The sequence below is a fragment of the Symphalangus syndactylus genome, chromosome 22 (genome assembly GCF_028878055.3).
Source record: "Symphalangus syndactylus isolate Jambi chromosome 22, NHGRI_mSymSyn1-v2.1_pri, whole genome shotgun sequence".
Lineage (NCBI taxonomy): Eukaryota > Metazoa > Chordata > Mammalia > Primates > Hylobatidae > Symphalangus > Symphalangus syndactylus.
The window spans coordinates 41,006,980-41,131,372 of NC_072444.2; the positions used below are offsets into that span (position 1 = coordinate 41,006,980).

Here is a 124,393-nt window from a genome sequence, read left to right on the forward strand (position 1 = left end):
CGCGCGGGGCCGAGGTGCCAGGGCCCCCGGAGAGCGGGACGGGCGGTGCCAGCTGGGCAAGCCGAAGGCCTGAGGGACAGCGAGGCATCCTGGGAGGCGCCCTGGCTCAGACGCTCCTGTGGGAGGGCGTCTGAGTCCTCAGTTTCCCCAGGACGCGTAAGGAGACAGCCGGGGGAGGGCCCGCACGCCGCTGCCCACCGCGTCCAGGAGCCCGACCGTTCGCCCGCGCCCCTGGCGGAGTCTGCCCATCCCCAGCCGCACGTGCGCGCCGCCAGCGCTCCCAGGGCACCCGCTCGCACTCAAGTGCAGGCAGCGTGGTGACAACGCCAACTGCGCCCCCTATCTCCAACACGCTCCAGAGGGGCAGTGGGAATACAGTAGCTACATGTGGCTATGATAAATATATATTAATAGTATATTATGTATGTTACCTATAATAATGTGGGTACATTATGATGTTTTAAATATAATTCAATATAAATAATGAATTAACTAAAGTTAATTAAAATTTAAAATTCAGTTCCTCAGCTGCCCTGCAGGTGCAGAGGCTACGTGTGGCTGCTGGTCACTGCCTTGGCCGGAGCATCTCCCTCAGTGCAGAAGCTGTATGGGCCAGTGGCCACGGAGAGGCTCGGCTGCCCCAAGGTCAGGGGGACGGGAGGCATCATTTTGTGGCAAGTGCTTTGGCACTGTGCCTAGGGAAGATCACCAGGGCCAGGCGACCAACCCAGACAGTGACTGAGCCATGATGAATCAGCCCTGGTGAGCCAACATTTGCCACAAAGCCTGAGCCACCCAATTCAAGGTCACCCGGAAAAGCCAAGGCAATGAAGACAGTGACAGGGGCTGGGAAGCAGGACTCAAAGAAACGAGACTTGAGAAGACCATCACCATGCAAGCAGTTAGGTATTCTTTTAAAAATTAGTAAATAAAAGAAGAAACTATAACTGCGAGACCAGCGCATACTGGAGGCCTAGTTGCCTTGTTGATGACAGAATGTCGCGTTGCTTTGTAGGTACAACAGAGCCAAAACTGCAAGCCATGTTGCCCAGGCATGCACAATGGAACAAGCTTTGACCTCTAACAATACCCAGCACCAATGACTCCTCCCCTCAGAACAAAGAAGACCAGGACAGGACTGGAACCTGAACATGGAAATCTTTCAGAAGCAGGGATCCGTCGGCCTGGGAGACTGGAGCCCAAATCTGCCTTGACAAACCTTTCCATAAATGGTTAAATTTGAAGCCCTCCCACCCCCCCACCCCCAATCAGACCCTGCCAAGCCAACACTGCTAAATCACTTCCCTTGCCCTCTGATCCCTTATAGCTTGCCTCAGACCTCAAACTGGGGTGACAGATTTGAGTCCCACTCCTGCCTCCTTGCTGGTCAGTATTGCAATAAAGCCTTTCTTTTCTCAAAAGCTGCTGCCAGTGTTACTGGCTTCGCTGTGCATTGAGCAGTGAGCCCATCTCCTTGATAACAAAACTCCTCAAGGCATTGGCAATGTCACCAGTCAGTGACAGGGCTGTGTGGGCCCTGAGGAGTGACTTGGAGGAAGGGGATGCTTGGGAGAGGGAGGGGAAGGAGCAGTAGACAGAGGTCCACTCAGCAGAGAGCCTGGGCTCAGCGAAGCCACAGAAGGGAGTCTCCAAACTGCTAGGTCCAGAGGGACCCCACAGAGCATCTGGGAGAGCCACTGGGGCATAAGGCAGGGCCTAGAAGGCTGGGTGGCAGGCGGGGAATTAGAATTTAATCTGTAGGAAATAAGGAGCCACTGAAGAATAGTAGATAAAGAGGACATTACTAGATTTCAGTTTTGAAAAGGGGCACTGGTGGGCCTGTTGCCGTGGCTCATGCCTGTAATCCCAGCACTTTGGGAGGCTGAGGTGGGTGGATCACTTGAGCTCTGAAGTTGGAGACCACCTGAGCCACCTGTGGAAACCCCGTCTACAGGCATGTGCCTGTAATCTCACTACTCTGGAGGCTGAGGTGGGACAATCGCTTGAACCCGGGAGGCGGAGGTTGCAGTGAGCCAAGATCGCACCATTGCACTCCAGCCTGGGCGGCAGAGCAAGATCCTGCTCAAAAATGAGGGGGTGGTTGGCGCTAGCTGATCCACCACACTGAAGGAAGGGAGAACGTAGTTCAGGTTGAGGCCCAGCAGGGGACAAGTAAACCCAGCTGAACAGAGAGGGCCATGGCAGACAGGGAAGGGAGGGAGACGGCACTCTGGAAAGCCCTCAAAAGAAGTGTGGATAGCACTTGCTGGGCTCTGGGAGAAAATATAGTTTCCTACAAGTGAGAGAAGATTTGGTGCGAAGGGTGCTGCTTCCTTAGGTCAAGGTGAAAGACCTCGGCAGAAGAAAAGGCTGGCTCTGGCCCCTTCCCCTTGGGGAGGTGGGAGCTGGGACCTGCCTGACCTTATGCTAAAGTCCAACAATAGTGGAAGGCAGGACACGGGCATCTGAGGAGCCCCTTCCCAGGATTTGCAGATGCGGTGGCTGCGAGAGCTGAGGCCAGGCCCTGCCTGGTGCTGACATGGTGAAATCTAAAGCTCCTGAAAAGCCAGGCTTCTTCCCGTGGGGACAAGGCCATCGAGTACCACAGAGAAATAGGGTTTCAGAACAAGAAATTAAAAAAAAAAAAATCCTTTCCAGGCCCTGCTGCATGTGTGTGAGTCTGGGTCCTTTCATCTCCATCCACATCAACGTCCACTGTGAATGGAGCCCAGAAGGAAGGACAGGTTCAAAATGAAGGATGGGGAGGGAGGGAGGGCTCGGAAAGGCATTTGCCTGTTCTTAGACCACCCGGGAAATGAGTGTGCTACCGTCCATTATGCTTGTGAGTGAAAAGGGTGGAGGGTGATGGGAGCTGCTGCTTCGGGGAAGTCAGGGAAAGACATTTTGAAAAGTGACATTGAAGTAGAGACCTGAAGGAATGAGGGAGGGTGCTGTGAAGATATTTGGGGTGAGGAGGAATGCTCTAGGCCGAGAACAGCAAGGACAAAGGCACTGAAGTGGGAACATGTTTGACAGATCCAGAAACAACCCAAAGGCCACCAGACATAGACCGGCATGGAGTGGGGAGAAAGCAGGGGAGTAGAGGCAGACAGGTCCCGGCCATCCCACAGGGCAGCGTGGGCGAGGTGAGGAAGTTGCTTCTGTGAGTGTGAGGTGGGGAGCACTGGGGGAGTGACATCATCTGACTCAGTGGACAAAGGTCTCTCAGGCCAATGTGTGAACAACCGTGAGGAAAGCATGGACCAAAACAGGGGCACCATGGTGGGGTGCAGGCGGGCGCCCAGATGTGGGGTTAGTGGTGGAGGAGAGAATGGGCTGGTACTGGATCTGTTTCCAAGGTGGAGCTGGTGGGACTTGCTGATGGGGTGCGATTTCTTGAGGTGCGGAAGGAGGAGGTAGCTACAGGTTTTGGGGGATGAGGAGGGGAAGTCAGGAGTGAAGTGTTTGGTTCTGCATGTCATCTCCAGGGTGTCTATTAGATGCCCGGTGGAGAAGTGGGGAAGGCTCTGCACGCAGAGGGTTTTAACCACACGGGCGGGGCCAGAGGGTGCCGAGAGAGAAAAAAGGAGACGCCCCAGGCGCAACAACACTGAGGGCTCAGGAGGAAGAACAGCCAAGAGAGGAGCCCGCGGTGCGGTGCTGGGGCTGAGGGCTGAAACTCACTGCACTAGCCGACAGCGTCTGGCGATTTTGTGATGAACAATTTTGCTGGCACGGTGGAATGAAGGCCTGGTTGAAGGGCTTCAAGGGAGACGGGAAAGCAAGTGAAAATGATTGTTGGGATGAGTTTTGCTGCAGTGCTGGAGGAGAGTGGGTTTTGTTAATGACATTCACTCCCTGCAACCAAACCACAGCGGAAAGCGCATCCAGGGCTCACACAGAGGGACCCCCAGCGAAGGCCTTTTTCTGCAATGGGAAGCCCACAAGGTTAGAAACCAGGAATCACAAGCTAACGCTGCCCTATCGTCAGTTTTGTAGGTGACCTTGAGTAGGTTACTTCACTTCTTGGTATTTCTTAGCTTCCCTCACCTATAAAACGAGCAGCACGGTCCTGCCTTTTCTATATGGTAACTGCATAAATGATTAGGTAACATCACTGATGGGCATTTATGTACCCAGTCCACTTTCTAGCTCTGTGTATTTGACTACTCTAAGTACCTCACAGAAGTGGAACCATGCAGTATTGGTCCTTTTTGTGACTGGCTTATTTCACTCAGCATAATGTCCTCAAGGTTCATCCATGTTGTAGCATGTGTCAGAATCTCCTTCCTTTTTAAGGCTGCATAACAGACCGTTGTATGCATATATCACATTTTATTTATCTGCTGGTAGACACTTGAGTTGCTTCCATCTCTGGACTAACATGAACAGTTCTGCTGTGAAGAGTTATACAAATCTCTGAGACCCTGCTTTCAATTCTTTGGGGTATATATCCAGAGTGGAATTGCTGGATCGGATTGTAATTATATACACACATACACACATAACTGTATACAAATATGTGTGTATATATGTTTATGTGTGTGTGTGTATATATATATATATATATATATTTTTTTTTTTTTCTCTAGGAACTTTCGTACTGTTTTCCACAGCAGCTGTAGCATTTTACATTCCCACCAACAGTGCACAAGGCTTCTAGTTTCTCCACGTCCTTGACAGCACTTGTCACTTTCTGGTGTGTTTTTTTGTTTGTTTTGATCATAGCCATCCTAATGGTTTAGCCCATACTAAGTGATCAGGCTGGTCACTATTATCATCAAGTGAGATAAAAAATCAGAATGTATTTTGAAAAAGAATTATATCTGTCAGGATCCAAACAAGAAAACAGAAAGCATTAAAAGGAACTTAATGGGGGAGATTAGTTACACAGGGGATGGAAAAGCTGAGAAGGCAAACAGCAGGAAGCCGTTAACCTTACATCCACCTAGGGCAGAGGACAAAGGACACGGGGCCACCCAGGAGAAGCCAAAGTGGTGAGGGGAGCTGGAGAGGCAGCTGGAAGAATCCGGAGGAATCTGACCTGTGAGAGGAACACCCTCTAGGAGGCTCTGAGAAAGAGCAGGGCACGTGGGTGCGGCCTGGGAATAGATCAAGATTGACCTCCGTGCGGGCCAGCTTGTCAGAGTGATGTGACGATGAGTCAGCACAGCTGGGCGTGGCGCTGTCCAGAGCACGAGAGTGACACCAAACTCATGGGACAGCAGCACCGAGTCTTGAACAAGGTGTGCGAAGGAGTCAAGGATGTTGCCAGGCCTATGGCCAAAACTGAGAACAGAATAGACAAGCAGGTTGAGGGTGCTGGGTGTCAACCCTTCCTTTATCAACCCCATGGGAAGTGATCAGGATGGTCACTATTACTACAAGTGAGGTAACTAATCAGAACGCAACTTTCCCCAGAAAAACCACCTGAGTCACACAGGTCTGAACTTTTTTAAAAATTAAATTTTTATTTTGAGATCACTGTGTTCAGTTGTAAGAAACAAGAGAGATCCTGTGTACCCTTTACCCATTCCTCCATGTTGCCAAACTAGCACAATATCACCGCCAAGGTAGACGCAGACAGTGAGGCCACAGGACATTTCCATCAGCAAAAGTGTCCCCTCTTGTGCCTCTTTAGATCAACACCCACCCTTGCCTTCGAACTATTAATGCTGGCAGGACTTAGCCAGACCGTAATGGCGCCTACTCCGAACAAGGAAGAGGGTCAGGCACTGGGAGGGCGACTGCAGGCGGACAGGCAGCACCTGCGCCCACGGTACTTGGGGACACCACAAAAGTCCGCGGGGGAGGCACCGCGGCACTTTCGCGAGCGCCGCAGGCCCTGACCCTTTAGCCGTGGCCGACCAATTGCCGCCCGAAGGCCGAGCCGCTTCCGCCCGCGGCCGGGGAGGGCCGGAAGTGAGCGGCAGCTTTTCCCTCCTGCCGCGCCTTGTCCAAGATGGCGGACCTCCACCGCCAGCTGCAGGAGTACCTGGCGCAGGGAAAAGGCGGCGGCCCGGCGGCCGCGGAGCCGCTGCTCGCCGCGGAGGAGGCGGAGGAGACCGGTGACGGGCCGGCGGGGGCGTGGTTGGGCCGCGCGGGCCTGCGCTGGACGTCGGCGCGGAGCCCCGCGGAGTCGGCAGCGACGGGCCTGGCGTGCTTCCCGAGTGTGACGCGCGGGCAGCGGCTGGCGGCGGGTGGCGGGTGCCTGCTGCTGGCTGCACTGTGTTTCGGCCTGGCCGCGCTCTACGCGCCGGTGTTGCTGCTGCGCGCGCGCAAGTTCGCGCTGCTCTGGTCGCTGGGCTCGGCGCTGGCGCTGGCGGGAGGCGCGCTGCTGCGGGGCGGCGCCGCCTGCGGGCGCCTGCTGCGCTGCGAAGAAGCGCCGTCCCGGCCCGCGCTGCTCTACACAGCAGCGCTGGGCGCCACTTTGTTCGCCGCGCTGGGCCTGCGCAGTACGCTGCTCACGGTGCTGGGCGCGGGCGCGCAGGTGGCCGCGCTGCTGGCCGCGCTGGTTGGGCTGCTGCCCTGGGGCGGCGGCACCGCGCTGCGCCTCGCGCTGGGTCGTTTGGGCCGCAGCGCCGGCCTCGCCAAGGTGCTGCCCGTGTGAGGACCTCGCGCCCTCGCCTCGGGTCAAGTACGCGGAGCCAGCGCCGTCGGAGACCGCGCCGGCCGAGCCGAGGACTGCACGGCGGTGCCCGGACGCCCGTGGCGAAGGCCCTGCCGCGACAGCCTGCGAGTCTAAGCCGGGAGCGGCTGCTGCCAGCGGAGGCGACAGCAGCGTTGGGAGCTCCTCGATGTCAGCGTTTTGTCTGGACTTGGCACATGCTCTGAAAACAGATTTTGTCATTGAACTGGTGACAGGATGGGAGACGGTTATTAGAAGTTGCTTTCGAGGTAACTGTGGTCTTAGGTTCGGCTGAGTAAAGAAAAAGGACTTTTCTTCGAATTAGCTGCTCTTGTGATTTTTCTCAGGCTATTTTGTCGTTTTAAAATCCAGTGGTAGATGTAGCGTAGCGACGGTAGTTTTCTGTTTTGGCTGTACTAAGACTTGTAAGTTACTCTCTTCAGTCTGCGAATCCAGACGGGTATCAGATTAAACACCGAATTCAGCCACTGGACTTTTAAAAGTACTTATTTAAGATGGTTTATCTCGGGTTTTTTCTTCAGTTAACAGAATCATAAATATGGTGCCTTATAACATGAAAGGAAAATTAGTTGTGTATTTCACGACGAAAGCGACGGACCAAAAGAAATTTCCTGCCCCAAGAAGCATGGGATCCAGGAAGGGGCGCGTACATGCTTAATGGTCTGTGCGGAAATCCTGCAAGTAGGAAGATAATTCTAGATCCGGAATACCTGTATCTGATGGAAACCATGGATTTCTACAAGCTCGAATTATTCCTCATTGTATAGTCTGCTTTGTAAACTAGTTTACAGTTTGCAGGCTGATCTTAAGATGTTTTATATGTCTAATTGCTGCTTCCTTCATTTTAGGTTCAGCAGTTACTTTTACCTACCTTAATTTATTGCCAGAAAGTATGAGCCTAACATTCTGATGAGTCCAGAAAACTACGTTTTGTCAGTAGCAATACACTAGGAAGTAAAATATATTTAGAATTTAAACGTGTGCCAGTGGTTCTCGCGCCTGCCTTGAAGAGCCACACCTCAGATCAGTGCAGTCAGAACCTGGGAAGTAGGTCCCAGACATAGGACCTTTTTAAAGCTCCCCGGGTGATTCTACGTTCCCCAAGGTTGAGGACCACCTTTCTGTGCATTGGCTTGCACAATTTGAAAATAATGCTTTTCCTGAGCTGGATTCCAGTGTTGCCTTAACAGGGTGTCTGTCGTGCCGCAGTGGAGCACTGCTGCTTCCTCCAACCCCAAAATTTATGTTCCTAAGTCAGGTCCCTAAGCCCTGTCCCAAGAAGTGACACAAGTGGCCAACATCCACACTGTAGGCTTGCAGGCTACCCGCCCTGAGATTTGGTAAAGAACACTGCCTTGTTCCCTCCCCATCAGTAAACAAGGTTACCTACCTCAGGAGGCTGCCTGTGAGAGATCAAATGCAGTATTTTCAGAATGATTTATTTTTTTAATTGTAAAGACTTGTGCCATTGCCTGTTCTTTCTAGTCCCCTAAATTTCTGTTCTAGTTTTAAATTTCTCTAGAACTTGCAATAGTTGGGGGTTTTATAATGTTTTACAATGTTTATTTCTTAAATAAAAACTTTAAAATTCAACATTTCTCAGCTGGTGGCTCACACCTGTAATCCCAGCATTTTTGGGAGGCCAAGGCAGGAGGATCGCTTGAGACCAGTTCAAGACCAGCCTGGGCAACATAGTTAATAAACCCCATCTCCACAGAAAATCTTTAAGAAATTCGCCAGATGTGGTGGCACACAACTGTGATCCCAACTACTCGGGGTGGGGCTGAGGTGGGAAGATCACTTGAGCTCGGGAGGTTGAGGCTGCAGTGAGCTGTGATTGCAACACTGCACCACAGCCTGGGCAACAGCGAGACCCTGTCTCAAAAATTTTTTCTCAAATCAAACATTGAAAATCTAGTTTCTATAAGCTTCAAATCACAACATCTAGTATGTATGCTGACAGTGATGTTTTTAAGTGCCATATATATTTAATAAATATAATGTAGAGGTTTACTGTTTAAATGATCTGTCAAGTCCAGTAGAGCTTAAAGGTAAAATGAAAATTTTTCAATGTGATCTGGTTATCTGCTTACTGAGATACCATGTTTCTAAAGTTAAAGCCCAAAATAATGAAAATTTTTCCACTAGAATCTCAGGGGAAAAAAGTCTAATCTTGATACGGGTTTGGTCTCTGGATCCGGTTTTAGCTTCATGAAATTTGATTACAGTTTCTTTAAGCTATACCAGTTGGGGGTGAGTGAAGAAATATCCATAACCTAAAGCAATCTTGAGCCTCCTAATAGCATGTTTACGGTGGAGCGCTGATTAAATAAGCTGTAATTTCAAAGTTAAAAAAAAAATAGTCTCTAGATTCTAACAAACACTGAAAAGCAGTGTATATGGCTGACATTTTCTCACTCCACAGAAATCAGTTAGCTTTTGCTGTTTTTTTACATTCATAGAGAACCAGTTAGATTTTCATATACTGTTAAACTATATCAATCAGTATGCCTTTTCTAAGAAACCATTGAAACTTCCAGCACCAGTGGCCAGGTACTGTGGCTCACATCTGCAATCCCAGCACTTTGGGAGGCCACAGCGGGTGGACCACTTGAGCCCAGGAGTTTGAGACCAACATAGGCAAAGTGGTGAAACTCCATCTCTACAAAAAATACAAAAAAAAAAAAAAAATTAGCTGGGCATGGTGGCATGTGCCTGTAGTCCTAGCTACTAGGGAGGCTGAGGCAGGGTCGAAGCTGAAGTGAGCCGTGATTGCACCACTGCACTCCTGGCTGGGTGACAGAACAAGAAAGATTCTGTCAAAAAAGAAAAAAAGAAACTTACTTACTTCCAGCACCACTAAATTTGCCAAATAAATTTAACTCTGATGCCAAAACTGAAGCTGCCAATGTAATGAAACGTTAAAGTGGCCATAGGACAGTCCTTTTAATAAAAGCTTCCATGTAAAACCAAAATAAAGGTCAGTACAGAAAGTATCATGGGGTGTAACAAACTGAATTTTTGGCTTCCAATCCAAACTGGGCTAAATGGTATGTTTATTTCAAACAAGGAATTTGCCATGGACAAGATCTATCTGGCTTCCTGTGAGTTGGAAGTATGCCCTGCCGTCACACTGGTATTTCCACATAGTTAGTATGGAAGAGGAAGAGACGAAAACTTAAGTGTTGCAAAATTGTTTTAGGACCTATTTTGGTCCATTCCTTATCAACTCCATGTGTGATTTCAAGTTACCTAAAGGGCATGTGACTTTATTTCTGACTAACAAACAAACATCAAGTTCCTCTCCTCATCATAACAAGGCGATTCAAATCTAAACTGATTTTTAGGAGATGCTTCCGAGGGGAAGCTCCCTCATTGGACAGCCAGAAGATTGCATTTTCTCTTCAGAGTACAATTTTCCATCTGTCACAGCATGTCTGAGTAAAAATTTGAACCTACTACAAACTACATTAGAATAAATTTCAAGTATTTCTCACACTATCACAAAAATGGTGTGACAGGAGTGTGTTGAAAAACACAAAGTTCACAGCGGAGATTAACTGAGATGACCTAGTGGTTAATATGCTCATGAACATCAGCAACAACCGTGCATTCCTCGGCAGATGGGATGCAATGGAAACCAAAGGTTTCCTTAAGGCAAGCACTTCACAACTAGTTTTCTGTTAATTCTTGCGTAAATCACATTCTGTATTCATACAAAAACTTTATGTTTTTCTCTGACAAACTGTACACATAGAAACAAATTTCCAAATGGACAGGAACTTAAATTTGTGGAGACGCCCCGTGTCTGGTGAGACTTAAAAAAAAAAAAAAAAAAAAAAAGATCCCAGGTTTTATCTTCACAAAACAACATGGGAGTTGGGGCAATGAGGGTGGACAGGACAGGGCCAGCCAGGCTGGTAGCTGGCAGCAGTCTCTTCATCTTGAAGACCTCATTGAGGGTTCCTGGGGTTCAGGTGCCCAGAAAAGAGTTCAGGGCTACAACGGTGCAGGCTTCCTTTTGTTTCTCTTGGTAAGTCCACAAGAAGTTCTTAAATACTGTCCAGAGAGGTCTCAGGGTACTCAGTTCCAGCTTCTACCGACCCCTTCCACCACCCCGTGAAGCTCCTCGCCTCGGCGGGCCAGAGTTCATGTTACTCCCTCTACCCCAGTTACTGCCACTCCGGCCCCCTCGAGAAGGGGTGCCACTGCCTGGAGGGCCCCCAAAAGGTTCATCTCTGTGGTATCCATCGTGGTGCTCTCCGTCTAAGGAGCTGGAACGCCCAGATTTGGGCACTCTCTGGGCAGGTCCTGGGCCCCCTCGGCCTGAAACAAAGAAAATTTCACATGGGACTTCGTATTAGCAACTGTTTGTCAGTAACTCCCAGTACAAACTTTACTCTCTGATGACAATGGACCAGTTCTGCTGGGTGCCAGGGAGACTGGCAGTGGTATTCAGAGTACTGAGAAGTGTGCCTCTACCCTTTCCTGACCCTGCCTCCCCCTTCCTGGCTCATGGCCATGGGCCTCAGCATCAGCCAGCTCCATGTCCCCAGGGCTGTGTGACAGACGACGGGAAGCCAAGAGATGAGCACAGTGCACCTTCAGGGAGACCCGTGCCACACTGGGCCATGTCCCAGACCATGGGAAGTGTATCTACCCGCTCCCAGCCACCAGGGTATGTTGAGGGAAGGTTTGAATACACTGACTTGACTTTGGAAGTACACACTGCTAATGTTAATAAAAAGTGCTCCAACTAGGATAAGTGTTCACTGGGATTGTCCCATGACATGTGGCACTTTTGGCTTCCTTTTCATAATTAGTAAAAGTATTTCTTGAAAAAAACAAAAGAAAAGCACAAAAACCCCAAAACCCCACAAAACACTGGCTTTTAGGTTCTATCACCGAGGCACAGCTTAACCTGCTTCAGACTAATACACACAAATGTTTAGGTACCATTAAAATTCTTTCATTCTGTTGCAGCTTGAGAATATATTTTTTAAAAAAAAAAAAAAAAAAAAAAAAAAAGAAAGGAAAAGGAAAAAAAATTCTATCTTGTTAAAATTTTTTTCCTCAGGAAATGATAGGGTTTGGTCACATCTCCCATAATGCACTCTCGGAAGATGACTGCAAACTCTCTGCTGTCTTATATTTTGTAACAGAATATGAATCTAGCTGAGATGAAGTAAGGAGAGCCAGCCAAAGGAACAATCTTGGCTTCTTTTCTTAGAAAGTGCAGCTTCAACCCACCTGAGGCACCTGGGCAGAGTGTCAGCTACTACGTCACTCCCATGCTAACTGCATGTCCTTGACCAGAGAGACCTAATAATGGTGTGCCGAGTGCCCCAGAAAGTCAGCCAAGGTCACAGCACGCTGGTTAGTAGTACAATGTGTTTATGGAGGATGAACTATTGATAATACATAAGGTAATTTCTGAGGGTTTTGTTGAGACAAACAACTATCAAGACCAAATGGCAGGCCAGGTATGGTGGCTCATGCCTGCAACGCCAGCACTTTGAGAGGCCAACGCAGGTGGATCACTTGAGGCCAGGAGTTCGAGACCAGCCTAGCCAATGTAGCAAAAGCCCATCTCTCTAAAAACACAAAAGCGTGGTGGCGCACACCTGTAGTTCCAGCTACTGGGGAGACTGAGGCACAAGAATCGCTTGAACCCGGGAGGCAGGGTTTGCTTGCAGTGAGCCAAGATCACATCACTGCACTCCAGCCTGGGTGACAGAAAAAACCCAAAAAGACCAAATGGCAGAACTCTGTACTGGAAGGACCGTCCATACAGACAGGCCAACTTCAGGAGCAGAGCACAAGCTGGGGCATGCGGGGAGCAGCCTTCCCAGAAGCCTCTGAGCCACACCACCTATGCACCCCCCGCCGCTGCCTTGCAACCAGAGTTGTAGTCAGCCTTCAGAGGCGACTACTCCTGACTAAAGTTAGTGCTGCCTATAAAATAAAGCTCCACAGTTCCCAGTTGAGGAGATAATCTGCTGTGCCCCTGGAAACACTGCCCATAGACCATGTTTCCCAAAGTCTTCGTGACTTTGAGCACAAGCAGTGTTCCTCTAGACCCAGGCTAAAAAAAACCAACAGACCATCCAGGAGAGGACAACTCTTCCCCTCCCACTGAGAGCCCTTGAGGGTTCCAAGCAGCCTTGTGGAGGGCAGACTGCCAATAAGAGCAGGGCTCCCAGACAGCAAGCCGAGCAGAGTACTGGGGCATCTTGGCAGAGGGCTGAAGTGCAAACCTCAAGCGAACGGGCATTCCTGGAGGCAAGTGGAGTCCTGTGCGGGGCCGAGTTGCAGTCCACCAGATGACAGCTCGTGTGGCACTGGCACCACATTTAGGAGCATGTGCCTCTGCACAGCCCAGGCTGCAAGGGCATGTGTAGCAGATGCAGGCAAGGCCTCCATCGGCCCCTGCAGCTCCTGGAACCATAACCACTGGCCTGCTCTTACCTTTGCCTCCTCGATCTTCAGAAGGGCCTCCTGGGGCCTCCATCTCTCTGTGCTCAGAAGTGCCTGGGCCATCATGCCAGGGGCGCTTTCGGGGAGGTAGGGATGCCATGTCCATGCCTTGGAGAGAAGAAGAGCGTTCTCTGCTGGCTGGGGAATGACCGTCGTGAGGGGGATGATCAGGGCGGGGAGCATCACGAAAATGTTCATGACCTGGCCCTGAAACAAGAAACAAATCTCCTTACAGGAAAGCACAGTGCGACCAAAAGCAGATGGGAATGACACTGTTGAGAGTAGGGAGCAACTCGAGAGCCACCGTTCACTCATGCTGAATGCCCGCCACAGGCCAAGGGGTAAGCCACCTAGACATCAGGGTGCCTCCTCATGTAAGAGGGGCAGGTAAGATCCAGAGAACTTGTTCTCAGGCGATGTAGTATCCAGACGCCTTTACAGTCTCAAATTACTGAGGACTCCTAAGAGATTTTGTTAATGAGAGTTGTAACTACGAATATTTACCATATTAGCAATTGAGACTGGGAAAATTTTAATTCACTTAACTTTATTCTCCAAAAATAATTTAGTGGAAAGAGCAGTCCTGTTTTATACTCAGATAGATCCCTGTAATGTCTGGCGGATTCCTCTGCTCTGCATTCCACCTGCTGAGATCAAGTGCTGCGGCTGCAGGACAGGAGACAGCCCAGCCCCCTGGGAGACATGAGCTGGAAAGAGGGGACCCAGTGCACCCCAGAGAGGGCCCTCAGAACTCACTTTGTGAACTGCAGTCTAGAGTTACCCAACAAGCGGTTCTTTTCCTTACCAGGCTCTCTGTTTCCATCCCAGGAATCTGGCTTCCGCCCTCCTTCAAAGCGAGGGAACTCGTCAGGAGTGGGAAGTAAACCCTTCCTTCCTCCTACACAACAGAGCAAACAATGCTGCACTCAGACTGTTCCCGATATATTCACAACCACTGTATTCTGCACCCTATCCTTCCAGACCAGGTGTCTTTAGTAACTCGCTCACCTCGTGGGGTACCCCGACCTCGACCTCTGAGATCTCGTCCTCGGGCCGCTTCCTCAGAAGCATCAAAATTCTCCTCTGGACCAAAGTCTTCAGGACCAGGAAAACCATCCCTTCCTCTGGGAGGAGCACGGCCCTCATGCCTCGGTGGGGCTCCTCTTCTGAAACTATAAAGAGAAAACAGCAGAATGTCCATCTCAGGGAACACCTTGCCACTCTAAGTTCATGTTTCAAAGAAGTACATGATATGAGAAAGCATGATACAATGTTAATTGGGGGGAAAACAAAATAAAACTATGTATTTTTGAAAGGATACATTATATAATCCTATTAATACTATCAGAGGCAAAAACAGACCAGAAGGAAACACACCAGAGTGTGGAGTTACTTTAAGCTTCTTTTAGGCTTTTAGGTATATACAAGTATTACTTCGTTTCATTCATTTCATTCTCACAGCCACCATATGAAGCTGGTATTAGCAGCAGCTCCATTGATGAGAACACTGAGGCCCAGATTGCTGACGTCATTTATTCAAGGACACAGAGTAAGTGCTGGTGATCTGAACTCAGCCAGTCTTGACCCTCGGCCCAGGTTCTGTATCACTGCCTCACAAATACTTGTCATTATCATCTACATTTGTATGATGAACATTTATGACATATATTCAGAAAAATGGGGGCAAGACCGTGTCTGCCAACCATACTGGACCTGTTTGTAGGTAGGGACTCTGCCATCTGCCCCAGCCCACAGCCTCCACCCAGAGGCAGGCCTCCATGGCCACGAGCGGCACTCATGGCCCCAGTCCACAGCTGATGGGCACACAGGTCAGCATCTGGCTTACAGGCAGCGATCCACTGGCTAGCTGGCAGTCTGGAGCCCTGCTTAGTGAACAGCTTCCCCTTCTCTCAGGAATTTTGGAGCTAGGAGACTACAGTGACTGGGAGTATTACTGAGGCAGAGAGAGTACCAGGAGGTCTGTGCGAAAGAAGAGAAAGTGACCTTCTGGCAGTGCTCACTGAGAGGCAGTGGTGCCACCCTGCAGGGCCCCTCTGCATGAGCTGCGTGGCCTCCTCCCAGGCCAGGCCTCTGTTCTTCCTCGGGTTTCCATTCCATTGCCTTTACCCTAATCTTCTACTTGGAAGATTTTCAAACTTACAGGAAAGCTGAAAGAACAGTACAATGAACATCCCAGATCCTCCACCCAGATCAATCCCTTCTTAATATTTTGCCACGCGTGCTTTATCTTCTCCATCCAGCTACTCACACACGTTTTCTAAACCATTTGAAAATCAGCTGCCAACATGAGCTTCACCCCTAAATGCTTCAGTACATTTCTTCTAAGAACAAGAACTTTCTCCTATATAACCACAATACCTTTACACTCTCACACACCAGCCTAGGCTGTGGGTCTGCACTGACAGATGAAACACAATACAAATCAAGACAGGGTGGCCGGGCACAGTGGCTCACGCCTGTAATCCCAGCACTTTGGGAGGCCGAGGCAGGCAGATCACTTGAGGCCAGGAGTTCAAGACCAGCCTGGCCAACATGGCTAAACCCCATCTTTACTAAAAATACAAAAATTAGCTGGGCATGGTGGCGCGTGCCTGTAATCCCAGCTACTTGGGAGGCTGAAGCACAAGAATCACTTGAACTCAGGAGGCAGAGGCTGCGTGAGCCGAGATCACGCCACTGCACTCCAGCCTGAGCGACAAAGCACGACTTCCTCTCAAAAAAAAAAAAAAAAAGACAAGGTAAAATGTAACATTTTGCACAAGATGCAGAGATTCAATAAGCCAGTGAATATTACATAGATGTAAAGCTCTTCTAGTCATAAAAAGCCATGTCAAAGGTAATGCTTGGATATCATTAAGAGAGGGTCTTAAAAACACTGGGAGCCCTTACGTCTTTATTTTTAACCTCCCTATCTCCCCTCCCCAAAAGAATTGCTTCCTTAGCCCCCACTATGTCATCCTTCTGAGCCTGTCATCAGCCATGCTTTTCTCACCACACCTGAGGGTGGGCTGGTCAACCCTAACTCAATCATATATATATATATATATATATATATTTTTTTTTTTTTTTTTGGAGACAGAGTCTCACCTTGTCACCCAGGCTGGAGTGCAGTGGTGCAATCTCGGCTCACTGCTACCTCTGCCTCCCGGGTTCATGCAATTCTCCTGCCTCAGCCTCCTGAGTAGCTGGGATTACAGGCACGTGCCACCATGCCTGGCTAATTTTTTGGATCTTTAGTAGAGACAGGGTTTCACCATGTTGGCCAGGCTGGTCTCGAACTCCTGACCTCGCGATACGCCCACCTCAGCCTCCCAAAGCGCTGGGATTACAAGCATGAGCCACTGTGCCCGGCCTTAACCATCTATTCACAAGAAGAGTAAGAAATGGAATGAAAGGACCAGGCACAGTGGCTCACGCCTATAATCCCAGCACTCTGGGGGGCTGAAGAACATGGATCACTTGAGGTCAGGAGTTTAAGACCAGCCTGGCCAACATGGTGAAACCTCATCTCTACTAAAAATACAAAAATTAGCCAGGCGAGGTGGCGTGAGCCTATACCCCAGCTCCTTGGGAGGCTGAGGCAGGAGAATCACTTGAACCCAGAAGGTGGAGGCTGCAGTGAGCCGAGATTGTGCCACTGCACTCCAGCCTGGCAACAGAGCAAGATTCCGTCTCAAGAAAAAAAAAAAAAAAAAAGAAATGGGATGAAAGGACATGGATGGCTAAGGAGTAGTCAGAGACTACAGTAAAAGCTGAAGTGCTGAAGAGCATGGGCCTGAAGCCCAGCTCCGACACCTACCACCTGCCAGACCTCGGAAAGTCAAGACACTGCTCTTATTCTGTCTGAATCAGCATAAGATGCTGACAGTCGCACCTATCTCACAAATTCTTTAAATGAGTTCATTAATTTCCTAAATTAAAACAAATTCCTCGATTTAAATGAGGTAACAACATCTGACACAAAATAAAGACTCAATTATCATCATCTTTAATTATTCTGAGTCTCACTTGAGATTTTACTATTTCTTGGTGTTTTTTTGTTTTGTTTTGTTTTTCTTTTAAGAGACAGGGTCTTGCTCTGTAGCCCAGGCTGAAGTGCAATGGCATAATCATAACTCACTGCAGCCTCCTGGCCTCAGCTGATCCTCCCACCTCAGCTTCCTGAGTAGCTAGGACTACAGGCATGCACCACCAAACCCAGCTAATTTTTAAATTTTTTTTTTTGTAGAGATGGAGTTACACTATGTTGCTCAGGCTGTTCTTCAATTCCTGGCCTCAAGCGATCTTCCTGCCTCAGCCACACAAAGTGCTGGGATTACAGGCATGAGCCACTGGTCCTCAGCTAATTCCTGTTTCTTTCTCCACAATTCTTCTGTTCCTTAAACTCCCCAAGAATGCTGAGATGAGTGTTCAAGCCTGATCTAAGTTTAACAGGAAGATTGTTTTTCAGTTTAAGTTTGTTAAGATTATTGGGCAATTACACAAAAATTGTATCTATTTCACAACCCCTTTATTTCCAATCTAGGTAGCTGCCTCATATTTCATTATTCTAATCAAGAAGAACCTGGAAATTTTAAGTCAGATCCCAGCAAGTCTTGTAGTATACTGATCCTCCCATCTCTTTAAAAGGACCAAAATATAAAAAAATAAACAAAACAAAAAAGACTTCTAGACAGCAAAGATTAAAACAAGACTAAGGTTAAAAAGCACACTTTTTTTAAACGTCCAAATGCAAAATCTATAGAGTGTAGGGCTAGTAATTGATATAATTCTCTTTCCTCAAGAAAAAGAAGAAAGAGACCTTTGTGGAGAGAGCAGATAAAAAGCTCCACTGAAGATGGAATGGGCCCACAAAGTATCTGTCCCACCTTTCTTCTCTGCGCCCTCGAAAACGTGGGTCCTCGGGATCCCGGGGGAAACGTTCATCTCCGGGCCTGCGGCCTTCCCATGCCCCCGGAGGGCCTCGGGCTGCACCCCGGCCATCCCCCTCGCTGAATTCCCTGTGATCAGGGGGAAACGGAGGCCCAGGGCCCCCTCGCCTCCACTTCTCTTCTTGCGGTAAAGGTCCTCCTCGCCCCTCAAATTCACGTAACCGGTGGCCAAAGCGCTTGTCAGGGTGGAAGTCATCTGGTCTGCTGAAGTCATCGGGGAAGTCTGGGTGAGGGCCACGCCTATCAGGGGGACCCCTGCAGTCCTGGCCACCCCGGAAAGGCCCCCTCTCGGGCCCATGCTCAGGCCCGCCGCTCTGCTCATGTCGCCTCTCTGACATCGGGCCCATGTGATGGTTTGGAGGGCCGCGGGAGTCACCTAAAGGAAACAAAGCTGACTTTTACCATGTCTTCCAGGAAACCTGCCAACATAGGTCTGATCTGTAGCATCTCTACATTTCAGAATACATTCTTTATTGAGAATGTTTTCCCTCCTTGGTTCTCAGCTTAGTTAGAAGACAAATGTTCCTGAAGCATTGGGCAATAGAACAGGAGCTTTGGGGTGCAGATTTCAACTTCATCACCCACTAGCTAGGGCAAATTACTCATCTCAAATGAGATCAGCAGCATCTGTCCATCTCTTAGTATACACTGGAAAAATGAGAGAGCCTCCTGGGCTTCAGAAGGAGCTTCCTTTGTCTACCCCTATTCTTTCAGGCATTTCATTAGGGCCACCTGCTCCACATCCAAGGAGGACACAACAGAGGAAATTAATGCTGCAGGCCAGGAAGCGTGCCAAGAATTCACCTCTGCCCCCATCAACAGGGCGCCACTGCCACCCATGACATCCCTCCTCTAACCCCAGCTTGTTGCACTTGATTCCTCTGTAAGGTACATGCAATCACCGGCCTCTCAAATACCTGCCTGATGACCAAACAGCCCTGCTGGGCTTCAGTGTCGGGGTTTTCTGCACCTCTCTATGAATGTTGTTCCTCATCTACAATATTCTCACCATTCTTTGAAGACAGTGTTTGGAATCCCACTAAAGGTTCCTAAAATATGTGAAAATATGTACCGTAATGAAAGTACTGAATAAAGATGGAAAGATGCCAGTTAAATGTGTGATGGTTAACTCAGTTCACCGCCTAACTTGGAAGGGACTGTTTTCCCAGCTACTGAACTACTGCAGCTTTTGTAAATGTTTACCTATTTTTGGCCAACATACAATTTAATTCAAGCACTTTTTAAAAGTAGGTAGCGAAAGGATACTCTTGATTCTAAAAACAAAAACTGTGTTTTTAAAGTGAAATTCCTCCAATAGCCCAGTTCATGCCTTTTACTGCTTTTCCCTGGCTATAAAGACAAACCCCTCCTGTACCCCAGCCAGCCATAATTCTCACCTCCCCTGCAACAGCATCCCTCCTCTTTCTTTTCTTTCTTTCTTTTTTTTTTTTTTTTGAGACAGAGGCTTACTCTGTCACCAGGCTGGAATGAAGTGGCGTGATCTCAGCTCACTGAAACCTCCACCTTATGGATTCAAGCGATTCTCCTGCTTCAGCCTCCTGAGTAGCTGGGATTACAGGTACCACGCCTGGCTAATTTTTGTATTTTCAGTAGAGACGGGGTTTCACCATGTTGGCCAGGCTAGTCTTGAACTCCTGACCTCAAGTGATACACCCAGTCAGCCTCCCAAAGTGCTGGGATTACAGGCATGCACCACTGCACCTGGCCCCTCCCTTTTCATTTTCGTTCATTTCTATTGGCTATTTCAATTCCTCCTTACCATGCAATATATATATAAAACGCTTGGAAATCTCAGGATAAAAATGTGCCATAAAGGAGTCTCTCTCTTCCAGCTCTTTTCCGTCTGTCTCATTTACCCGTCCTCTCCTCTCTACTCAGCAGTTTGCAAAGATCCTAGCTCCATTTCCTTCTGGTAGACAGGCTCCCTCACTTCTCAGTGTGTTCCTGCAGCTAATGGCTTCTTCACTGACATGATGTTGCATGAACTTAGTGTAATCTCAGACACAGCAGACCTTTGGCGTAAGGAAGCTAAACATTTTCCGTTTGGACTTACCTATGAATATTAATCCTCCCATCACCTCTATCTGTTTAAAAGTACCCTGCTCTTCAAGGAAAGAAACCCACCACTACAAATTAGAAGGGATGTGGCCACCAGTGATGGGGCGGCGGCGGCGGTTATTCCAGTAGGGGATGGCAGGGCCACTTTCTCGGCTCTCCCTTCTCCCTTTGGTCCCTGGGAGGAGAAAGGAGGAAGAGAAAGAAAGGGGGCGGGGGATAAAGAGAAAAGGGAAAGAGCAAGGATGAGAGGGAAGGAGGTGGAGACAGACACAGGGCAGGGAGAGGAAGAGAGGCAGCTCTCAGTTTGCTGATGGTGATAACTTGGGGGGTAAAAGACTCTCCTTTTGTTTCTCTAGTTCGCTGTGGGCCACCTTCCTTCTGTATAGCCTCTGCTACCACTTCCACACAATGGGACAGAAATAACACTCTCTAGTTCCCTTATCTCTTTCTTACCTCTAATATCACACATAAATTCAAGATTGAGAGTAAATTCACAAAGTCCTAGGGCTGTAATGCTGACAAGGACTTTTCTTAATTGGATAAAATGGGGGCAAAAATCTTAACATGCACCACACAGTGCTATGGGCTTAGCCAATTAAAACTAAGAGAGTAAAGTTCTGGGAAGGGCAATCTCTGCGGTCCTCCTGATTCTCTGAGTTGTGGTTTCTCCCCGCTATGAAAGTGTGTGTTTAACATAACACGGTGTTTCCTCACTCCTCTCCATCCACTCCAAGTTGCCCCCTGCAACTGTCCCCAACGGCGTGCTGCCCACCACGCTCCTGCTCCAACTCTGTAAGACGGGGGTCCCACCCATCTCAGGGGCCATGGTGCCCTGGGTGCTCTCCTTCAACCCTTAGGATTAACTCTAAACTTCCAAATAGCCCCACATCTAAATACTAATCATTCTCATCTCTTTCCTTTTCATATCAACAACCTGAGGAACCACATATGGGTAGAGTGCTTTCTTCTTTTCAAATGGTACACAACTACATAACCAGCTAAAGAATTCAATATATGACAGGATTTTTGAAGACAAGGGTGTGATAATAAAAACACTGTCAAAAAATTTAAGCAGAAACAATTCATCTCTTGAGGATGATAGAAACATACACGTGCACTCAGTGAGCACAGGAACCACCTGCATTGCCAACAGATGGGCAAGGCCAGCCTGCCACACAGGCACGACTGCTGGAGCCTGTCCGGGTGCCTTCATTGTCAGCCTCTGGGGTGAGGGGCTTACTTACTCTGGCCAGCGTTGCTGCCCAACTAAACAGATCTAAGAACACAACCAAAGACAAAGCTCCTACCTGAATGACCACACCCTTATTTTGCCCAGAGGTTCAAATGACCAGTCTATCAATGACTGACCAACAAAACTATTCGCTGTAAAATGTGCACAAAGGTGGTAGAACATAATCTTTTATTCAGCTGAGCAGATATTTACCTTTGTTGGGGCCAGGTCCTTGTCCGGGGTTCAGAGGGGGAATGCGACCTTGTGATCCCTGCTGCCCTAGGCCTGGTATCAGGGGTGGGGGGCCTGTGCTCTGTCCTTCCTGAAAATATGTTTTTAAAGTAAGGGTATGAAATCACAGGCTTGTGCTACATAAATAGTGATTGTATTATAAAATGACAAGATAAAAATACCCACTAAATATTTAGCTAGTAAGATTACAGTAATATTGTCCTTAAATCAGGAGAAAGGAGATACTTGTCTTACTATAATAATTTTTTTAAAGCACCTGTATTTTAAACCTGTTGACAACTTTTATGTAAAATTAGACCTTTACTCGTAATGCCAAAAAAGAACATCAACGGAAAGTCAGAAATTCTAACACAGTAACACTAAATTAAACCAATTAAAACAACTGGTTTAAGTAACTGGTCTGGTTAAAGTGAAGCAACTTAGATTTCAGCATGTAAGACATAAGAGCACAGATTTTCACTGGCAACTTCTGAGATTTGAAATGCCCTACAAAGTATCAGATCTTCAGACTCATTCTACCAGTATTTCTATAGGTCAATTAAAATTTCAGAATCATGCTTTCCATGTATAAAATCTTTTACTACATGGTACAATAAAAAATCTCATTGAATTGTCCCAGAAACTCAGGCATGTCCTTGTGACTCTGACATGTTTATAAATATTTCAGTTATAACACAGTAGCTAAAGTTCATTTTTTTTTAATCCTCCAAAATGAAAACTTAATTTACTACCAGAAAGTTAGGAAAATACCTTGTAATAAACAATATTATACACACATACAACTGAGCAGTACATTAATAAAATATATAATACTTCAAGTTTTAGGGCAATTTATAATGGCAATCTATATTTAATTCATCCTAACTTCTGAGAAGTGCTGAATAAAAATCCGGAAATAACTCAGATATCATCAGATTCTCCGTGGCTATGACACTTTAAGGTTCTGGAAGATCTACTTTAGAATAGTAGATAATTTATTTGTTTTAGCTTGATAGTTGAGTTCAGGAAACGCAATGGTCATCTTTACATTAGGGAATCGTGGTGGTATTTGAAAAACCAAAACAGACTGTGCTTTCTACATCTGTAGCATCCCCTTTCTCCGAGTGTCTCAGGGAGTCAACGTTAGCCAACTTGCTCACTTTTGGTCCACACTGGACCAAAAGTGAGTTTTCAGGGACAAAACTCAGTTATTCATACCCAAATAATGCCTCCAGACTAAGAACTTGAGAAAAGCATAAAACGCACATAGCTGAGTAGTATTATATCTATTTATGCTCATGCAATTCTTTTTGTAATTCACTCCCCCAAGAAACCTGAACTTTCCTCACACCATCTCTCAAGCACGAGCTCAGCGAATGAGCAATAAAAATTGGCTAACAAAAACAGAGTCCTCAAAGAAGGAGAATTTCTACAGAAATGCTCCTTCCTGCAAACACTTTTATATGTGAGCTGAAAACAACTTGAGCAGAGTTTCATCCAAAGGGTCACCATTTCCAGAATGCTCAATTCTGGAATAACAGTCTCTTTATTCCTACTCACTGTAATAAACAGAGTGAGGTACAGAGTCTATAGTATACTCATGAGTTAAATATCCCATCCTATCTTTTAAAAGTAGAGTTGGCAGACAGGAGGTGATTCTGTGGCTGGCAGGCCCAGGCTGCAATGTAAAGGGCCCAGAAAAAGAGGCATGACAGCCTCAGAGCTGACCACCATGTAAAACATGCTTCCTCCTCAGGGCCACAGCTCTCCTGGAGCCCTGGGACAATTATCAACTGTACTCCAATGAGAGTTGACCTTTCCTGGAAGAAACTCTATTACCAAAAGAAGAAAAAAGGTGAGAAGTAAAAATGAATACTGAGATGTACTTAATGGGAGTATAACCTAACTCAACATTCTTATGATTTCATTCTTCAGCCAGGATGCTAGTATCTTAAGCTACTGCCACTACTTGATAAATATTTATATCCAGCTGTGACCATTTTCTCAGCAGTACTCAGCAGTACCGCTTCTGTGCAGAGTGTATTTTCCCAATGTGTTAATGCCCGGAAGTTGGAAATGAATAATACCTGGTTGAAGGGGGCCCGGGGCCCATCACCTAGCAGAGGCGTTTTCTGTTGCTGGAATGGTATTGGCCCTTGAGATGGATGTGGCCCTCTTGCTGGGTTCTGCTGTCCCTGAGGTCCGGGGGGTCCTTGCATGCCACCCTGGGGTGGAGGTCCTAAAGAGCCCTGGGGCGGCCCCTGCTGACTTTGTGAGCCTGGAGGCCCTCGCAATTCCTGGGGAGGTCCCAGCATTGATCCTTGGGGTGGAGGCCCCTGCATGCCTCGGATCTCCTGAGGACCTCTCATTTCCTGAGGGCCGTGTCCCAGTAGTCCACCTGGAGGGTGAGGTCCTCTCATCTCTTGAGGCGGGTGGCCCATCATCATCCCTTGGGGAGCAGGACCCTGGCTCTCCCGGGGGCCTGGAGGCCCCTGCATTCCTCTTGGATTCAATCCCATCAGAGGTCCCTGAGACACAGGACCTTGGATCCCTTGAGACCCTGGTCCGCCTTGGATCCCATGAGGATGAGGAGGCCCTTGCATTCCTCTGGGACCAGGTGGTCCCTGCATACCTTGAGTACCCGGAGGCCCCTGTGGGCCCAAGTGACCCTGAGGGCCAGGTGGACCTTGGGGGCCTATGTGACCCTGTGGGCCAGGTGGACCCTGAGGACCCATATGACCTTGAGGACCAGAACTACCTTGTGGTCCAGGTGGCCCTTGAGGTCCCAAAGGGCCATGAGGTCCAGGATGCCTCTGCATTCCTTGGGGCCCATGCATATCCTGAGGCCGTGGCAACCCCTGGGGTGGGCCCTGGGGTCCCTGTGGTCCCATGAATCCTTGTGGCCCCCCACCTCCCTGATGCAGTGGAGGACCTTGTGGTCCCATTTGTCCCTGGGGTCCAGGAGGCCTAAACTGTCCCTGTGGACCTGGAGGCCCCATCTGAGCCATGTTCATTGGCATCTGCTGAGATGGATGGGGCTGTTGAAAACCTTGAGGAATCTGAGACATTGGACCTTGTCCTGGAAAAGGCTGGGGTCCGAGGAGAGGGGTACCAGACGAGGGAGGAGGCTGAATTTGCTCAACTTGTTTCTGTGCAAGTCTTTCAATTTTAAGTTGCTGGAAAGAAAGAAAGAAAAAAGCATGTTGAATAAATAGGCCAGAGTCCTTGAAGATGACAATATTGCTATCCTGTATTCTATTAGGGGACTCTCAAAATAAACATAACTACAGCCTCACCCTCCTGGGCTCAAGTGATCCTCCCACCTCGGCCTCCGGAGTAGCTAGGTCTACAGGCACGTGCCACCACACCCAGCTAATTATTATTTGTAGAGATAGGGTCTTGCTATATTGCCCAGGCTGATCTCAAACTCCTGGGTTCAGCTGATCCTCCTGCCTCACCTCCCAAAGTGCTGGGATTACAGGCGTGAGCCACTGTGCCTGGCCTAGTCAGGATTATTTATGTCTATCTTGATCAGGGAAAGCCCAGTAATTCACCACTAATTCATCGTTCTTGGTAACTAACATAGATAAGAAAAATAAGAACAAGCTACCTGCTATATGAGCTGACAAAAAGGAAAAACTCTTTCATAAACATGTGAATTCAAATTAAAACTATGTTGGCTTTATCTTTTCTATTAAAAATGTATATTTAACTTAGATCTACACACTGCCCCATTAATTCAGTTTTTTGACGTCGTTGTTGTTGTTGTTGTTGTTTTTGAGACAGAGTCTCACTTTGTGGCGCAGGCTGGAGTGCAGTGGTATGATCTCAGCTCACCGCAACCTCTGCCTCTGGAGTTCAAGCCATTTTCCTGCTTCAGCCTCCCATGTCACTGAGACTACAGGCATGCACCACCATGCCCAGCTAATTTTTGTATTTTCAGTAGAGGTGGGGTTTCACCAAGTTGACCAGGCTGGTCTCAAACTCCTGATCTCAGGTGATCTGCCTGCCTCGGCCTCCCAAAGTGCTAGGATTACAGGTGTAAGCCACCATGCCTGACCCTAATTGGGTTTTAAAAGTCCAAGATATGATTTAAGGAAGTCACTTAAAAAAAAAATTACTCAGGCGTGATGGTGCGTGCCTGTAGTCTCTGCCACTCAAGAGGCTTAACAAGGGAGGATCACTTGAGCCTGGGAGGCAGAGGTTGTAGCGAGCCGTGATCGCACCACTGCATTCCAGCCTGGGCAACAGGGCATGACTCTCTCTCTAAAATAAAATAAATAAAACAAAATACATAAATAACACATTTTTAAAAATTTTAAGAAACAGGATTCTTTTGGAAACTAGTCTTCTAGCATAGCAACAGGAAGTGGCAGTGTTTGTCAGACCATTGGAGGGTCCTTTCCCTTTTCCTTAAGAGCATATCAATAAAAATGTCACCACTACCCTCTTAGATCATCTTGAATTCCCCCCTAAAGAGCTTCACACACCTCCAGAAGTTGCGGGTTAGTATATTGTAATGTAGCCATTTCTTGCTCAATTTCTGCTTGTGTTTTTTTCTTCTCTTCCAATTTAATGTCTTCTTTTCTGTCATTCAGCACCTCATTTGGAGCAGGAATTGGAACTTTATTTTGCATCCAAGCCTCGGGAAAGAAGAGAATATTAAAACATACCCTAAGTATGAAAATTACAATGATAGAATGAGAAAACCACTCTACAATGTCATCTGCTCAATCTCCTCTGAACCGTCTTTATTTCTTTTTACCTTTTCTCCATGACTCAAGTACATGACTCATGCTAATTCTTACTGACATATTACTAGGCAGAAATTACTATGGTGATAAAAGCTGCAAGATACTGCATGTTATTAAGAATGCAAAGCTTGCCAGCCTCTTCACAGGGTACATGCACTTTGTTTTGAGGGGACAATTAAAGCAGAAGATAGATAAACAATGGAGAAGAGAATCAACATACTCCCATACTCCCTCTGCTCCGTGCCTCTTTCTTCTATTTCCTCTCATAGCATGGATGATAATAAGCAGGTGAGGACAGAACAGAGAAGATTGATAACAAACTCAATACAACTGCAAAGCAGTAGATGAGAACCATGTCTAAGAGTGGGTGAACATGGGAAAAAATGCTCCAGTACAGAAATACCTTCAACAGTGAGATAATCCAAGAGAACCGTCAAACTAACCAACCAAAACCTCTCTGCGTGGATGAGATGGAGTCACTTTTATTTACCTGCTGGAACTGAGCAGGAATGGGTTTTGCATAAGGAACTTTCTTCTGAGGTACTTTTTTCTGATCCTTTTGCATCACTTCCTCCATTCCCCAATCTAAACCTGGAATTGTCATTTCAATTTCATTTGATTCATCTTTCCCTGTAACCATAAAGAAAAGTGGTTTGCCTCTTAAATAAATCAGCCACTTGATCAATGAACACATTATTGGAAGAATAGATTTTAAGTATTATGCCATTTATATAATTTTTATCAACATTTCTCAACATAAATCGTTTTGGTATTTCAATATATTTATCAGGAACATAAACAGGTCAAGAAAAAATTTATAAAAATTAAATGTATCTGTGTAACTTCTCTTACCCATCTGTTCTTGTTCCATAGCTAATTTTAGTTGTTCTGGTATTCCCATTCCTGGAATTACTGCCAGGCTATTGGGTTCAAGGTCATCTATAAATAGTAATACACCATTGTCAATAATTTACAAAAGTAGCAACTGATAAAATTAATGCTTTATAAAAATGAATGTCACTGATGATTTATAAACAAATCTATTATAAAATTAAAATTCATTTTGTATAATCTTCCCAACATCTAACACTTCTATAACAGAATACCAGATTTCAAAGAAGGACAGATGTGCAAGAGTCTCACCATATTCTACTCCATCTTCAGACATTCCGGGTAAAAGGTTTAGATTATATCGATCTCGCATTTTATCACCTGGTCGGTTTCGAGTCCAGAATTTGCTGTAAAAATAATTAGAGGAGAAGGGAAGCATGGCTTCAGTATTTTTCTGGGCACTTAACAGTACTAGGCAGACCCTTGGTAAACACAACAAATTTTTACAATTTGTTTCTTCTACGAATTTAAAACGTAAGGTCGTACACTTTGGCTCACATCTGTAATCCCAGCACTTTGTGAGGTTGTGGCAGGAGGATTAAGTCCAGGAGTCCAAGACCAGCCTGGGCAACATAGCAAAACCCTGTCTCTACAAAATAAAAATTAAAAAGTTAGCTGGGTGTGGTGGCACACACCTGTGGTCTCAGCGACTCACGAGGCTAAGGCGGGAAGATGGCTTGAGCCCAGGAGTTTGAGGCTACAGTGAGCTGTGATCTCACCACAGAACTCCAGTCTGGGTGACAGAGTGAGACTGTCTCTTAAAATAATAATAAAAATAAAAATTAAATGTGGGGCCGGGCAAGGTGGCTCACGCCTGTAATCCCAGCACCTTGGGAGGCTGAGGCAGGAGGATTGCTTAAGCCCAAGAGCTCGACATCAGCCTGGGCAACATGGTGAAACCCCATCTCTACAAAAAATGCAAAAATTATCCAGGTGTGGTGGTGTGCTCCTATAGTCCCAGCTACTCAGGAGGCTGAGGTAGGAGGATCACCTGAGCCCAGAGAGGTTGAGGCTGTAGTGAGCTGAGACCGCACCACTGCACGCCAGCCTGGACAGAGACCCTGTCTCAAAAAAATAAATACATAAAAGTGGAAAAATTTTGTTTTAAGTCAGAAGGGAAAACAAAATTTGAATAGCCAAAACCATATTCAATACCCAATGTCTTTATTGCAATGTAAGTATTTGTAAACCACTACAAAAATGTTCCCAAGAATAAGGTGGAATATAAATTATCAATCAACCAACAAAAATAAACACAGACAGTATTTATTTCCTGTTGCTCCATATAAAGCTTTGCTATTTCAATATAAAGCTTACCTAGTATGGTCATTTGAGCCCGAGCAGAGAATATGCCCAAGAGGATGCCAAGCCAGACTCCAGATCATCCCTTCGTGGGCCATCTCCATCCCACCGACTTCCTTCTCTACCCTGCAACAGCACCAAAGAGAGAAGATTTTTTCACAAAAGTTACCCAGCTCCTCCCTCCCCCTCAAAAGACATTTTCTGTTACTCTTAAAATGAAGCTACCAAAGCCTGGACTTGGACTCTGGTGAATTCCACATGTCTCAGGGGTATTGGCTTGTCACTGCCAGAGGACAGTTACCCTTTCATCCAAAGAGCACTTCACAGGGGAAAAGGCTGCAAGCATTTAGAAACTAGAAAATCTATTTTATTCCTCCTTAATGACTTCCATATCCACAAACAGAAGTACATTTTCTATTCCAAGCTGGATTTACAGAATTGAAAACTGCAAGCAGTCTCTGATAAAGGATACATGAACACTTAAAAAAGTTACAAAACTATCATGTCTGCACACACTGAGGTGCTCTCTTCACAAAATACACTACTTCTTCACATAATAAATCTTACATACCCAACATGCCAGAATAACAAAGAACCATCAGACCCTCCACTGGCAAAAAGTCCTTCATGAACAGGATGCCAGGCCACCGCTGCAAAACAAAAACATGGGAAAAGACACAATTATCAGGATCTGAGAATGTTACAGGTAACAGTTGTCAATGAGAAGCACATCACAGCCACTGACCTGTGGCTTCTTTCTTATGACCTCGGAAGACTTGAAGCTCTTCTTTCAGGTTTCTGATATCAAAAAGTTTACAGAGATGATCACGTGATGCTGTGAGTAGCCAATTGCCATTGAGGTTTAATTTCACTTCCATTACTGTGTTTTTATGGGCATGACTAGAAATAAAGTATCAAAAAAAAGTCAGAATTCAAAACAAGTATAAATATAATGGCTGTTTTTGTTGAAAACCGAATTAATCAAGATGGCAAGAGGTTTGGCCAAGAAGCAATAAAGCCGGTAACATTAAAGGTTCACAGTCATAAACACACTTGAAAGAAACAAGTCAACGACAGAAATAATATACACTGCCCAGACAAAGACAGCTCTCATCAACCAGTTAAAATAGCAGCAGAGGCTGGGCGTGGTGGTTCACGCCTGTAATCCCAGCACTTTGGGAAGCCTAGGCAGGTGGATCACCTGAGGTCAGTTCAAGACCAGCCTGGCCAACGTGGTGAAACCCAGACTCTCCTAAAAATACAAAAATTAGCCGGGTGTGATGGCGCATGCCTGTAGTCCCAGCTACTCAGGAGGCTGAGGTAGGAGAATCGCTTGAAACCAGGAGGTAGAGGTTGCAGTGAGCCGAGATTGCGCCAATGCACTCTAGTCTGGGTGACAGAGCGGGACTCTGTCTCAAAATAAAAATAATAATAATAATAATAATACAGTAGCAGAGCTTCCACTGAACAGTAAAATTTATCCGTGAAGTAGGGGAAGCACATGAACACAGCAATTAATATTCAATAAAGCTCATTACATTTCAAAAATTCCATAAAGTTTCTCTAATTAAGACAAAGCATAAAAATGGACTGGAAAGTCTGAAATTAATTTGAACTAAAGACAATGCAACAACCCCTGGCCTGCACAATGGACATCTCCAAGGGAGCATTCACAAGGCATTCCAGGTTGGCATGGCCATTGGGGTTGTACAACAAAGCAGCCTTGCTCCAACCAATTCACTCTGAATATGGTTCTCTTCCCAATCAGAAAGACCAGGAAATGGATGCTTGGTCAAAACAATGTTAACATATGCATGTAGCTGTGAATGTTCACAAATAATTGAAAGAGAAAACTAGATTACATAGCTGCATCAAAAGTAAGCCCGTCAGACAAAAAATGAGAACTGGTTCAAAACCAGAGGAAAACCCTCTCGAAACAGATGTTGTGAGATGGAGAAGGCTGGGCCGTGTCTAGTACGGGGCACACATGTCAACTCCTCACAGTGCCACAAGGTATTCTGATGACAGGCAATAGGCTAGAATAGTAACCACCTCCCCTCCTCATCCTCCTCCCCATCCCCATATAACAACCAAATTAAACTTGGGTCTATGTGGCAGGACAAAAACAAGCCTTACTTCATTAAGAGTTCAGAGATGAATCATATTTGATTAATAAGTCTATAGATACAAGTCCATCTGTTGCCTAAATGACTTTTCCAGAAATACATAAGAGAAAACAAAGCTAAAAGTTAAAGGACACACTGCTTTGCTCCCCTTTGTTCAGGGGCCAAGGTGGGGTTCCTATCACTTACAGTGTTGCAAGACTCTGCCCAGTCTTGGGATCCCAGAACTTGATTGGCTGTTGACTATCTTTACTTCCTGAAACAACTAACCCTTTGGTTGGATGCCAGTCTACACATTTCACATCAGCACCATGCCCTGTTGGAAACAAGTTAGGATTAAAACCTAATTAGTTATATGCATTTAAAGCAATTTAAACCAAAGTAGAGAAACCTAGTAAATGTTTTGCTCTCAGTGCTCAGTCAACTTAAAACTTTTTTTGTGAAGACTCTTGGGCCTCTGTGTCTAGAAATTTTTCAGATACAGTATCCTCTCCTCCTATGTCAAGACACACAGAAGCCAGTCCTCTTCTCCTGGACCCAAGTGCATCTTCTCACCTACTTGCCGGGAGGTCAGTCGAGGGTTTTGGAGGCTGCAACTCTCAAGACCCCATTATGTAAAGCTTATGAAGCGTCTCATGTTGTTCCCGATTACCCTGATTATAGGGCACGATCCCTGTCACTCACTTCAGTTGTCCCACTTTGTGACAGTTCTTACAGACGAACTTGATTCAACCTGAATTTGGGACTTTGGGACCACCATTTAGGAATTTAGGACACCACTTTCTAGATGGAATGACAGGAAAAGTCAGCTTTCAGCTCCTGTTTACTGAAATGCCGGAGAAATACACTCTTTGCTTGATTTGCACACGTTGTGACAGTTAGATGAGGTAATAATAACAGCTATCCTACTGCAGGCTTGCTGTATTTTAGGCAGTGTAATGAGCACTTATAAGCATCATCTTTTTAAATCTTCACAACATCCTGAGGAAAGTATTAGCATTACCTCCATTTTACAAGTGAAGAAACAGAAGGGCTGGAAGAGTTAAATAACACATCCTAGATCCCAAAGCCAGTCAGCAAGAATAGGAGTGAGTCCCTGAGCCTGGTCCATGGGATTCCAAGGATGGTTACTTCAGTAACCACCATGCTAGAGCATGAGCTCACTTCACAAGTGTAATAGATTAACTTACTAAAAGTCACAAACATGAAAGTCAATTTGTAAATCTGAAAAAGATGGACACGATTTTTGAAAAACTGGATGCTGTAGAAAGCCCCAAGGATATTTTACATAACAAATGAACTAAGAAGCAGGTGAGGAGTGAGGAAGAACATTCAGAGCTTCCTTCTCTACCCTGGATCAAATCCAGCTTCTGTGAAGTTCTGAGGTGGAAACAAGGAAGGATACAGAAGAATAGAGACAAAGGGAAGTGAAGTGGGAAAGAAGAGACGGGGTAGAGGCACCGACAGTGATTTGTACCCATTCATAAGGGGAGGCATTTGGGTCTCAAATGGACATAGGTTTATCCCAACACAATACCCCATACTGACAAGTATGTAGGGAGGTGACAACAATCTGGAGAACAGTTTGGCTGTATGTGTCAAAAGCATGAGAAAGTACATCTCCTACAACCCAATAATCTCATGTCTTAGATTTTATCATTAGGAAATAATGGATGTGCAAAGGGATTTATCTGCAAGGACATTTACTGACACAATTTATTTTTAATAGAACACAAATACATTACAAAATAAATTGCACTGTGGCATAGGTACTTAAAGGAATGTGATGCACCTATTATAAATGACCCTATAGATGATTTAATGGCATGATTAAAATGTTCATAATTTACTTCAAAAAAATACACCAGTGTATACCATCACTGTAAAAGGCAAACAGTCAATAACATGAGTGACTATGAGAGCTTATCTAAAAAAAAGAAAAAAGCCAAGAAGTCTAGACACCAAATTGTTAACAGAAATAATATTAAGCTGGAAGGTGGTATTGATTCTCTCTATGTTTATTCTATATTTTTATATTTTCTACAATGAACATATTTTGTAACTGGGATCTGAGGGTGGGAAGGGGGAAGAAAGGTTTTGCTGTTGCTTTGTCTTTTAAAAAGAAAAAAAACTGAAGATGGAATAATTGAAATATAAATACACTTCAGTCCCCCTTGCCCCTTGTTTGCCTTAAGAAACTTTAATTAATGATTTGCCCCTGAAAAGGTAGGGAATTTTAAAACTCTATGGGCCATTGTCACCTAAAAATAAATATTATGTATAGCTATGTATGCATTAATCAATCAAATTTGGGATTATGAGAAATGCCTGAGAAAGCAGTTTCAAATTACAATGTACTATACGAAAAGTTCATATTCTTAACAGCCGTCTCTATCTACCCTCATCTTCTCTGGGACACGTTTATTACATAAAGAATGTATGTCTGTTTAGTTTTAAGATATGTTTAAAGAAGCACATGTAAAAACAAAAAAGCTATGAACCCAAAAAGGAACCACAAAATAAATTTCAGCTGCTTTAATTTCGTTTTCTAATGCTCTCTAAAATTTATTAAAGTAAAATTCAAGCAAATGAGGAATCTCATGAATTTACCCATATCCATAGGCATCACAAATATAAATCAAACTGATTGGTCCTGATTCTTGAATATAATTTTATTCATCACTGTTCTTAATAAAACAAATAGTAGCAAGCACATATACTTATGCATAGCGTTATTCTAAGCGAAGTATGTGTAGCGACTCATTTTACATCTGAAGACTGTAAAGCACAGACAGATTAAAGAACTTGCTTGGGACCATACTGATGATATGGGGCAGAGCAGAGATCTGGAATGCAGGGAGCTGGCCCCAGGGCCTCTCCTCTTAAGGACTATGTGATACTGCTTTCTTAGATATGAAAAGGTTAGTTTAAGAATTACAAGAGCAGAAGAAACAAAACTGTGTCACTTCCTATTTGCTTCTCTATACATAAAGACTCAGTGAAGGATGGTACCTAGCAGACAGTGAATTGGACCAGGGAGAGACTATTCTTTTTTTTTTTTTTTTTTTTTTGAGACAGAGTCTCCCTGTCGCCCAGGCTGGAGTGCAGTGGCGCGATCTCGGCTCACTGCAAGCTCCGCCTCCCAGGTTCAAGCAATTCTCCTGCCTCAGCCTCCCAAGTAGCTGGGACTACAAGCGCCCGCCACCACGCCCGGCTAATTGTTTGTATTTTTGGTAGAGACAGGGTTTCACCGTGTTAGCCAGGATGGTCTCAATCTCCTGGCCTCGTGATCTGCCCACCTCGGCCTCCCAAAGTGTTGAGATTACAGGCATGAGCCACTGCACTCAACTGACTATTCATTTTTTAGCCTTTACATCATTTTACTTTTGAACCACGTACATGTAGTATCTAATTTTTCAAAACTAAATACAAATAAATGAAATAAAGTTACTTAAGAAAATATATGAAAAAAGTATGTGTAGCATGCTAACATTTATAACTTAAAAACAGAAGGACACACACCCACACCCCTTTGCTCAAAAATGCATACCATGTGTGTCTGAAAGAATACAAAAGAATCTGATAACATCAACTGGCTCCAAGAACTAGGTAGTTTGGGACACAAGGGAAAGAAGGAGACTTTTCACGACACATTGTTTTGTAATTTTTCAACTTTGAAACACATTAATGACCTATTGAGAAAATTCAATTAAAAAAAATTTACTAAACTTACTAGATAACAGTGGATTACCTCTGGAAAGTGGGTGGGAAATATTTACAGGCAGCATATATCATTAAAAGAATGTTTTAATGTAAAAGAGAAAAATAAATAGATTAAGCTGGAATAGAAGACAATTGATATGCAATTGCTTCCTTCTTCAGGAAGAAGTGACTGAATTTTCAGTGAAGTGAAAAAAATTTTTCAAATGATAAAATTCTGCCCTCACATGTGCATGTTGATATATTTAGATCCAGAGGAATAAGACCAGAAGAAATTCATCCTAATAATTTAAGTGGATTTTAAAAAAACCTTTGACATGTAAAAGATGGCAGTTGAAGTCTTATTAATAATAGCAAAAAAAGGAAACAAATTCTAGAAGTGGAATTATTAAACAAACTTTGCCACAGCCAAAAACTATTAAAATGAAGATTTTTGAAACAAAAAAAGCTCATGAAATAATGTGAATTAAAAAGCAAGCAAAACACACAAACTATACATACACATTTTTATAATCATCCTAACATACGTGTGTACATTTTGGTATGGTTACCAAAATGCAGATACGGATAGGCAGAAGATGAAAATCACATTGAGAATAATGGAAACAAAGATGAACTTCTATCCACATTTCCTCTAGTATAATATTGTGGTTTTAAGAATAAACAACATGGATTATATTCTGTGTGTGTGTGAACTCTCGATACTTTTTTGTTTTTTGTTTGTTTAGGTACGTTTTTAATATGAAGGAAAAAAAACACCACTGAATGCAAGTTACTTTGCTAAGTAATATTTTCCCATCAAATTAACAAAAATTGATCAGGCACGGTGGCGCATGCCTGTAATCCCAGCACTTTGGGAGGCCAAGGTGGGTGGATTGCTTGAATCCAGAAGTTTGAGACCAGCCTGGGAAACATAGTGAGATGCCATTTTTATAAAAAACACAAAAATTAGCTGGGCATGGTGGTGCATGCCAGTAGTCCCAGTTGCTCAGGAGGCAAAGGTGGAGGATCGCCTGAGCCCAGGGAGGCGGAGGTTGCAGTGAGCCAAGATCATGCCACTGTACTCCAGCCTGGGCAACAGAGCAAGACCCTGCCTCAAAAAAAAAAACAAAAAAAAAACAGAAAAGCAGAAATTAAATTTGGTGGCACTCAATGTTAACAAGAAAGAGAATAATAGGCACTCTCATCTGTAATTGGTTGGGAAGTAATTAGGACAACTTTTGGGCGAGACCATATGGCCATTACCTATCACAATCTTAAAGGCATATAACCATTGATTCTATCAATCTACCAGGAATTTACCCTATGACTGCAAAAGCACACTAAGATTTATGTACAAAGATATTTACTGCACCTTGTTTGAATTGCCAAAACTGGAAATAACATAAACATGAATCAGAGGTTATTTAAGAAAATTAAGGTAAAGACATATAATTGAATACAAACCAGCTCATAAAACTGAGGAAGAAATAAGGACCTTTTTGGGGGCTTTGGAAATGTTCTATATCTAGATTATAATGTATTTATTTGTCAAATTTTATAGGACCGTAGACCTAAAAAGGGTAAATGTTACCTTATTTAAATTATACCACAGGGCCAGGCACTGTGGCTCACACCTGTAATCCCAGTACTTTGAGAGGCTGAGGCCGAAGAATTCCTTGAGCCCAGGAGGTAGAGACCAGCCCGGGCAACATAGTGAGACCCTGTCTCTAGAAGAAAAACTTAAAAATTAGCCAAATATGGTGGTGCACACCCATGCTCCCAACTTCTCAGGAGGCTGATGTGGGAGGACTGCTTGAGCCTGGGAGGTCAAGGCTGCAGTGAGTTGTGATTTTGCCATTACATTCCAGCCTGAGTGATGGAGAGCTTGTCTCAAAAATAAAACAAAATACATATAAACAACATACAACACACACACACACCCACATACGGACACCCCAATAAGCCTGCCTTTTTAAAAATATAAGTAGAAAAGCATCCATTTGTATAAAATAATACTTAAGCTAGTAACTGTTTTTTAGGGAGAAGAAATGGTGTGGGAATAAGAGTGGCATTTACCCTTCTATACTCTTGAACTTTTTTTTTTTTTTTGAGACAGGGTTGCACTCTATTGCACAGGAGGCGGAGGCTGCAGTGAGCTGATCGCAGCTTCTGTCTCCTGGGCTCAAATAATCCTCCTACCTCAGCCTCCCCAGTAGCTGGGACTACAGGCGTGCACTATCACATCTGGCTAATTTTTTTATTTTTTGTAGAGATGGAGTCTCCCTATGTTGCACAGGCTAGTCAAACACTTCTTAACATGTGCTTTTATTACTTTGTTTAATGGCAACTACTTTCGGTGTCCCTCTATTCAAAACTCAAGTGAATGGCTGATATCAATTAATGCTTTCATTTGCCAATAGAAAAAACCAGTGCCTGTGGTCCCAGGAAGATGTGCCTCAGATACTCAGCAGGGATGCAGCTTTTCACTGATAGCTCTCAGACATGGTATGGGTGCATTAAGTTTCAAGATACTGTGGGTTTCGTGAAGAGGCAAACCGTACATAAAAACTTAATCTAAATTATTATTTCATAGAAAAAAATGATTAAGTACCAAACACATGGTTTATTAATTTCAAACATTAAGCCTAAAGAATGCCTCTATACTAAATTTGATCATTTCATTTCTGAGGTACAGAATTTCAGGATACAATCATTCCAGGCTCTTTGTGATTCCCCAAATGTGAAAATTCCAAGAATGTAGTGTTTGTAATACTGAAAGAATTAATACAGACTTAATGGAAAATTCACCCAGGTAACGAGAGTTTTTGTAACCTGGTGACTAGACGTTATAGTACTAAAAACATCTCCCTAAAGGCTAAAGATTTTAGTACTGAAAATTTCTTGCTGATGAAAGACCAGGCATTTTTTCAAGTAATTAAACTTCTCAGAATCAAGCCCCTGACAACAAAAAAAAAGGAAGATAAAATTCTGAACAGCACCAAATCTGCTCCAGACACTACAAAGTCCACTACAGGCACAAAGTGTGGCCCTGCAGGGGACTGACAGGAGTCTATAGGTAGACTGGGTGGACATGCAGAATCCTCAGTAGGATGGCAGAGCTTAAAGAAGCCAGTGATATGGGCACATGAAAGATTCAGCAGTACGACTTGGACTTGGAGGTACAATTGCAAAATTCTAAAATTAAGATATTCTAGTTGTAGATGATTATATAAAGACCATTATAATCTGTGTGGAATTCTCTCTGAACACAAATACTTAAGAATTTAACCTGCACTGTCCCATATAGCACCTATTAGCCATATGCGGCTGTTTAAATTTGTTTTAGAGTTAAAATTTTAGTTTCTCAGTCATATTAGTGACATTTCAAGTGCTTAATAGTCACATGTGACTAGTGGCTAAGAATATCAGACAGGAGAGATATAGAATACTTCCGTCATCACACACACACAAAAAAGCCAACCCTATTGGACAATAACTGGCCTTAAAGAAAGTGTCCCTTTAAATTTCCACAATCTTATTTTTATTTATCTCAGTTGTACAATGAACAGCAACAACAAAAAATTATCTTTCAATGACACCAGAGCTTGAGAAGACCTGCAGAACTATCTAGCCCTCTAACTGCAGATGAGAACACGGAAGCCTGAAACGGTTAGGGCAGTGGTGGGAGGTGGCCCGGATTTTCTTCCTCCTCATCCAATCCTGTCTTCATCTCACTAAATATAACATCCAGATGAAGTGGATAGTCCCTTCTGTTCCAATTACAAATCAACTTTCACTTTCTCAACTGTAACTGAAGAGCTTGTATATGACAACTTCTATACTCCTTTCCACCTCTCAGAACTATACAACAAAATAATTTAGGGATAAATACATAATTCTTTTGACTATTTAATAAGTAAACATATTGATTCTGAAGACAGAGTCTTGTTCAGAATGAAGGAATGTGACAACCATAACCTAACTCCACCAAAAGAAATTCCAAATTAATCATAGTGAGTTATTTTTAGATATTAAGCATTGAGAACAGTGAGTTTGCATCATTCCTTAGCTAGCTATCCAGCTAAACATTCCTTCAGGGTGCTAGCTAAATGAACAGTGACAGAATTAGCATCTCCTGGAGACAGGTGATGCTGCTTTGTAGATTAACCTGTGTCTAATATGCCAGATATGTTTGACTACTTTGTAATAATTATTTGCAGAAAGCGACCATTAATAGTATTAAAATGTACAGCAAACAGGAAGTAAACGATTTCACTTATTCTACTCGTTCTTTCACATATTCATTTATGTACTCTTCCACTTCCACTCATTAATTCAAAATAAATGTGCATGATGCCAACATTTATTGAGCTCCTATTATTGGTGCTCAACCTCTCAAATATGTGGTCACCAAACAAAACAAGGCCTGAATACTGGGGAGTATTTGTAGGGTTACATAGTGCTAGAACAGCAGCTTTTTAAGAAAGTTAATACTTAGAATAAAAGTCTTCTCGATCAAGATTGAAATTAAGCTTTAAAAAAACACGAATGCACTTTTAAAGACCTTTCTCCACAAAATAAAAACAGAAAATTCTCTCTCCCTTTTAAAATATGCTATGTAACCACGCTTGAAATAGTAAAGTGCAGAATGCAAACAAGATAATTTTCCTAATGAAAAAATGCCTAATGTGTTAAAAAGGTGATTCTAGAAATAAAATGCAGAGACTCCTTAATAAACCTTAAAGTTCTAAGAATAACATGATAAATGGATTAGGCATTAGATATTTGGTGAACAGACATTCTAGACTTGCTTTGTAGATAGTGAAGCCTTCTTGTTCATTATTCTCTGTCCCAGAACCATGAAGTGTAGTGCAGCGAAGGCTAGAACCAGTAAGGGCAGAAGGTCTGCTTTTTGACTATTCCCTTAAAGAAGGAGGTTCCCTGGCTTCTGTGAAACTGGATGTAAACTTTGTGCCCTGTGCATTTTTCTCAGGCCCTCACCCCTCCTCCACCTGATCACCCCTCCTCCACCTCATCAGATCCTAAGGAACCTGTTACCCCAAGCCCCTAAATAACCTGTCTTGAGACAGTCCATAGGATCCCAAAGCTCGGTGAACAGTCTGAAAACCAATATATAATAAGTTTTATTTGAAGGTCAGAAATGGTGTCCATGTTCCCATTTTATTTTTCCTGGATCAGGCCATTTTATGAACAAATCTTAAGAAAAAATTCTTTTATACAAAACTTACAAAAAGCACCAAGATTTTCTAATACAGGAAGAAAAAAGGCAAACAAAGAATTCAAGTACCATCTTGTACAATATTAACAGAACTGTTACTCAAGAAAATGTGTTAAACATTAACAGCAAACTCAGGCTACTTCTAGCCACAAGAACATAAAATGTAACAGATCAGTTTAAGACAAAGGGTATATGAGTACCCATGGCCCATAGCCAGATACTCCAGTTGGACAGAGGATTTAAGATTTTAAAAAATTAAGAAGCATAAGTAATCTGTGCTCTGGTCAAGGAATATGCAATTTATTAGCATTTTACCTTCCTTTAATGCAAAATGATTTCACCACAACCCAAGAGTCAACATCAACTTGGAGTGATTACTATTAGTCATCTTTGTTGTCCAATCTAGAAAGTTACATCAGTGAAAAACTATAGAATTAAATGGAAAGTTAACTCTGGAAAGGGGGTATGCCTAGGCAGGGCAGTGTTTTCACAATGCATGTTCCAAGAAACAACAGTGCATAGAATCATGGGTGAAGGGGTTCGGCAGTCAAATAAGTTGAGCAATGCTGAATTTTAAAATGGGTAAGTTTCTTTCCCAGTCTGGGAGCCTTCAGTCCTTTCAATATGTACATTATTACGAATCTGTGAGAGAATTTGGTCACGAGTCTTCTTTTCTCAAGAGTACTTCCAAGTCTGCCAGAAGGCTGATTTTGGAAATGTGAAACACTAGCTTACTACGTTTGTCTGGCAATGATGAACCTGAATTCAGCAGAGTGGACACTTCCAAGGGAGGAAGAGGAGACTGGGGAAGGGCATGTAAAGGGGCCTTTAACCTTTCATCTGTAATGTGTATTTCTTTATTGAAAATTCAGAAGTGAGTGTGGCAAAATGTGAGGATTTGATCAGAACTGAGTGGTAGCACAGAAGTGGTTTTCAAGTTATAAAAAATTTTGAAATGTATAGTGTCAGGAGCAACCAATACACAAACATAAAACAGCAAGCTCAAATGGATAAAAAGGTAGATGCACCATAAATCTGGCAGTCTCTATTTAAGTCACACATTTACTTTGCATATGTAGGTAAAATGGGTTCTATTGATTTGTACCAACTTGTATTTACATGGAAGACCAACAAAGGCTGACCTAAAAGAAACTGTCAAGTCGGTTAGAAATTGAAATTAGGCATACAACTCATAAGATTAGTGCCGTGTAACTTCTTAAGTACTTCTGGCATCAAAGTGAGCAAATTCTTATAACTATATGGTAAAATATCTAATTTTTGAGTCAAATAAAAACATATACAGGTATAAGTTTTGCTGAAACTTACATATCTGGCTGCTGTTAAACTCTTTTACAATAACGTGGGGAAGAGTATAAACAGGAAAGTGCACAATTTCCATTTGAGTCAAGTTTAAAGGCTGTATTTAGAAAAATCTTGAGAATTATGAAATGGAGAAAAACAGTTAATTGATAACAATTTGAAAAGGTACAGTATTTTTCCAAAACACTGCCGAGGGTGTATAAAATGTGTGTCAATCTTCTATATTCTTCAGTTATAATAACCAAAAAGAAGCAATTTTGCAGTATGTTTTGTGCTAACCAGCAAATTCTCCTCTGTGGACTTTTTTTAAAATTTACATTTTTTTAAAGGCTACTTTGCAGAGTATTCATCAAAGATGCTTAAAGGAATGTAGCATCCAAATATTTTTCAACCTCATTTCTGTTGTATTTGTTCAATTCTTTGATGTTAACACCAATATCATGGAGAACATCAGCCATTTGTCTGAGATGGGAGATACCAGTGTCCCACACATGCAGAAAGCAGCAGCAAAGTCCACTGTAAGAAAGAGTACTCTGGGGTGTGTGTGTACATATGTGTGTGTGTATGTTCGGGCACATGTTATTCAACAGTCACAGGTTCTCTAGTAAACATTTCTGCAGATATTCATAATTCAGTAACAATATATACAGTCAAGAAAAGCAGCATATAGTCATCACTTGAAAAACTAGAAAAGTGCAAAAAGAAAAAGACATTCAAAAGATTGATGGGAGTCTGGCACTAAATACCAAGACTATTAGAAAGGCCAGTACCTATACTACATTAATAATAGATGTATTAGTGCCAGCTGACAACCCAGGCCAAGAATAAAGAGAAGCCATGACTGAAGCCCCTAGTAAGGAAGAAAACGCAGAACCAAGAAGGAAAACAAAAGATGTTTTAAATGATTCTTCTGGAGCACTTCCATGGTAAGCAGTCCTTTTGAAAGCAAGGTAAAGAGGTGAACAAGTTCACTTTCAGTTGGCCAGATTGATACATTTCTTTTTAATTGAGAGTTCAGAAACATAAAAGCAACAAATAATCCGTGTGAAATTAGAAGAGTAGTTAACCCACGGCCATCCACAGCATCAACTGTACTTTGAATCTGTGTTTTGCCAGAATCTTCTTGGGTATATTCACAGAAGTTGGTAAATGTGGCTCCCTAAACTTTGTGCACCTACTGCTATTCACCTCTTGAAAGAAAGGGAAGTAACAACGGCAGTGATGAAAACATATATTTATCAAAACAAGAAGAGTGCATGAACTCTTAAATACTGTGGAGGCAGGTATCTATCACATGAGCCCTGGCAGATTGCATAATTTCCAGTTACAACTGAGATTTTTTTCTATTAATGAGTAATCTGAGATAACACATGCTCCAACTGGATCTTAACAAACATCTCCATTTCTGTTTCAAAGAAAAATGTAATCTGAGAAAACTTCAACTGGGAGCTGGTTATATTATTAATTTCCACCATATTAAAAACATATTCCCATAAAATATCCATTTAGTCCATACTGATATTAGCAAATAACTGAATAAATAAGTGGAGAAGAGTCAAGTCTCCCATGCCTAAGAAATCCATATAATTTACACAGTTACTCCACCTGAAAAGAGGTGAGGTGTAATGCTCCACTCCTTAAGTGTGGGCTATATATTATTATTATGACTTCATTCCAAAGAGTACAGTATGAAAAGTGGGAAATAAGATTAGCTGTTGTTGAAGAAACTTGACAAACTCTACCTCAAGCAGATGATCAAGATCAACATCAAGTCATATTGATAGTATACACCCATGACATGGTATGATGAAAATGGCACTTTACCTGTGTGATCTTCCTCTCAAAAACCGACAATCCTCTGTCTAATCATGAGAAAAATAGTAGATAAATCCCAACTGAGGGACATTCTGCAATATACTATACAATTTCTCATCAACACACTAGCTGCAAGAAGAGAGTGGGGCTACTCAGGGCACACTGCCTATGGGTTAGTCCTGCTCCGCAAGCAGTCACTCTGTAAATAATTTTCTTGATTAAAATGAAGAGGAGGAGGAGAATGGAACAAAATCTTGAAAGTGCTGAAATAGGGGGAAAAGTTTTGAATCTAGCATTCAATATCCAACCAGTCCCATTATAAATGTAAACATGAACCTTAAAAATTTTTGCCCACAGATCTCAGAAAAAAGATCTTACCATTCCAGAGATGTGAAAACCAAGGAATACTTAGTAGGAAAATCCAAACCAGTTCAAATTAAACATACTACAAACAACACCAGTATCTCCTTGTTCAGGTGTTTAAAATCTGCCATGTTCTTTTTCTTTATTGAATGAATAAGGAAATGATGAGAGAGCAAAAAATAAACCTATATACACATTGTTTAAAATCCAAAAATAAGTTCTTCAGGAAAATAGATTAAGGGTTTATTCCACTTTCATCTCTGAGCCAGGACCAAGAGTAAATCACGAAAATTCTCATTTCCACTTACAGTCGACTATGATTTCCCCCCATAAGAAGAGAATAACCAAGAGATGAAAGTAGCTTTGTCCAATAAAAGCAGAAGTACAGTGTCAAATCAGTTACATACGGAATCGAGAAAAGAGTATGTTAAATGTAATTCAATTAGGTTCAGTGCTCATATGCTACATAATGGCTAATAGTAAAAAATTTCCAGTAAACTAGATGTGTTTAAATCTCAGATGTCACTTACTACTTAATGTTCTTAAGTAATCTACCTAACCCTTGCCTAGCCTTAATATTTACCTGTACAAAATGGAGATTATTACCCAATCATTGGGTTGTTTCAGGAATTAAATACACGAAGCACTTAGCACCATGCCTAGCATATATTTTGAACACTCAATGAATAAAAGCTTTCATTGTGATCCAATCTCTGTCCTGAAAAAGTTCACCATGGGGACAGCTACTTCCATATAGACTTAGTTATCCAGCAAGAGCTGTTACTACTACGAACAGAGTATGGGAAAGCAGAAAATGGCTCGATGTGACAGCATGTTCCCAAAGTGCAACTTTTGTAAGACTGCTAAATTTCAGTTTTCAAATGACTAAAGAAAAAATAACACTGAATTCTGATTATGAACATTCACCCCAAGTAATACACTTGATGTAATGCCATTTACCTCTCAGAACTAGAAAACCCAAAATGAGAGACCAGCATGACATTCACTATGTTGATTATGTTTTTTTAAGAAAGACAGATACTACCAAGAAAAACTTAGCATTTAAGTCCTGAGTACTTAAGAAATACTTTTAATGTAACTATTGATTCCACTAGACTACAATGCCACCTCCAACACTAAGAAGATGACACCAATCACTTCCTTTTTACTTGTGGTGTGAATGTCTGATTGTTCCGTCTACATTTTCTCTACTGTTAAAGAATGCTAACTCATTTCTAGGAGGACAAAAAATCTACAGGAAAAATGCTGGGCCAGTGGCGTTGGCACACACCTATAATCCCAGCACTTTGGGAGGGATGTGTATTTCTCTACACACACACACACACACACACACACACACAAATTAGCTGGGTGTCATAGTGCCCAGGGGGACATGGGCAGTGGCTGAGATGGGCTTGAGCCCGGGAGGTCAAGGCTGCAGTGAGCTGAGATCACACCACCGCACTTCCAGCCTGGGTGACAGAGTGAGACCCTGTCTCTAAAAAAGAAAAGAGCTGGGTTCAACACAATCTTTCAATTATTTTAATTGATTACTCATCTCTAAATCCCCCAATGCCATGGATTACCTTAAGCTTCAAGTATACAACTAAAATTTAACTATGAGAGATATCTTAAGAAATGGAAAAATGATCGAAGTTGGGAGAATATCAGGAAAGAGGTAAGGAAGATTATTTCAAGGTCACTAATGTGAAAAGGGAATTGTGCTTTGGAATAAAATCATGATTTAATACTACGTAAAATGAAATATGCAAGCCTCTTCCTAAATTACTTTCAAAGGTTTGTAGAGGATGAACTTATTTCCCAAGACTGATATATGTTGGCCACAAATTTTAGGAAATTTTGAAAAAACTTCAACCAAAAAGTGGCCATTCTCTAAAAACAGATGGGCCCTACCTATGAATAAACCAGAGTAGAGAAAAATGAAACCCAAAATACATAGACGACTGTAGTTGTCAGTGACAAAGGTTGTGGCAAAGGCTCAGTGACAAGGGCTGTGATGAAGTAATGAGGGTAATTATAGGGAGACTTGTCCAGGTTGTCCCTCCTGACTTCCTGTTTCTGTAGAACAGATGCTCTCAGTCAGACAAAGCAAATTATACAAAGCACATTTGTTACACAAAGCACATTTCAGTCTGGGAAGAAACCCTAGAGCAGGATTTGAGGCTGAAGAGTAAAGCAGCACAAAGTGTGCAGAAATGCCACGGATGACACTGAAAATGGAAAGAAGTAGAGGGCAAAGAGAGAATGGGAGAGGAGGAGAAAAAGAGAAAAGAGAAGGGAGGGAGGAGAGAAAGAGGGCAGTTCCACTTCAGAGTGGAACAAACTTAAGCACTCCACCTCAGAGTACAACCCACAACCCACTTACTTGATAAATGTGGCAATGGCCTGTGCTTCTCCACTCACTTCATTAAACACACACAAACATGCACGTGTGTACACATGTACAAGCACACACACAGACACATGAATCCACAGTGAGATCTTCATCCAAGAGAGGACCTTTGTAGGTAAGCGAACTTAACTGCAAAAAATTGCAAGATAGCTACTTATACTAACCAATACAAACCACCATTCAAATCTCTGGACAACCAAGGGTCACTGGGTTATTTGAGAAAAAGCAAGTACCAGGAAAGAGAAAAATACAGATTATATGACTTTAGGGAAAACAAACAGGAACAACAGATCAAACCAGACATCCACACAAACACCCCAATTACTATGTTAAAGGTTTTAAGGGGTATATTACTTAAAAACAAACCAACTACAAAACAGGCTTCCTTGAAAAATGAAAAGATTACAGAACCACTAGAAATTCGTGAAAAGTAAACATGCAGTTGATAAAAATAAAACTTTCAGGCTGGGCGCGGTGGCTCACACCTGTAATCCCAGCTACTCCAGAGGCTGAGGCAGGAGAAACACTTGAACCCAGGATGAACTCGGGAGGCAGAGGTTGCAGTGAGCTGAGATCGTGCCATTGCACTCCAGCCTGGGCAACAAGAGCGAAACTCCGTCTCAATAAATAAAAATAAATAAAAATAAAAATTTCGGCTGGGCACAGTGGCTCAAGCCTGTAATCCCAGGACTTTGGGAGGCCAAGGTAGGTGGATTGCTTGAGCTCAGGAGTTTGAGAACAGCCTAGGCAACAAAAAATTAAAACTAAATAAAAATAAAAATAAAATTAGCTATGCATGGTGGCTCACACCTGTAGTTGCAGCTACCAAGGAAACTGAGGTGGGAGGATCGCTTCAGCCCAGGAGGTCATGGCTACAGTGAGCCATGATTGCACCGCTGCACTCCAGCCCAGGAGACAGAGACCCTGTCTCAAAAAAAAAAAAAAAGGAAGAAAAAAATCACCAGAAGGGCTGAAAACCAGACTGGGAATGACTGAAAAGTAAATTAGTATTCCGGGAGACAAACAGAAATCTCCCAATACTTAGAGAAAGGGCAGGAACACAAAACATGTAAGAAAAAATAATACTAGATAGACAGCTCCAAACAGCCCAATAGTCATCTTCTAAGAATTCCTAAGACAAGCAAAGACAACAGAAACAATCATCAAAGAAAGAAAAATCCTTTAAATGGAAAAAAGATAAGACTGCAGATGACAGTATGCCAAGAAAGATGAAGTTTAAAATATTTATACCTATACTCACAGTTAAAAAAAAAAAAAAAAAAACACCCCTCAGAGAAAAGAGATCATTCAGAAAACATTCAGAAAGTCAAGATATATATAAAATAATGAGACTCAGGATTATATTTATCAGTAAAACTGATGGAAGATAATGAAGGATGTAAAAATTCAGAGGGCAAAGGATTTCAAACCCAAACTATGAGTCAAGTATGACGGTAATTAAATACCTTTCCAGACTCAATAATTTTGATTTACCTCCTAAGCGCTGTTTCTGAGAAAAATGTTTGAGGATTTTCAACTGAACTGGAGGGGAAAAAAAAAAAAAAAAAAAAGAGTGGACTTAAAAGAATGACTTCAAAAACAAAAACCATTTATTCAAATAGAAAAATTAAAAACCTAAAAATTTGCTATGATAAAGGTTTTAGTGACATTAATTTTTAAAAACAGGAAAGGTAATTAAGAAATTGCAAGACAAAAGTGAATTAAACTATGGCATTATTTTCAACAGTTGACAGCATGACAGACTTAATACAAAAGCAGCATACTTGATCTTGACACTGTCCAAACAGAACTACTTTTCATTAACTCCCACAAGATTATCACTCTTTCTGCAAGGCCCCATTATACTGCTTGGTTCTGTTATCAATAGTATCATTCATAGCAAAAATGCTATCTTTTTTGTTCTCATTGTTTAGAATTTTAACATATGAAGAAAACAAAAGTAGCCGTAATTCAAGAACAGAATAAAATTGGCTTAAAATCCTTGACAATTCAGAAGTAAAGGAAGACAAACGGCAGAAGTGGAAACACATTGAGAGGCACAGATTTCCTTCTGTAACCTAGTGGTGAGCCAAGGAATATTGGCTAAAATTGGTAGTCCCCTTAAAAATAAAGGTTTAAGAACATTTAAAGCTATAAAGGAAACCACTGAAACTACAGTTCATTATGACAAAAACGAGGAGGTAGGAGGCATGGTTGGTGGTGTGAATAACACTCAATTCCTCACCTTTGATGACAGAAAGAGACACTGCGTCAGACAGATATACCAAAATACATATTATGTGAAATTCTGATGACCACAAGAATAGAAACAATTAGTTTTAAGAAACTACCCCTGGGGAGAGGTAAAGGATTGGCAGATTTTTAAATTTCATATTCCATCCCTCTATGGGAGGAAAGACTTTTTACCATGTGTGCTTATTATTAGTAATTTTTAAAAATAAGGTTAAATATTTAGGTGGTGACAATTTCCTAAAATGTTAATCCTGTGTTATTTTCAGTTTGGCTAGATGACAACAACTTTCTTAAACTTCATCGTTAATGACTTCCTGGACAGTGAAGACAACTCATCTTCCAAAAGTTTAAATGTTCATACCCTTTGCTCCATTGAGTTTATCCTTAAGAGTCTACCCTAATGGAAAATTTACGTAAGTGACACAAATATAAAGGTATTAGGAAGCTTAGTGCACAACTGTGTCTTGGCAAAAACTTCTTGCAAATCCCAATGGCCTATCAGTGAGGAATAGTTAAATAAATTACAGTAGATACATGCAGTCAAAAAGACTGGGGTAGTAGTGATACAGAAGAATGACCTTAATATACAGTGTAGTGAGAAAAGCAAATAGCAAAAGAATATATGTAGTATAATCTCCTTTCATGCAGTGATTTTTAAAAGTATCTTTCTGTATATGTATAGGAGTTCTAAAAAGATATATACCAAGCTTTAACAGAACAGTGCTTACCTCTGGATGTGAAATTGGGAAATAAGAGGGGAAAGACGTTGACTTTTTACTTCTAATTGAACCTTTTATGAATGTTTATTACCTTTGTAAAAGGCAGAATTCTCAAGAAAAACTCTTAATCCCACCCAATTCTTTCCTTACCTTTCCACCCTTCCATTCCCCCAGTACTCTTTCACCACAGATCTCAGCCTTCCATATGGCATATTGTGTAGGTGTGAATCCACCTTAAAACTGTCTCCAATTCTTACTTCCATGCAATTCATAGAATATACCTTTCACCATGCATGACTGATGAAAAAAATGCATCTCAGTGTTGCATTTGGTCTTCGGCTTGATTGGTTAGAGAATGGCACTGCTAACGAAGCCAGGTTGCGAGATCCCCATATACATCAGTTATTGTTATGCAGTCAGCTTGCCTTTGTACTTATCATCTTCCTGATCACAGGACCAGATATAGAAGGATCAAAGTAAATCCATTTTAACTAGTGGAAACACTTCTTTAAAATACATACTGACAGCAGGCTTCAGTGGCATAGTTGTTGTATTCTGAAGAACACATTTGTGTAAATGTATGACCCAGAGTTTATTTGTTCAACCCAGTCAAGCATACAAAAATCACATAACTGTGCTATCGATCCTTCCCAGAGAGAATTCTGGTTAATCAGATATCTGCAGCAGCATTGCTGCCTCTGTGCTCTTTGGGACCAGTGTGATGATGGAATACATGGGACCACGAAGTTCCCAGTGTCTGGTCCATACTGCTCATCTTCAACCAACATACTGAACACAAAATCAAAGAAATATGGCGGAGTGAAGGTTTCTCACCCTTAACTGTACTTAAAGAATGGTTTTTCTTTCATGATTCCTTTATAGAAACAGCAACGAAGAAAATCAAAGACTGAAGAAAAACAGATTAAATGAGGACTTGTGAAGCAACCAAAGTGCTGGTTATATAAATATTTCTAACAATGAAGTATCTGATTTTGATCCAACTTAAAATGACTATTAAAAATGTCCAAATAAACAGCTCATACCACAGACATACCACTTTATGGGCTTCATATTTTTTCAAGATATTGTAAACCTACCAAAAAGTACCAGTGGAAAGAATGCTCCAAATCTATAGAGTAACTCGGTATGTCTTACACTCATCCAACATGAATTTACCTAACTAGAACTCAAAAAACAGCATGTCGTTCTCCAGAAAGATTCAAATATATTATCTATTCAAAAAACAATCTGCGGCTGGGCATGGTGGCAAGCTCCTGTAGTCCCAGCTACTCAGGAGGCTGAGGCAGGAGAATTACTTGAGCCCTGGAGTTCAAGGTTGCAGTGAACTATGATCATGCCATTGCACACCAGCCTGGGAGACAGAGCAAGACCCTGTCTCTAAAACATAAAATAATTAAAAAAAAAAAAAAAAAATGGTAAGCAAGCAAAGACAATGAAGAGAACAACTCTGGGGCCAGTGCAAGGGGAATGCAGGGTGTGAAGGACTGCCTTCTGGCACTCCTGTGGTTCTGAGATGATAGTGGAAATAAAATATGAGGACTTACATAAATAAAGCTTTAAAAAGAAGTCATAGTTCTATTTCAACATAATGTTATCTATTTAAATGTGGTTTACAATTTTATCAATGACACTTCCAAACCTGAAAATCACTACTGAAAATAAGACAATCATATTCCAATCCTAATTTTTGATCCAATAATCTCCTCCCATAAATACCTTTCCTTAATACCTTTAATATCTCTTTTAATACCTTTCCTAATCAATTCCAATCTCCTCTTTTTTTTTTTTTTTTTTGAGATGGAGTCTCGCTCTGTCGCCCAGGCTGGCGTGCAGTGGCGCAATCTCGGCTCACTGCAACCTCTGCCTCCCGGGTTCACGCCATTCTCCTGCCTCAGCCTCTCCGAGTAGCTGGGACTACAGGCGCCCGCCACCACGCCCGGCTAATTTTTTTGTATTTTTAGTAGAGATGGGGTTTCACCGTGGTCTCGATCTCCTGACCTCGTGATCCGCCCGCCTCGGCCTCCCAAAGTGCTGGGATTACAAGCGTGAGCCACCGCGCCCGGCCCTCCAATCTCCTCTTAAATCAAATTAAGTAAAATATGATATTTTCTTTACTCCTATCTTGTCTTTTAGCATCTTTCCTTGACATTTATGACGTCAGCAACAAACATTTGCTTCATCCTGCACTGTGTAGAGTATGTCTGTGGTCCTCACAACAGCCCTGTGAGGTAGGTATCATTAGCTCTCCTTTACAGACAAGGAGAGGCAAGCTGAGAAAGACTTGACTTGCCCAGCGGCAAAGCAGGGATTCAAAGCCAAACTTGCTGACTCTCAGCTGAGTGATGTTTAACGTTCCCCAGAGGAAATACAGAGATTGTGCCAAGTAGAAACTACCATTGTACCTAGAATTTTGGAGCAGTTAAGGAGGAGGTTTAACAACATTAATAATTTCTTCTTTGTCACTTAACCACTGTAAACAGTAATTACACTATATTCTTCTATCATTACATTTTAAAGTTAACAATACACAAAAGTTACCCTTCTCTTTTTATAGAAAAAATACTTACTACAAATAGACTTGCACTCATCATTGCCTATGAAAAGACACAGTAACCGGTACTATTCAGCATCAATCCTGGTAAACGGATGTTATAAAAAAATGTAAATATATGATTATAGAAGATGATTAAAACCAGTGAATTTTGTGGAGATCACCAAAGTGGGTTTCTGCCCAAACAGATTTAGTTTCAAAATACAAAGCTTATTATCAGGGCACTTTAACCAAGAGAATACACCACAAATCTATGTGTCTAAATTATATGAAAATTAATTCTGGCATCTACACAATTTAGACACAGGCACAAATGGTATTTATCTACCAATCCTGAAATCTGTGGTAACGCTGGAATATGCTGTTTTTTCCATACGAAATCATGTGATGTACCTAATAAAATATAAACAATAGTTTAACATACAGTGTTTAAAACCTAAAATGAACAAATATTTCTGTGTGAAATAGTCTTTAGGAGAAAAATCTTATTCTGAAAACATTTTATCCTCAGTTTGGTCCAAGTCAACAATATTTTAGGGCTACTGCTGCTCTACTGGAAAAAAAAAAAAAAAAAAAAAACAAGTAAAAGCTTTTACAATCTAAAACCTTTATTTAAAGATTTTGAGGTTCCCATGAGCACTCCATGTTAGCATAAAAGCAGCTATGAAGATTTCAATGATGATACATGATGACATTCTTTATTTCTATGGGAAAATTCTATACGCCAGTGGCAAAACTAGTGGTACTATCTGAAGAGGCTGCTTTTGCCTATAATGTATCCTGCTTGTCTAACTGGTTAACATGCCACCAAATTCTCCCCAATTGCTCCGTTTTGTAAAAACATACTGCTGGCATCATTTCAGCTTGTTCCAACCTGTGCCTGCCGAGCATGTCACTGCTACTAAATCCTGACCTCAAGTCTGTCTGGATTTGAATATTTTTGAGAAAGTAAAAAGCAGCATCCCCTGACCTCTGAGAACTAATCTGATGTTCAAGCTAAGCCTTGGTGTTACTACAAACTGTTCTGACATTTACAGCTTAAACATTCCATGCTCCTGTTGGACAATCTCACTGAACGTCAATATCAAAAGTAGTCACTCCAAGACCGTGGCAAAGTGAGAAAAAACTAGGTCACTGTACAACCCACAAAATACAAAATTCTTTCTTGCCGAATGAGTGACAGCTATTTCTTCACCAATTACAGCTTTATCCTCAATCTACTTGACCCCCTCTATAAGATCTGTTGATACCCAATCATAGAATTGCCTGTTTTCCGACAGCACCCTATATAGAGTAAGCCCTCACGTCCTTAGACCTTCCCTCCAAAATTATCCAAAGCCCAAATCCTGTAATACATTATAACACCCTGTTACTACAACACCCCCATGGTTCCCTGTGGTCTGTGTTCTTTGTTGCAATAAGCAATAAATCCAACTTGCTCTATGACAGGTGTACTCCTAGTGGTCCTTAGCTGAAAGGTATTCACATTTGTGAATACTAACAGTGAAATGAAAATAGACTAAATGTTCTAGGCTTAGAAAATGACTCTAAAACTATAATTCACAGGGAGGACAGCTTTGGATGATGCTGGTATAAGATTTCTTCAGTTTTGCTTTTAATGTCAAGACCATGGTAAAATGTTTTAAATGGCTCAGGTAAAGTAAAAAGCATTAAAAACTGTTAAAGCAGAGGAGAAGCTTTTACAGCCAAGTTGATCAAGAGAATAAGCAGGAGTTAATCAAGGATCATTTCAATTGGTGGCAACATGTCCAAGTATCTGGGTTATGTCTAGGTTTAGAGGTACTTTAAAACAAGGGATGCAGGAAAATGCTCATCAATAATAAAGCTTAAGCTATAAGGAAAACATGAAAGTGAGTAATATTTTTTCCTGAGACAGGGTCTCATTGTGTCACCCAGGCCTGGGTGCAGTGGTGCATGGCTCATTGCTGTCTCGATCTTCTGGGCTCAAGTGATCCTCCTAACAGGGCCTCCTAGGTAGCTGACACTTAAAAAAAAAAAAAGTGCTCACCTTAACTACTGGAATTATCTGGATAGTATGTTAGCTGTGAGAAGAAAATAAAGCAAGATTTTCATATGCACTCTTTTGATGAAAGATTTTTTAAGTTTCTATAAGTATTAATCATATCTACAAGCACAAAACCAAAAATGTGGCTGGGCTTAGTGGCTCACGCCTGTAATCCCAGTACTTTGGGAGGCCAAGATGGGAAAATCTCTTAGCCCAGGAGTTTGAGACCAGCTTAAGCAACATAGTGACATCTTGTATCTATTAACAATAAAATAAAGTTAGACAGGCATAGTGGCATGCACCTGCAGTCCCAGCAACTCAGAAAGCTCAGGTGGACCGCATAAGCCCAGGCAGTTGAGGCTCCAGTGAGTTGTGATCGTGCCACTGCACTCCAACCTGGGTGACCAAGTGAAACGGTCTCAATAAAACAAAACAAAATAAATAAAATGATGATGAAGAAACATTGTAAGGGCAGGCATGGTGGCTCATGCCTCTAGTCCCAGCACTTTGGGAGGCCGAGGCAGGTGGATCACCCGAGGTCAGGGGTTTGAGACCAGCCTGGCCAACGTGGTGAAACCCCATCTCTACTAAAAATACAAAAAATTAGCTGGGCATGGTGGCAGACGCCTGTATTCCTAGCTATTCGGGAGGCTGAGGCAGGAGAATCACCTGAGCCAGGGAGGCGGAGATTGCAGTGAGCTGAGATTGTGCCACTGTACTCCAGCTTGGGCAACAGAGCAGGACTCCACCTTAAAAAAAAGAAACGCCATAGTGTTGACTACTTTCTCTTTCAAGACAAGCCCTCAGCAACTGTGCCAAACCTTAACCTTTACAATTATCATAGTCCTCAGTGTTTCTCCTCAGCAAGAACTGAAACTCTCCATCATACTGAGTCTTTCAAATACCTTTCATTTCACAGTTTTTTTGTTTTTTTTTTTTTTTTTTTTTTTTTTGAGATGGAGTCTCACTCTGCCACCCAGGCTGGACTACAGTGGCCCAATCTCAGCTCACTGCAAGCTCCGCCTCTCGGGTTCACACCATTCTCTCACAGGCTGTAATTTCTAATATCTGCTTCTTCTTAAGTCAAAAATGTATCAGCTTATTTCTCATCGTAGGAGAACAGGCGTTTGGGGGGAGGGAGGGACAGGGTCTCATTCTGTCACCCAGGCTTGAGTACAGTGGTGAAATCTTGGCTCACTGCAGCCTCGGATTTCCCAGGTTCAAGAGATCCTCCTACCTCAGTCTCCCTGGTAGCAGGAACCACAGGCACACGCCACCACATCCAGTTAACTTTTTGTATTTGATTTGTACAAATGGGGTTTTGCCATGTTGCCAAAGCTGGTCTCAAACTCCTGGGCTCAAGTGATCTGCCTGCCTTAGCCTCCCAAAGTGCTGGGATTGCTGGTATGAGCCACCACACCCAGCTGAGAACAGACTTTTTTTGAGTCAAAAATATAAGGGAAGGCCGGGCGCAGTAGCTCACGCCTGTAATCCCAGCACTTTGGGAGACTGAGGCAGATGAATCACTTGAGGTCAGGAGTTCGAGACCAGCCTGGACAACATGGTGAAACCCCATCTCTACTTAAAATACAAAAATTAGCCAGGCATGGTGGCATGTGCCTATAATCCCAGCTACCCAAGAGACTGAGGCACGAGAATTGTTTGAACCCAAGAGGCGGAAGTTGCAGTGAGTCGAGATTGTATCATTGCACTCCAGCCTGGGCAACAAGAGTGAATCTCCATCTTAAAAAAAAAAAAAAAAAAAAAAAAAAATATATATATATATATATATATATGGAAAAAACTATCTTTAAAACAGCTAATTATATTTCTTTCAGAGGTTAAAATGTAAAAATAAGTAAAACAGCTAATTCAAAAACTGAAGGTATTTTACAGTAATTGCTTTAATGATTTACCTGCTAGAATTTAAAAAACTAAACAAAATGTCTAGTGAATATTCTTGACAAATTTTTGTTTTAATAAACATTTCCACCCAGAAGACCCTTGGGAACTTACATTTGCATGGCACATTAAAACCTAAAAACTGTAAAACTAAAAATGTTCTAAAAAATCAGATTGATGGAAAGGCACGGTGCTCATGCCTGTAATCTCAGTACTTTGGAAGGCAGAGGCGGGCGGATCACTTGAGCCCAGGAGTTCAAGACCAGCCTAGGCAACATGGTGAAACCCTGTCTCTACTAAAAATACAAAAGTTAGCCACACATGGTGGCACGCACCTATAGCCCCAGCTTCTCAGGAGGCTGAGGTGGGAGGATCACTTGAGCCTGGCAGGTGGAGGCTGTGGTAAGCCAAGATCATGCCACTGCACTCCAGCCTGAGTGACAGAGCAAGACCTTATCTCAAAATAATAATAATAATAATAATAATATTTATATTATCAATAAAATAAAAAATATATATCTATAAAAAAAAAGAAGTTGGGCAGGAGGATGGCTTAAGGCCAGGAGTCTGAGGTTCTGGTGAGCTATGATCATGCCAGTGTACTCCAACCTGGGCAACAGAGCAAAACCCTGTCTCTAAAAAATAATAATAAATTTTAAAATCAGAATACACTTAAAAAAGATACAAATGGAATAATGTGCATAGATTTCAGGAAACAAAATTATCTGATTTAACTATTGCAAAAAAATTTTTTTAATATTACCACCACCAAATTTTTGAGGTATTTAATATTCAGGTTTTACAGAAAGAACATTAAAACTGAGTACTGTACTATATGACCTCAAGAAAGGAGCAGGATTTTAGTTCAGAAATCACTAAACTTAAAATGCTCTTTTTATTCCAGATGTCACCTCTCTGATCTTAGAGTCACTGAATCAGACCCACATCTGCTATGTCACAGGTAAGGTTTCGGCTCCTACCCTGCAACAAACTACACTGAAGACTCTGAGGACAGACTAAGTCCCCAAAGTCAAGTCCCCAAAGTCAGCTAGTCCGTTTGGTCAAACTGACAAGTTTCACGGGGTGGACGCAGAGAGTAACAAGGAGAGTCCAAACAAGACATTAGATTTCTATATTTGAATCTTGTCTACTCCAACAAAAATATATGTATAGTACATTCTCCCCAAGACTCCCACCTTACTGCTGACACATTACTCATCCAAGATGGCAAAAAGAAATAACATTTTAGCAGAGCTATCACTTGTTCATCCAACTTCCTTATCACTAAATGGAGTTAGGGATTAATTCTTGTGCTTAAGGTTGGTCAGCAGGAAAAAACCTGTTCTTACCCCCTAAAAAACTAAATGCTGTCCTGATGAAACAGTCTGGGCACCAATGACAGCAGCCTGCTGCTATGAGCTGTGAAGACTACTCACTGTCAATGTAAAACAGCATTCCTGCTTGATAAGGTACTTCATCAATCCACAAAACATTTTTGAAGAAATAAGATAACTAGGAAAATGTTGGACATGGTGCTAAAGGGAAGAGGCCATGTCTTCTAAATTTTTATCAGCAAAAGAAACAATGATAGCACATTGGCCACAGCGTGTTATCATTAATTATCTGATACATCTAACAAATAAGATAAACTATTTAAATACTTTTATAAGACTTTATTTATTTATTTATTTATTTATGAGATGGAGTTTTGCTCTTGTTGCCCAGGCTGGAGTGCAATGGCACACTGTCGGTTCATTGCAACCTCCTCTGCCTCCCGGGTTCAAGCAATTCTCTTGCCTCAGCCTCCCGAGAAGCTGGGATTACAGGCACGTGCCACCATGCCCAGCTAATTTTTGTATTTTTAGTAGAGACGGGGTTTCACCATGTTGGCCAGGCTGGTCTCAAGTGCCTGACCTCAAGTGATCCACCTGCCTTGGCCTCCCAAAGTGCTGGGATTACAGGCATGAGCCACCACGCACAGCCCTTTTAAAGGACTTCAAAAAGACCAATTCTAAGTTCATATCTGTTGAATTTTTTACATCTAAAAACACTAAAAAATTATGACAGCTTTGTTTAAACAAGTAGTCATATTTACAGACTGCTTGTAAATATAAAAGCCTATATATACTACTGTCATAACAATGGCTGAAAAATATTCAAATGAAAAAAGTTCTGAAATAACCACTTTTATCCTAAAATAGTCCAGAGATTTGGAAGCAGGCTTTGAAATTCACTTTGGCAGTGACATATCACTGAGGTCAATACCTCACTTTACAGATGAGCACACAAAATATTGTAACTTGCCCCAGTGTCACATGGCTGCTAAGAGCTGAAACTGTGACTAACATTCAGCTTCTAGAGCTTGTGATTGTAATCATATGCAATAGTGTCTCTTTATATACTTCCGATGAATTGGTTTTAGTAGCAGGAGACTAGCAGATGAAGCTGATCAGAAAAAGTAATAAAACAGCATTTTTAAAAGAATATGGAGGCATCTAGATTCAGGACTGCATCTATTTTTTAAAAAAGAATATAGACTCAAATCAATGAAAGGTAATTAAGACAACTCTACACAGTGGCAGGTGAGATAAAAACCACAAAAATCACAAAACGTAAAGAACAGTAAAGAAAAAGAAAAATAACTTAATGAAAATATCTTTCAAAGCCTAACCTACCTAGTAAAAAGCTAAGGTGGGAAAGGGGCATGAAGAAATCTTTGACTTCTAAAATTATTCTGTATCTTATCTAGAGGTAGTCAGGCAAGTGTATAAATACGAAAAATCCATTATACTGTACATTTAAGAGTTGTGCATTTACTGTATACATACAATTAAAAAGTATAAATACTTCAAACAATTTTTGGAAGATTAGGTGAATTTTGAGACTCCATTCACTACTTCAAACAACAGTGTTAATAACATTATCCAAAGTCTCAACAGAGGTTGCCAACATCTCCTTATGGGATACAACCTAGTCACTTAACTCTTTGCAATGCTTGACTTTCAGACTTTAGGTCTGCCCTGAAACATAACACTAACGTTAATATTATCAAATCTGACCATCTGTCTGAAAAGGAAATGCTTTCTGTAACTCCCCTGATAGGTAGGTGGCAAGCTAAATGTGGCAAAATTTCATGAAAGGGAAGTCCAATAGCTCACACAACAGTCCGTTCTCTTTTCTTTCATGGGGGAAAAACACAGGGTCTCCCTCTGTCGTCGAGGATGGAGTGCAGTGGCGCAATCTCGGCTCACTGCAGCCTCGGATTCCTAGACTCGAGCAATCCTCCTGCCTCAGCCTTCTGAGTAGCTGGGACTACGTGTGCATGCCACCACGTTTTTCATTTTTTTATAGAAACAGGGTCTCACTTTGTTGCCCAGGCTGGTCTCAAACTCCTGGCTTTAAGCAACCTTCCCACCTTAGCCTCCCAAAGAGCTGAGATTACAGGTGTGAGCTATTTTGCCTGGCCACATTCTCTTATCTTTCCACAGGAAAAAAATTTCCATAATGAAATCCAAATATGATGTCCTATATCCTTCTCATCCCCTATATTCTAGGCCTATATAAAATAAATCAAATCCTACTTCCAAAAAATATTCTTTAAATATCTGAAAATAACTATAATCGCAAGTCTCTTTTAACCCAGCTAAATACTAATCTTCCCTTTACTGTTCTTCGTGATTTCCAGACCGTTCTCCCTTCTAGTAAACTCCCCTCAAAAATGAAGCTCCACCACTCTAAACATCTATTAAGTATTCTATTACATGGGGAAGAACATGACACCTCAAGAGTTCACAACAATCATCTAAAACACAGGATTGTTTTTATGAGCTCTAATTAACCAATCTAACAAACCCTGGAATTGAGGTTGGTAAGCAACGTACAGAACTTCCTATTTATCTTTATTTAACTTTTACAGTTTAAGTTTCTGTTAAGTTTAACATCACAATATCTTCTCAAATCCTGAAATCTAGTGAACCTCTACTTGTAGTTTTGTATCAGCTATAAATTACAAAGCAAGACCATCTACATTAATATAAAATGTTAAGTAGGACAGGGGCCAAGTAAAGAATCTTACAGCACTCTCTGCATACCTGTCTCACAGGTAACAAACATCCAGGCAAAATTAACTTTAGGAATGATCTTTCACTCATGCAGCTAAAAAGCCACATTCCTCTACCATGATCCACAAATTAGCTCAAAAGATTGCCTATATTGTTCTGGCTACAATGTCCTTGACCCCTCCAGCAATCCTATTAAAAAATCGGATTATTTTAGCATGATTTATTCCAGACCACTATTTCTCAATGGAAGCAGTAAGGCTTTCTTTCTCCAAGCCTGCGCATGCATGCATGTGTGCGTACCTGTGGTGGTGCCTTTTTTAGAAATTTACGTGTGGCAGTAATCAATGAAGTTCACTTCAGAAGTGTACAGACTACGAATTATTTATTCGAAAAAGCAGTTATCTGGCCTGATGGGATTAAGTACTAATCTAACCTTTGATGACTCATGGCATCACAAACTACTTTTGTTTAGTAACATTAAAAATGTCTGTTGGAGATAAAATATTCAGCTTCCTGACAAGGAGTTCCTAGAACCCACCCTTTTACTCCTTGTTTCTGTATTCATGCTGACTTCCTTCAGTATTTTCTAATGTTTCAATATGGTAGAATACTTATAATTTCCATTTGTGACAAAACAAACATGGACACTGAGAAGACTCTCACAGTCTTCAACAAGCATAGGGAGATGGCCAGACTAAGGAGGCTATTCTCAATATTAACTCTGTTCTCTCAAAGAGAGCTCTACTAAATATCAAAATACATTCAAAGGCAAAAAACAGAGGCCTTGGCAGATTAGCTGTGAGGGTTTTAATGTGCATGTGGAGAAATTAGTCTTATTTTATGAAACAACCTGTAAAAAAGAATTAACTGACCTAGAAACTACCATTTATTCCTTTAAACAGAAATCCTCACTCTGGTCTCTTTACAACTAAAGAGATCATAGCACTATAGGTGCTTCTCAGAAATTGCTGAGATACAGTTTTCTGGTATACCATAAAAAAGTGGTCAGGCACAGTGGCTCACACCCATAATGACACCACTTTGGGAGGCCAAGACGAGCGGATCACTTGAGGTCATGAGTTCGAGACCAGCCTGGCCGACATGGTGAAACCCTGTCTCCACTAAAAATACAAAAATTAGCTGTGTCTTGTGGTGCATGCCTGTAGTCCCAGCTACTCAGGAGGCTGAGACACAAGACTTGCTCGAACCCGGGAGGCAGAGGTTGCAATGAGCTGAGATCATGCCACTGCACTCCAGCCTGGGCAACAGAGCAAGACTCCAACTCAAAAAAAAAAAGTAATTAAAGGGGAAAAAAATTACTATGAAAAAAAAAACAAAACCAAACCCAGTATTTGTTCTGATACTTCCCTCGTTGACAAAACTTACTATATCACATTTTAATCATATACTTTATTAAAGAATCTACTCACCGAAAATGAAAAAGCCAAGACATATTATACATTTATCTAACTGTATCAACCTTTCCAAAGCTCAGAATTTTAACTTTAAAAACTATCAAAGACCTGATAAGCTGAGATTTATAAAAGAACAGGGTAACCAGGGTAACTAATTCATCAGAACAAAAATTTAAACCTCACTCAAAATGAACTGAAGCATACAATTATAGAACAGACAACTACAGAATAAAATTTATATCTTTAATAAATGTAAAGATATAAAGGTTCTTTCTGAAAACTGACTGCCTAAATTATTAATCATAGGGATTTGTCACTGCTAAGAAATCTGAATCTTCGGCCAGGCATGGTGGCTTATGCCTGTAATCCCAGCACTTTGGGAGGCCCAGGTGGGCAGATCACCTGAGATCAAGAGACCAGCCTGTCCAACATGGTGAAAGCCCATCTCTACCAAAAAATAAAAAAATTAGCCAGATGTGGTGGTGCATGCCTGTAGTCCCAGCTACCGGGGAGGTTGAGGTGGGAGAATTGCTTGAACCTGGAAGGTGGAGGTTGCAGTGGGCCAGTATTGCACCACTGCACTCCAGCCTGGGTGACAGACCGAGACCCTGTCTCCAAAAAAAAAAAAAATCGAATCTTCATATACAAAAGAGTGCCTGGGAGTGGCTCTTGACTCTTAAGACACTAAGTATAATAGCAGCAGCATGCAACTCTGCACCCCAGGAAAGGTACAGATTTATATTCAATAAGTTTTGGTCGTATTATGTACAATATTTTAAATAAGCATAGCGATTAAAAGAACAAAGCCCATCATAAAAATTTTAAACAGTTCCTGTAAAAATATGAACACATCACGTAAAATGAGTATTTCAGGACCCTACTACACAAACTTTTTAAAATAATGTGCTTTAGATGTTAAATATGAAGTCTTTTTCTCTCTTATGAAATAATTATTTACATAATAAGAGAACCTACCATGATATAGTCTTTTCAGGATAGCACAGAGCCTTAAAGAAACACTTCCTCAAAGTAAGAAACTGGATACAGAATACAGGCAGCTGTATGTAAAATGGGTCCAGGTGGTTGTCTGGATATATGCTTGAAGTGCTTTTAATACTAAAAGCATGCTAAGTCAATGTAAGGAATTATTCTGCTATGGACTACTTTAAAGGAAGCTGGGTTTTTTGTCTTGGGGGAAAACAGAATTCTGGGGAGTGTTTTGTAAAACCTTATAGAAATAAATTAGATTCATTATCATAAACTACATGGTTTACCAATTTTACTTTAGTAATAAAGTTATTTCCAATAAAAAGCACCCATTTTTTGGAACACTCAAACTTTGTAAACGTGTCTTCACACAGCTCAAAAACACACTGCCAAACTAAAAGATCTTTGTGTAGACAGGAGTCATCTCATGTAGTATAAACCACAAATGCAATCATGAAGGAGCACACAGAGACTTAACAAAAGTATTAGTAATAATATTGCTTTTCTTAATCTGTGTGGTGAGTACATAAATGTTCATTTCCATTCCATTAGTATTATATGTGAAAACTAAAAACTCCTGCGTAAGTCTCAATATAACTGCTTATGTCCATGTTCTATTTAATACACCTTATAACCCATGTGTAGTGTGAACCAATAGCTGTGGTTTAATATTTTTGTTAAATATATTATACATTCACTATAACCTCTACAGTTTCAAAGAATGTTAAAATGAACTTGAATACCTAGTTTCCTCTACCCACACCCTTCTCCCCCATACAAATCTTTACTTCACAATTCTGTCAATTACAGCTTAGGAAGGTACTGTTGCTGACATTCCTTTTAAAACATAAAAGAGGCAGTTTAACATAGTAGTTAAGAGCATGAATATTGGAGCCAAACAAACAGGCTTCAAATCCTAGCCTAAGAGTATAAATTATATGACCTTTGACAGGTTTAACTTTTTGGTGCCTTGGTTTACTCATTTGTAAAATGGGAAACAATCAGTACTGTTCTGCTAGGGCTACTGGGAAGATTAAATAAAGTACTTACAACATGCCTGATACACAGTAAGTATAATGTGTCAGCTGTTATTATTGTTAAAATCAAGAAGGTAAAACAAAATTAAAGCATGCTGAAACTTGTTAACTGATTCTCTTTATGAGTATAATGGGGAGGGGTAAAGCTGTGGGAGAAAATTAAAAATAAAATAATATGATGCCTCTCAGTAAAACTTATTTCCATATCCTTACTGATTCCGTATTTTCAACCTGCCAGTAGTTAAGTGATCTGCTTCCATATGCCCATAAAACTACACTTCTAGCACTCACACGGCTCTCCTCCCTTATTATCAAACGTCTTTAGCGATTGTGAAAATTCTCACCTTCCCTATTAAACATGAGGATAGGGGTTATACCTTATAAAACAGTCTCCTAGGTAACTTGCATATAGGATACTCATTGTTTATTAAATAGATTTTAATGGTACTATTTCAGTTGGAGTCAAATGTGTAAACATAACCTATAGGCTCATTTAGTGTCACATATTTCTGGTGTGTACAATGTTATCATAAGCTTGGGAAGCTAGAGGAAATTTCTTTTTAATTTTTAATAAAAACTTTAAAAAATGTTACTTTAATCCCAGTCCATAAATTGCCATAATTAATACTAGAAAAAAAGGAGAAATGGAACTATGGTGACTTACATATCCTTTGTCATGGTGGACATATACATAGTGCTTTTCAATGCTGCAGTATATTCCATTTCATAAATGTCTGTTTTTTCAACTTATGTACCAACAAGGACTTTTGTATAACAAATCCACCGCCAACAGATCTATGCTCATTTTACACCTTAGAAAATACTGATTATTTTTCTCTTCTGTAACTTCATCCTTTTCTAAGCATAAGAACAATCTCAGAAATACTATTATAAAAAGCAACTACAGGCCAGGCACGGTGGCTCACACCTGTAATAACAGCACTTTGGGAGGCCGAGGAGCGTGGATCACGTGAGGTCAGGAGCTCAAGACCAGCCTGGCCAACATGGTGAAACCCTGTCTCTATTAAAAATACAAAAATTAGCCGGGCATGGTGACACACGCCTGTAATCCCAGTTACTCAGGAGGCTGAGGCAGGAGAATCACTTGAACCCGAGAGGCGGAGGTTGCAGTGAGCCAAGATCACACCACTGCACTCCAGCCTGGGCAACAGAGGAAGACTTGGTCTCAAAAATATTTTTAAAATAGTAAGAAAATAAAAATAAAAAGCAACTATAAATTCTGCATTCGAAAGTACAAGTCCAGTGTGGTGGCTCACAGTATAATCCTAGCACTTTGGGAGGCCGAGGCAGGAGGATCCCTTGAGCCCAGGAGTTTGAGACCACCTGGGCAACACAGGGAGAGCCTGTCTCTATTTTTTAAAAAAATTAAAAATTAAAAAGTATAGTATCATGACTTCTGTTATGCACACACTGTATGCTTAAAGCTGAAAAACTCAGTCAAGAAGACCCTACAGCTGTCTCTTCATACCTAATGGCCTGCCGTGTGAATTAAGTGCAGACTTAATTTTTGGTATTCCCGTAGGCAAGACAAGTTGTAAGGAAGCAGGTTTCTGATATAAAGAATTCCCTGAAAATTAGAGCTGTCTAAAATTAAGAAAGGAATTCATGTGAAGTAGGGAATATTACATCACTGAGAATGTGAGTAGAAGGCTAGTTTTTAGGAATGTTGTAGAAAAGTATTTGATAATTTGACTGTATGATCACAAACTCCCCTTAAATAGAATTATTTTGGATTTCTGAATACTTAACTCCAAAAGTAATGACTTGATACACAACACTAACAATGCAAAGGAGTATGCTTATCTACCTGATGCCATAGAGTCTATGTGCATTACATGAACATCATCCTTAATAAAGGGCAACTGATATTTTAGAGGTTAGAATATCCTGTCCCTAATTGTTTGACTTTGTGATCCAATTTTCTCTGAGTAGAGCTAAGTAAGTTCACTTCACATTTTATTTAAAGAACTCTCATCATCCCTTCAAACAACTGCCGATCCACCATCCCTCTGACCCCACAACTCACTAAGGGGAGGATGGGAAGCTCTTAGATGCATAAAATTTGGAAAAGTGAGAAATGACAGAAAATGGACAACTGGAATCTAATAACTCTTCTCCTACAGCAGACTTGCTATCAGAATTACTGCTTGGGTGGTATAATCAACTTAATTCAATATATTCGTATCTACCTCATATACTGAAGTGTCTTGGGGTACTAAAAATATTGTTAAAGTAAGTAGAATTTTTTTAAAAGAATCAAAAGATATTAAAAAGCTAGAATGTAAAAAGCTAGAATGTACTTTTACTTCATGTAAAAGTACATGAAGGCTCATTATACCGTTGTACATTTTTGAAATTTCCATAGTAGACACCTAAAATAAAGAGCCCTCATACAAAAATCTCAACTCTCATTTATGATTCACCATCTACTTAACTTCATCTAAATTTACCTGGACTTATCTGAAAATATTTAACTGCTAGTTAATATCCCCTGCACACTCTAAATTTCAGAGGAAAGTTCTCAGTGAAATACTTTCATTACCAAAATTGAATAATGCTTCACTGGATCATGGGACTCAAAAACATTATCACATAGATTTCCTTCTTTTTAAAATCCAAGCTGCAAAGTGGTTTTAGATCAGACTTCAGTTAGTACAGTCCACTGTAAAATTAGTTGTTTTAATACTCTAGAATTACTTTTTTTTTTTTTTTTGAGGCGGAGTCTTGCTGTCGCCCAGGCTGGAGTGCAGTGGTGCAAACTCCGCTCACTGCAAGCTCTGCCACCTGGATTCACACCACTCTCCTGCCTCAGCCTCCCAAGTAGCTGGGACTACAGGCGCCCACCAGGACACCCGGCTAATTTTCTGTATTTTCAGTAGAGACGGAGTTTCATGGTGTTAGCCAGGATGGTCTCGATCTCCTGACCTCGTGATCCACCCACCTCGGCCTCCCAGTGTGCTGGGATTACAGGTGTAAGCCACCGCGCCCGGCTACTCTAGAATTACTTTTAATAAATAAAATTATTTCATTTTCTCTAAGTTTCCAGGATTTTAAAAACTTAGAAAATGTTTAACTTATTTCTGTTTAACAGCTAAGACTAATAGTGAGGAAAGATTCAACATAAGTGTGGCATTAGGCTGGGAGTCAAATGATAAGATTCTAGTCCTGGCTCTGAACCTATTTTGCTTTTAACATGTCACTTCCACCCTTGGGATCATGGAGCTCATCCATAAAATAACTCAGACATGATCATCTCAAAGTCTCTGTCTCATTCTGAAGTTATACAATATTATGACCTTTACAGTGAGTAAACTCCCTCAATGTGACAGGTTCCCTATCCTCATGAAAGCTACAGTCATACAGTACTGTGGATAAACCCAAACAAAATGTGCCAAGTCAGGAGTGTTGAAGCAAATGTGATGGAAGATACTGGCTTGAAATATGGGCTGAAATACAGGTTAAAGTATCTCAGGACTCTTTCCTGTCTACAAAACATCAACATTATATGCTACAGCTAAAGCTCTGAAAAGTTGTGAGAAACTTAAGGATTCAACCAAGACAACTCTCTCTGCTGACTCTTGAACATAAGGGAAAAGCTCTGAATAATAATTTGACACCCAACACCTGTAGCACCCATCCTCCCACCCCATATTTATGTGTCAGAGAAAGATGGTACTTTTGTGGCATCCTGGAATCAAGGGTATGGAGTAGAAGGTACTGTTTGTTAAACAGTACATTCAACAGGTTCAAATTAAGCACTTGAGAAAACTACCTTCCTACTTAATAAACTAACAGGATCCAGTTAGAAGTGCCTTTGTTGTGATGTTTGTATTGCATATATACAACAAATTCCTTAACTCTACCACCACTGAATTCACGTAACACGTTGATGTACTGTTAATATTTCAACAGTCCCACTTTATAGAGTCCAATATTCTAATGCATAATCTAAAATAATAGAAGTGAGAATATGGACTTCAGTTACGGAATGAAGTAATTCATAGAGGTTTATTAATTATAAAATCAACAAAAGTAAACAAGTAGCAGTGCCACCCGAAATTATTAACAAGCCGGCCACATAGTACTAATGTGGTGTACTGAAAAACCAACTGCTTTCAGAAATAGTAACACTAAGAAGTGTAGCTTTGATACCTCTATCTTCTCAGTTAATTCATATTGTAAAAGGACCACCAGGAGAATGACAGCTATCTAAATCAAACCACAGTGTCAATATGTTGGGAACAAGTACCCTGGCTACAAGAAAGGAAAAGGAATACAGCCCTAAGATGCATACAGATAAGCAAGTAAGGGGGGAGCGCTCTTGTATTTAATTTATAGCTGAAAAATTCAAAGATAACACTGGTAGTAAAAACCTACAAAACGACTGTGAGTCAGAGAAAGTGCTGGGTTTTTTTGAAGAGCCTGAGACGGTGTGTATATGTAAAAAAAATTGAATGGAGATGTAAGCCAGTATTGTGGTTTTGTGATGATTTAACCACAAATGTCTTCCCTATTTAAATATTCCAATCAGTACTGTTAGTACACGTACCTCGGAGAATTCTTTCCTCATGGCAACGAAGAAAGTCCCAGATTCTAACAGTGCCGTCATCAGAGCATGTAGCAAATTTATTATCCGTGGGTGAGAAACTGTTACATGAAGACACACAGCAGGGGAAAGAAGTCAGCATTTAACAGATAATCTGTGCTTCTCAGACAGGGAAAAATAAAAACACTGTGCTGCATTATAAACAGGAGAGGGAAGAATCCAGTGAAGAAGCCCTTAAAGCGAATGTCATCAGCTAACATAGGCATCTCATCAAAAGAAGACTTCAACAGAGCAGTTGTTTCTGAGTTTTCAATCATCAGTATTCTGAGAACTTCAAGCGTGTATTATTAGTGCTAATGCTATCCATGTTCCTCCTCTATTTTCTATGACACCAGGAAATCACATGAAGCTGCCTTAAGTGGTGAAACTAAATGGATTCTATTTTTGCAGTATTCCTGCAGTCTTTTAAATTGCACACGAATACTGCTCCCAAAATTATCATCAGCTTCTGCCTCAGACACTTCATGAAATAAGCTGAAACAATGTGGGCTGTCTATTAAAAGACTGATTGCTAAACATCCCTACGTACGATGTTTCTCATCCATTCCAAAGGTCTGTAGAAAAGTTTCACATCTTCCTGGCAAGCTATTCCATGAATGTTGCACCTTTTGAGGAAAACTTTAAAATAAGGACATTCAGACCTGTGTTTAAAGCCAAAGAATCTGCTGCAAGAAGGAGTCAGTTTTTCCCAGCAGTGAAAGATCATCAAGTTTCTCAACGAACTCTAAAAACTCCTTTGAACTTTGGAATCCTATGACTAAGGACCAGCTGTGTAAACTCAATGTATGGGCATGACACTAAGGCAAAATCTACAAAGCAGAAGCATGTTCATCCAACAATTTCTGTTAAGATTCTGCAAGTATAAACAAATGACTACAGTGGATGATGTTTCTATAAAGATGTCAACCTCCTCCAACACATGGGTGGCACAACCTTAAAGAATGCTGCTTAGCTTTATTCTGAGGCTGCAGCAATTCTTCAGGCTTGTATTTGGAACTTTTTCCCCCAGTTTTACTATTCATACCTCACTGATGTGTAAAAATATACAACTCACTGAAAATATTTTAAATTCTACTTATTGTATACATTTGCATAAGTGATGTTATCAACAGAGAATCAGAAGAAAAGTCCTAGAGTCTTCTTGACAATGATCTGCTTACAGCCGCAAAGCTTGAAGAACCCATTCATTACTCCGTTAACGTTTGCCACATCCAGTTATCTGTGAGGGTTTTAGTCCTATACTTTCCTTTGGAAGTCGTGGCATAACCAAGCCAACCAGGTCTTCACTTAAGCCTTTTTCCACTTTGTGTGAATTCTGAAGTTGTTTTCTGTAGGCTTTAGATTTTATTCAGTTGCATAATTAAAGACTGAATTCTTTATTTGGAATGAAATATTCTTGTCTTACACAGTAGATAATAAAAAGGAATAACGTATACACATTATTAATCATAAATGAAAGGAGAAAACCAGTGCAAAATGCGGCAGACAGTACATCTCTAACATATTGCAAAGGCTGATACCAGGACAACACTACTTCAGAAAGATGCCAGCAAAATGGTGAATGTGTGAAAACAAAGAAAAATATTGTGTTTATAGGGTGCAGAAAGTTTCCCAGAAACTGACAGAGCCCATGCATCTCTGCACCCAGAATACACTTAGAGAATAATTTAACCATGACAATAGGGACTACAGAAAATGGTATATTGTGTATAAACCTGGCCTCTCTAATCGCCTCCTTATGTGCCTGGAACATCTTGACGTTGTTCATGTTCGACTGCCAGTATTTCACATATCCTCCGTGGTCTGCTGTCAACATCCACATGTCATTATGTGACCACGTCATGGCCCTCACTGGGCTGTCGTGAGCCTGTGAAAACAGAAAACATTAATTAGTAAGGTGCTGCTTCAAAGAATGTATGACTAAAGGCTTACAAGAGCAAATACTGACTCGAGGTAATAATTCGTCCAATTCTAAGTTTAACAATGCCAATGAAGTGACTATATCTCAAGTTCTTTGCAGTACCACAGGATAATGATACCATCTGGTGATTACTATTACCTGTAATATTGTTTCAAAATTGAAAGTGAGTCCATTCCACAAGGTAAACTCTCCACTAGAAGCTCCAGTGACCAAGCGTCTTCCTTCTGGAGTCCACTAAGGGAGAAAAAAAGACAGGTTATACAACCCCCAACTTCACTAATTTTGAAAAACATTTTAAAGGTATTTGTAAAACATGCAATAACTGACATTAAATAATGATACTGACTTTCACTTAAATGTAGCTCAGCTTTATCAGTACTTTGTCAGAAAACAATACAGTGCAAGGAAAGCTCTAGTCCTTTGGCTTATTAGCTAAATTAAAGATACTAAGTACATTATGAGTATACGCACCTACTCACTAAATTACACACACCTATGCATGCTAAAGACCATTTCAAAACAGAATATGCAAAGACCTCATTTCCCTAGGCTATATGATAGACTAACATAAATAAGGTGATCAGTCACCAGAACAACTCAAAGACTGAATAAAGGATTTGGTGCTTACAAGTACGAGAGGACAAATACAGAAAGAAAAGTTACCAGTGTTTAATTAAAAAAACAAGATAATAATAAGTATTGATTTAAGGACACTGAGGCTTTCAAACTCTTCCTGCAGCTAAACATATTTAAAAAAAAAAAAAATTGTAAGCTCTCCTCCATTCAAAGTACCAAGCAGTGATAACTCTTATGCTGATCTACTCTCAAAAAAAAACCATAACAATGCCATGACTAATTAACACTACACCAATATTTTTAATTTTTATGGATACACATAGATGTATGTATTTTCAGGGAATGACTATGCCAATAATTTTTTTGCACTTTTAAGTGCACCTTTTCTCCTTTTAAATTAAACCTAAAGCCCTTTATTACTTTTTGCACTTAAGGCCCTTTAAATATTTTTACATCAATATTTTAATGTCACAATTTGCATACTAAAGGAAATCTGTGGCATTTGTGCTGGTTAATTTGAAACACTCAAACTTTTTGTTTTTACTTTTTATTTTCAAGTTTCTATGATGGATCACACGCTCATTTTCCTTAAAAGATGTAAATATACAAAATGTCAATACAACAATCCTATTTTCCAAAAACTCTGACAAAGTTGAAAAATACAAATACATATGTGCTTATAGAAACAGTAAGGATATATAAAATGAAGGTTATTTCTTAAATTACACAAATATATGTGACAATTTGGCTTTTTATTGCTTACCTGTAAGTCACAGTTTTGATTATCAGATTAAAAGCCTCCTCTCTTCCTAGTTTCTGTTATCTGGGATGGATCCTAACCCAGTCAAAACTACAGACAACCAAACTGTAGACACAGAGCCCACAGTCTACCTTAATACCTTTTGATTTTGACTGTGCCTCTACTATGTGCAAATTCTTCCTCAAACCTTCTAGCATAATCCCCAAATGAGAACATTTACCCACCTTATAAGATATGGCGTGCTCGGATTTTATTCTTTTCAAAAAGGTTTTCCATGTTACGCTAAGAGGATATTAAAATTAGCTGCACATCATATCCCTTTGACCAAATTCCCTGATTAAAAAAAAATTATACTATACACTGGTTGCTTCTACTCACATAACAATGTTTCTTTTTTTTTTTTTGAAACAGTGTTTTGCTCTTGTCGTCCAGGCTGGAGTGCAGTGGCGCAATCTAGGCTCACTGCAATCTCCACCTCCTGGGTTCAAGCGATTCCCCTGTCTCAGCCTCCTCTCTCAGCTGGGATTACAGGCGCGTGCCACCACGCCTGGCTAATTTTTGTATTTTTAGTAAAGACGAGGTTTCATCATATTGGTCAGGCTGGTCTCAAACTCCCGACGGCAGGTGATCCACCCACCTCAGCCTCTCAAAGTGCTGGGATTACAGGCGTGAGTGATGTGTCTACTGCCTAAGGCCTCTCAGGCAAATAAGAGGCCTAAGACTAAATGCAGCTATTTCTATGGAGTTCAGACTGACCTCTCTCTCCCAGGACCTCTTGGTTCTCCCTGCTGTCTATCATACTCCTCTGATATCAGAAGATCTGCTTATTTTCCTCATCTGCCACTAATGTTTGCCACAATCGTCTTTTCCCGGTCTCATTTTTTTTCAACTGTTATTTGCTCAACTTAAGACTGTTAACCAACAAGTGCATTAGCTAGGAAATGGAATAATCGAAACACAAAGAAGAAAATGATTACACTATCATCTATGAAAATCAGGGTTATAACTAAAAATTATATTTTTTAAATTTCAGTTTAAGGCTGCGCGCGGTGGCTCACGCCTGTAATCCCAGCACTTTCGGAGGCCGAGGTGGGCGGATCACAAGGTCAAGAGATTGAGACCATCCTGGCTAACACGGTGAAACCCCGTCTCTACTAAAAATACAAAAAAAAGCAGCCGGGCGTGGTGGCGGGCGCCTGTAGTTCCAGCTACTCGGGAGGCTGAGGCAGGAGAATGGTGTGAACCTGGTGGGCGGAGCTTGCAGTGAGCCAAGATGGTGCCACTGCACTCCAGCCTGGGTGACAGAGTGAGACTCTGTCTAAAAAAAATTAAAATAAAATTTCAGTTTAAATGTATTAAGTGCCTACTAGGTACCTTCATAGAGCTAAAAATTATGGTACACCACAGTTCTTCAGCTCTCAGATGTTTTCCCATCTAGTAACTCCTAAATATTTTTCATTTACCTTGGGATGCTGCTTTCTAAATAGTAACAAAAGCATTCCTACTCAAACGCAACTCTGAGGCCTGCTACAACATGTATCCATCTATTCAGAGAGAATTCTACAGAAATTGCCACATGAAGAAAAACAATCCAAAAGTGATATCTCACTCAATGGTGATAAAGTAGATAAACAACTGGATATTCCAAAATAAAACTACTAGCAATAAACCAATTATAAGCCCAGATATACTTTTAAAATACTGTTTAATTTTCTTTGCCCTGTCAAATACATTCGCTCTATAACTCAGGATTAATTTTCCCCCAAAATATCCAACAGATTACTTACCCTAACAACAAATACAGGACACTTTACTTTATTTGTTGATGTCCGAACAAACTTTGTTGTTACTGCATTCATAGGATTATTCAACATTCCTATAGGTGGGACCAGCTACAAAAAAGGAAAATTGGGTTCTTAGAGCTCCTGATTACATACAAGGCAGAAACCAGAAACACAGCAAGGTAATTATTTCAACATTTAAAGACAAATTTGGGACCATATAAAACTTTCCCATAAAAACTATTATAAAGGATTATTACAATTAGTCTATTAATTAAGTGAAAAAAGTGAAATACAGGAAAGTTAAACAGCCATTATTACTAAACAAACAAGAAAATCAAGTACCAGTACTAACCCAGTACAAGTTAGTACCTAAAGTCAACACATTTAAACATATTCACATAAAGCTAATTAAGTTCAAATTTAAGTTTTAAGAAATTTAAAATTAACTTTCCAATTACAAGACTTTAGATTACTCAACTTCTTTTTGGACATTGCTTTAAGCCCCAAATCAAAAATTCACCCATCATTAGATTAAAAGGAAAATCTAAATTGAGACCAACACATAATCCATGGCTTACACAGATGTGTTATATTATCCCTTTGGGAATATTTTAATTATAAAAATGTAAAAAGAAAAGACCATTTTGGACTTGTAGTCACACAGTTAAGGCTAAAATATTCAAGCAAGGAAGTGTTTATTAAGCTAGTATGACACATCATATACTTACATCATTGTAATAACCTGCATCAGGCTGAATTGCCCGCATATCTCTCTGGTCTCTTTGCCATATTCTGTTCTGTTAAATAAATAAATAAATAGATCAATTAATGACTATATGGTCTGATTATACTCAATTTGAAATTAACAAAATGTAAGCTATACTAAAAATGGATAAACAGAATTTAAAAATATTATTTTCTAAAACAAATAGTGGGTGCCTTAGAGAGCTTTCCCTTCCGATCCTACTAACATTGCTTAGAACTTCCCTCCTCGCGGTGCCTCATGCCTGTAATCCTAGCACTTTGGGAGGCCGAGGCAGGCAGATCACTTGAGGTCAGTAGTTCAAGACCAGCCTGGCCAACATGGTGAAATCCTGTCTCTACTAAAACTGCAGGCCGGAAATCACTTGAACCAGGGAGGCGGAGGTTGCAGTGAGCTGGGATGGTGCCACTAAACTCCAGCCTGCGCAACAGAGCGAGATTCCATCTCAAAAAAACAAACAAAAAAAAACCTTCCCTCCTCACTGTATCATATTAGCCCCTACCCACTCATCCAAGATACTGTCGACTCCAACACAGTCTCCCTGATGCTACCTTAAGAAAAGGAGCCGGGTGCGGTGGCTCACGCCTGTAATCCCAGCACTTTGGGAGGCCGAGGCGGGTGGATCACGAGGTCAGGAGATTGAGACCATCCTGGCTAGCATGGTGAAACCCTGTCTCTACTAAAAATACAAAAAAATTAGCTGGGTGAGGTGGTGGGCGCCTGTAGTCCCAGCTACTAGGGAGGCTGAGGCACGAGAATGGCATGAACCCCGGGGCGGGGGCGGAGCCTGCAGTGAGCCGAGATTGCGCCACTGCACTCCAGCCTGGGCGACAGCAAGACTCCGTCTCAAAAAAAAAAAAAAAAAAAAAAAGAAAAGGAAACAGCAGACAGGGTAGAAAGACATCCCCAATTCCTTCAAAGCCCTCAGCACAAAACAATTCCTCGTATCGTGCCCTTGGTCTTAATTCCTCTCAAACTCTCTCCTAGCCTACTTTCCCAATTGAAATTCCCAGAAAAATCAAAATCTGTCTTTATCTCTGAATCTCTTTCTCCTGTATGCCTGCAACATACTAACTAGGCCCAATATGCAAATAGGTCTTTAACCACAGGTCTAAGGTAATGAAAAACAGACAAATTTTCATAGGAAGCCAGACCTAAACCCAATGAACCTAATAGGGTAATATTAGCAATAAGGCTAATTCCTACATTAACACAAGTAAATAAAGAACTCTAACGGGAAACTGTAGGTAGACCCCTGCCTTGCCTTAACTATCTAACTTGCTTTTACCCTGTAGGACTGCAGTAGGCGTTCAATCCTCAAGAACGTAAAGCCCTTTTCCTGACTCTAAGAAATACCTACCACCAGGGCTTGGAAGTGGGAGAATCCATGTTCTCCAAGCCAGTGTCTCACAAAAATATTCCTGTGTTGGTAGTCTTTTATGATTTCATATACACTGCATGTTTAACAAGTGTTTTAAGACTGGCCTAGCGATTAAAGTACTCCCTTCTAATTTGTGTACTTTTAGAGCAAATCCTATTTCTAAAATGGAGTCTAACTTTAATAATTTTTTAGAAGATGATACAGGCACAGAATTTTAGAAAGTATTAGTGGTTTGAGGTTCTTCCTAAATTAGCCAATTTGAAATTTCACCTTGTCTAATTCAACTAACACAGGTATACATACTTACTACACTACATCTAGAAAATCATCTTCTTTTAAATAACCAGGCCGGGCGCAGTGGCTCACGCCTGTAATCCCAGCACTTTGGGAGGCTGAGGCAGGTGGATCACCTGAGGTTAGAAGTTCAAGACCAGCCTGGCCAACATGGTTGAAATTCCGTCTCTACTAAAACTACAAAAATTAGCGGGGCATGGTGGCAGGTGCCTATAATCCCAGCTACTTGGGAAGCTGAGGCAGGAGAATCACTTGAACCTGGGAGGCAGAGGTTGCAGTGAGCCAAAACCACACCATTGCACTCTGGCCTGGGCAACAAGAAAGAAACTCCATCTCAAAATAAATAAATAAATAAATAACCAAAGTTTGGTCATCTGAAGCACATAAATTAGGCTTACCTCCAAATACTTAATTACAGATGGATTGTAGTCTATGGTTTTTCGGTTCACAGCTTTTCTCATTCGTTTTCCATCAAACGTAAGCTGTTGCATTGCTTGCTGTTGTGCAAAATCAGGTCGCTTATAAAACAGCTGTCGAGGTGCCTGGTGCTGGAACCTTGGCATATGGAAAAAACGAGGAGGAGAACCAATTTCTGTAGCCATGGTGATGTTTTCCTTCTAGGATACTAGGATAAGGAAAAAGTACTTTCACTAAAAATATCAGCACTGCAACACTGCCTGAAAACATTTTTAAATGAACACTTTTTACAATTATTTTCCCTTATCTAACGTGCATCATTTCCACTTACACAATGAACTACAGTCATGAGTCACTTAACAACGGGCATATGTTCTCAGAGATGCATCCTTAGGCATTTCATCATTGTACAAACTTCACAGAGTTGTACTTACACAAACCTAGATGCTATATATAGCCTACTACACACGTAGGCTACATGGTACAGCCTAATGCTCCTACACACGTAGGCCAACATGGTGAATCCCCGTCTCTACTAAAAATACAAAAAAATTAGCTGGGCGCGGTGGTGGGCTCCTGTAATCCCAGCTACTCGGGAGGCTGAGGCAGGAGAATCCTAGGTTACAAACCTGCACAGCATGTTACTTTACTGAATGCTGGTGGCAACCGTAACACAATAAATATTCATGTGTCTAAACATAGAAAAGACACCATAGAAAAGTATGATAAAAATACTATATTATAATCTGAGACCACCATCATATATGTGGTCCAACATTGACCACAATGTCATTTTATGGTGCATGACTATATTAGATCAATGACAGAGACCAATTACACATCTGAAAAAGGCTACGGTCAAGGTGGAAGGATCGCTTGAGGCCAGGAGTTTAAGATTGGGCTGGGGAACATAGTGAGATTCCCATCTCTACAAAAAATAAAAACATTAGCTGGGCATGATGGCATGCACCTGTAGTTCTAGCTATTCTGGAGGCTGAGACAGGAGGATCGCTTGAGTCCAGAATTTTGAGGTTGCAGTGAGCCATGATCATGCCACCGCACTCCAGCCTGACAGGGAGAGACCCTGTTGGAAAGAAGGAAGGAGGGAAGGAAGGAGGGAGGGAGGGAGGGAGGGAGGGAGGGAGGGAGGGAGGGAGGGGGCAGGGGAAGACTAATTCACAGAGTAAGTGCTAATAGGCATTTGTTGTAAAATTCAGCCTTGTGAAGAAAAAAAGCACAATTCATAACAGCTTGAGGCAGGGTGTGTATGTGTGAGTCAGTGGATGGGTACGTGTTTATGTTTAGGGAATAAAAGAAGGTAGAATCACTGGGAATTGTTCACTTTTTCTTTTTTTTCCCCTAGAGATAAGATCTGTGTTGCCCAGGCTGGTCTCAGACTCCTGGGCTCAAGAGATCCTCATACTTTGGCCTCCTAAAGTGCTGGGATTACAGGCATGAGCCACCAAGCCTGGCCTTACATTTTTAAAATCAAAATTTCACAGCCGGGCGCGGTGGCTCATGCCTGTAATCCCAACACTTTGGGAGGCCGAGGTGGGCGGACCACCGGAGGTCAGGAGTTCGAGACCAGCCTGGCCAACATGGTGAAACCCCGTCTCTACTAAAAATACAAAAAAATTAGCTGGGCGCGGTGGTGGGCTCCTGTAATCCCAGCTACTCCGGAGGCTGGGGCAGGAGAATCGTTTGAACCCGGGAGAGAGAGGTTGCAGTGATCCAAAATCACCTCACTGCACTCCAGCCTGGGCGACAGGGCAAGACTCTGCCAAAAAAAAAAAAAAATTCCACTTAGATGTTTGATGATAAAACTAATTATTTTTATGTTTATTAAGACTATTTTATATAAGTCATTAAATGCTCTTTAAAATTTGACTTTTGTTCTTTTAAATTTCCCAGGAATAGTGTAGAAAGAGGAATAAACTACCTTATTTCATAACTATAATGAACAAAAAGTACGTATGCCCAAATTTCAGGAGCAAAGTACCACAGAAACTTATTTTCTCAGTATGTGTTATTTACGTATTTACAAAGGTAACACTAAGTTTATACCTGAAGAAGAAAACGTTAAGACCTTATAGTTTTTCAGCTTCAATGCTCTACATTTAAACTTACATGCCAATAATACAAATATACATGATTTTAAAATAAATTTTAAGCACATTTTAAAAGCAGGCCAGGCATGGTGGCTCACATCTGTCATCCCAGCACTTTGGGGGGCCAAGCAGGAGGATTGCACTTGAGGCCAAAAGTTCAACACCAGCCTGTGCACATAGTGAGACTCCATGTCTAAATTGTTTTAATTAGCCCAGTGTGCTGGTGCGCACCTGTAGTCTCAGCTACTCAGGAGGCTGAGGTGGGAGGATCACTTGAGCCTGGGAAGTCAAAGATGCAGTGAACCATGATAGCACCACTGCACTCCAACCTGGGTGACAGAACAAGACCCTGTCTCTAAAAATAAAATTAAAGAATAAAATTAAAAACTATTACAAATACAATAAAGGAGAGAAGTTAGAAACATTTCCACAATTGCTTTTGTTTCAAAAGCAGAAAAGATTGTGGTCACTATTATTTGTCTGTATTCTTAAAACTGCCTTATCTCACTCTCTAGACACTAAATAATGAGACTGAAAAAATTTATGATTTCCTTTTGATGAAATATTCTTAGTAGTACTTCATTCAGCCTTGTCACGTTGGTCCCTCCTAAGACCATTAAATTTGAATAATAATAACAACAAGGAGGAGGAGGGGTAGAGGGAAAAGAAATCCTGACTTTGGACACCAAAAATAAATAGTGCAATAAAATATGCATTTAACCTGTGTTATTTCCACCAACTCTGAAGCAATCCCAGAAGGTCCCTGGCAAACATTAACTTGAAATAAGATGAAAAATATTCTATGTCTTAGAGCTGTGTGTGAATTAAACAGCAGAAAAGCACTAAGCAGTTGATTCAATAAGGCTGGTGGAAGACTCTGTTTACTCAGTTATTACAAGAATCCAATTAAGTTTCAGCACCCCAATTTCAATTACCAGCTTTAATTCAGATGTCTGGGCCAGTAATTCTAAAATAAAGCAGTTTTGGAAAGCATTTTTTTATTTGAGATGGGGTCTCGCTCTGTTGCCCAGGCTGGAGTGCAGTGGTGCGATCTCGGCTCACTGCAATCTCTGCCTCTCAGGCTTAAGCAACCCTCCCACCTCAGCCTCCCGAGTAGCTGGGACCATTAGGCGCATGCCACCATGCCCAGGTAATTATTTTGTATTTTAGTAGGCTGGTCTTGAACTCCTGAGCCCAAGCAATCCACCTGCTTGGGTCTCCAAAAGTGCTGAGATTACAGGCATGAGCCACCACGCCCAGCCCAAAAGCTTTTTTTTTTTTTTTTGAGACAGAGTCTCACTCTGTTGCCCTGGCTAAAGTGCAGTGGCATGATCTTGGCTCACCACAACCTCTGCCTCCCGGGTCCAAGCAATTCTGCTGCCTCAGCCTCCCGAGTAGGTGGGATTACAGGCATCTGCCACCATGCCTGGCTAATTTTTGTATTTTCAGTAGAGACGGGGTTTCACCATGTTGGCCAGGCTTGTCTCAAACTTCTGGCCTCGGATGATCCGCCCGCCTCAGTTTCCCAAAGTGCTGGGATTACAGGCATGAGTCACAGATCCTGGCCCAAAAGCATATTTTAAAATTATGACTTCCAAATCAAATACCTAATTATATTAGAATAAAATTATTCTAACAGTATAGTTTCTATTACTATAAAATGAGAATATTTTTTCACAAGTCAAAAGGGATTTAAATATTCAGCTGCAAGAAAGAAATTAAATTGATATAAATACAACATGAATATCAAAAACATTATGCTGCCAGGCGTGGTGGCTCACGCCTGTAATCCCAGCACTTTGGGAGGCCCAGGCTGGCGGATCACAAGGTCAGGAGATCGAGACCATCCCAGCTAACATGGTGAAACCCCGTCTCTACTAAAAATACAAAAAAATTAGCCGGGTGTGGTGGTGGGCGCCTGTAGTCCCAGCTACTCGGGAGGCTGAGGCAGGAGAATGGCGTGAACCCAGGAGGCGGAGTTTGCAGTGAGCCAAGATCGCACCACTGCACTCCAACCTGGGCGACAGAGTGAGACTCCGTCTCAAAAAAAAAAAAAAAAAAAGAATAATGGGCTTAATCTATTTAAAAAAAAAATTTTTTTGAGACAGACTCTCACTGTATTGCCCAGGCAGGAGTGCAGTGGTGCAATCTCAGCTCACTGTAACCTCCCAAGTAGCTGGGACTGTAAGCGCACTCCACCACATGCAGCTAATTTTTGTCTTTTTAGTAGAACCGGGGTTTTGCCATGTTAGTGAGGCTAGTCTCAAACTCCTGACCTCAGGTGATCCACCGGCCTTGGCCTCCCAAGGTGCTGGGATTACAGGCGTGAACCATCGTGCCTGGCCCACTGCAAAAAAATTTTTAAGGGACAGCAGATGAAACAACAGAAAGTTGATGACTGTTGAAGCTGGGTGGAGAGTACCTGGATACAAAGCACTAATCAAGAGCCACATCAAGGATATTTACTCCACAAATATGAGGAAAATGACTGAAGTCAAATGCAAAAAAAGTATTGTTACTTACATTCTTCGGAATAATTCATATGTTAAAGCTACAGAAAAATATCAATCCTTCATTTAAGACCTCACAGAGGATGGGGAAATAATCTTTCCATTTACAAATTTGTTGAGTAAAACTGGTTCTGAAAAGGGGCTTTTAACTTTTTCTTGAATGGTCAAGTACTAATAGTGTTTCAGAAATAAAGGTCAAGAATGAAGAAAACGAGAAAAAAAAAAGTACAATTATATTTGAAACAAACATCCAGCCTAAAATAAAATTAAAACAAAAAATCTCTTCACAATACAGTGACCAGGCTTCATCTACACCTTATACACTTCAGCTTCAGATCCTGCAAACTATAAAGTTACTTGGCCAAAATCACAACAGTCTCTTGGCGGCTGTTATGGGCTGAAATGTGTCCCCTCAAAAATTCATAAGTGTAAGTCCTAACCTCCAGTACATCACAATGTGATTCTATTTAGATTTAGGGCCCTAATCCAATCTAACTGGTATCCTTTTAAATGAAGATTCGGACACAGACAAAAGAATGACCATGTGAGGACAGAGAGAGAAGACAGCCATCTACAAGCCAAGAGGAGAGGCTCTCCAGGAACCAGCCCTGCTCACAACCTGATCTGACTTTGAGCCTCCAGAACTGTGAGAAGATACATTTCTACTGTTTAACCCCCTCCCCCACCCCAGTCTATGGTACTTTGTTATGGCAGCCCTAGCTAAGAGAGTGGCAGTCAAGGCAAAATACCTCCTGACTCTCCTTCAACAGAGGTTGCCAAAAACATTGAGCAATCACACCTGTAATCCTAGCACTTTGGGAGGCCGATACAGGTGGATTGCTTGAGCCCAGGAGTTCAAGACCACCCAGTAGACCCTGTCTCTACAAAAAAACACAAAAATTAGCCGGGCCTGGTGGTGCACACCTGTAGTCCCAGCTACTAAGGAGGCTGAGATGGCAGCCTGGGAGGTCAAGGCTGCAGTGAACCAATGTTGCACCACTGCACTCCAGCCTGGGTGTCACAGTGAGACCCCATCTCAAAAAAAGAAAAAATATTTGAGCAAAAATGATACAATAGCTTTCTCTGAGAGCAGAAAACTTGACATGTGAGACTGAAAGTTATTGACCACGACAGAAAGAACGAATCCTCAAACAAGTCATTACAACTATCCTCTACGCTTTACTTGGGATTATACTCCAAAGATCTAGATTTATGACCAAATGCAAAGAAAGAAGAGCTTTGTCCTTTATAAAAGTAATTAATGTGATTTGTACTCACTGCAGTATTGAATTGAGGTATGCTAACAGGACAACACAATTTAAAGTACTTAGTCCCCAAAACATATTCATCTTACATCCAGGGTGGAGAGGGAGGAGAGACAAAGAGTTTGGGAAAGGAGGGTGCAAGAGAGAGGAACTGAGGTAGAGAAAAGACAAATAATTTGCCTACTGTTATTCAATATATACTAACAATACAACCAAATTGCTAAGGACAAGAATCTATCTGTAACACTGAATTCATCATGCCTTTCTCCTATACACAAACCTTCAATGTTTCAAGCAATCAGCACAGTTTTATCAAGAGCCTGCTTTACATACATACACTGCCTCAGGTACAGCACACAATTCTGATACACTAAATATCACTCTTAATTTCACAGAACAGTAGTTTTCAGACTTTGTGGTGCCTGGTCCCCCTCTCTATTTTTAGCAAATACAAAGATCCTGAGTACACAAAAGTTTGCATCGCATCCTTAGCCTTAGGCTTTCAACGGCTCAAGAAAATTGGGAAGGCCAGTCAATTTCTCCATATTTTCTCAACCTGTAAAATGAGTTCCATGCCTCAAAAATATTATTTTGCATTAAATTTGTATCTTTTAACAATGTGGTGACTATACTATTGAACAGAATGGAACACTCAGACTTACTGTGTCAATGTTTGTATGCACAAGCCTATACCAATGTTATAATTCTGCTTTTTTTGTGACAGGGTCTTTCTGTGTTGCTCAGGATAGAATACAGTGGCACTACCACAGCTCACTGCAGCTCAAGTGATTCTCCCATCTCAGCCTCCCAAGTAGGTGGGACCACAGACGTGTGCCACCTGGGCTCAGCTAATTTTTTTCATTTTTTGTAGAGACAGCTCTTGCTTTGTTGCCCAGGCTGGTCCAGAACTCCTGAGCTCAAGCGATCTCAGTCTCTCAAAATGGTGAGATTTTAGGCATAAGCCGCTGCACCTGGTCAGTTCTGCTTTTTGTTCCAAATGCTCACAAGATAACTTCTTGTATAATCTTAGTCATGTGATGATACTGAAATTATACTTGAAGATAAAAGTTAAAAATGAGCCAGGTGTGGTGGCTCATGCTTGTAATCCCAAAACTTTGAGAGGCCAAGGCAGGAGGATCTCTTGAGGTCAGGAGTTGGAGACAAACCTAGGCAAAATAGCAAGACCCCCATCTCTGCAAAAAAAAATTAAAAAATTATTGGCTGGGTGCAGTGGCTCACGCCTGTAATCCCAGCACTTTGGGAGGCCGAGGTGGGTGGGATCACCTGAGGTCAGGAGTTCAAGACCAGCCTGGCCAACATGGCAAAACCCCATCTCTACTAAAAATACAAAAATTAGCTGGGCATGGTGGCTGGCGCCTGTAATCCCAGCTACTCAGGGGGCTGAGGCAGGAAAATCGCTTGACCCCAAGAGGCAGAGACCGCAGTGAGCCAAGACCGTGCCCCTGCACTCTAGCCTGGGCAACAGAGGAAGACTCCATCTCAAAAAAAAAAAAAAAAAAAAGAAGAAACAAAAACAAAAAACTGATGAGCCCTGACTACCTGCCAGACAAATGAACACACACACACACACACACACACACACACACACAGTTCTCAAGAGTCTGACCGTTTATCAGTACAGAAGAGCTCAAAAAGAACAATGTGAGAAGTTACTACTACACTGAGACACTACTATGCTGTGTGCCAGGCACTATTACAAGGGATATAGCACAGGAAACTTATAGCACCCATCAGCCTTAAGAAGCTTAAATTCTGAGTGAAGTGAGGGAGGCAGGGGCAGGGGGTGTCAGGGGAGAGACACTTGAGAAAAAAAAGTAAATAAAGCTCTCTAATTCACTCAGCATACCAAGGCCAGCATAATTTTTCCCCACCCAAACATAATCCAAAATAATCTTTTCACCAGCCAAATTTCTGACTACCATTTGAATTATTTTACCATAATAGATCTCCAACTAAAACACACAGGAAAATGACCTAACTAGCACTCAACTAATTCCTCAGCTTCAATACAAAATGAATTTACTGAATGCTTCATACAAATGAGTAAAAAGAGTTTTAAACAAAGATTCCTGGGGGTAGAGTGAGGCTCTGGCATCAAAAAAATGCTGACATGAAATATCATGAATGAGCCTAAAGCAGTGCTTTTTCTTTAAACCAGAAATCACATCCTATTGATGGTTCCTGAAATCAATGTGGCTGACAAGCAGCATTATTTTAATGATTAAAAAAAAAAAAAAAATAGGGCCAGGGTGGTGGCTCATGCCTGTAATCCTAGCACTCTGGGAGGCCAAGGCAGATGGATCACTTGAGGTCAGGAGTTCGAGACGAGCCTGCCTAATATGGTGAAACCCCATCTCTACTAAAAATACAAAAATTAGTTGGGTATGGTGGCACACACCTGTAGTCCCAGCTACTTGGGAGGCTGGGGCAGGAGAATCGCTTGAAACTCAGAGGCAGAGGTTGCAGTGAGCCAAGATCACGACACTGCACTCTAGCCTGGGCAACACAGCGAGACTCCATTTCAAAAAAAAGTTAAAAAAAAATAGAACATATGATAGAACTGCACATTTGAAAGAACTGCTTTTGTGCAACTTCTGTTTCTATTGTTTGTGTGTATGCATGCATACAGGATCACAATTTACAAGGTATTTTCTTCCTAGGAATCTGTCAATTGAAAGTCAAGGGCTTGCTGTTAACAACACCGTGAGGTGTTCCCTTCCCATGTATTTTCTGTTTATTATCACCTAATGTCTGCTGCCACTGCATATCCATAGCCAAAGAAGACCACATATAGCATCTGTCCAGTATGAATACTGTGGCTGATCACAGTAGCTATGGTACCAGAATTTGATCCAATTATCAAATCCAACAATTCCTACCATGTCAGCCACTAATCAGAGCTTCCGATCAGAACAAGAAAGCTTGTTTTCCCAAACTGAGATAACAGAATTCTAACCAAAAGCAAATTACTGATGCATTAACTAGCCAGCAATTAATATAGGACTTTTAAAAATAATGAAAAGTTTTAAGATTCCCACCTCCATTAACACTCCTGACCCCAGGGTCAAAACCTCAGCCTGGAAACCTCTGTTCTAGATTATTTATGTACAGTCCAATAGGTTCTAAGATAATCAATCTACTCTAAAGGAAATCTGATACCCAATCTGTCATTGAACTTTGAGGGGATCTTCATGAGCGGTAGGCTAGACCAGTAACAAAATGATCAACATGCTCTTTCTCTTCACTGTCCAACTTTAATTAATATGAATCCTGAAAAATCAGGAGAAATTACATGGAGACCATTCAATCTGTTAAAGAATAATCAATGAAGCTGTTTAAACAAGTAGGTTTTGGCGAGGCACAGAGGCTCATGCCTATAACCCCAGCACTTTGGGTGGCCAAGGTGGCAGGATCACTTGAAGCCAGGATTTGGAGACCAGCCAACACAGTGAGACCCTCCTCCTTCAAAAGTAAACTTTCACCTGCAGTCCCGTCTACTCAAAAGGCTGAAGCAGGAGGATCCCTTGAGCCCAGGAGTTTGAGACTGCAGTGAGCCATGATCACACCACTGCACTCCTGCCTGGGCAGCAGAATGAGACCCCATCTCAAAATAATTAATTTATTAATAGCTTTCTATTTTTTACTTTTTGAGAGACAGTCTCACTCTGTTACCCAGGCCGGAGTGCAGTGGCACCATCTCAGCTCACTACAACCTCCATCTCACAGGTTCAAGCAATTCTCCCACCTCAGCCTCCCATGTAGCTGGGACTACGAGCGTGCCCCACCACACCCGGCTAATTTTTTTCATATCTCTAATAGAGACAGGGTTTCACCATGTTGGCCAGGCTGGTCGCAAACTCCTAACCTCAAGTGATCCACCTGCCTCAGCCTCCCAAAGTACTGGGATTATAGGTGTGAGCCACCAGGCCCGGCCCAATTAATAGCTTTTTAAAGTTCAAGGTTCTATTATCTTGACTGTGGTAATAGATACACGAACGTATCCAAGAGATTACATATTGTACACTTCATTTATATGACATTCTTAAAATGCTGAAACAATAGAAATGACTGCCAAGAGTTAGGGGGGTTGGAGAGGGTGGATGGGCGTGGTTATAAAAAAGGTAACTCTTGTCGTGATAAACTGTTAATATCTTGATTACGGTGGTGAACACAGGAACATAAACATATAAGATTGCAGAAAACTACAGATACACACAAATAAGTACAGTAATACTGGAGGAAATCTAAGTAAGATCTGCAGACCATATCACTATCAATGCTCTGCTTGTGACAATGTACTACAGTTTCACAATTTGTTATCATTCGGAGAAAATGGGTAACATACATAGAATCTCTGTATCAAGGATCTCTCTGTATTATTTCTTAAAAATGCATGTGTATCTACAATCATCTCAATAAAAATTTCTACCTTAAAAGTTAACATGAGCAATTCACTAGCTGGTTAAAAAAAAAATCCATGCTGAGGCCGGGTGCAGTGGCTCATGCCTATAATCCCAGCACTTCGGGAGGCCGAGGTGGGCGGATCACCTGAGGTCAGGAGTTTGAGACTAGCCTGACCAACATGGAGAAACCTCGTCTCTACTAAAAACACAAAATTAACCAGGCGTGGTGGCACACGCCTGTAATCTCACTACTCGGGAGGCTGAGGCAGGAGAATTGCTTGAACCCGGGAGGCAGAGGTTGCGGTGAGCCAAGATTGCGCCATTGCACTCCAGCCTGGGCAACAAGGGCGAAACTCTTTTTCTCAAAAAAAAAAAAAAAAAGCCACGCTGAGAACACACATATGGAATATTCAAAGTCAAGTGTTTACAACTGCTGCTATAAATCTGTTGATCACTAAACTTGACATTAAAAATCAATTTTCAGCCAGGCACAGTGGCTCATGCCTGTCATCCCAGCACTTTGGGAGACCAAGACAGGAGGGTCATTTGAGGTCAGCAATTCAAGACCAGCCTGACCAACATGGTGACACCCTGTCTCTACTAAAAATACAAAAAATTAGTCAGGGATAGTGGCGCACTTCTGTAATCTCGGCTACTCGAGAGGCTGAGGCAGGAGAATCGCTTGAACCTGGGAGGCAGGGGTTGCAGTGAGCCAAGATTGCACCACTGCACTCCAGCCTGGGCACTAGAGCAAGACTCTGTCTCGCCGGCCACGGTGGCTCACGCCTGTAATCCCAGCACTTTGGGAGGCCGAGACGGGTGGATCATGAGGTCAGGAGATTGAGACCATCCCGGCTAACACGGTGAAACCCCGTCTCTACTAAAACTACAAAAAATTAGCCGGGCGTGGTGGCGGGCGCCTGTAGTCCCAGCTACTCCGGAGGCTGAGGCAGGAGAATGGCGTGAACCCGGGAGGCGGAGCTTGCAGCGAGCCGAGGTTGCGCCACTGCACTCCAGCCTGGGCGACAGAGCGAGACTCCGTCTCAAAAAAAAAAAAAAAAAAAAAAGACTCTGTCTCAAAAAAAAGATCAATTCTCATTAACCAAATGTGGCAGTTTTCTAGATTTCTAGCTTTCAGGTACGGCCTTAGTTGCAGAATTTTTCATAACTTGTGTTATTTTTCATAACTTGGGGGAAGCAGCTTCCACTGTGTACAGTAGGCTCTCTATATCTATCCGTTCTGCATCCATGGATTCAACCGAGGAAGAAAAATATTAGAGGGGAATAAACGGATGGTTGCATCTGTACTAAACAATACAGTATAACAACTATTTACACAGCATTCACACAGTATTAGGTATTATAAGCAATCTAAAGAAAATTTAAAGTATACAGCAGGAGCCAGGAGCAGTGGCTCATGTCTGTAATCCCGACACTTTGGGAGGCTGAGACAGGCGGATCACGAGGTCAGGAGATCGAGACCATCCTGGCTAACATGGTGAAACCCGTCTCTACTAAAAATACAAAAAATTATCCGGGCGTGTTGGCGGGCGCCTGTAGTCCCAGCTACTTGGGAGACTGAGGCAGGAGAATGGCGGGAACCCGGGAGACAGAGCTTGCAGCGAGCCGAGATCATGCCACTGCACTCCAGCCTGGGCAACAGAATGAGACTCTGTCTCAAAAACTAATAATAATAAAATAAAGTATACAGCAGGATACGTGTATGTTATATGCAAATGCTACACCATTTTATTTAAAGGACTTGAGCTTCTGTGGATTTTGTTATCGTTGGGGATTCCTAGTACTACTCTCCCATGGATACTAAGGGACTACTAAGCTATAAAATTACTGAAGTATTTTAGTGAATACTGCTTTAGACATGTTTAATCCATGTTACCTGATACTATACTGGGCATTTACATTCAGTTTTCTGTGCCATTTCAAAAGCTAACTTTAACATATAAAGCACATGACCACAAACATGGCTGTCTTCCTCATCAGAATAACTCAGTATTTCAAAAGTGTGATACTAGGATAGAGAAACCAGCACTTTTTTGTCAAGTTTTTAGTGGAGACTAATGCCAGGGGTTACTGGATGTGGTTTTCTGCCTTTCATCAGCACACAAAGCAAAAGGGTTTTCCTGCCCACGTGATTTTAAAGTGCAACAAAATTTGGGAACAACTGGATTAAGTAATTTGGACAGTCTACTTCTGAGACAGCTTCCTTACAAAAGCAAGTTCTTCAGCTATTTTATTTCAGGACTTTTTTTTTTTTTTTTTTTTTGGAGACAGAGTCTTGCTCTAGTGCCCAGGCTGGAGTACAGTGGTGTGATCTCGGCCCATTGCAACCTCCGCCTCCCAGGTTCAAGTGATTCTCCTGCCTCAGTCTCCCAAGTAGATGAGATTACGGGCGTGCACCACCGCCCCCAGCTAATTTTTTGTATTTTTAGTAGAGACAAGGTTTCAGCATGTTGGTCAAGCTGGTCTTGAACTCCTGACCTCAAATGACCCTCCCGCCTCCGTCTCCCAAAGTGCTGGGATTACAGGTATGAGCCACCGCACCTGGCCAGCACTTCCTTATTCTTTTAAACACTGAAGTGTCCCCCAAATTTTTGTTTACTGTGGTATTGGATACTGGCCACATTAGAAATGAAAACAAAATGTTTTTAAAATATTAACTCATTTTTAAATAATGATAAACTCATTACCTTTCCCTTCCCAAAAGCAATTAGTGAGAAAAGTAGCACTGTTTTTCACATTTCTGGTTATCTTTTTAGTTATCTATCTTAATTGAAAATAGCTGCTTTCTCATGTTTGCTTCTGCATTCAGTCTGCTGCAATATGTTATTTGAGTTAAAGTATATGAAAAATAGCCAGGCATATATGAAATACATTATGAAAAAAAATCTGGATTCACACATTTATACATCTAGCAAAGAGTATTTTCGTAGCCTTCTCAGACAACTGTAGATATTCTATGATACTCCTTCCCAAAAACAAGCACCAATTTATGAAATACTAACTGCAATGTGTCATCTGAAATCATATTTTTTATTTTTTTGTTTTTCGAAACAGAGTCTCACTCTGTCACCCAGGCTGGAGTGCAGTGGTGCAATCACAGCGCCCTGCAGCTTGACCACATAGGCTCAGGTCATCTTCCACCTCAGCCTCCAGAGTAGCGGGGACTACAGGTACGTGACACCTCACCTGGCCAATTTTCGTATTTTGTAGAGAAGGGGTTTCACCATGTTGCCCCAGCTGGTCTCGAACTCCTGGGCTCAATCTATCTACTCACCTTGACCTCCCAAAGTACAGAGACTACAGGTGTGAGCCACTGTGCCTAGCCCTGAAATTGTATCAACAAGCTTTTTAAACTCTGTTACATTAAAATCCATTGATTTGTCCTGAAATTTGAATGGAACTTTTACTCATGCATGATTTTATAACATCATGCACTGACCATCTGGAAAATACTGGTTCCAGAGAATTACGAATATCATCTAATTTTTATCACATTCCTTATAAAATATAACTTTCCTTAAAATCACCATTGTTCTCATCTTAAAATGTATTAATAATTGGGAACTTCAACTTCACAATGGCAGATACAAGCTTTCCAAACTTCTTATCTTGAAAGCTCAGATTTTTATCACTGACAACAAGCTTTCCACACTTCTTATCTTGAAAGCTCAGATTTTTATCACTGGCAACAAATACTGTTTTCCTTGAATCAACAGGTTGCCTCCATTCATTTTCAAGAAAAATATTTGTCGTGTACCCAGGTATGAATGCCATAGTTTGTCATTCTTTTAATTTTTTTTCTATGGTCTTTGTTATTTAGAGTAGTTTTAGGTTCACAGCAAAATTGAACAGAAAGTACAAAGTTCCCATACATTCTCTCTCAACACACACAGCCCTCCCCACCCCTAACATCCCACATCAGTAGGGAATATTTGTTAGAATCAATGAACCAACACCGATGCATCATTATCACCCAAAGTCCATAGTATACATATGTATGTATTAGTATACATAGGTTCACTCTTGATGTGCATTCTCTTGAGTTGTGACAAATGTATAATGACATGTATCTACACAGAATAGTTTCTGCTGCCCCAAAAATCCTCTGCTCTACCTATTCATCCTTCCCTCCCCCACGCTCCTGGCTACTTACTCATCTTTTTACTGTCTCCACAGTTTTGCCCTTTCCAGAATGTCATGTGGAGCATTTTGAGACTGGCTTCTTTTACTTAGCAATATGAATTTAAGGTTCCTGCATGTCTTTTCAGGTCTTGATAGCTTTTTTTTGTTTTTACTACTATTACTTTTCATTACTCTATGGATGTACCAAACTTTGTTTATCCACTCCCCTACTGAAAGACATCTGGGTTGCCTCCAAGTTTTGGCAATTATGAACAAAACTACTATAAACATTTGTGTGCAAGTTTTTGGGTAGATGTTATTTTCAACTCATGTGGGTAAATATCAAGGAGCCAGGTTGCTAGATCACATGATAAGGGTATGCTTGGTTTTGTAAGAAACTGCCTAACTATATTCCAAAGTAGGTGTACCATTCTGCACTCCAACTGGCAAAGTGAGAGTTCTTGCTGCTCCGTATCGTTGACAGCATTTGGTGTGGCAGCTGCTTTGAATTTTTGCCATTCTAAAAGGTCTGTGGTATTATCTCATTTATTTTATTCTATTTTTTGAGAGAGTCTCCCTCTGTCACCTAGCCTGAAGTGCAGTAGCACAGTAACAGCTCACTGCAGATTAAACCTCCTAGGCTCAAACAATCCTCTCTCACCTCAGCCTCCTGAGTAGCTAAGACCACAGGCATGTGCCACCATGAGTGGTTAAATTGTTCTTTTTTTTGTAGAGACAAGGTCTCACTGTGTTGTCCAGGCTAGTCTGGAACTCCTAGGCTCAAGCAATCCTCCTGCTTTGGCTTTCCAAAGTGCTGTGATGACAGGCATGAGCCAGTGTCCAGCCAATACTGTTTTTCTCTTATTTCCATATCCAGATGTTCACTATTACAATATAGAAATACAGTATTTTGGTAGGATGTGGTGACTCACGCCTGTATTCTCAACACTTTGGGAGGCTGAGGCAGAAGGATCACTTGAGGCCAGGAGTTCAAGACCAGCTCAGTCAACATGGCAAAACCTTGTCTCTACTAAAAATACAAACTTTAGGTGGGCATGGTGGTGTACGCCTGTGATCCCAGCTACACAGGAGGCTACAGCATGAGAATTGCTTGAACCTGGGAAGTCGGAGATTTCAGTGAGCCAAGATTGCATCACTGCACTCCAGCCTGGGCAAGAGAGCAAGACTCTGTCTCAAAATATACATATGTATTTTTTAAAAATATGTTGTCCATATATCCTATAACCTTGATAAACTCAACTTATTCTAGAAGCTTTCTTGTAGATTTCTTGGGATTTTCTACATAGACAATATATCATCTACAAAGAGGCACAATTTTATTTCTTCCTTTCTGTTCTAAAAGCCTTTTCATTTCTTTTTCTTGCCTTATTGTACTGTTCCAAACTTTAGGGAGGAGGCATTTCTCCTTTACTATTAAGTATGACATAACTACAGATTTTTTGTAGATGCCCTTTATCAGACTGAAGTAAATCCTTTCTATTACTGGTTTGTTAAAAAAACATTTTTTTGAGAGAGGGTCTCACTCTGTCACCCAGGCTGGAGTGCAGTGGTGTGATCTTGGCTCACTGCAGCCTCCGCCTCCCAGGCTCAAGCAATTCTTTCACCTCAGCTTCCAGAATAGCTCAGACTACAGGTGCATGCCACCACGCCTGGCTAATTTTTTGTATTTTTAGTTAGAGACAGGGTTTCGACATGTTGCCCTGGCTGGTCTCCATCTCCTAGGCTCAAGAGATACTCCTGCCTCAGCCTCCCAAAGTGATGGGATTATAGGCATGAGCCACCACGCTTGGCCTGTAAAAATTATCATGAAAGTATACTGGAGTTTGTCAAATACTTATTCTCCATCTAAAGAGATGATCATATGGTTTTCCTTAGTCTACTAATAGACTAAATTATCCTGATTGATTTTCAAATTTTGAACCAGCCTTGTATTCCCAGAATAAACCTCATTGATCACAATGTATTATCCTTTTTATACTATACATTGCTGGATTTGAGTTACTAATATTTTGTTGTGACTTCTGAATCTATGTTAATGAAGGATACTGGTGTAGTTTTCTTTTCTTGTAATATCTGTATCTGGTTTTATATCAAGTCTCGTAAAATGATTTGAGAGGTATGTATGCCTTCTAATACTTTCTGGATGAGAGTATGTAGAATTGATATTATTCTTAAATATTTGGTAGAAGTGGCCAGTGAAACCATCTCAACCTCAACTTTCCTTTGGAAGATTTTTAACTATAAATTCAATTCATTTAACTATTAATTCAATTTTATTTTATTTTTGAAACCAGGTCTCACTCCATTGCCCATGCTACAGCACATGGCCACAGGACAACAGTTCACTGCAGCCTCGAACTCCTGGGCTCAAGCGATCCTCCTGTCTCAGCCTCCCAAGTAGCTGGGACAATAAACACATGACCCACACCCAGCTTGAATTCGATTTCTTTAATAGATATGGGACTATTCAAGTTATATATTTCTTCTTGAGTGAGTTTTAGTAGTTTGTGTCTTTGAAGGAGTTGATCAATATCTCCTAAGTCATCAAATTTGGGGGCATGGAATTGTTCATGATATTCCCTTATCATTTTAATGTCTGTAAAATCTGTAGTAATATTCCCCCTCTTTCATTCCTGATATTGTTCACTTGGGCCCCCTCCTTAACCTCTCCCCATCTCTCTCAACAGTATGTCATTCTTTCAAGTCAAAATTGGGCTCCATGGAAAAAGGACATAGTACAATTATGTAAGTGCTTTCTCTCAAGAAAATTGCCCTACTTCTATAAATACAAAAATGCTTTATCCAAACTTCCCCCCATCACAAGCAACTGGGTCTCACTCTGTCACCCAGGCTATAAGGCAGTGGCACAATCATACCTCACTGCAGCCTCAAACTCCTGGGCTCAAGCAATCCTCCCCCCTCGGCCTCCCAAAGTACTGTGATTACAGACATGAGCCACCACAGCCAGCCCACACTTCCCATTTCATCATGTGCTATGTATTAGTCTGCTTGGCTGCCATAAAAATACCATAGACTGGGTGGCTTAAACCACAGAAATTTAGTTTTTCACAGTTCTAGAAGCTGGAAGTCCAAGATCAAGGTGCCAGCATAGCCAGGTCCAAGCGAGGGCTCTCTTTCTGGCTTGACGGAAAGAGAAACAGCAAACTCTCTGGTGTTTCTGCTATTAAAGGTACTATTCCCATCATGAGGGCCCCAACTTCATGACCTCAGCTAAACCTAGTGATGTCCCAGAGGCCCCATCTCCAGATGTCATCACACTGGGGGTTACTACTTCAGCATATAAATATAAGGGAATACAACTCAATCCAAAGCATCCTATATTAGAAATCATATGCTCAAGAGGTGACATTTAATAAAATTATATTGACCATTTCATCAATGGCATTCTTAAGTGAAATTGTCTTTTTTCTTTTCAACTACCAGCATGAGGTAAAAGTAACACACCCACTACATTTTGGTAGCACTGCCTTGAATGATGCTAAGGAGCTAGCAGTTTTATCCATTACTGCTTTTATAACATAATTGCACGCATCAACAGTAAAAAGGCCTTAAAATGTCTCAGTATCTTTTTTTTTTTTTTTTTTGAGACGGAGTCTCATGCTGTCACCCAGGCTAGAGTGCAGTGGTGTGATCTCAGCTCACTGCAACCTCTGCCTCCCAAGTTCAAGCGATTCTCCTGCCTCAGCCTCCTGAGTAGCTGGGATTATAGGCGTGCACCACCACGCACGGCTAATTTTTGTATTTTTAGTAGAGACAGGGTTTCATCACATTGGTCAGGCTGGTCTCGAACTCCTGACCTCAGGTGATCCACCCGCCTCAGCCTCCCAAAGTGCTAGGATTACAAGCATAAGCCACCGCACCCAGCCGTCTTAGTATCTTAGTAGTGGTATGAAAACAGTTCTGACCTCACTTTGAGAACTCACCACTGCCTTACAGAATTAAGTTCAACTAACAAAGGAAAAAAAATTTCCAAACTGAGATGTTTATTCGCAATTTAAGCTATTCTTGGCAGGGCAGGTGGCTCACGCCTATAATCCCAGCACTTTGGGAGGCTGAGGTGGGCAGATCACTTGAGGTCAGAAGTTCGAGACCAGCTTGGCCAACATGGTGAAACCCCGTCTCTACTAAAAATACAAAAATTAGATGGGCATGGTAGTGTGCAGTGTGCGCCTATAATCCCAGCTACTCGGGAGGCTGAGGCAGGAGAATCGCTTGAACCTGGGAGGTGGAATCAGAGGCTGCAGTGAGCCAAGATTGTGCCACTGCACTCCAGACTGGGCAAAAAAGAGTGAGACCCCGTCTCAAAAAGAAAAAAAAAAAGGTATTATTACAAATATATCATGAGAGATAGTAAAACTTGATCCATTCATAAACTTTCCAAATTTGATTATTAGGTAAATTAGCAAATTAGGTAAATGATCAAGCTATACTTTTCACTTGATAACTCCATTATCTTAGGAGAAAATATAAAGTTCCATGGGGTCTAAAAAGGAAAAAAATTAAAACTACCTTGATTAGAGTACCTGGGTTGTGATGAAACAAACAAAGCAGGCCAGTGGTATACTATAAACACACTCATAGAGAGATACATCAGAAACAGGCCAGGCGCAGTGGTTCACGCCTGTAATCCCAGCACTTTGGGAGGCCGAGGCGGGCGGATCACGAGGTCAGGAGATCGAGACCAACCTGGCTAACACAGTGAAACCCCGTCTCTACTAAAAACACAAAAAATTAGCCGGACGTGGTGGTGGGCGCCTGTAGTCCCAGCTACTTGGGAGGCTGAGGCAGGAGAATGGCGTAAACCTGGGAGGTGGAGCTTGCAGTGAGCTGAGATCGCACCGCTGCACTCCAGCCTGGGCGACAGAGCAAGATACCGTCTCAAAAAAAAAAAAAAAAAAAAAGGAACATTACCACTGATTGCCTCTGGGGAAAAAAAATTAGATGAGTCAGCATAAATGTGAGGAGAAATTTCAGGTGTACCTTTTGAATTTTATACATGTATGTGTATCCACTATCCCCCAAGATAAATTAAAATTTATTTCACAGGTAATATCTAATGATTTGGTACATCAAAAACTCAATTTAGGGCCTGGCACGGTGGCTTATGCCTGTAATCCCAGCACTTTGGGAGGCCGAGGCGGGTGGATCATCTGAGGTCAGAAGTTCGAGACCAGCCTGGCCAACATGGTGAAACCCCGTCTCCACTAAAAATATAAAAATTAGCCGGGCATGATGGCGGGTGCCTGCAATCCCACCTACTCGGGAGGCTGAGGCAGGAGAATCACTTCAACCCAGGAGGAGGTTGCAGTGAGCTGAGATCATACCACGGCACTCCAGCCTAGGCAACAGAGCAAGACTCTGTCTCAAGGAAAAAAAACAAAAAGCTCAATTTAGTCCAGGCAAGGTGGGTCAAGCCTGTAATCCCAGCACTTTGGGAGGCCCAAGGCAGGAGGATCACTTGAGGCCAGGAGTTCAAGACCACCCTGAGCAACATACTGAGACCCCATCTCTACAAAAATAAAACAAATTAGCCGGGCATGGTGGCAGGCACTTGTGGTCCTAGCTATTTGGAAGGCTGAGGAAGTAGAATCACCTGAATCCAGGTGTTTGAGGCTGCAGTGAGTTATGATCATGCCATTATATTCCAGCCTGGGTGACAGAGCAAGACCCTGTCTCAAAAAAATGAAAACAAACAAAAAGACTCAATGTAAAGCAGTATGAAATTTCACCATCTTACTCAACTTGGGAAATAGAAGCCAGAATTCCGTTTTAAGAAACTATATTTTTCAGGCAGGCACAGTGGCTCATGCCTGTAATCCCTGAACTTTGGGAGGCCAACGCAGGAGGAAAGATTGAGCTCAGAAGTTCGAGACCAGCCTGGGCAACATGGTGAAACCCAGTCTCTACCAAAATACAAAAAATTAGCCAGGAGTGGTGGCGCACCCCTGTGGCCCCAGCTACTCGGGTGGCTGAGGCAGGAGAATCATTTGAGCCCAGGAGGTCAAGGCTGCAGTGGTCGAGGCTGCAGTGAGCCAAGATCGTGCCACTGCACTCCAGCCTGGATGACAGAGTGAGATCTTGTCAAGAAAGACAGACAGACAGACAGAGACAAGAAAGAAAGCAAGCAAGCCAGAAAGAAAGCCGGCCAGGCACGGTGGCTCATGCCTGTAATCCCAGCACTTTGGGAGGCGGAGGCAGGTGGATCACCTGAGGTCAGGAGTTCTAGACCAGCCTGGCCAACATGGTAAAACCCCGTCTCTACTAAAAATACAAAAATTAGCTGGGCGTGGTGGCAGGCGCCTGTAATCCCAGCTACTCGGGGGGGCTGAGGCAGGAGAATCGCTTGAACTCGGGGGGCAGAGGTTGCAGTGAGCCAAGATTGCACCATCGCACTCCAGCCTGGGGGACAAGAGCGAGACTTCGTCAAAGGAAAGGAAAGGATAGGAAAAGAAAAGAGACAAAGACAAGACGAAAGAGGCCAGGCACAGTAGCTCATGCCTGTAATCCCAGCACTTTGGGAGGCCAAGGAGGGCATATCACTTAAGATCAGGAGTCCAAGACCAACCTGACCAATATGGTGAAACCCTGTTTCTACTAAAAATACAAAAATTTGCCAGGTGTAGTGGCGGGCACCTGTAGTTCCAGCTACTCAGGAGGCTAAGGCAGGAGAGTCTCTTGAACCCAGGAGGCAGAGGTTGCAGTGAGCCAAGATCATGCCACTGCACTCTGGCCTGGGCGACAGAGCGAGATTCCATCTCAAAAAAAAAAAAAGAAAAATACTTTCAAGCTGGGTGTGATGGTGCACACCTGTAATCCTAGCTACCGGGAGGCTGAGGCGGGAGGATCACTTGAGCCCAGTAGTTCAAGTCCTGAGCAACATGATAAGACCCTGGTGTCAAAACATAAAAATAAAATACTTTCTATTCTTAAGCTGCATGCTACTAATCTGTAGGTTGATGGTGAACATGGAATCAGTACTAGGGAAGTAAGTTATGAAGCAATAACTTTTTTTTTTTTTTTTTTGAGAGGGAGTCTCACTCTGTTGCCCAGGCTGGAGTGCAATGGTGCGATCTTGGCTCACTGCAACCTCTGCCTCTCGGGTTCAAGCGATTCTCCTGCCTCAACCTCCTGAGTAGCTGGGACTATAGGCGTGTGCCACCACGCCCGGCTAATTTTTGTATTTTTAGTAGAGACAGGGTTTCCCTATGTTGGCCAGGATGGTCTAGGACTCCTGACCTTGTGATCTGCCTACCTCGGCCTCCCAAAGTGCTGGGATTACAGGTGTAAGCCATCGTGCCCTGCCTGAAACAATAACTTTTAATGCTGAAGGCCCTAATACCCTGATGGGTCCCAATCTCTAGAACACAGCTACACCTGTCAGGCAGGCAGAATTACATTTCTTTAGTCCATAACAGTGGACAAATTAGTTAGATTTGTAGAATTATATACTCCAGTTTAAAGAAAATACAGAGGAAAAAAGTTACCAAACCATAGGATACACAAACATACAAGAAATTCTAAAAGATAACAGCCTAATAAGCAACATGGCAAAACCTCCTCTCTATAAAAAAAAAAAAAAAAAGTTAGCCAGGCGTGGTGGCATGCGCCTGTGGTCACAGCTACTCAGGAGGCTGAGATGGAGAGGATCGCTTGTGCACAGGAGGTCCAGGCTGCAGTGAGCTGAGATGGAGCCACGGCACTCTAGCCTGGGCAACACAGCAAGGCTTTGTCTCCAAAAAAAAAGCTGTCTTGAAACCTCCAGAAGTTAATGCAAGAAGGAGAAATAGGGAGGGCAGAGCTATTCTAGATGAGACTAAAAGATAAAAGCAACCTTGATGGAATGTTGGTTCTTTAAAAAAAAAAAAAAAAGTTGCCTAAGATATTTTGGGGCAATTAGGTAAACTTGGTATACAGAATAGATTTACCTAGGTAAATTACGTAAATAGAACAAGTGATTACGTTAAATGTTTTTTTTTTTTTTTTTTTTTTTTGAGACAGTCTTGCTCTGTCACCTAGACTGGAGTGCAGTGGCACCATCATAGCTCACTGCAACCTTGACCTCCTGGGCTCAAGTGATCCTCCCACCTCAGCCTCCTGAGTAGCTGGGACTATACAGCATGTGCCACCACATCTGGCTAATTTTTGTATATTTTTTTAGAGACAGGGTTTCAACATGTTGCCCAGGCTGGTCTCAATCTCCTGGCCTCAAGGGATCTGCCCGACTCAGCCTCCCAAAGTGCTGGGATTATGGGTATAAACCACCATACCTGGCTGTTAATTTTCTCGTATGTGAGAGATGGCACTATTGTGGTTAAGGAAAATCTCTATTGCAGCGAGCACAGTGGCTCACGCCTGTAATCCTAGCACTTTGGGATACCAAGGTAGATCCCATCGCTTGAGCTCAGGAGTTCAAGTTCAAGCCCAGCCTGAGCAACAAAATGAGACCCTGTCTCTACAAAAAAATCATTTCTTGGGCTCTTTCCCAGCATACATACACATACTTCTCTCATTTCCTCTTTCCTGTTTCAATTTTAGTTTTCTTCATTACATGCTTTTTTATTCCATTTTATTAACCAGTTTTATTCCCACCTTTTATGTACACTATCTTCACGTCCTTTGTATACTGCCTTCAGGGAAAACAATCTACATTAATGTCTTTGTATTTTTGTCTCCTAAATGACTAGGTTCAGGGAAAAAGTTTCAGTACACATTTTGGTTGTTTGAATTTTGAATTAAAAAGCATACTTATATCCTTGGAGTTAACAACAAAAAATAATTTAACTGGAAAAACTGTTTGTTTCCCCAAGATCAAACTATAATCAATCCTCATTAGTCCCAGATTCTGCATTTGCGAATTTACCTACTTGCTAAAATTGACCTGTAGCCCCAAAATCAATACTCACAGTGCACCGCCAGTCATTCCACCACACAAAGCACATGAAATGTCCATGAATGATCACCATGGCAGGGAAAATTTTCATCTGCTCAGAGCACAAGTTACCACTTCAGGTCAAAAAAGGCAACACTCTACCTTCTTACATCAGCTCTCATACTGTAAACAAATGTCTTTTTCCCCTCTACCTAGTGTTGCATTTTTCACATTTGTACTTTTTGTTGGCGATTTCACTATTTCAACTGGTCCCCCAGGTAGTGCTAAAGTGCTGTCTAGTATTCCCAAGTGCAAGAAGGCTGATGTGCAGTGAGCCGTGATCACATCACTGTATTCCAGCCCCCAATAATATTGACTGCAATTTGAGTGCCTGATACATATGAGGGAGGCACTGAGCTACCCACTTGGTATATACAATTACATTATATACACATGTATATGAACACACATTTAAAATCTGCCAAGAAAAGTTCTGTCAATTCCCATGATTATCTGGCAGATTTAAAGGCTAAAAACTGTTACTAGAATTAAAGCAGAATAAGGCCCTACTTGGTAAATCAATTTTGAACAAAGTTAGATATGACAACTCTTGCAAATCACAAAATAATTAATGTAACCAGTTGATTCCTGATGGATGATTTTCCTATTTTAGCCCTTTTAGCTACACAATATAACTGATAAATGTTAGCTCTCTCTCAAAGACATTAAACTAAGCCAGGCGCGGTGGCTCGTGTCTGTAATCCCAGCACTTTGGGAGGCTGAGGTAGGCAGATCATGAGGTCAGAAGTTCAATACTAGCCTGGCCAACATGGTGAAACCCTGTCTCTACTAAAAATACAAAAATTAGCTGGGTGTGGTGGCACACACCTGTAATCCCAGCTACTCAGGAGGCTGAGGCAGGAGAATCACTTGAACCTGGGAGGTGGAGGTTGCAGTCAGCCAAGATCACACCACTGCACTCCACCCTGGGCAACAGAACAGGACTACGTCACACACAAAAAAAGACATTAAGCCAAAAAACCCTTCCAAGCTATATTATGAAATGTTTTAGTGGCTTTTTTTGTAAAAGTGGGAACACTAAACTGGTATTCAGGTGACCTGAATTCTGCCACTATGTAACTATGAACAAATTTAATCTCTCCAGTGTTGTTTGCTTATCTTCAAATGAAAGGGTCTAGATTTGATGATCTCTAGAGGCAAAATAATTTCATAATTTTAAGATTACAGGCCAACAGGCCAGGCACGGTGGCTCAAGCCTGTAATCCCAACACTTCGGGAGGCTGAGGCAGGTGGATCACCCGAGCTCAGAAGTTCGAGACCAATCTGGGCAACATGGCAAAACCCTGTCTCTACCAAAAAACACAAAAACTTAGCCGGGCATGGTGGTACACAACTGTGGGTTCCAGCTACTCAGGGGACTGAAACAGGAGGATTGCTTGAGCCCAGGAAGTCGAGATTCCAGTAAGCCAAGATGACACCACTGCACTTCAACCTGGGTGACAGAGTGAGACACCATCTCAAAAGATTACATAGAAAGCAGGTAAGAAATTTCCAAAATTCCTTTCTTAAACCTGGCTTAACAAATGAATTTAAGCCGGGCGCAGTGGCTCATGCCTGTAATCCCAGCACTTTGGGAGGCAGAGGCGGGTGGATCACCTGAGATCAGGAGTTCGAGACCAGCCTGGCCAACATGGTGAAACTCCATCTCTACTAAAAATGCAAAATTTAGCCGGGCATGGTGGCACGTGCCTGTAATCCCAGCTACTAGGGTGGCTGAGGCAGGAGGATCACTTGAACCGGGGAAACAGAGGTTGCAGTGAGCCAAGATCGTGCCACTGCACTCCAGCCTAGGCAACAGGGCGAGACACCGTCACAAAAAAAAAAAAAAAAAAAAAAAAAAGAATTTAAAAGCATTTAACAAAATAGGAAAACACAATCATTCCCAAAGGAACAATCCTAAAAAGCTGGCTGGCCCTGAATATTTCAAATCTGTCAATAGCAAGATAAAATAAGCTTAAGCTTTTATGAGCCTCTTGATTTCAGAACTGTGGTTCTCAGGTTCTAGTTCTACTATCTACACAGACCTAAAAGCCTAACCAGTTAACTAGTTCCTCAGTATATTTGGAATTTATGATGCCTTTTAATTACCTTATGACACATACCATCTTAACAGTTTGATATTTCCCTCCAAACAAGTCAGTTTGGATTTCAGAAAAACCAGTGTTATTAGAGATACGATGAACTGAAAGTTAAACAAATATCTAAAAAAGTCGTGAAAAAAAAATTCACCAGTGAAACCTGTCCTTCGTTAATTTTTACTTGAACCTCCCTTTACTAAGTAAAATTTAACGGTTATTGAAAACTGCTTTTCTTAGAGCCAAAACTAAAGCTTATAGCTTTCTTTTTTCTTTTAAGCCAGTCAAATTTAGCAGGTGGGGGTTGTATATCAACTTTAGTGACACTAATGTTAATAAGTTCTGATAACCCACTACCATCGGACCAGCCAAAAGCTTATAGCTTTCTAGCCACAAGGTCAAACTCACTATAGCTGCTTTCTAATAAAAAAGTCAAACTCATATTCACATTTATACCAATGGAGGAGAATCTACATTCTCCAATGAGAAAAATAAATTGCTTAACCAATTGCCAACTGCATTAAATACAGAGAATACATTCAGGACCTTGGGTTAGGCGAAGCTGCCTTAGATGTGATACCAAAGCACAATAAACAAAAGAAAAAGTAGGTAAATTGGACATAATCAAAATTGGAAACTTCTTTGCTTCAATGACACCACAAAAAAATCAAAACATTGTCTTCCTACACATGACTTGGGAAAAAAAGTTAAAAAAAGGAAAACAAATCCATAAAAAGGGGGGAAATTTCTGCAAATCATGTATCTGATGAGACTTGCATCCAGAATATACAAAGAACTCTTAAAACTCAATAATAACAAGAAATAACCCAATTTCTTAAATGGGCAAAGAATGTGAATAGTTATTTCTCCAAAGAAGATATACAAGCTGGATACGGTGGCTCACGCCTGTAATCCCAGCACTTTGGGAGGCCAAGGCAGGTGGATCACTTGGTGTCAGGAGTTTAAGACCAGCCTGGCCAACATGGCGAAACCCCGTATCTACTAAAAATACAAAAATTAGCCGGGCATGGTGGCAGGCACCTGTAACCCCAGCTACTCAGGAGGCTGAGGCAGGAGAATCGCTTGAACCCGGGAGGCAGAGGTTGCAGTGAGATCGCACCACTGCACTCCAGCCTGGGCAACAGAGTGAGACTCTATCTCAAAAAAAAAAAAAAAAAGGAAGATATACAAATGACAATAAGCACAGGAAAAGATTCCAGCATCGATTAAAAAATGCAAAACAAAACCACGATGAGCACCAGGAACAGTGGTTCCAGCTACTCGAACCACCTCCTGCTGGAGGTCAGGCAGGAGGATTGCTTGAGCCCAAGAGTTCGAGGCTGCAGTGCACTGTGATCACACCTGCACTCCTGCCTGGGCAACAGAGTGAGACCCCATCTCTAAAATATGTAAATAAACGAATACCACAATGAGATAACACTTAACATCCACTGGGATGGCTATGGTCAAAAAGAGGGAAAATAAGAAGTGTTAGTGAGAATGTGGAGAAACAGTAACCCTCATGACAAGTCTATCTGGATTACAAAAGAATAGTGGTTGTTAGGCATAAGATAAACTGAAAGTTAGGTGGGAAAATAGTCAAGAATTTCCTCAAATGTTAAATGTCAAAATACCATGTGACCCAGCAATTCTACTCCTAGGTAAATTCCCAAGAGAACTGAAAGCATTATGTCCACACAAATATTTGTACACGAATGTTTACAGAAGCGTTATTCATAATCAAAAAGTGAAAACAATCCTAATGCCCATCAACTGAGATGGGAATCATAAAAATTACAGCTTCTGATCCGAAATCACCGTCAACACTTAACAATAATCTTTTTCCTTAAAAACAAGAAGCAAGCCTGGGCGCAGTGGCTCACGCCTGTAATCCCAGCACTTTGGGAGGCTGAGGCAGGCCGATCACGAGGTCAGGAGATGGAGACCATCCTGGCTAACATGGTGAAACCCCGTCTCTACTAAAAAAAATTCAGAAAAATTAGCTGGGCGTGGTGGAGGGCACCTGTAGTCCCAAATATACTCGGGAGGCTGAGGCAGGAGAATGGTATGAACCCGGGAGGCGGAGCTTGCAGTGAGCAGAGATCGCACCACTGCACTCCAGCCTGGGCAACAGAGTGAGACTCCGTCTCAAAAAAAAAAAAAAAAACCAACAAGCAAAAAAATTCAAATGTTATGAAGGAATTGCAGAGGGAAAAAAATAATAATAAAACCATAGACCTTACAAAGCCTATTTCTGTAAACTGTACTTGGCCCTGAGTTTTAATTTAAATCTATTCCTGTATATGAAACTGAAACTTTGTTAAAGCTATCTAAGACAGAAATCTCCTTCCTTTTACAAAAAATAATTGTGTACACAGTATTTCCACAATAAACTGGTTAAAGCTCTTTACTGAAACTTTTAATAGTCTAACTTCTGAAACTCAATGATAGCTGTAGTGATGGAATATTACTATTATTGGGTTGTAAAACTTTAGGATGGGCATGGTGGCTCATGCCTATTGTAATCTCAGCACTTCGGGAGGCCGAAGTGGGAAGATTGAGCCCAGGAGTTTGAGACCAGCCAGGACAGACAACATAGTGAGACCCTGTCTCTAGGAAAAAAAAAAAAAAGAGAGAGAAGAAAAACAAAATTAGCCAGGCATGGTGACACACACCTGTTGTCCCAGCTGCTCGGGAGGCTAAGGCAGGAGGTTTGCTTGAGCCCGTGAGGTTGAGGCACAGTGAGCTATGATTATACCACTGTACTCCAGCAGGGGTAACAGAAGGAGACCTTTTCTCAGAGGAAAAACACACACACACACAGAAAATAATAACTGTTGGTGAGAATATGAAGAAATTGGAACCATTGTGTACTGACTGTAAAATGGTACAATGAGGCTGGGCACGATGGCTCACACCTGTAATCCTAGCACTTTGGGAGGCCATGGTGGGAGGATCACTTTGAGGCGAAGACCAGCCTGAGCAACACAGTGAGACCCTGTCGCTAAAAACAAACAAACAAAACAACAACAACAACAAAAATAGTACAATCACTATGAAAAACAGTATAGAGGTTCTTCAAAAATGTTAAAAACAGAATTACATTATGAGCCAGGTGCAGTGGTTCATGCCTATCTCAGCACTTTGTGGGGCAGAGGCATGTGGATCACTTGAGGTCAGGAGTTCAAGACCAGCCTAGCCAAGACGGTGAAATCCCATCTCTACTAAAAATACAAAAAATTAACCGGGCGTTGGCCGGGCGCGGTGGCTCAAGCCTGTAATCCCAGCACTTTGGGAGGCCGAGGTGGGCGGATCACAAGGTCAGGAGATCGAGACCATCCTGGCTAACACGGTGAAACCCCATCTCTACTAAAAATACAAAAAAAAATTAGCCGGGCGTGTTGGCAGGCGCCTGTAGTCCCAGCTACTTGGGAGGCTGAGGCAGGAGAATGGCGTGAACCCGGGAGGTGGAGCTTGCAGTGAGCCGAGATCGCGCCACTGCACTCCAGCCAGGGGGACAGAGAAAGACTCCGTCTCAAAAAAATAAAAATAAAAAAAAATAAAAAAAAAAAAATTAACCGGGCGTGGTGATGCACACCTGTAGTGCCGGCTACTCGGGAGGCTGAGGCAGGATAATTGCTTGAACCCAGGAGGTGGACGCTGCAGTGAGCCGAGATCGTGCCACTGCACTCCTGCCTGGGCGACACAGTGAAACTCCATCTCAAAAAAATGGTTAAGGCCAGGCACAGTGGCTCCTGCCTATAATCCCAGCACTTTGGGAGGCTGAGGCAGGCAGATCACTTGAGGTCAGGAATTCCAGACCACCCTGACCAACATGGTGAAACCCCATCTCTACTAAAAATACAAAAATTAGCCAGGTGTGGTGGCATGCACCTGTAGTCCCAGCTACTCAGGAGGCTGAGGCAGGAGAATCACTTGAACCCAGGAGTGAGCTGAGATCATGCCACTGCACTCCAGCCTCGAGGAGAGAGCAAGACTCCAACTCAAAAAAAAAAAAAAAATTAAGACTAAAATTTTGCTATGCATTTATCACAATTTATAAAAAAAAAAAAAAAAATCAAGTGTCACAAGCATATACAGCATGCCAACTTTCTTCTAAGAATGTGAAAATAAGAATACACACAGTAAAAACTGGAGTGAACTCCAGAGCTCAGAGACAGAAGCAAGACTTAACTATTTTTTCTTCAGCCTCCGTCTCCCGGGTGCAAGCAATTCTCCTGCCTCATCCTTCAAAGTAGCTGAGATTACAGGCATGTGCCACCATGCCTGGCTAGTTTTTGTATTTTTAGTAGAGATGGGTTTTCACCATGTTGGCCAGGCTGGTCTCGAACTCCTGACCCCAGGTGATCTGCCCCCCCCCCCCCCCCCTTCGGCTTCCCAAAGTGCTGGGATTACAGACATGAGCCACCATGCCCAGCCAGTACTTTTTCAACATAGTATTTAATTTTATTCCTTCTGGGTCACAGGTACTTAAAAAATTTTTTTCAGTAAATTTTAAACCATGTAAATAACGTATTAAAAAAACTAAATTATGGCTGGGTGCAGTGGCTCATGCCTTGTAATCCTAGTATTTTGGGAGCCTGAGGAGGGAGGATCCGATGACCCCAGGAGTTCGAGCCTAGACTGGGCAACATGGCAAAACCCAGACTATATCAAAAAATACAAAAAATTAGCCAGGCATGGTGATGCGCACTTGTAGTTCCAGCTACTTGGGAGGCTGAGGTGGGAGGATCACCTAAACCCGGGAGGTTGAGGCTACAGGGAGCCAAAACTGCACCACTCCACTCCAGCCTAGGTAACAGATTGAGATCTTGTCTCAAAAACAAACAAACAAAACAACTAAATTAAGAGGGAGAAAAAGCAAACCCTAATAATGAATACAAACAAAAACTGTTAAATTTGATAATCAAACAAATTCAACAAACAAGCAGAAAAATGTTATTTCAAGTAACTTTTGAACAAAGTTCATCTTTAATGCAGTATACGCTAAGAAAAAAGAGGATTGGAAAAAAAACTGCACTTGGTAGGGTTATTGTTAGTAAAATACTGGCATTATAAATCTGAATCTGTTTTCTGTGTAGGAAATGCCACTAATGTTAACTTCGATTAGGAATTTAAAATACCAACGTAGGCCAGGCACAGTGGCTCACGTCTGTAATCCCAACACTTTGAGAGGCCAAAGCGAGTGGATCACTTCAGGCCAGGAGTTCGAGACCAGCCTGGCCAACATGGTAAAACCCCATCTCTACTAAAAATATGAAAGTTAGTCAGACGCCTGTAATCCTAGCTGCTCGGGAGGCTGAGGCACAAGAATCGCTTCAACCCAGGAGGCAGAGGTTGCAGTGAGCCGAGACTGCACAACTGTACTCAAGCCTGGGTGACAGAGGGAGACTGTCTCAAAAAATAAATAAAATAAAATAAAATACCAGTGTAAGCTGATGATTTTTAAAATCATGTTTTCTAGCTCTGTCCACTGAAAAGGGCCTACAAGCAAATGCATATACCACCAAGCATCCAAATCCTGGTTTATAAATAATATTTTCTACCAAAAGAAGTGGGGCTCCTTGGAGAAATGGGAAGATACAAAAGGAAACGAAAAGACAAGAAGGACTTGGGTTATTGTTTTGCCAAAAAAGCAAAGGAGCCCTCAAATTAACTGGGGTTAGCCCCAGGTGCTTGGGAGACTGAGGAAGAGAATCACTTGAGGCCAGGAGTTCCAGGCTGCAGGCAGCTATGATCTTGCCACTGCACTCCAGCCTGGGCAACCAAGTGAGACCCTGTAAAAAAAAAAAAAAAAAAAGACCAAAAGCAACAAGGGCCAAAAACCTGCTCCTGCTTAAAGACTAAAGAGATATGAAATATCTAGATTGGGGCCGGGTGCGGTGGCTCACGCCTGTAATCCCAGCACTTTGGGAGGCCGAGGAGGGCGGATCACAAGGTCAGGAGATCGAGACCATCCTGGCTAACACGGTGAAACCCCGTCTCTACTAAAAATACAAAAAATTAGCCAGGCATGGTGGCGGGCGCCTGTAGTCCCAGCTACTCGGGAGGCTGAGGCAGGAGAATGGCGTGAACCCTGGAGGTGGAGCTTGTAGTGAGCCAAGATCGCGCCACTGCACTCTAGCCTGGACGACAGAGCGAGACTCTGTCTCAAAAAAAAAAGAAAAGAAATATCTAGATTGGATACTGGATTAGAGAAAGAAAAATTCTGTGAGATGTTACTGAGACAACTAGAGAAACTGGAGTATGAATTTTTGATACTATATAAATGTTCAATGTCCAAAATTAGTTAACACTGCGGGTACTTAACAAACTTGTTCTTGGGCGGGGAAGTGCGTATCTGTGAATAATACTAAGTGGCTCAGAAAATAATACATGAGGGGCTGGGAGGCAGGGAGGGAGGAATAAAGCAAATGTGACAAAATATTAAAAATGGGTGAATCAGAATAAAAAGTACATAGGAGTTCTTTGAACTATTCTTTCAACTCTTCTGTTAGTTCATATTTATTTCAAAATTTAAACATTTAAACACGAAAGGGGAAAGCAAAAGCTCTTTATTACAGAAAAGTTAATGAATGTAAACAAATAACAAAATTAGAAAACCCCCAATAAATGACTCAGCTAATAATCATTAAGTGAAAAATATTTTGAGAAGTGAGGTACTCACATGATGCTAAAGTTATCGCCCCATAGATCAAGTATAATTGCAAAGGGAAAAATATATCTCTTTGATGAAGAAATCCAATGGACACATTAACCAAGTAAATTTGGCATTGTAAATAACGCAAGCTAACATCTGGCAGTCCCTACCAGCTTATTGAGGGCTCATAGCTAGACGTATATCCTCACAATAGAAATCACATATCATCACCCGTGAAGTTTTTCTTTTTTTTTTGAGACAGGGTTCTCTTGTCGTCTAGGCTGGAGTACAGCAGCAGGATGTTGGCTCACTGCAACCTCCACCTCTCTGGCTCAAGCCATCCTCCTGTCTCAACCTCCCAAGTAGCTGGGACTACAGGCGCAGGTCACCAAACCCGGCGTTATTTTTTTCTTTTTTTTAAAGTAGAGACGGTTTTGCCAAATTGTCCGGGCTGGTCTTGAACTCCTGGGATCTAGCAATCCATCTGCCTCAGCCTCTCAAAGTGCCGGGATTACAGGCGTGAGCCACTGCACCTGGCCTCTATGAAGTATTTTTGCCAAAAATATTTGACCCAAATTTAGTCAAACCTCTCTAGATATAACTTCCAGTTTACAGGAAATAAAAGGAATAGAGAAACAATGGGAATTGAGAAACAAAATACATGACATTTTAAGCATACAACAAGAAATTCCAAAATATGGAACATTCTTTAAAAAGATGAAGCTAGCTGTTTGTGGTGACAGAGTCAGGAAGGGACAGCAGGTGCCAGGTCCGGCCTCAAAGGTGGCAAGAAGAACCCCTTGAAACTGCCCAAAAAGCAAGCCAAGAAGATGAATAAGGCTTTCAAGCAGAAACAAGAAAAGGAACAAAAGAAACACAAGGAGCTAAAAGCGAAAGCCTCCAGGAAGGGGCTCCGGCCACAGGTGGAATTTAAAAATCTGGCCGAAAGTAAGCTGTGCCCTGTGCCTGAAGCGATGGTGACCCTTGATTTCATTTGTATTTAAACATCTGTATTCCCTGCCATGATATCTTTTGCCACCTATAGCTGGAATGAAGTGTCGTCTTGAAGCTGGAGTCTATTGCACATTTAAGAATAAACTTATTTTTTTTTTAAAAAAAAAAGGCAGGTATGGTGGCTCATCCCTGTAATCCTAGCACTTTGGGAGGCCAAGGTGGGCAGATTGCTTGAGCTGGGAGGTTGAGGCTACAGTGAGCTGTGATTGTGCCACTGCACTCCAACCTGATGACAGAATAAGACCCTGTCTCAAAATAAACAAAATTTTAAAATTTTAAATAAAAAATATTAATAAAATAAATTAAAATGCATACAGTGTCTCATCATCTCTTTAGTTGTTTTTCTTTTTTCTTTTTTTTTTTTTTTTGAGACAGTCTCACTCTGTTGCCCAGGCTGCAGTGCAGTGGCGCAGTTTCAGCTCACTACAACCTCCACCTCCTGGGTTCAAGCGATTTTCATACCTCAGTCTCCCGAGTAGCTGGGACTACAGGCATGCGCAACCACACCCGGCTAATTTTTGTATTTTTAGTAGAGACAAGGTTACACAATGTTGGCCAGGCTGGTCTCAAACTCCTGACCTCAGGTGATCTGCCCGCCTCAGCCTCCCAAGTGCTGGGATTATAGGCGTGAACCACTGCGCCCAGCCTCTCTTTAGTTGTTTTCACTCTTGTTGCCCAGGCTGAAGTGCAATGCGCAATCTCAGCTCACTGCAACCTCCACCTCCAAGGTTGAAGCGATTCTCTTGCCTCTCAGCCTTCCAAGTAGCTGGGATTACAGGCATGTGCCCCCACGCCGGGCTAATTTTTTTTGTATTTAGTAGGGATGGGGTTTCACCATGTTGGCCAGGCTGGTCTTGAACTCCTGACCTCAGGTGATCCACCTGCCTCGGCCTCCCAAAGTGCTGGGATTACAGACGTGAGCCACTGCGCCTGGCTTGAAATTTCTTAAAGTTGCAAAAAAGTTACCAGAATATTCCATATACCAAAAAAGGAAAATTGCTCCTCCACCTACTAAGTTGAGCAGCAAACAGAGTAGAGAGCAGGTGCCTATAACAACAAACTGCCTAAAGCACAGTTTTGCATGTATCATCCCACTCAAGGATCTGCTCAAAATGATAAGGCATAGAGGCAGGTACTAATGGGACACAAAGTAACAGAAGGCAGTCACACAGACACTAGCCTAACTAAACAAGTTATGGATAAATGAGAGTCACTGAAGACCTCATTAATTGGATTTAGCTGGATTTTGAGGACTGAACAGAATAGGAATAGTGTGAAAGGAAGGAGAATACAATCCAGGCCTTTAAAGAGTTAATAAGCAACAGCCAAAGATCAGAAATAAACCAAGTCTGTGTTGAAATACGGATCCCAGTAGAGTCATGAGGGGAATTTTTGTAGAAAATTCATTCTTCAATTTGTATAATGCCTAGGTTTTAGGAATACAAAAATATAAGGTACTACAGCACGTCTTCAACGTGCTCACAAAGAGCTGGCAGCAGTGGCTCATGACTCCCAAGACTTTGAAAGGCTGAAGCGGGAGGATGGCTTGAGTCTAGGAATTAGAGGCTACAGTGAGCTGTGATCATGCCACTGTATTCCAGCCTGAGTGACAAAGTGAGACCCTGTCTCAGAAAATAAACAAACAAACAAACTAAAAACCAAAGTACTCACAAAGTAGTGGAGAAGGTATAGTCAAAATGCATTAAAGATATATACAAAATGCTTTAATAGCAGAGAAAGGAGTAATTAATTTATCAGAGGAATGAGATTGTCAGTAAATTTCAACAAAGATATTTGAGTTAATGTTTAAAACTGAAAATGATCCCACCAATTAAATTCATCACAGAAAAAAAAAATGTTAACATTTAAGGAATGCCTACTATATATGAGGCACCTTTTTACCTTTAGGTTTTATAGTTAACATTCTTATATACAAATAAACTGAAGCTTAGAGAGTTTAATTAACTGACCCAATTTAAAAAAGGTAGTTAATGGTGAGCCTGGCATTCAAACCTAGGTCCGTTTGCTGCTGAAACCCATACATGCCCTTTCCAATACTACCTAGCTCTGGGAATTTATAAGCACGCAAATCATGAGTACAAGGTACAACACAACTTTAGAAAGTCAGTCACTACCAGAAAATTAGTAAAATGTTTAAGGGCCAGACAGGATGAGAGTAGCACCGCTCAGATTTTCCAATACACTGAAGAGCTTCAATCTCTAGGACTAATGTAAATGGTTTGAAATGGGGAGATAAATGTTACCAAAGAAAAATCATTTTCAGCAGAGCGCGGTGGCTCATGCCTGTAATCCCAGCACTTTGGGAGGCCCAGGCAGGTGGATCACTTGGGGTCAGGAGTTTGAGACCAGCTAGCCAACATGGTGAAACCCTGTCTCTACTAAAAAATACAAAAATTGGCCAGGTGCAGTGGCTCACGCCTGTAATCCCAGCACTTTGGGAGGCTGAGGAGGGCGGATCACGAGGTCAAGAGATCGAGACCATCCGGGCCAACATGGTGAAACCCCGTCTCTACTAAAAATACAAAAAATTAGCTGGGCATGGTGGTCCGCGCCTGTAGTCCCAGCTATTCGGGAGGCTAGGGCAGGAGAATCGCTGGAACCCGGGAGACAGAGGTTGCAGTGAGCTGAGATCGCGCCACTGCACTCCAGCCTAGCGACAGAGCAAGACTCCGTCTCAAAAAAAAAAAAAAAAAAAAAATTATCCGGGCATAGTTGCGCATGCCGGTAGTCCCAGCTACTAGGGAGGCTGAGACAGGAGAATCCCCTGAAGCAGGTTGCTGTGAGCCAAGATCGCACCACAGTATCCAGTCTGGACGAAGGAGCGACTCAGTCTCAAAAAAAAAAAAAGAAGATCATTTTCACACAGAAAAGCTTTGAATCTAAATCACTGCTAGAGACAAAATATTTTTAAGTATTAAAATTGTGGTCAGTTGGTCGGGCGTGATGGCTCACTCCTGTAGTCCCAACATTTTGGTAGGCAGAGGTGGGCAGATCACTGGAGCCCAAAAGTTCGGGCTCGAGACCAGTCCCCACAAAAAAATACCATATTAGCCGGGCATGTTGTCCGTGCCTGGTAGTCCCAGCCGCTAGGAGACTGAGGCAGGAGAATTGCTTGAGCTCCAGAAGTCAGGATGTCAGTGAGCCGAGATCGCGTCATAGCTCTCCAACAAGAGTGATGGAGCTAGACCTTCCTCAAAAGCAAAACAAACAAAAAAACCTAGGGGCAGGCAGCTAGCTTGTCACACATTGTAGCAACGGAGAAACTTTCATCATCCCAACAAAACAGTTAACATCTCTTACCAACAAGTTTCAACAGAAATAAAATTTTTGGAATAATGTTTTGTAGAAACCTGTAGAAATCTGAAATCCATGCTTAACAACTTACCAGTTTATGACAATTAAACATAATTTGATAATTTACAGGCTCCAACTAAATACTTTACCTAAAAACACTTGTAAAATTCCAAACTTTTTGCTAAACAAGCTCTAAAGAATTACAGAAACAGCGCCAGGCGCGGTGGCTCACGCTTGTAATCCCAGCACTTTGGGAGGCCGAGGCGGGCGGATCACGAGGTCAGGAGATCGAGACCACGGTGAAACCCCGTCTCTACTAAAAATACAAAAAATTAGCCAGGCGTGGTGGCGGGCGCCTGTAGTCCCAGCTACTCGGAGAGGCTGAGGCAGGAGAATGGCGTGAACTCGGGAGGCGGAGCTTGCAGTGAGCCGAGATTGCGCCACTGCACTCCAGCCTGGGCGACAGAGCAAGACTCCGTCTCAAAAAAAAAAAAAGAATTACAGAATATTATTTGATTATGGCTGAAGTTTGAACTGCTTCATATTTCAGAATAGGATAGTAAGGTTACAGTAAAGCTTTATGATTACGACGTGAAAAATTTTCACTTAGAAATGTGTTTTTGTAATTCTTTTTTTTTTTTTTTTTTTTTTTGAGACAAGAGTTTCACTCTGTGGCCCAGGTTGGAGTGCAGTGGCGCGATCTTTGGCTCACTGCAAGCTCCGCCTCCCGGGTTCACGCCGTTCTCCTGCCTCAGCCTCCCGACTAGCTGGGACTATAGGCGCCTGCCACCGCATCTGGCTAATTTTTTGTATTTTTAGTAGAGACGGGGTTCCGTTCCGCCATGTTGGTCAGGCTGGTCTCGAACTCCTGACCTCGGGTGATCTGCCCACCTTGGCCTCCCAAAGTGCTGGGATTACAGGCGTGAGCCACCGCGCTAGGCCATAAGCCAACTTTCTACTAAAATTCTTCCCAGGAGCACAGGAAAGACAAGTTAAAATTTCTCCGCAAGCTTCAAGAAGATAGTCTAAATATGGAACTTCAAGTCTCAGCAAAAACTCAAATCTATACAATATTTTATCTTCTTCTGGTCAAGGAGACAAAAAATGCAAAAGTATCTTACAGTAATAAAAAATGGGTCAAATGCAATTACGGCGAAGAAAAGAAAAATGCCACAAGAGGTACAACTAGCATGACTGTCACTAAAAGGTTTGAATTAAGTAGGTTTCCCACTGCACCACGTTCACAGGCTATATATGTACACACATATATATACACATATATATGTATATATAGCATGCATTAGCTCTCCAGAGTGTACTTAAAAAGTAAACTCTATGCTCCCCAGAGTTGTTCCTTTCAGTGCAGGCTTTTTGTTCATATTCTAATGTCTTCCAAAGTTCCTGAACAGTCAACTTAAGATCATGTGTGTAGAAACTACTTCAAAACATTCTCGACAGGCTTTCTACGAGTAGCCCGTATTTTTCTGATTTGATTTAAATAGATCCAATTACGGAATTCCCTACCGACCTGCCGCCACCGCCGCCTCCTCACTCCGGAAGGGGCCACTAATCCCAAGGGTTACAACCAAGTACAAACATTCATTGTCATTTCTTTTAAGAAGGCATGCTGAGATCCTCACTACTTAGTTGCAAGAAGACAACTTAAAATTAGAAACAGGGATCTAGCACAAACCAAATAGAAATACAACTATTCCAAAAAAGCAGGGCTTTGCCTGTCAAGCTGTAGCCTCATCCTTGTTATAAGCACCGATTTCAAGCCACGATAACATCACGGCTAAGTCTTCAGCTGTTTGGCAGATTTCACCTTAACTTCCCATGACCCTTTCAACCAACCACTTCAACTCGGCCCACCTCCTTCCACTCCCGCCCCAAACCTCAGTTAAAATGCATTTCCCTCCAAACTTCACGTCTTAACTGTGGCCTGACTTACGTCTTCCCGTCGCCACCGCTCCCAGTCAGGGCCTTAGTTCTACCATGGCCTCTTTTCCCGGTTGGCCTCCAGCCTCCAGCCCCCTCCCATAAGGCTCGAACCTGCCTCGACGAGCCGCCCCGAGGTCGATCCTCCCAGTTCCTCCAACCTGTGCCCAGGCGCCCATCCAGGCCCTCAAAGCACGCAACGGCCGAGCCCGAAAATGGCGGAGAGTGCCGCTGCCTGCTGCAGGCGAGCAGTCCCGTGTCGCCGCCGCACTCACCGTCTGGCTTTGAGCAGAGCTCCTAACGGCCAGCAAAGCGTTCGTCTTCAGAGCCAGGAATGTCTCTCCTGTTTGGTCTCCCTACTCCGATTCTCTCAATCCCGCTCCTCCAAAGGAGCAGCCGCCATCTTACCCTATGAGCCACCGAACGCACGCTCTGGGGTCATCACGCACCGGCGGACGGCGCTACGTCACGCGCGCCTGGACCGCGGGCCTCCGTGAGGCTCGATCTGCGCATGTGCGTAGGTGAGGGGCCGGGCCGCGAGACGCTGCGGAGCGCTTCCTTTGTTGCGGAGCGAGTAGGACGCGCTGCCTCCTGGATGAAGGAAGCGACTGCGTTTCGCAGTGCTGACTTTTTTTACAGTGTGAGCTAACTTGGATGCTCTGAAAAACACCCCGTTTTCCAGTATGTGAATGAGTATATTTGTACGGGGCCTGTACGGCAGAGATAGCGGTTCGTTGGACCGAGTCCACCGAGAGTGGATCTGTGGGAAGCCACCGTGGCACCTTGCTGAGTCTGTTCACCCGTGCAGCTGGTGGCAGCCCTGGCAGATCCCGGCACACAGTCAGGCTCCACGCCTTACCCGAGCCAGTTGTGCCTCTAGATTACTCCTCGCTTAAAGTCGAGCGACCAAGATAGAAAAACAGCGCTACGGTGCAACCACTTCGGAAAACCGCTGCAGTTTCTGCTAAAGCTAAGTGTACGCTTACCTTGTGACCCAGAAATTTCACTTCAAAAGGAATGAGTGCATACGTCCACCAAAGGCATGTGCAAGAATGTCCATAGCACGTATATTCGTAGCAATAAAAAACTGGTAACCCAAATGTCCGTCAGCAGTTGAGTGGCTAAATTGTGGTATATCATACAGTGGATTTCTATAGAGAAATAGGAAGTTATGGATAAAAGCAACAGCCTGAACGAATAGCAGCTACTGTTAACTTAGGCACAAAGAAGAGGACGCCGTATGATTCCATTTTGATGAGGATCAAAATATAACTGCACAGCAAGCTGTTCTCCAATATGAATCAAGAATCGTACCAGCCTGGGGAACATGGCGAGACCCCATCTTTACGCGTCGGGCTGCGTTCCTGTGACCGCGTTCCTGTGATCTTTTCTGTGATGGGTACTTGGGAGACTGAGGTGGGAGGATCACTTGAGCCCAGGAGTTGGAGGGTGCGGTGAGCCAAGATCGCGCCAGTGCACTTCAGTCTTGGCAACACAGTAAGACCCTGTCTCAAAGAAGTCTTACTTTTGACTCCATAATCCCCTTCCAAAAATCTATTCTAAGGATAGCCTCAGAAATGTGAATAAGATTTGTGTACTAATCTTTGAGGTATTAATGATAGCAAAAAAAAAAAAACTAGCAGGCAATGATTAAATAATGGCACATCCATACATAGACTATCATGCAGACATTACACAGTATCTAAAGTTTTTATGATAACATCAGAAATGTTTATAAACTTCTATATTTTTTCTTTTTTTAGAGACAAGGTCTCTCTGTCACCCAGGGTGATCATAACTCACTGCAGCCTCAACCTCCCAGGCTCAAGTGATCCTCTCACCTCAGCCTCCCTAGTAGCTCAGACTAATGGCCTGTACCAGGACACCCATACCCAGCTAATTTTAGTAGAGACTGTCAGGCCTCTGAGCCCAAGCTAAGCCATCATATCCCCAGTGACTTGCACGTATACATCTAGATGGCCTGAAGCAACTGAAGATCTACAAAAGTGAAAACAGTGTTAACTGATGACATTCCACCATTGTAATTTGTTTCTGCCCCTTGAGAATGTACTTGGTGAGATCCACCCCCTGCCTGCAAAACATTGCTCCAAACTCCACTGCCTATCCCAAAACCTATAAGAACTAATGATAATCCCACCACCCTTTGCTGACTCTCTTTTCGGACTCAGCCCACCTGCACCCAGGTGAAATAAATAGCCTTGTTGCTCACACAAAGCCTGTTTGGTGGTCTCTTCACACGGACACGTGAGACAGAGACAAGATCTGATTATGTTGCCCAGGGCGGTCTCAAACTCCTGGGTTCAAGCAATCCTCCTGCCTCAGCCTCCCAAAGTGCTGGGATTACGGGCCATGCGCCACCATGCCCAGCCCCTATAATCTTATTTTGATATGTGTCTAGAAATATGTAAGGAGGCCAGACAATTCCAGTTCTGTGTGATGAGTTTAGGATAGGTTGGAAGGAAGCCATAGACACCCTGAGTGCAAGGCAGGAAAGCCAGGATAGAAGGCAGGATTCTCAAGGGCTGAAGGTAGGGAATGGAATCAGGAAGGTAACCCTAAGAAGTCCACTCGTCGATTGGGTTTTGAAGTTTGGCAGAAAAGACAAGCAAGAAGTTAGTTCCTAGAAATTATACTGGGAGTGGTAGAGGAGGCATTCAGGCAGTGTTCTGATCCCTGAAAATTTTTTAAATGTGCTGAATTGGAGGAGCAGTATAATCAAGGGCAAAAATCCTTCACACCTGTAACCTCACAGGCCCCTTCCTGGAAAATTGTTTTTTAAATTGACCAGGAGACAAATGAATCTGTTAAGTATACTGCACGGATGCCGTCAGCCATATTATATATTTTATAAAATTTTACATGTGATACATTTTCTTCCAATAAAAATTAAAAAACCGAGGAAAGAAACTGTTAGAGATTATCTGTTATAGGTTAGAGACTTAACAGGCTTATCAACCAAATGCAATGTGTACTCCCTGTTCGGGTCCCAATTGAACAAACTAGGGGGAAAAGACATTTTAAAGAATTTTTCAATTTGTTATATGTAACAACTGTATTTTCATTAATTTTTTTTTTTTTTTTTGAGACGGAGTCTTGCTCTGTCGCCCAGGCTGGAGTGCAGTGGCGCGATCTCAGCTCACTGCAACCTCCGCCTCCCAGGTTCAAGCAATTCTTCTGCCTCAACCTCCCGAGTAGTTGGAATTACAGGCTTGCACCACCACACCCGGCTAATTTTTGTATTTTTAGTAGAGACGGGGTTTCACTGTCTTGGCCAGGCTGGTCTTGAATTCCTCACCTTGTGATCCACCCGCTTCGGCCTCCCAAAGTGCTGGGATTACAGGCGTGAGCCACTGCGCCCGGCCTTTTCATTAATTTTTTAAAATCTTGGCCGGGCGCGGTGGCTCACGCTTGTAATCCCAGCACTTTGGGAGGCCGAGGCGGGCGGATCACGAGGTCAGGAGATCGAGACCACGGTGAAACCCTGTCTCTACTAAAAATACAAAAAAAAATTAGCCGGGCATGGTGGCGGGTGCCTGTAGTCCCAGCTACTCAGAGAGGCTGAGGCAGGAGCATGGCGTGAACCCGGGAGGCGGAGCTTGCAGTGAGCCGAGATCGCGCCACTGCACTCCAGCCTGGGCGACAGAGCGAGACTCCGTCTAAAAAAAAATAAAAATAAAATAAAATCTTTACCTGTTGGCTGGACACAGTGGCTCACACCTGTAATCCCAGCACTTTGGGAGGGTGATGTGGGTGGATCACATGAAGTCAGGATTTCGAGACCAACCTGGTCAATGTGGTGAAACCCCATCTCTACTAAAAATACAAAAAAAAAAAGATTGCTGGGCATGGTGGTGGGAGCATATAATCCCAGCTACTCAGGAGGCTGAGGCAGGAGAATCGCTTGAACCCCGGAGGCAGAAGTTGCAGTGAGCCAAGATTGTGTCACTTCATTCCAGCCTGGGCAACAAAGCAAGACTCAAAAATAAATAAATAAAATCTTTACCTGTTATGTCCCGAAGTATGTATGAGTTAAATGATATGATGTCTGGAATTGGCTTTAAATGAATCCAGCCAAGCACATCAGCAGAAATGGTTGAGTAAGAACATCTAAAATCTTCTTCATAAAAGCCACAAAACACTGGCAAAATTTTGTCAAAAATCAATTTTTTCAGTGTTCAGAGTGCTGGAAATTAACCAAGGTCTTTCAACAAGATAAGGATTGTTTATTCAAGAAAAAAAAGTGGCGAAATCTCCACTAAGTTATAAGGGAGGAGAGAGGGGCATAGACACAAGATTGGCTAGGTGATAGGTAAATGACAGTTCACTATCCTGACTTATTTATTTACTTCTTTTTTTAGGGACATAGCGTCGCGTCCCCCTATGTTACTCAGGCTGACCTTGAACTCCTGGCCTCAAGTGATCCTCCCATTTGAGCCTTTCAAATAGCTGGGACTATAGGGGTGCACCACCACACCTGGTTAATTTTCTCAATTTTTTGTAGAGATGAGGTCTCACTATGTCGCCTATGCTGATCTTGAACTCCTATCCTTAAGTAATCCTCCCACCTCAGCCTCTCAAAACACTAGTATTACTGGCATTAGCCATAGCACCCAGCCACTATTGTCTTTACACATACATGAAAATATTGTATACAAGTACATTTTTCCTACACAAATAGGATACTATCCAAACTGTACTCTTTTGGCAATATATCTTGGTGCCTTTCTTTCTCAGTTCACATGTAGACATATCTTTGTTCTTTGTAACAGCTTCTCAGGCCTGAAGCAGTGGCTCATGTCTGTAATCCCAGAATTTTGGGAGGCCTAGGTGGGAGGATCACTTGAGCTCGGGAAATCAAAACCAGCTAATACAAATAATGCTGCAATCACCATCCCTGTGCATTCTTTATATGTAAATACAGCTGAATATGCCACCTCCCGCTGGATTAGCATAGACTATTTCTACAAATCCTGTTCTCATCATCTCTGCATAATACAGCTTTCTCCCCCCTTTCTAGAAGCAGAGAAAGCAAGCCTGCTAACAAAAAAATCAGAAACAAACTAGGCCAGGTGTGGTGGCTCATGCCTGTAATCCTAGCACTTTGGAAGGCCGAAGCGGGCGCATCAACTGAGATCAGGAGTTCGAGACCAGCCTGGCTAGCATGTGGTGAAACCCCATCTCTACTAAAAAATACAAAAATTAGCTGGGCATGGTGGTGCACGCCTGTAGTCCCAGTTACTTGGGAAGCTGAGGCAGAAGAATCGCTTGAACCCGGAAGGCAGAGGTTGCAGTGAGCCGAGATCGTACCACTGCACTCCAGCCTGAGCAACAGAGCAAGACTCTGTCCCTAAAAAAAAATAAAAAGAGGCCGGGCGCAGTGGCTCACGCCTGTAATCCCAGCACTTTGGGAGGCCAAGGCAGGCAGATCATGAGGTCAGGAGATCAAGACCATCCTGGCTAACACAGTGAAGCCCCGTCTCTACTGAAAATACAAAAAATTAGCCAGGCGTGGTGGCGGGCGCCTGTAGTCCCAGCTACTCAGGAGGCTGAGGCTCTTAAGAGAATGGCATGAACCTGGGAGGTGGAGCTTGCAGTGAGCAGAGATCGTGCCACTGCGCTCCAGCCTGGGCAACAGAGTGAGACTCTGTCTCAAAAAAAAAAAAAAAAAAAGAACAAACTAAATCAACTAGAGTCTGAATGAAAGACCAAAGAAGACATTACATAGAGTTTATTTAAACATGCATTGTTCTTGAAGAGATACTTCAAGAAAACAAAAAATGCCTATTAGAATACTGCGTACACAACTGCATGTCTAGACTGCAAAGCATGAGGGGGAAAAAAGAACACTGGACCCATGTCAGTAGGCTCAGGTCAGAGTCCTGGTTTTGCCACCAGTAAACTGAGGTTGGCCTCTGTTTACTCCGTTACAATGCTGTTACAGAAATTCTAGAACACTTGGCAAATTCCAATACCCAGCCCAGAGTTTGCCCTAGGCTTTGGGAATACTTGAATGCTGCCAGTAAAGCCTCATCCTCATGTGTTAAATACTTTTCTATCTCTAGGAATTCCATTAGTCCTATAGTCCTGAGTTCAAATCTTTTCTGGAATTTTCATCTTACCTCTAACTTGCTGATTGCATAATACTGATTTTTCTGAGTTTTATCTTGCTCCTTGGTAAAATTGAATAACATGGTTCAGTCTTGAAAGTAAGGCCAGGCACAGTGGCTCACACCTGTAATCCCAGCACTTTGGGAGGCCAAGGTGGGCAGATCACCTGAGGTCAGGAGTTCAAGACCAGCCTGGCCAACACGGCAAAACCCTATCTCTACAAAAATACAAAAATTAGCCGAGTGTGGTGATGCGCTCCTGTAGTCCCAGCTACTCGGGACACTGAGGCAGGAGAATTGCTTGAACCCGGGAGGCAGAGGTTGCAGTGAGCTGAGATTGCGCCACTGCACTCCAGCCTGGGCATCTCAAAAGAAAAAAAATAGAAAGTAAATTGTTAATCTGACCACATTTCACCTACACTGCTATCATTCTGGTCTGGATATCAACAGACTGTGACTGAAGTCTAGTTAAGAATGGCTTTTACATTTTTGAAGGGTTGTTTAAAGAAAAGAGAAGAAGAAGAAGAAGAAGAAGGTGGCCACAGTGATCTGCACCTGTAGTCCTAGCTACTCAAGAGACTTGAGGCACAGGGATCCCTTCGGTCCAAAAGTTTGATGCCAGCCTGGGCGACATAGAAAGACCTCCATCCCTAAAAATAAGTAAATGAAAAAAAAAGACTAAGAGCATATGATAGAAACCATAAGTAGCCCACAAAGCCTGAAATGTTCTCTGACCCTTTACAAAAGAAAGGGATGTTGAGCCCTGCTCTAATACAATCCATTCTTGCTTACTGCTGTAATGGTCACCTATCCTCCCTGATTCCGTTTTCATCTGTTTCCCCTCCTGCTATGCACTTTCTATATTGCAGCCAGAATGACCTGTTTAAAACAAAATCAGGTCAGGTGTGGTGGCTCATGCCTGTAATCCTAACACTTTGGGAGGCCAAGGCAGGTAGATCACTTCAGGTCAGGAGTTTGAGACCAGCTGGCCAACATGGCAAAAACCTATCTCTACTAAAAATGCAAAAATTAGCCGGCCATCATGGCACATGCCTGTAATCCCAGCTATTCAGGAGGCTGAGGCAGGAGAATCGCTTCAACCTGGGAGGTGGACGTTGCAGTGAGCCGAGATCATGCCACTGCACTCCAGCCTGGGTGACAGAGCGAGATTCAATCTAAAAAAAAGAAAAATCAGATCTCATTCTCCTCCTTGCTTAGGACCTCCAAACAATGTACCAATGTGCTGGGTGTGAAATCCAAACCTCATGAGCCATAATCCAGGTCTGTTTACACCTGAAACAGGTGTTTTCATTTTTCCCTGACTTAAGAAGCTCCAGCCACTCCAGCTTGTTTCTTCTGCACTCATACTTCTACCCCCTCGTCGACTCTACCCCCCAGTAGCTTTTCTCATAACTGGATCCTTGTGATACAGGAGCTAGAAAGAATTTATTTAGGCAGATAGGGTAGAGAGGTCTTTGGCAAGGCTTTTCTTTTAACAAAAAGCAGCCCCAAAATAATTTCTTTTCTAACAAAGAGCAGACTGAAAAATGAAGTTGCAGACATTGATAAGCAAGCTAGAAGCTCACACAGGTGAATGCCGGCAACTGTGCCAATAGAAAAGCGCTACGTGGAAGCCAGGTATGTTCAACATGGAAGCTCCATCCTCCCTTTTTTTTTTTTTCCACCCTCCCTTTTCTTTGTCACCATGTGTACAGTAAAGAACCAGGCAACATGGTGCCAGCCAGATAGAGAACCCATCTGCGTAATAGAAGATTAGGGTGGGGCGGCCAGCCTCTTTGCACACTATGCAAATGGCACACCTGGTCCAACCAATCTTTCATATCCTATGCAAATCAAACACCACCCCTTCAAGTTCATCTATAAAACCTCCTGCACTTCATTGCGGAAGCAGCAACCCATTTTCTCCAGGACAACTCTCTGTGAAGACAGCTCTTCTTTCTTTCACCTATTAAATTTCTGCTCTGAACCTCACTCATTGTGTGTCTGTGTCCTAGTGTTCCGTGGCTGTGAGACAATGAATCTCAGGTATTTGCCCTAGCCAACGACGCCATTCATTGTGGAGGCTCATCCATGATCCAAGGTAGATTCATTGGAAGGGTGAGTGTAAGAGCAGACCCCAACCCTTTCCTTTTATTTCGAGGCCTCTCATTCTCTATTTTAAAATTAAACAAAATGCTGGGCATCTGATGGCCATCTATATGCCTTTAGGGCATGCCACCAATCTCAAGACTCAGGCAGGAAGCTTTCTGGGGAGAATTTAATGAATCCTTCAGTGCCCTCAGGGTGCTGTGAATGTTGGCTTTGTTTCAAACTGGTTTCCTTTCACGGAGAGCCTAGCCATCATGTGGGGCTGGAAGAGGTCTAGAGGCAACTCATAGTTCCTGTCCAGGGCAACACCCTGGTGTTCTTCTGGACTAACTTCAGCCACTGACTGCCTGTTGAATGTCAGCAACAGGATCTCCAGCTTTTTCTATCACAATTTTCCTCCCTTCCTATTTTTGACAGCCATGTCTCCTAAGCCCTCTCTGTATGCAGTGCTGCAGGAACTTTTACAGTTCAGGGAAGTAATTCTGTTATGCAAGATCAGCAAATGCCATAGTAACTGGGAATATAGATCAAGGGATTGCCATTTTTGTGATTTTATAGGAACAGAGTGTTCCCTCCCACCCCCATTGAATGTGTCTTTCTTTACCCTTGGCCCAGAGAGCACATGGCATTTCAAGGTCAACAGAGCTACCTAGTGGAATAGGAATACTCTCCATGAAGCACATTGCGTGTCCTTTGCCAAAACACTAGCTTCCCAATTCTCTTCCCTTTTTGTGCTCCTCTACTAGAGACCAGACTTTATGTCCCCTTATCTGAACAGGAAAACTCTGCCTTCAACAATAAGGAGAAAAATGTCCTCCAAAACCAAATTTTAATCTTGATACTGTCCTATCAGCAGAAAAACTGCCATTTGGTCCCTACATTCTTTTAAAGCACCTACTCTGCCTCCAATCAAAATGGTACTTCAATATTAAGGGAATTTTATGTCTAGAAGTTAACCACAGTCACTGCCTAAGAATAAATACCTTTTTTTTTTTTTTTTTTTGAGATGGAGTCTCACTCTGTCACCCAGGCTGGAGTGCAGTGGCACGATCTTGGCTCACTGTAACCTCCACCTCCCGGGTTCAAGTGTTTCTCCTGCCTCAACCTCCCAAGTAGCTGGGACTACAGGCACCCACCACCACACCTGGCTAATTTTTGTATTTTTAGTAGAGACGGGTTTCACCATATTGGTCAGGCTGGTCTCGAACTCCTGACCTCAGGTGATCTACCCACCTCAGCCTCCCAAAGTGCTGGGATTACAGGCGTGGGCCACCATGCCCGGCAAGAATAAATACTTTAGTCCAGGACATAATAGCTATTTATAGAGCTCAAACCAGCACACTCCCTCTATTAAGGGGCCTTGCCCAAATGCAACTGTTACATAGTCTTTCCTAAGATCCATTTGTCAGAGAATCACATGGATCACACAAGTCTAAGAAGTCAAAGGAAAATGACAAGTGGAGGACTGGGCGAGCATGACTAATATTAATCGCTTAGTTCCTCTGGTTCCATGGCTGAGGGTCACGTCTGCATCCACGGGCAGCACCTTTAATGGATGCCGGGGCTCAGGAACCAAGGAAGAAAAACAGTTGGGGGAATAATCCCACTGTCTTCTCATCCACCCTGGGCCATTCCAAAGGAAAGGAAGGAGAACAAAGGAACACCTTTTTCTTACTTCTCTTTTTCAATGGGTAGCAGACCATCTTTGGCCTGCACTCCTCTGGAGTGCATACTGAAGCACTGGGACTCTTTTTTTTTTTTTTTTTTGAGATGGAGTCTCGCTCTGTTGCCCAGACTGGAGTGCAGTGGTGCGATCTCGGCTCACTGCAAGCTCCGCCTCCTGGGTTCATGCCATTCTCCTGACTCAGCCTCTCCGAGTAGCTGGGACTACAGGCGCCCGCCACCACGCCCGGCTAATTTTTTGTATTTTTAGTAGAGACGGGGTTTCACAGTGGTCTCGATCTCCTGACCTCGTGATCCGCCCACTTCAGCCTCCCAAAGTGCTGGGATTACAAGCGTGAGCCACCGCGCCTGGCCTGGGACTCCTTTAACCCCAAGACTTTGAAGAAAAAAGTGGTGGCTCATTTTCTTTTGCACAAGGGTATGGCCTTACTAGACCTTTGGAGGTGTTACACAATGGACCCCACTCTTTTAGCAGTCATATCAGGCAGGCCCAAAGGGAATGAATCCCCAAAACTAGAGAAGCAACTTCCGGGGGAATCATCTGAGGCAGCTGTTCAGTGTATGAACCACTTTTTCCCTCCTTATTTGGGGATCCCTCCAACTGCACCATCAGCCCCTCTAGCTCCACCATCTCTAAAACTCTCCGCTCCCCCAACTTCACTCTTACCCCTACAGGAAATGCCCAATGGAGGTAATGCCACTAGGGTTCAACTTCCCTTCTCATTGCAGGACCTTAGGCAAATAAAGGGAGGCTTGGGCTAATTTTCTGATTATCCCAATAAGTAGATCCCAATAAGTAGCAGCTTTCCAAAATTTAACTCAGGTATTTTACCTCTCATGGAGGGATATTATGCTGCTCTTAAGCCAAAGCCTGACCACAGCTGAAAAACAGGCAGCTCTCCAGGCAGCAGATAAGTTCAGAGATGAGCAATATGTCTCCTATAATAGGCCAAAAAGGAAAAGAGTAAATAGGGAAAGTCAAGAAATAGGGG

At 42.3% G+C, this 124,393-nt stretch overlaps 2 protein-coding genes across 3 annotated transcripts; one reads left to right on the forward strand and one right to left on the reverse strand.

Moving 5' to 3' along the window:
• The first annotated feature begins 5,452 nt into the window (after positions 1-5,452).
• SFT2D3 (SFT2 domain containing 3) lies at positions 5,453-7,626 on the forward strand. Its single transcript, XM_055261485.2, has one exon. It carries the CDS (start codon positions 5,963-5,965, stop codon positions 6,608-6,610), a length of 648 nt encoding a protein of 215 aa, XP_055117460.1. The 5' UTR covers positions 5,453-5,962; the 3' UTR covers positions 6,611-7,626.
• Positions 7,627-10,322: 2,696 nt separating this feature from the next.
• WDR33 (WD repeat domain 33) lies at positions 10,323-113,978 on the reverse strand. Of its 2 annotated transcripts, XM_055261460.2 has the most exons (22): positions 113,757-113,978; positions 75,018-75,244; positions 72,910-72,978; positions 72,185-72,289; positions 69,200-69,295; positions 68,856-69,007; positions 67,084-67,181; positions 30,879-31,005; positions 29,312-29,466; positions 29,138-29,216; positions 28,582-28,692; positions 27,517-27,611; positions 27,226-27,312; positions 26,864-27,003; positions 26,110-26,262; positions 23,707-24,795; positions 21,602-21,710; positions 18,016-18,454; positions 14,135-14,298; positions 13,932-14,024; positions 13,118-13,333; positions 10,323-10,975 (listed from the first exon to the last, which is right to left on the reverse strand). In XM_055261460.2, the coding sequence occupies exons 2-22, from the start codon at positions 75,219-75,221 to the stop codon at positions 10,746-10,748; spliced, it is 4,011 nt and encodes a 1,336-aa protein (XP_055117435.1). In that variant the 5' UTR covers positions 75,222-75,244; positions 113,757-113,978; the 3' UTR covers positions 10,323-10,745. The 2 variants fall into 2 exon arrangements, with proteins under 2 accessions (XP_055117435.1, XP_055117436.1); XM_055261461.2 differs by lacking the exon at positions 18,016-18,454 and having other exon boundaries at positions 113,757-113,969.
• Between the last annotated feature and the right edge of the window lie 10,415 nt (positions 113,979-124,393).

Bases quoted from the DNA above. Each gene is read 5' to 3' on its own strand.
- SFT2D3 (XM_055261485.2), top strand. From the start codon at position 5,963: ATGGCGGACCTCCACCGCCAGCTGCAGGAGTACCTGGCGCAGGGAAAA.
- WDR33 (XM_055261460.2), bottom strand. From the start codon at position 75,221: ATGGCTACAGAAATTGGTTCTCCTCCTCGTTTTTTCCATATGCCAAGG. The intron at 72,979-75,017 runs GTAAGCCTAATT...TTTATTTAACAG, and splicing joins CTGTAATTAAGTATTTGGAG to AACAGAATATGGCAAAGAGA. The intron at 29,217-29,311 runs GTCAGTGGCTGT...TTTGTTTTGCAG, and splicing joins TCATAAGAAAGAAGCCACAG to CGGTGGCCTGGCATCCTGTT.